Source organism: Eulemur rufifrons, chromosome 3 (genome assembly GCF_041146395.1).
Source record: "Eulemur rufifrons isolate Redbay chromosome 3, OSU_ERuf_1, whole genome shotgun sequence".
Lineage (NCBI taxonomy): Eukaryota > Metazoa > Chordata > Mammalia > Primates > Lemuridae > Eulemur > Eulemur rufifrons.
This window is the reverse complement of record NC_090985.1, coordinates 56,179,233-56,323,411: the sequence shown is the minus strand read 5'-3', so window position 1 is coordinate 56,323,411 and position 144,179 is coordinate 56,179,233. Positions and strand designations below refer to the sequence as shown.

The 144,179-nt window shown below is 43.2% G+C and overlaps 3 protein-coding genes across 3 annotated transcripts; 2 read left to right on the top strand and 1 right to left on the bottom strand.

Annotated features, from left to right (window-relative positions):
• The first annotated feature begins 27,440 nt into the window (after positions 1-27,440).
• On the top strand, positions 27,441-34,594 carry DCSTAMP (dendrocyte expressed seven transmembrane protein). The gene is made up of 2 exons (XM_069466110.1): positions 27,441-28,267; positions 34,570-34,594. Exons 1-2 carry the CDS (start codon positions 27,441-27,443, stop codon positions 34,592-34,594), a joined length of 852 nt encoding a protein of 283 aa, XP_069322211.1.
• Positions 34,595-48,371: 13,777 nt separating this feature from the next.
• On the top strand, positions 48,372-49,717 carry LOC138381698 (calcium-regulated heat-stable protein 1). The gene has a single exon (XM_069466108.1). It carries the CDS (start codon positions 48,396-48,398, stop codon positions 48,837-48,839), a length of 444 nt encoding a protein of 147 aa, XP_069322209.1. The 5' UTR covers positions 48,372-48,395; the 3' UTR covers positions 48,840-49,717.
• Positions 49,718-62,389: 12,672 nt separating this feature from the next.
• On the bottom strand, positions 62,390-137,461 carry DPYS (dihydropyrimidinase). The gene is made up of 10 exons (XM_069465438.1): positions 137,086-137,461; positions 122,669-122,827; positions 119,921-120,100; positions 118,476-118,665; positions 106,378-106,534; positions 105,142-105,283; positions 102,553-102,695; positions 74,137-74,344; positions 64,121-64,239; positions 62,390-62,766 (listed from the first exon to the last, which is right to left on the bottom strand). Exons 1-9 carry the CDS (start codon positions 137,347-137,349, stop codon positions 64,135-64,137), a joined length of 1,548 nt encoding a protein of 515 aa, XP_069321539.1. The 5' UTR covers positions 137,350-137,461; the 3' UTR covers positions 62,390-62,766; positions 64,121-64,134.
• Between the last annotated feature and the right edge of the window lie 6,718 nt (positions 137,462-144,179).

The following is a 144,179-nucleotide window of genomic DNA, read 5'->3' as shown; positions in this document are numbered from 1 at the left end:
TTTACGGGATATTACCATTTTACGAATGAGGAACCTGAAGCTCAGAGAGGTTAAGTAACTCATCCAAGCTCGCACAGCCCTGAGTGGGCACCCAGGCATCAGAGTGCACGCCCCCGCCTTGCAGCCTCTGGGTGTCAGCCCTGAGCACTCACCACCACTACTGAACGGGGGGGGGGGGGGGGTGGGCACAGGATGGAGCTGGTGATTCTGGCTGAAGATGCTCCCACGGGGAGCGGGTGGTTTTGGTTCTGTGTGAGCACTGGAGAGAGAGTGACTCGTCAGAGGGTAGGAAGCATGGGTAGAATATAAAATGACTGATTCTGTCTAGAAAAAAGTTATTGCTCCAGCACCATGAGCAAGGTGCAGTGTTTTAAAAAGTTCCCTTTTGAGAAAATTGAAGTAGATCTTAGAAAAATGAATCTAATAGAAGAAAAAAAAGAAAGGCAAAGGGAGCCCAGTGGTTCAGCTGTGAATATTCAAGTTTAAAGATTCTTTTCCCCTTCAGATATCACCGTTTTCTTACCTTTGTGGGCAGACCCTGTAACTTTAGGCGAATCTCGGCTATTGCTCCGAAGGCTGGCTGGGATTGTCAGGAGGGAACATCTGTGCTGGGATGAGGTTTCTTCCAAAGACGTGAGTTTAACTCACTAGAAGCTGTACATGACATCACACGCTTTAAACAGGAACTTCTTCGCTTTTGCCTGTCTTTTCCCTTCCGGCCTAAGCAGGTGTTGCCTGCTATTCTACCAGCAGAACAGTGGCGAGGCCGGTTATTGGATAAGCTGTTTCATTTTCTTGGGATACAACAGGAGAACCCACATGCAGAGAATCAGCCAGACCTGTTTGCTGGCTCTGCCTGAGGACAACACATCCAGACCAGAGTGACATGTTTAGTCCAGGCCAGTGAGTCTTTCCAACCCATTCTTCATGCTCTCTACGCAAAAGTTGCTAGAATGAGTTCACCTGGCTTCTTGTGGGTTTTCTTGTGGGTATTTGTTTCTTCTTCTGACTGCACCAACACACATGTCTATCGACCCTTCTGTCACCTGGCTTAAGTCCAAATTGATAAACATGTGCAAAGCAGGTGTCCTGGAGGTGAGGGAAGAGGGAGGGGTTGAGCATCACAGAGAAGAATGAGAGTCCTGAACTCTGGAGGCTGCATTCAAATTAAGCTCCCGCCTAATGTTTAAATAGATACATTTAGAGAAATACATAAATAGTGTGCAAGAGGGTCATCCTGTTGTTGGTGCCACGCTATTAAATAAGACCCAGAGAATATTATTATTAATGTAACAGTACACAACACCCCTTATTGAGCACATCTCATGTGCCTGGCAATAGTATTGTAAGGTAGACATTATCCCCATTCTGATGACAGAACAAGGTCTATGCAGTGCCAAGGTCACAGAACTGGTAGTGGCAAAGACACAGGTCTAAGTTTAAATCCCATATTCCAAGCCAAGAGCCTGTGCCACCCCATGGTGAGGAAGCCAAGGCACAGATTGGCAATGTGACTTACCCATGCATGGACACAAAACTCGCTGGTGATATTGTTTAAGCCTTTCCTGCAATTCCTACTTATGACTTTAGGAAAATTGTATAATAATTCTTTGTACCCCAGTTTCCTCATTTCTCCAATTTTCATGCCACCAGCCCACTCTTATGCATGTTGGATGGGAAAATATATGTGGGTGGTCTTCATTAACTACTCCCAGTTTGTCTGAGTACCATGCAAACTGAGCAATGCCTGTTTTAACTACTGGTGAATTGAGAAATAATGCTTCTAGAAGGTGCCATAAAATAGCACCAGCCTGGACCTTCGTATCCTGCAAATAAAAGGTCTGTTCCATGGGCCGGTGGCTCCTTGGTCCTCGGATGCCCCATTCCGACAGGGTGCAGAGGGATCCTATAACTCCCAGAGGAAATGCCAGGAATGAAGCTGTCATTTCCAGGTACAGGGAGCAAAGCTTTGTCTTCCCCAATCCTTTTCTACCTTCAGTCACAGACCTGACCCCCGTAGAACCGAGGCAGTATGTGTGGAAACTGTCACACAGAAATTGTGAATCATCTCGCTTTCTTGCCTTCCTTCACCCACAAAGCCCCAGACCACTTCACGGAGAGTCATAACGTGAACTGCTGGCGCTTCAGAGTGGGTGTGGGCCCTGGTGACCCTGTCATCATCGTCAGCCTCGCTTCCTGTGCCATCCAGGGCCCTGAGGGCAGGCCTGGAGTGACTGCCTGTGTCCATCCCTCTTTGCTTAACTTGTCGATGGTGGCTGAACCCCAGGGGCCGTGGAGTTGTTGAGTTTCATAAAGCAGATGCCCTGCCAAAGAACTCCAGAGAAATCTCCAAGCTGTCTTTCAGAAGAGCTACTAAGCACCTCTTTGCCCCGAGCCATGCCTGGCACAGCCTGGCAGCCCTGATTCGAGTTCCAGAAGAACAGCTGCTATACGCTGAGTCCTTTCTCTGCGCCGGGCTGTGTGCTTGGTGCTTTTTCAGTGCTGTCTCCAGTCCTCCCGGGGAGCCAGAAGGGATGCTCTCCCTCGCTGTGCAGGGAAATGAATTCAGGGTCAAACTGGCAAAGGGCAGCCCAGCAGAACAGAGCTGGGATTCATACCCAGGCCAGCTCTTTCTGCGGAACTTCATTCCAGCTGTGCAAGAGTAAGACAGGGCTGATTAGTGCCAGCCCTGGACAGTTCATCTCTCTAACAGTAACACCTGCTCTTGTCAAACTCTCGAGAGATGTCAGACTGTGCTTTACAAGCAATATTGCACTGATTTTCATAACAACACAATGATATCCCCATTTTAGGGGCTGTGGGTTCTGGGAACTTAGGTAACTTAGCCATGGGCCACAGCTGTAAGGAGGTGAACCAGGATTCAAAGGCAGGCCCATCGGCCGTGGGGCCCTTGCCCCGATCCACTCTCATTAGTGGTTCTCTGACTTTCATCCTAGGAACTCGCCAAGCCTGGGCTGCCTCACATGGCCGGCAGGGGAGCTCTAAGACAGGCAGGAAAAGGGCAAAGAGTGTGGAGAAGGCCGGCTTGGTTCTGGGCTCTGCCAGCTGGTCCCTGTTAGTTTGATCGGGAACCATCTGTACATCACCTGCCAGGCACTGGGGTGGTGCTTTCACGGTAATCAGATTAATTCAGAACAACTGGTGAGTGGCAGTTCTGAGCTTCAAACCCAAGACAGTTAGCCTTGGCTCGGGAGAATATTTTAAAAGGCTAAACTGAGGCACCTCTTAAAGATACTTGTTGAATAACTGCTATTACTTCCGCTTTACAAACGAGGATACCGAGACGTCATAGATTAGGTGACTCTTGGGGTCACGTAGCCAGTGAGCAGTGGAGCATGGGTAGGAATCGTGGATCTAGACAGTGCTTGAGAAATGGTTCCTCTGGCAGATACCACCTGCTGATTGACTCAACACAGAGTCCCCCTCCCTTGTCTCCCTTATAAAGTGTCTGTTATAAAGGACAATGGGTCCCCTTCTCAGGTCCTGCTACCGTCACATGACACAGCTCCAGCTAATGGGATGTCAGCAGAAGTCCATTAAGAGCTTCTGGGAAGGTCAACGCAGACGATAGATGGATGCTGTCAACTCCACCTCTTCCCACCTTCGTCTTGCTTTAGTAGGGTCATGTGCCTTGAGCAGCATGAGCCATCTTGCACCTTGTACAAAAGGCCAAGAACAGCTGGCTCTGACATCACCAACCCACAGGACCATCAGCTGCCCAGATGAATAATTCTTGGTAGGGGCAACAAATACGCCACTTTCTGTTTAAACTCCTGAAAGTCTGGCTTTCTGTCACTTGCAGCCAAGTATCCCCTTGACTGATGCACATCCTAATAGGGTAGAAGGAAGCAGCAGAAAGCCTTGTGATGCTCTGGTCTTGTTGCAGCTGCTGATTAGTAAGCACCTGGATGGGAAGCCATTCATCCGCCAGCAGCGAAGCTCTCAGATGTAATGATAAAACTCTTGGAATGATGAGGCTTGTGTAAAATTGGTGTTTTTTATCTCCAAACTAAAATGTGTGAAGGGCAGATCAATGGTCAGGCATGGAGCATGAGCTAAAATTCACAGATTTCAGGAGCAAAGCTGTCAAGGGTGATGGTTTCTCTATGCAACTGCTCTGGAGCCCACCACGCCCTGGTGAAAATCTTCCTGAGAAGGGTGGAAAGGAGGGCAGTTGAGGAGGACCGAAGTGAAGGTTGGGGGCCCCAAGATATTTCCCAGGGAGTGCCAAGAAATGTGGGGATATTGACAACTCTCCCTGACACCTTCTGATATAGTTTGAGTATTTGTCTCCTCAAAATCTCATGCTGAAATTGGGTCCCCGGTGTTGGAGGTGGGGCCTGGTGGTAGGTGTTTGGGTCATGGGGGCCTATCCCTCATGAATGGCTTGGTGCTGTCTTTGTGGTAGTGAGTTAGTTCTTGCTCTACTCATTCCCATGAGAACCGATTGTTAAAAAGAGTCTGGTACCTTCCTCCCCACTCTCTCTTGCTTCCTTCCTCTCACCACATGATGCCTGCTCCCCTTCACCTCCCGCAGTGATTGGAAGAACCCTGCAGCCTCCACCAGAAGCAGAGGCTGTTGCCATGCCTCTTATACCACCTGTAGAACCCTGAGCCAAATCAACCTCTTTTCTTTAGAAATTACCCATCTTCAGGTACTCCTTTGTAGCAATGCAAACGGACTAGGACACCCTCCTTGCTCCTCCACTCTCTTGCTCCATCGCTGGAAGTCTAACTGACCATTTCATGCAGGGGCTAACAGTGTAGGCTTCATATTGTCTGGGTTCAAACCTCAGTTATGAGCACAATCCAGTTATGAAACTTACTATCCATATGGCACTGGACAAGTTACTTAAACTCTCTAAGCCTGTGTGTGCTTCTTCATCTATAAAGTGGGCCAATACTAATGCCTAATTCACAGGCTTGTCATAAGGCTTAAATTAGATCAGCCATGTCATACACCTATGTCAGTATCTGGCATATGGTGTATAATTGATAATGTTAGTCATTATTAGTATCTTTAGCCAGAGCAGGTGGCTACTTGTCCGTGGTGCCATTATCACACTGAGAAGGCCATCTTGCCTGCAACTCTCCTGCTGTCTGCTTGAACCCTGTGCTGGCCCCGACGCTCTTACACTGTGAACTCCCCTTGAGGTCAGGGAGGCTGGTGTTGGGATGGCAGACAGTCGGGACCTTGGCCAATATGCCAGCTGAAGGCTCCAGCCAATGGCTTTGACTTTCTCGGCACTAGCCTGTTTATACCCAGCAAGGCGAACTTCCACAGGACAGGTCAAGACGAGAGCAGAGGTGCAGGAGATAGCCGGCCCACGAGACAGGAACAGAGGTAGACCAGATACCCCCTGGGGCCTCATTCAGCCTTATGATTTGAGATTGGGATAAAATGGAAGGCAATAAATTTAACCCTAAGCGAGACAACATGGGATTTTTTTCTTTTTCCTCATTTAAGTCTGGGCAGTCTTCCTATTAGCCAAGAGAACAAGCCATAAATCTCCCCACAGCCACGAGCGCCGGGCACACAGTACACTGCACTGTCTCCTCTGTTTCCAGAAAGGAGTGATGGATCCTTCCTCTCACATTTATTTCAGCCATTAACGTGGCACAGTAGAATTTCAACAAGACAGAAATAGAAGACAGAAAGGTTGGTCCTGTCAAAAGCTCTTAATATAATTATGAGTCCAACCTCCGCATGTGTCCCCAACCCTAGGAATAATTAGGCTGCAAGACGCTGGGACCCAAACTGAGGTGGGGGAGGGAAGGGCCGGGCAGGCTGAGGACAGGCTGATTAGCGCAGAGGCTGCTGCTGCTCTGCAGGGGGAGGATGCTGAGAAGCCGCAGCCCTGCAGGCTCCCTGGGAATTCTGCAGGTTCGTAAAAGCCCTGGTTAGAGCCTGGATCATCCCAGGCAGCAATTAGTGGCCCTAATAGTTTCAGTTGATGCGTTATGGCTGCACCCGCCCCCTGCAGCACTTCTTGTGCACAGACCCTTTGTTGAGGGTTAGTTATGTTGAAATACGCCCTCATCACCCCCATGCCTACCCGCAGAAGGTGGCCGGGGACATCTAGGCCCAGGCACCAGGCTTCAGGCCTGATGGGGACCTCAGAGGCAGACCTAGCAGATTTCTTCTCCTCTTGAACATTTGCTTTATGTTTAGTACTTAATTTTCCCTTTCATCTACAGATGAAAAAATAAAAAGCAGTTCCCAAAGTCCATTCTGAGCTGTATCTTACCCAACTTCATTTCCATTCCAATGTTTATGTAACTCCCACCGTATATTTGGCATTTGTTATTCTAATTCTGCTGCTATTCCCCTGGGTTTGCTGTGTTGTCAGTGGCTTGCACTGCACCATTTCAGGGTTTGGAGCAGAATTACAGAGCTCGGGTGCTGCTGGAGGGGGCTCAGGAGAGGCCCAACGCCCTGGGAATGAGCTCCCTGTGGCTTCATTGCTCCAAGCCCCAAGGGTGGGCTGCCCTTTTGCTCTGCTGGCTGCCACCTGGACCCCAGAGCAACCATTGCCACACTGGTGGCCAAGTGACAGAGCTCTGTGCTCTGTATGCAGAACAGACTCGGGTCCCCAAAACCTGCCCCTCTATAATTCTGCACCCGGCCTCTGTGGACAATGGTGCTGATGAAACTGCTCTTTATAAAAGTAATAAAAAGCTGTAAGGTGGGAACAGTGGTAGGGACCTGAGCTCTGCAAAGGTATAGGCATAATTAAAATATATATACAATGAGCCACTGTTCCTTAGCTTGCTTTCCTATAATTGCTTACTACTCAGGAGTCACATAGCTGATGGCCATAAAGATTCTTAGCTTTCTTCATTGCTCCCATAGATAACATCACCCTTGTGAAACCTAAGGCTGGTCTTTGAGATAACTTCCAGGCCCTGCATTCTGGTGGACCATCTGACCCGCCAGACCAGTGGCCCAAGGAACCAACTCAACTGGTCTTGTGACCTGGGAACAGACTCAGCACAAGAAGACAATTCCTGCTTCCCTACCCTATGAGTTCATCCCCTGCCACCCAGCAGACCCGACTGTCTAGACCTTTGCCTACCAACCCATCTTTAAAAACCCTTTCTCCTTAATCCTCATGGAGACAGATTTGAGAAATTTCTCCCATCTCCTCGTGTGGCACCTGCGATGTTAAACTCATCTCCACTGAAACACCTGCTGTAACCCCTGCATCTCAGTGTTTTGGTTTCCTCTTGAGCAGCGGGCAATGAACTTGGTTGGGCTGTAACACCGATTGTATCTTTAAGAGGCATCTCAGTTTAACCTTTAAAATAATCTCTTGTGCCAAGCACAAGCCAGATTGCCTTCTGTTTGAATCTCAGAACTGTCACTTATCAGTTGTGTGACCTTGGACAAGTTCTTTAACTTCTCTGTGCCTCGGTTTCATCATCTTTAAAATCAGGCACCAACAGGACAAGGCCATTGTTAACATTAAACGAATTAATATACATAAACTACCTGGAAGAATGTCGGACACACAGTCAGCATCAATAGTTATTATTGTCACTATTAGAACTAGGCCCTCCCAGGCTTGCCTAGATGCAGAGGTTGGAGCTGCAGTCCCTGGCGTTCCCAGCAGGGTGCGCTATGCACTCCAGCGGCACAGCCTCACTGCTGGCTCCACTGGATGCCATAGGCCTGGTACCCACTTACTGGATCCCATTGGACTAATGGGGGCCTCCATCCCTTCACAGGCTCCATCTTCACCTTTCTAACCCACCTGGCCTGATGACTCCTGGAACGTGACTTGTTTGTGAGGAAGGCAAGAGGGCAGGAGGGTAGAGAGGAAATCACGGGGATTCGCTCGTCCTCAGAGCCAGGGCCACAGGACCAGCAAGTGGCATGACAGGCACTTACATCCATATTGACTTGACACTCAGGGCACTCTTGCCCAGCCTCCTAGGGGGGCCCTGGAGGTAGGGGTGGGGTGGGGCGGGGTGGGGGTCTTGCTCTTCAGCCAGGGGCTGCTCCGTGACACCCCAGGCTTTGGAGTGGTGGGTGGTGTGGATGATGCCACCAACAAATCTCTGAAAACAAAGTGAGGCTGTTTCATAATCTCTGAAGGTTGGAGACGTTCCAGGCAGTGGAGAGAGAAGCTGGCCTACTTTAAGAAGCTTCAGAGAAGGAAATGCCCAACACTTTCCAGACACGGGAGGAGCTGCCACCTTCAGGCCAAGCGTGGATGACAGGTCTCTTCCTAAAATGCTCAGCTGTCAGTTTGACCCTCACTTTCCAAATCTGTGCCCTGCTCTGTCCCCCTGCCTCTGGATCAAACCAGAGCCTGTGCCCTTCTGACTATCCAAGTGGGCTTGCTTCTGGGCACGTGTGGATAAGCCCTCTCTCTGCCCCCACCAAATTAGGTCTCCAGGTAGGAGGACATGCAGGTGTCTCTGGGAGCCACTGTCTGCGTTCACCTAACTTGCTTTGCGCCACGTGGCCCGCTGCCTAAGTTAGCGGCTGCTCCACAGTGGAGAAACGTGGATTGGAAGTCTGTGGGCTCTGGGGGGGTCCAAGCTGCACTTGACCTCCAGCAAGCTGAGTAGGGCATGGTGAACCCCTGGAGTGTGGGTTTCCTGAAGGCTGGGCTTGGGCCATGGGGATGAGCAGATCTCCAAGTCTGCAACCTGCTGCCCTACCCCTCATTGGGACTTCTGGGCTCTGGAGTCCCCCGTCAGAGACGCCAGGCCCTTTAATCGCCCGTGATTCTGTGGTTAGTCTCTGATTATATTACTTGGGAGCTGCTGTTTTAGGCTGAATTTCCCTGGATCAAGGGCACAACAGCGTTGTTGTTTCTGGTTAGGTAAGGCAGCCTGAGGTTGATTTAACAAGTTGCCAATCTTTGGTATCATTCATTTCCCAGCCACCATGTCCTCACATCCTGGTTTTACTGCAATCTCTGCCTGCCAATCTTAGGAAATGTCAAGAATGCAGCTGGACTGGGGTGAACTGGGGCCTGCCTCACTCCCCTGCCATTCCCCTGCTACTGCTCCTTAACTGCCCCTGTTAGAGATGCCCCTTCCTGAAGTTTCTACACAGCCCAGGCTTTGGGGCCAGATCTGAGCTCCAGAACACAGGTGATGTGTGGCCTTGTGCAAGGCATGTCTCTGCTCCTCAGGGTGCTCCTGCACGGTAGGGAGAGTGCCACCTCCTTCCACCGCAGTTGTGTGAATGAGTGATAACCTATGGAACCCTCTAGGAGAGGACATTCATTGCACACACGCAGTAGTCATTATCCACTTGCTAAATGATTACCATTAAGCCCATGACATCCAGGCTGCTTGGCGAGTATGGCCTCTGGCTGGGTGTGAGGCCTTGCTGGAAGGAGGCTGGGTTGGTTTGGTCTGGAAGAAAAGGAAGCAAAAAGCAACAAAATCCAGAAATCCCTGGAGCAGAAGAAAGAGGCATCAAAGGGCACTTAGGAAAGAAAGGAGAGAGGAGATGGCAAAGGAGCCATCTCACATTAAAAATGATTTTCTTTTGTTGCCATTTTGCCCAAAGATGGCGCATGCTCAGGCCAAGTTCAGATTCTGAGCTTTTCTGCCCACCCACCCTCCCCAGCCCTCGCCCCCACCTTGCAGCCCACTCATGTCACATTGCTGCGTAGCCTTGCTCTTTGCAGAGGCAGCTGATCCCCTGGAATGATCCCTGAGAATGCAAACGCAGGTCCTTGTACGTGTTGATGGAAAGGTTAGGCAGAGAGATGGCTGTGTCTCAGGCATTCAGGAGGATCTAAGAGTTGGGAATCCTGTGGAATAATGGGAAGAGGACAGGCAGAACTTTCAGCTAACAAGGCTCCTAGGGCTCCTTGGAATCCCACCACAGGCCTCTCTGCTGGCACTGCTGACAAGCAGAAGAAAGTGAGAAGAGGGACAGAGATGGGTGTGGATGAACAATCAGGCTGTTGGATGATGGTACCTCATTCTTGGATCCTGGAAGGTCTATGGCTGGAAGAGGGGTTGGTCCCCCAGCAGAACCTACTTCACGAGCTTTCCGCTGGCTGTGGGCACCCTGCTGTCTCCCTCAGGGCTGCCTACAGCAGGGAAAGGAAAGTCTCTGCGGACAGGATGCATGAGCTGGGCAGGCGTGCAAGGCAGCTGGGCACAGCTGCAGTGGAGGCTGAGCCAGGGCCATATCTGGTCTCCCTCCTGTCTTGAATTGGCCCCACAAGGAACCAGCACCTCCTACCCCAATCCTGCCCCATGAGAGCACCACACATAAAATTATAGAAGAGGCAAGTTGGTGCATCTTCAATGCTACAGACATAAATGAGGCAATTTACCTGATACCTGATCACCCTCACATGCCATCTGATTTAATTATTCATAACCACCATCAATAACTACTGATGGGCAAGGCAATGAATGAAGCTGCAAAAGTTTTTGCTGAAGGAGGTGAATGGGCACGTGCCACCCCAGCCAGAGACTGCTCTGAGCTGTCGGGCGCCGCTGTCCCCATTAGTACTCAAAGCACAAGGCCCTCCCATCAGTCATTTCTGGCCTTATCTTATCGATCCTTTTAATAGCAGGCAGTAACAATTTATTAGCAATTTTCCAGAGTCTCTGCCTCCTGGCTAGATGTTTTTCCATCTTGAGAGCTGGAGTAATGTTTCTTCTAAATCTGGCTCTCTTCAAGGTACTCAGGCAGGCCAGGCTGAGTGAGCTGTGATGCCTACAGAAAAGGAACAATTAAATTAGGACATAACTATTATTTCCATTTTTTCCACTAATCTTGCAGCTTCAAGTGAACAGCTGTGCCTTGGGGGAGGCGGAGGGAGGCCAAAGGGATCAGATGAAAAACAAGTTTTATTTCAATCTTATATTGTTGAAATCTTTATTTCAATTTTTTGGTTTCCCCTTACAGAATCTGATTTTTCAAAGCGAGGCCACAGGGAGGAGGTGGGAGGGCCGAGGTTTGCAGGTTGGGTGCTGGGCGGGGCGCTGGGGTCTGGGCACGGCCACCCCACCCTGCTCTGAGACCCTGCACAGGTGACTCAGCCTTTTCGGTGCCTCTGTTTTACCCACAAGAAAAACTAGTGGGAAAATAAGTCACTTCCCTATCTCAAGACCCGCCAGTTGATTCATGACCTCTTCCCATCCCTGAAAATGAAGAACTGCAAGAATGACGCAGACAGCCTGGCGGACCACGCTGTGGCCGGCCGCCACCGCGCCACCCCAGGCCACCTACCCACAAGGGAACGAGTGGGAGAAATTCGGCTTCTCCACTGCGGCCAGGGCAAGGAGCCATCAGGGACTACACCGGGCAGGCAAACTCCAACTGTTTTCCCTGTTGATGGCCTACAGGAACAGAGGCCAAGATGAGGCCAGGGACTAAGAAAGCTCCAGAAAAGGACGAATTCTTCAAGCTTTGGCTTAGAGTTACAAAATCGCCTCTGGCTTTGGAGCCAGAACAGCTGCTTCCCCAGGGAGAGACTCTCTGTCACCCGCCTTCCCTCCCCTCCCCTGCCCTTGTCCTGTACCTAATGTCCCTGTGGTCCTTGCGCCACCAGTCTCCCCCTCCATAGCTGGTCCCAGAGCTGACACCTACGCTGGCCACCAGCTCCCCTGCCTGCTGTCGCCCTCTCCTTGAAGTTGTGAAATAATAATGGATGTTATTTAGCTCAGAGTAAAACAGAGACTCAGGGAGAAGCGACTTGTCCAAGCCCACCCAGCTAGCAGCTGGCTTCAAGTGCAAGTCCATCTGCTTTATTATTCATTTCCCCAATATTCATATTATAGTAAGTTACTAATGTAGATAGTTATATAAATATATTAATATAATTAATGCATAATTATACTTTATTAACTTAATTATTTATTAACTTATAATTTATAATTATTTGTATTATCATTGTTGGCGGTTTTATGTTATTTATTTTTTGAATAGGCAATAGTTTGTGTAATTCAAAATTCAAAATATACCAAAAGGAATGCAATGAAAAGTCCCCCTCCTCAACCTTTGTCCTTTGGCCTCCCAGGTCCCTACTCAGAGGCAGCCACAGTTCATTGGTTTCTTGAGTATTCTTTCAGGGACAGCGACAGAGATAGATAAAAATAATATACCAATGGAGTCTCTTTTACCCTTTTTGTACAAACGATCTGTACAATACACATCATTCTGCTCCTCATTGTTTTTCCCACTTAGTATGTTTTCCCACACAGTATTTTTTGGAGATCATTCCACGTCAGTATCTAAAGAGCTGCCTTATTGCTATTTACGGCTGCACAGCATGAAGACATTATATTAAATTATGTTTTAATCTCAAGAGGTAAATACTTTCCCCCCTCCCTTGTCTTCTGCATTTGTTTCAAAAGTTCCATCTTCTGTCTAACTGAACTTTTCCATTTTGAACCCAGATCTTCGGGTTCTGGAGTGAACTTCCAGTGTGGGGAGCAAGTCATTGTGACCTATCGTTTGGCAGCATCTCTGCCCGGCCTCAGTCTAGACCCTTCTACAAACTGGAGTCCTAGCCTTCCGCAGCGACGGCTCCTCGGCGGTGTACCGTGGAACTGGCTCCATCACTGCACTCCAAGTGTGACTGGGAAGCATTTCTGCTATTATCCCACCATGTACACGGCCCATGTCTTCAGGAATCAAAGGAGGTTCAAGGTCAATATGTCTTAGGGAGACGATGTTGGGAGAGGCTGTAACTGTTGGCGTCACTCAGAGCTACACATCTGATAATTGTTCAGTGGTAGAGATAACGGAGTCATAGAATTTTAAAGCTAGAAATGACTCTAGAGATCACCCGGTTTTACTCTGCCACATTGAAATGGAAAAACAGAAACACAAGGCAGTTAAGTGACTTGCCTGAGAACACACCACTTTTGACAGTGAGGGAGATGTCTGTAATGACCAGAAAAGCAACTGCAGCATGTCCTGCCCTGGTGGCTGGATACCACACCACCGGGCAGCTGATGTGGCCCAGGGAGCAAATACCAGACATCCCCTCGATGTGAGCTCAGGACACTTACAGTGATGCACCAGGGACCTCTGTAAGATACGCCATTACAGACATTCGAATGCTGGTGGGGACACTACAATTTGAACACATTCTGCTATTTGATGAAATGAATAACACGGTGGTTCTTAATGAATGCTAACATATGGAAACCTCAAGATTGATGAACGAGTGTGCGACTCTGGTGGGTGAGCTAAAACGTGCCTCCATCATGACAGTTATGTACTAAAATTTGCATTTTACATATTTGAGTTCTTCCTCGGACTAGGAATGCCTCAGAGTCAGAGTTGGTGGCCTGTTCCTTCTACAGCCCTTGTGACTAGCTTGCCATGTGCAGGTCAGACAGGTCACCATCACTAACCTCTCCTGGCCCTGACTGGGGGGGCAGCAGGCCCTCCAGGCACGGTGGGCAGTGACGCTGAGAGGAGGGGCAGGAGAGGGCCGTGGAAGTACCAAGAGAGGTGGGAAGGAGCTTGAACTGTAAACTGTAGCAGGGAACACTGTGTGCATTTTAGAAAGTTTATTCTACCGATCAGAGGAATAGAATAGAAAGTTCTGAAATAAATATATATCCCATATGAATTTCTTATATAATGAAGCTGACATTTCAAATCAGTGGAGAAACCGTGGATTAATTATTTAATAGATAATATTGGGCCAACTGTTGAACCATTTGGATAAAAAGCAATATTAGATCCTATGATACATCCTAACCCCCAGAGCCTGTAAACATGACTTTACATGGCAAACAGACATGACTGAAGGATTTTGAGATTGGGAGGTCATCCTGGGTCAGGGTGCCAGGTGGGCCCAATACACTCACAAGGGTCCTTACAAGAGGAGGGCAGGAGGGTCTCTCAGAGAAGCGGAAGTGATGATGAAAGCAGAGGTGGCAGTGATGCCATCTCAGGCTTTGAAGATGGAAGGAGGACACCAGCCAAGGAATGAGGGTGGCCTCTAGAAGCTGAAAAAGGCTAGAGCATAGATTCTTCCCTAGAGCCTCCAGAAAGAAAAATAGCCCCTTGCACACCTTCATTTTGGCCCTGGAAGACCCATGTCAGACTTCTGACCCCTAGAATTGTAAAGTAATAAATTTGTGTTGTTTTAAGCCACTATTTGTGGCAATATGTTATAGTATTGATAGGAAATCAATGTATGTCCCAAAAGTCCCTCAACAGATTTATGAATAAACAAAGTAGTATATTTATACAATGAAATACCACTCAGCAATAAAAACAAATGAATGATTGATACATGCAACAACATGAATAAATCTCAAAATAATTACAGTGCATGAACAAAGCCAGAGCAAAAAGAGAAAAAAAGAAGACATACTATTTATAGTTTATAAGTTTATGTTTTTCCCTTGTTGAGAGTTATTCCTAGTCTATAAATTAAGTATTAGATTAAATATTTAAATGGGAAACCCCCAAATAAAACCAAAGCTAACAAACAAAACTTGTGGAGAGAGTAGAATTTTATAAGTATAGTTTCAAAGACAAAGAATGATAGTATTTAAAAAAAATTTTATATTAAGAAAATCTATAAATCAAATTAAAATGCAATTATAAATTGGAAAAATATTTGAAGTATATAAAATGGACAGAGAATTATCTTTTAATTGTAGAGTTAAAGGTGATTTTCTATAATAATTTACATTATTAGTATTACTTTTAGAGATAGGGTCTTGGTTCTGTCACCCAGGCTGGAGTGCAATGCCCTGATCATAAGTCACTGTAGCCTCAAACTCCTGGGCTCAAGTGATCCTCCCACCACAGCCTCCCAAGTAGCTGGGACTACAGCTCTTGGGGGGACTATAAATGGTACAAACACTTTAGAAAACTTTGGCCACTTTTTAAAACTTACACATACTCCTATCATATGATCTAGCCATTCCACTCCTAGATACTTCCTCAAAAGGAATGAAAGATTTGCCGATACAGACACTTAGATTCAAATGCTCACAGAAGTTTTAGTTTTAATAAGCCCAAAGTGCAAACAACTCAAATCTCCATCAACAGGTTTATAAATAAACAAATTGTAGTGTATTCATACAATGGAATACTACTCAGCAATAAAAAGAAATGAACTATTGATGTGTGTACCAACATGAACAAATCTCAAAATAATTCCAGTGTATGAAGAAAGACAAATCAAAATGAAAAGAAGAAGAAGACGATGACATACTGCATGGTTTTATTTATAAAATTCTGGAACATTCAAACTAATCAATAGTGACAGAAAGCAGATCAGGGTGAGCTGGGAGGGGGTGGAGTGGGGAGGGCAGGAGGAAGGGACCACAGGGGGCACCAGGGACTTCAGGGGTGATGGATGTGCTCATGGTCTGGACTGTGATGATGGCTTCATGGGTGTACACATATGTCAAAACGTATACACTTTAAACATGTGCAGTTTGTGGTATGTCAATTATGCCTTAATAAAATGGTATTTAAAAGTGGCTTGAGGATGAAAAGACATGGAGGAAATTTAAATGCGTATTTCTAAGAGAAAGAAGCCAATCTGAAAAGACTACATACTGTGTGGTTCCAACTATATGACATTCTGGAAAAGGCAAAACTATGGAGACAGTAAAAAGATCAGTAGTTGCCAGGGGTTAGTGGGGAGGAAGGCATGAATAGGTGGAGCACAGAGGCTTTGTAGGGCAGTGAAACTGCGCTGTGTGATACTATAATGGAGGGTACATGTCACTGTACATTTGTCCAAACGCACAGAATGTGCAACACCAAGAGTGAACCCTAATGTAAGCTGTGGACTTTGGGTGATTAGTGTCAATGTAGGTTCATCTACTGTAACACATGCCCCACTCTGCTGGGGGATGTTGAGAATGGGGGAGGCTGTGCGTGTGTGGGGACAGGGGTGATACGGGAACTCCCTGTACTTTCTGCCTAATTTCTCTGTGAACCTAAAACTGCTCTAAAAATAAAGTCAATTTTTTTTTTTTAAAGTGGCTTAAACAATTGGGGTATTTATTGTCTCTCATATCAGGCGTCTGGGGGCAAAGAGGATCAAGGGTTGGTTCAGTGGCTAAAGATGCCATCGAGGACCGACATGCTTCCCATCTTCCAGCTCTGTCCCCCTTATGTTACAAGAAGGGTTGCAGCTGTGCGGAAGTCACACACGCGGGCAGAGCACGTCTAGAACAGATGAGCATGTTCCTTGCTATGCATGTGTTTTTAAGAGAGAGGAAAACTCTCCCACAAGCTCCCCACAGACTTCCCGGGTCCCACTAGCCAGCGCTGAGTCTCAAGTCCGTGCTCTGACTGCAAGGAGGGTGTGGGCTGCCAGGTGAGCTCCCACTGAGGCCACACTGGTGTTCACCAGGCTCTGTGGCTGTGCTCGTGTCCCATCTCCAACCAGTGAACTGTCCTGGCCCTCTCATCTCTCTCAGGCTCTCCCTTACTGCACCCTCGGTCCCTGAGATGGCTCCTCAGACCTTTCTATGTAACTTCCTTGTCCCCCTGTCTGCACTGCCTTACGTGTGCACCTGTCTTAACAACCAGACGTGAGCTTCTGCAATCACACCTGTTTCATCAGGGGACACTGGAGACCATGCACAGGGCCTGGGGATGGCTATGCTTGAAAAATGGACTTGGGCAGGAGAAAAAGCGGATGGAGCTTCTCCCACCCCAGGGGGACAAAAACACCAAGGCGGGAAAGCAGCTTCAGTACAGAAGCGAGCGCAAAACCCTGGAAGGCTTCATCACTGAAACAGCAGAAATAGTCAGATCTGTCACCGTGAAGGAGAGAACTGATGATTGCAGAAAAACTCACCTGGGAATGTCGCTCTGAAACGAAAAGGAGAGAGCTTTATGGTAGAGATGGCACAACTGGACTCGCAGGACAGAATCTTCGCATTGTTCATTCAACGTACGATTCGTATGACCTCTAATAGGTTATTCAGGAAAGACTGTTGCAGTTTGTAAGGGATTAAAAACTATTAAATGGACAAAGTGACAACCTTTGTCTATGTCAGGTGCAGCCTCACAAAACACTCTCCCCTTCCCTGGGCTGGAAGAATCACGGGTCTGAAGTGAGCCTGGTATTGTCTGCACTTCTATGACATCAAATCTACAGTCACCTCTGCAGGACAGAGATTCCTTGATGGCCGGAGAAAGTGGAAGATGCTTCTAACCCGAGGGTCATACAGTAATTTCAGGGGTGACTACTTGCTGGCCACTGAGGCAGAGTCCCGGAGACGTCCTGCAGGTGCTCGCCCTGACATCATTGGCCGATGGCCACTAGGCCCTGGTGTTAAAGTCAGTATGGTTACTGCTCATCCCTCAGCCATGGCTGTTCTGGGGCTGTTTATCTGAGAAGTGCAGGTAGATACTGCCAAAGAGTCCAGCTCTCTAACTGCAGACTTTCAAAGTCATTAATGAACATCCGCGCTGATCAGTTACCATTCTCAGCTGCGCAGAGCCTGTCCATTCTCTCAGTTCACTAGGAGCACAGGAAGAAATCTTGCAGCACCAGCTGCATCTCATCTGCCTGCATCCCAGCCCCTCGACTTTGAGTTGCACCCACTTATGGGGGTCTCCAACATCTAACCCCAGTTGACTATCTTCTTGTCCTCCAAAGCTTGGGAATTGCTGGAGACTCTCAAAACCACGTCACTGGCTCCGCTTCTGGTCCCCAGGGACTGGGAGATCATCAGTTTCTTCTTCCCAGTGCTTTCTTCTAGCAGCTGCTCACAGACTTGCTCTCCACAAGCCAGCAGCCTCTGTTTCCTCTCCCCTTTCTCTGAGCAGGAGGCTCCATCTCCTCCTTCCCCAAGAGGGCTGAAGCTATGCTCAGATTTCCTCCCTTTCTCCTCCAAGAGCACCGACGTCTTCTCTCCTCCTGTCTCCATTCTCCTCAGTGAGCTGAGGTGCTAAGTTTTCCCAGGTCTTCCGTACACCAAGACCACTGCATCCCCACCACTGCCTCCTCCCTCTCCATTTCCACCCAGCACCACCACAGGGTAACTCACTGGCTGGCTCCGGCCCCTGCCCTCTACTGACATGGCTCTTCCAAAAGCACCGATGATCTTCTGATCACCAGAGTCTAGGGCTACTTCCTGGGCCACCTCCTTTATCCCCTCCTCAGGATCCTGCCTGCCTCGTCTTCTCTACTTCCTGACTCTTCTCTCTCTTGGGGCCACCAGTGCGGCTTCTGGACTCACAATCAGACACCCATGCTGCGTTTTAGTCCTCGTTCAAATGAGAACATCTCACTCCAACAGCCCTCTTCACCTTCCGGACTGAGTCAGCTCCTCACACGAAGGGCCCTCCAGAGTCCTGCAGTCTGTGGATCCAGCTGGAGCCCAAGGATCTATTCTGATCCTCCCCCCCTTTTTTTAAAAGATAAAAGCTCTTACAGAGGTATTATAGGTCTCAATCAAAAAGTAAAGAATCATTTTGTAGCAAGGTCTTGAGGCTTTCCTAATTCCCTGAAAACACACAAGCTGGTCCTTTTGACCTGGAAGCTGAACTTCTAAGACGAAAGCCCCTTGCAGGAAGGAGAGACCTGATGCCAATTACTGGACCTGTCTGGGGTCCTCCGTGCAGAGGTGGCTCTTTCATGCCATCGGCTTCTTCAAGTGTGGACGGGGGGTGGGGATGGCGAAGGCCTGTCATTTCCCCATCGCCGGGGTGGGAAAAGAGGGAGAGACCGTCCAGGCTTGCACAGCTCACTCCTGCATGTTCCATTATTTTCTAGAATTGATTCTAGAACATCTATTCTGAGGAAAATGCTAGAAATGAATATGCTCTTCCTTTGTATCAGTTTTACCCTTTGTCGATATTAAATGACTTAGTCACTTTGTACGGGAAACAAAGAGATTGATTCATGGCGATGTGACCCTCTTGTCACTTCTGGTTCCTTTTTTCCTGCTATATATCAAGACTCCCAGCCCTTGGGAAGTGCATTTCTGCACTCACAGAAGAACCTGAGAGAAACCTGTAAGTAAACTTTCAGAATAATCTTATTTCTAAAATTGCTTTAAAAAAATATATTAGTAAATTGGAATGAACAGTTGTGACGAGAGAATACCTTAAGGCCCCCTCTTCTACCCCCCACGGCCTACCTAGGTATAGAAATAGCAGAAGGGAAGTCTTTTGCTGCTGGTGTGGGAATATTTCCGTCTCAGGGCAGACTGCCGCGTGAGTACCGTCTCACTGGAGTCGCCGTGGAACCTCTCCATTCTCCTGCTTTTGAAGAATGAATCCCCTTAGCAAGTCTCCCGGTGGTGGCTGGCACGCACAACCACGGCCTGAATTGTTCTGTAAATGCTATTCTGTTCACCCAGTAGCTCTCATTAATCTTGCCTTTCTTGTGTGAAGGTTGCTTTCACAGGGAAGGCATCTGCTGGCTTTCCCAAGGCAAGAGCGATCAGAGCAAAGTTAGGAGGAATTCGCTCCGCTTCAGACGGAGGCCTCGGCTCCTGCTCGAGCTATTTTGGCAGCCTGAGAGAACAATATGTTCTCAACCAAATTATAAGTTTGCAAGAGCTTAAAAAAATGGAAGAAAGCAAAAATGAAAAGGAAAAGAAACCCTCCATTCTCCTTTTGTCGCACTCACAGGTGCGGGGCTTTGATGCTCTGTCTCGAAGCGAGCCTGGAATGCCAACGCCCGGGGCCAGCCCTGCCGCTCTCCGCAGCTCTCATGTCGGAGACTGTTGGGCTACTGGGGACCTTAGAACTCAGCTGGCCCAAGGGAGTGGCGGTCCTGGGAGGTGAAGTGGCCTATCCGAGGTCAGGCAGCCTGTCTCGGGGAGAGGCTGGAACACAGGCCTCCCCTCTCCCTGCCTGCTGTGGTTTTCCTGTTCTGTGCTGCCCTTTGTTCAGATTCCCTTTAATATGAGATTCACACAAGCCATGAAGACAGTGAGGGAGGCTGATGGGCTCAGACCAGTTCCCGCAGGGGCCTAGCCGAGCTGGTTGGAGGAGCACAGAAAGTAGAGCGACTGTCCGTTTGGGTTTACTTGTCCCCAGGGTGTCTGCAGACTGTATCTGAGCTTGTTGTGCATAGGCCATTGGCTTCTGCACAGGAGCAGGTCAGAATGAGCTGGTTTCGCTTAATGGAAATTGCAAGATGTCAGACAAGGCAAGGGCTCTGCAAGTGGGGACCAAGGGGAGCCCTGGGACAGCTCCCAAGGTCATCATCTCCAGGCCTTTCCCCCAAGGAAGGCCACATTTATTCCCCCTACACTTGCAGTAGCAGCCAGCCTGTGGGTTTCTGTTCGCCAGCTGTGGAGGCACATTGGTGATGTGCATCTTCAATATCCCCCAATCCTCCCAGGGTGGCCCATTCTGTTAGAGGCTCTCATTATTATTTCATGGCTCCATGTGCTGCGGCTGCTAACTGGACCTTGTATCTGAAGCGAGGATGAGTTCATCTGCATCTTGAGAGTTGTTCTGTGCTCAAACGACAGTGCTCAGGAAGGGTGGGCTCATTGACTCCTCAACAAGGTGAGCAAACAGGGGGTGAGCAAACAGGTGGTGACCCAACAGGGGTGAGGACCCAGAGCCCTGTGCCCTCCATGCCAGGGCTCTTGCTGCTGCCACTGACATTTAACTCCCCCCAGGGAAAACAACTGCGGTATACGCCCCTTGAAGCAGTGTTGCTAGCTAGCCTGTGCAGGTTGATGTAGAAGTCTGGCTGCTTCCGTTTCCCATGGCAACAGCTCAGCCCTTCATTAATAGCAGGTAAATGTGGGCTCAGGCTGATCTGCAGACAGCACGACTCTGCACGGCCCTGGGCTTGGACCGGGGCTGCTCATCACCGGCCCTGTTCTTTCCCTTGTTCCCTCCCGACCAGCCATACAAAAATTACTCTAACCTCGTGAAAGAGAGATGGGGCCCTTGGTGACACTCTGCTGTGGACACCAGCTGCAGCTTTCCCACCTGAGGGATGGTGCAAACTGCAGTTTAGGGATAAAAGCATGAAAGTGGTAATTACTCTTGGGATACTGCTGTTGGCGACAGTGAGAAGCCAGTTACTCTGTCCTGGCTGAGGAAACAAGGACGTTGAGTCAGGAATAAACATTACTGATAATGGGGGCAAAATAAAGAGAAATTACAGGTTAAAGGGATGAGGTAAGCTTTGAGAAGCTGCCAGAAAAAATGATGGAGAGACAGAGGAAGGGACTCAATCCAATTAGCACAAAAGAGGGGAATAAAATAAAGTTAGAGATCTTTGGGCAAAAATAAATATTCCCAAGGCAAAAACCTTCATGCGTGAGACTGGAAATTGGCTTACAGCATGATTTAAAAATGTCCCAAGGGATGAGAGAGGGGAAAGATAATTTAGGGGAGTGGCGAAGAGGGAGTCTGAGGTGAGGGGCTGAGCAGAGAGGAGGGAGGGCTATGTGAGCATCACCTGATGATCAAGGGTGGCAAAGGGACAAGCCGTGGCCAAAATCAGCTAGTCAAAGCATCTCAAAACAATTTGAGCCAACTGTTTTTTTTTTTTTAATCAGAAGATGTCATCCAAAGAAATACAGATTTCTGATTTGAATAAAAACCTAGAAAATCTGACAACTGGGTCTATAGAGAGCCTAAGTCTGCTGCATTGGGAGTTGCTGTCCCTGCAACTTACCGGGAGCGTGGGCTCTTCAGCCCCTGGAGCTCCACTGCCCATCCTCCCACACCCCACTCCCCCAAGGAGCAGCTGTTTCTCCTTATTTCCTTCACTCTTTCCGGTACTTGTCTGACCCCTGCAGGCATTTGAAATGCTGAGTGCTGCCTGCACCGCTCTGACATGCCAGCACAGAATGAGCCCTGACTCTGACCCCTGCTCAACAGAGAAGGTGGGACCAACGCTGAATGCACCTCTTGTCCCCGGACTCTGGGAGAGCCAAGACCTCAGACCAGTATGGGCCTGAGTCCAGGGTGCCCTAGTTTCAGGGATGAGCAAGGGTGAGTCTAATGCTGGCCATAGTGGTCTCTAAATAAAACATGGGTGTTCATGAGTGCCACGACACAGCTGCGTGAGCGTCTGGCTGTGAAAGGAGATCTACAGTCGGCTGGAGAAGGCTCAGTGAGGCTGTGCTGGCAGAGGAGTTGGGGACATAGGCTGTGGTTGACAATGCAGGAGAGCTCCTACTGGCATTGCTGAATCTGCATTTCAGGATGCACGCGTGATTGGGATCCTTGGAACACATTTCAACCAAACTTAGAAGCTACTCTTTGAAGATCATGTTAAAGAGGTGCCGAAGAGCTGCCCACCCTGACCCCACAGTATCACTTAAACATGGGTTAGAATCCTGGCTCTTCCACTTCTTACCTGTTTGACCTTGGGCAAGTTATTTAACCTCTCTGAGCCTTAGTTTCCTCATCTAAAAAGTTATAGGCACAAAAGTATGCGGTTGCCATAAAGATTAGAAATCATGTATGTCAGATGTTATAGCAGTGGCCAGGCACGTAGCAACAAGTTGACAGCTATCATCTATTATTAGTAGTATTTCAGTAAGTCTCAGACATCGGCACAAGCTGCAGTTTATTCACTAATTATGTATTTTGTGATGACTGAAGGCAAAATAGGTATTGTTATGGACTGAATGTATGTGTCCTCTGCCAGTTCATACATGGAAGCCCCAGCCTCCAATGTGGCTGCATTAGGAAATGAGGTCTCTAAGGAAGTAATTAAGGTTAAGCGAGGTCATGAGCCCATCTTTCCCAGAAGAGGAAAAGGTAAACGCCTCACCATTGCTGAAGAGAGAAAGAGCCTGGTGGTCAAACAGAGTGGTGGGTGAAATGGTCTTAGGTAACCTGTTGGAAGGGCCTTTGTACTTCAGGAACAGTAATACAGCATGGAAAGGAAAAAGAAAAAAAAAGGAGAGACACTAGAGAGCTCACCCTCCTTCTCTCCTCTTTCTGCCACATGAGGACACAGAAAGAAGGCGGCTGTCTGCAAGCCCGGAAGAGAGCCCTCACCAGAACTCAGCCCTGCCAGACCGTGAGCTGGGACTGCCAGCTCCAGAACTATGAGAAATACATTTCTGTTGCTTAAGCCACTCAGCCTGTGGTGTTCTGCTACAGCAGCACCAGCAGCCTACTACAAGTGTGTAGGAAATTTTAACTCCATGACCCAGGAATCATAGCAAGATTTTTAAAAAGGGCTCATGAAAGTCAGAGATGAGATGTGACGTGATGGGAAATGTGTCACTGAGTGGTAAAAACTGGGGTCTCACCCTTAGCTTTGCTGATGCCAGGATGGCTGTGATGAGTCCCTTAGCTTGTTTGGATTTTAATTTCCTCAACTGTGAAAATCAGCCAGTTAGGTGTCAATCAACCATCTGGAGCTGTGCTATCGCATACATAGACTCCAGTCATTTATTTAAATTTTATTTAATCATAATTTATATTTAAATTACTAAATATTTAATTTAAAATTAAATAAAATTTAAATTTTATTTAATTTAAAGTAATGAATTAAAATTATTAATTAAAATTAAATACAATTTAAAATTTAATTTGTCAGTGGCAGTAGCCCTATTTCGAGGGCTTGGTAGTCACAGTGGCTAGTGCCTTCCATGTTGGACACTGCAGATACAAAATGTGCCCATGATTACAGAAAGTTCTATCAGACAGTGCTGAATTCTGGAATTTGCCACCCAAAGTCTGATCCTCAGATGAGCAGCAGCACCTAGGAACTTGTTAGGAATGCAAAATCTAGAATGCCACCCTAGACCTTCTGAATCAAAGTCTACATTTTAATAAGATTCCCCAGTGATTCTGTACTCAAATATAAGATTCCTTCTTGCCCTAAAACGAAAATTTAAGAATCTGAGTATCTACTTGACAAAGTCTTTGAGAAAGAAACCAGCAAGCAGCTTGTCAAAATTCTGATTCACTGATTGGCCTAAAAGGAAAGAACTGGGAATGTCTGAAGAAAGATCAGCAGAATGGCCGCCCCTGCACGGGAGCAAGAAGAAGGAAATCAGCAGATGTCTGACGGGGGCGTGGACGGCATCCCAGTGCTGGGAGCGGCACTGTCCTGCTCCTGTCTCTAAGCTGCCCATCAACCTGCGCATTCAACCTCCACCTAATGAGCACAGGATGGAAGTTCTCCATTTTCTGTGGCAGCAAAGAAACAAGAAATGTACTGACTTTGCTGGGCACCTTATTTCAGGGAGTCTTAAGGTGCTTGTTAAGGTGCACATTAAACTTCACCAGGAAGGAGCAGGCGGGTCTTATATTCAATTAGGGAAAATGAGGAACACTTGACGGTGACTGAAGGGCAGACTGGAACACAAGCCTCCAGGATTGTGGTCCAAAACTCTGCTCTGTGGCTTCAGCTATAAAACAGGAGAGCATGTGTTCAGTCTTCTCACTGCAGAAAGTTTTGGTGTCTTGGTGACATGCTGTTTTCAGCACAAAAACAAGAAGGGTAATATTAGAGCTGTTGCTTGTTAAGAAAACATGTGCCCCTTACAGAACAAAATTGCAGCAGTATATCTTATTTAATTGATATTAGATTTTATTGCATAATGTTGAAATTTTAATGTGTCCATAAATCTCTTTCATTTCAGAGAAATGTCTGTTTTAAGAACACACTGTACACGGATGAAGGCAAGGGAAGGGAAAAATAGATCCAGAATATACATTATTAATTTTTTAGGAAGCAAGTGAAATGGTGCCTCATAAAGGAAATTAGAAAAAATTAAAACAGCTGGGATTTCTGATTTGCTTTAGAGAAGAATCTACTAATTTGAGACGTAGCCTTACAGAGACAACTATTTTGATGCAGGAAATAAAAAGAGTGAGCAGGTAGTGGAAACGGGTTTTCACTGGTAGAAAGTGTGATGTGTCCCCAGCAGGGACAAACATGACAAGCTGAGCGGCCTGTCGCGGAATTGGGCATGGTGCAGGGGACAGGGCCTGCCCAGGAGTCAGGGGAGCCAGGTGTGAGTCCGGCTGTGCCATCTACTCTGTGTGATCACTGACAAATTTCAGTAAGCACTCAGAGCCTCGGTTTCCCTGTGTAAAATGCCAAGAGCATCCACAGGCTTTGGGTGGGGGTGGGGGGCGGTGGCATGAAGAGATGCTTTATGAAAAATGCCTACAGCATAATAGGCAGTTAATACCTACCAGTGTACCAATTAATCAAATAATGGTTTGGGCTCAAATCCAAAGCGATGGCAAAGTGAGTGCACAGGGACACACCAGGGAGGAGAGGCAGCAGCTCCTGGCCCAAGCTGGCGCAGGCATCTTGCCCTCTGCCCACCTGCCTGCAGCGAAGCAGGCCTGACTTGGGTTGGCAATGCTGGGGCAGGTTCAGGAACACAGGGGCTCGTGGTCTCTGTCTTCCTGGGGGCTGTGCCTGTGAGCACTGCCAACCTTCAGTCCAAACTCTGATTCCAAAAGGAAGCAAGCTTGCAGGAAAAAAAGAACTACGGCCTTCTGCTGGTCCCCATTTCAATTACCATTCTGATTCCCTTTCCTCCTGATGGAGTAAGAACATCCTTGCAGGTGGGATCTGGAATCTCTGCTAAGGCCAGTCCCACATGGTAATGACCCTTCTTCAGCACTCAAGTTCTCCCCATATCTCTTTTCTGGTCTGAGCATTTCCATTCAGATTAAGTGGCAGGAACTGAAAGTCCTCTCTATTCTTGCTGGAGAAATTTACACACATTCATCCCTAACCTGCCTATTTCTCCATCTTATTTCTGCCCTTCATTAACTTCGTCCAGCCTGAACACAGAAACAGAATAATTTCCTCACCTCATGTTGCTCAGTTCGCACCCTGCAGCCAATGCCCAGATTCATCTCTCACATGACCTGTGTAATGCACTGGTTCTAACAGTATTAAGCTGCCCCATAAACCCAGCCCCATCCTATTTGATGAGAGCAAGGAATTTATTTCAGAGTATTTAAAAATTTATCAATATCATCATTAAAATTCCATACACATAATGCTCTTTAGATATTTTCATGTCAATCAAAAGAGAAGAATATCAGATTTATTTTATATTGTTGCACACAAACCTAAGTCTTTCTGAGTGCATCACAGACCTAAATCTGCATGGCTGATGGGGTGATAACAGCTTCAGAACGCCTTCATTTTAATTATTCCAGATCTGGGAATAAAGAAGAGATGATTAACTCAGTGACAAAAATATTCTTATTTTCCTTGTAAGATTCTTGGGAGGGAACAGTACTCAGAGGGTAGGTAGGGGTGGAGGAGGGAAGAAGCAATGGTTACAGAGCAGAGCAGACACAGTGGCCTCAGTTCAATGACACATTTAAGTTTGGATGCCCTTGGTAAGCTTTCTGGTCTGTAAAATAAGAGCACAAGAAAATAGATGATGTTTAAAGGATAGTCTTACATAATGCAGTTTATTGACGGATCAGCCTAGGGTTCAGCTATTAAGGCTTATAATATTGAATGGTTGCCTTTATCAATGAACAATTCCTACCTAACAGACCAGTACAGAATTTAGAGCTTAAACTAAATCAGCATATATTATACATGTGTCTGTGGTCATCTGGTGGGCTGGCTGGGGACTGGTTGGTCTAGGATGGCCTCTCTCACATGTCTGGCAGTTGGGTGGCCATTGGCTGAGTTGGTGGAATCAACTGGCCAGGTGCCTCTCACCATCCAGCCATCCAACCTGGTGTGACAAGCTGCTGATGGCCCCCCAAAGATGTTCATGTCCTAATGCCCAGAAGAGGGACTCTGCAGATATGATTAAGTTCAGGCTCTTGAGATGAGGAGATAATCATCCTAGATTATCTGGGTAAGCGCAATGTATTTACAAGGGTTCTGGTAAGAAGGAGGCAGGAATCAGAGTCAGAGAGAGAAGATGGAAGGATGGAAGCAGAGGTTAGAGAGGAGGGAAGATGCTGCATTGCTGGCTTCGTGATAGAAGAAGTGTCCACGAACCAGGAAAAGTAGGCAGCATATAGAAGCTGGAAAAGACAAGGAAACAATTTTCCCTTAGAGCCTCCAGAAGCATCACAGCACCGTGGACCTGTTTTAGATTTGACCTGCAGAATTGCAAGGGAATAAATATGTGTTTCTTTAAAACACTAAGTTTGCGGTAACTTGTTACAGCAGCAATAGGAGGCAATGAAGCTGGACTTGTTCACGTGGCAGTAGTAGGTTTCCAAGAGAGCATGCAGGAGTGAGTAACAGCTCAGAATTGTCACTGTCATTTCTGCCACATTCTATCCTGAGTCACAAGGCCAGTCCAGATGCAAGAGATGGTGAAATAGACCCCACCCCTTGATGGATTCTGGTTCTATCACCTCTGGGTGGGAGAAACTGCAAAGTCCTATTGTGAGGGGTGAACACAGACAGAGGTGAAGAACTGTGGCCATTTTTTGTGATCAGTCTCCCACTACGCCCTTTACAAATGTCAGAGGACATTGAAAAACACTTTCTGACCGTGGTTTCCTTTTCATTTTCAGGGACACAGGGGCCATGGGTGTCCGGACCTTAGGTGCTGCTGTCTTCCTGAGTCTTTGGGAGACTTATGTGTGTCCAAGAAGTCCTGGATGGATGGACTTTATCCAGCACTGGGGAGTTTGTTGTTGTGTTGCTTTCATTTCCTCGGGCCTCATCTCCGCGGCCTTCTGCTGGTTTCTGTCACCGGTCACAGCGCTCACCACCTCCTGGATTATCATGTGTGTCCTGCTGTGTTGCTCCAAGCATGCGAGATGTTTCATTCTACTCGTCTTTCTCTCTTGTGGCCTGCGTGAGGGCAGGAACGCTTTGATTACAGCTGGCACGGGGATAGTGATCTTTGGACATGTGGAAAATATTTTTCACAACTTCAAAGGTCTCCTAGACAGTATGACTTGCAATCTAAGGGCAAAGAGCTTTTCCATACATTTTCCACTTTTGAAAAAATATATTGAGGCAATTCAGTGGATTTATGGCCTTGCCACTCCACTAAATCTATTTGACGACCTTGTTTCTTGGAACCAGACCCTGGCAGTCTCTCTTTTCAGTCCAAGCCATGTCCTGGAGGCACAGCTAAATGACACCAAAGGGGAAGTCCTGCATATCTTGTACCAGATGACGACTGCCACAGAGGTGGTGTCCTCGCTGGGTCGGAAGCTACTTGGCCTCACAGGGCTTTTGCTGGTCCTACTTGGCACTGGCCTCTTCATGAAGCGATTTTTGGGCGCTGGTGGTTGGAAGTATGAAAACATTTACATCACCAGACAATTTGTTCAGTTTGACGAAAGGGAGAGGCATCAGCAGAGGCCCTGCGTCCTCCCGCTGAACAAGAAGGAAAGGAGGAAGTATGTTGTCATCCCGTCTTTCTGGCTGACTCCTAAAGAAAGGAAAAACCTGGCGTTGTTTTTCCTCCCCATCCTCACCCATCTCTGCATCTGGGTGCTGTTTGCAGCCGCAGATTATCTGCTGTATCGGCTCATTTTCTCAGTGAGCAAACAGTTCCACAGCTTGCCAGGGTTTGAGGTTCACTTGAAACTGCACGGAGAGGTAGGGGCTCACGGCACTTCTCACGGTGTATCGTGGCTGTTTGCAGGTCTGTCTTGCAAACGATCACGAACTTCCTGAGGCAGGGGAGGGTCTTCCTCACCTCTGCATTCCCAGTGCCCGGCACACTGCTTGTCACGTAGAAGGAGCCCAACAAATGCAGGTTCAATTGAAGTCCTTACGTTAGGATGTGATTCTGTATTTGTTTCCTGCAGCTACTGTAACAAGTAGCACAATGTGGGTGGCTTAAAACAGCAGACGTTTATTATCTTATGGCTCTGGGGGTGAGGAGTCCTAAATGAGTATCACTGGGCTAAAATCCAGGTGGTGTTGGCCGGGCCACGTTTTCTCCGGACTCCAGGGGAGAATCCACGCTTTGCCGCCCCCAGGTTTGTGGTGGCCGCTGACATTCCTTGGCCTGTGGCCGCACCACTCCCATTTCTGCTTCTGCCTTCGTGTTGCCTTATTCTGTGTATGGAAAACCTTTCTCTGCCTCCCTCTTAGAGAACACGTGTGGTTGCATTAGGGCTCCCCGGGATAACCAGGGTAATCTCTTCATCTCAAGATTTTTAACTTAATCACATTTGTAAAGATGCTTTTCCTGAATTAAGGAATATTTACAGGTTCCGGGGACTAGGCCCTTATATCTTTGGGGGGCCATTTTTAGCCTCCTACTGTCAACAGATGCTGACACATGGCAGCAGGTGTCTCCGATGTTCAACATGAGGTTGATTCTCAAACAGGAGTGTCTGGTATGAACCTAAGAGACCAGGACTTGGGGTCTGCCTTCCTCTCACCCTCAGACTTGTGCAAGCAGACTTTGAGCAACTTCTCTGAGTGAGAACTTCTTTTCTGTGCTATTGAGTCCTTATCAAATGTAGAAGGGCTCTCAATGCATCAGCGTATGCTTAAAGGATGATTGTTGGAAAAGGGCTCCTAAATAACCCAGTGATATGGCTGGCACTAGTAGCTGGCAGCAGTCACTTAAAAAAATGCTACCCAGCTATTCTTTTGTTTTTTGAGATAGTCATTAGATCAGTGGTTCTCAATCTTAAATGTGCATTAAGAATTTCCTGGAATCAGGTATAGTGGCTTGTGCCTATAAATCCCAGCACTTTGGGAGGCTGAAGTGGGATGATCCCTTGAGGCCAGACGTTCAAGACCAGCCTGGGCAACAGAGCAAGACCCTGTCTCTACAAAAAAAAAAAAAAAAGAAAATTAAATTAGCCAAGTGTGGTGGTGCCTCTGCAGTCCCAGCTAATCAGGAGGCTGAGGCAGGAGGATAATTTGAGCCCAGGAGTTTGAAGTTGCAGTGAGATATGATCATGCCACTGTACTAGCTTGGGTGACAGAGGGACACCCTATCACTTAAAAAAAAATTCCTGGGTTGGATACAGAGTATCAGGCATTTATAATTTACAGAGATTTTGTTTTAAATGGGTGAGCATTTTCAGTAAGCATGTGATTGCAAGAAAGATGATGCATAGACCCACACCTTGAGAAACTGGTTTGGGCGCCAGCAAGCAAGCACCTTCTAAACCACTGGTCCTCGACCTTGGCCACAGAGTTGCATCACTGCGGAGCTGAACAAACAAACGGACCCAATAATTCTCTCCAGAATCCCCAGGGATTTTGCTTTAATTAGACTGGGGTGAAAGATTTTGAAAACCTCCCCAAGTAATTCTAATGTGTAGCCAAAATTGAGAACCACTGTTCTAAGCCCATCCCCTAAGAACAAAGCCAGAAATTTAATCTCTAATCGCCACAGGATGGATCTGGGAAAAATGTTAATTGGCCAAGATAGTGCCTTTCTCTGAGCTGATGCCCCCTGTGTCTTGAGGAAGGGGCTTTCTTTCCTCTCCTTCTTGTCTTGTTGGCAGCTGGGTGCTAACAGAGGAGACAGTGGTATTTGTGTATCCCACTTTTATCTTTTCTCTTCCATCTTCCCTGTGGAAATTTGTGATTATGTTGACATTTCAGAGGAACTGGATATTGTCAGACACTTGTATTTTTTTTTTTAACCCAGAACTTGTGAAGCTGAACCAGGTGGGGCGTGTGTGTCCATGTGCGTGTGTGTGCGAGACGCTTGCTGGGTTAAGTTCCCCAGCTGGGGCTGGTGCTAACACCCCTCTTCATCGAGCTGTGATGGGTTGTGCCGCTGCTGGGGGAATCACAGAGGGGAAATGGTAGCAACGTTGCCTGTAAACCCTCCTTTGAAACCCCACTTTCCATTTCTCTCTGTGTCTCCCAGGGCCTCGGATCCTCCTGCTGCGTCCACACTTTCCCTCCACTTTCCTCTGCCTCAGCAGATACGTCCCTCAGCTCCTGCCCTCCTAGTCCAGCTGCTTCTCAGAGTTGATTACTCTGAGCTCTCTGCTCTCCCTGAAGAAATCAGTTCATTACAAGGCACCCTGTTGCTCTAGATATTTGGAGCAGGGTGGGTAATGGAAGTAGTGTTTCAAGTGAAAGCCGAACAAGAATTTCAGACCTGCTTGATCTTGGGAGACGGCCAGTGAAAGGGCCTCTCTCCTTCCCCCATTCTCCTCCTGTGTTCTCAACTCTCCCTCTCCCTCCTTGTTTTGCTTCTCTCTCATTTAGTTCTCTCTCAGCCCATACCCATGCCTGTCTTGTGTGTTCTCAACATTTTAGACAGATGGGGGAAAGCATCCAAAACAACCCAGAAGCTTTCCAATGACAATGTCCTGACCCCCTCATCTTTGGGCACTGCTGGGTAGTGGGGATGCGAAGATGTCTAGACTGCGTTGGCCTCCGTTGAGGGGCTCACATCCCGGGGGGAGGCCACCGCATACACACGTAACAACAGTAGAGTGGAGGGCATGGGACAGATGTGGGCACGGGACTGCCATGGGAGCTCCTCTCGAGCTGTCTCCTGCCGTGCCTGGGAGACGGTGCTGCCTGCCCCTATTCCAGGACACCCTTGGAGGCGCCTGGCCTTCTCCGTTGCTGCAGATTTGCAAAGAAGTCAAGTAGGAAGAGAAACATTGGCTCACAGCGTTGCCAATATTTCTCTCCCACTTTCACATGATTTTAAATAAATGTTTTAAATAAAGAAGATGGGAAATGACCCAAGTAGAGACAGCTGTATGGGTGGGCAGTATGAGTAAAAATAGCCATAGTTTCTAGTTACTGAGCACCTAGCATGCGCACGGCATTTGGCTGCATTAACTTTTCAGGACTGCCTGACACCAAAGCCTGCCTTCCATTCATTACTTACTGAAGAAACAGAAACATGTTTTAAAACGTCGGGGTACCATCTAGTATATTGCTTGGCAATTTGAAAGAGTTAATTTATGTTTCACATTACCCTCAACAACCCCATAGAAAAGTGTTGACTGAACCTTTATGCAGCCTGGACTCCCAACTGCAAAATCCCCAGTTAAATTCCTAGACTAAATAACTCCCTCCCAGACCGAACACCCACTGCTTTCTTATTGCAGGATTTCTCATCACTGACTCAATCGATGTGTTTGTTTCTTCAATAGCATTAAAGAGAGTACATGCCTTTGCTCGGGGGACTGAAATCTCTCTAGTTAATTGTAGGCGGACTGTCTTTTTAATAAGAGAAAAGGAGAGGCTGCGCAAATGTTTTTCATTGCTTAGGCACCGTGCTGGGGAAATTATAGATTTGCCTTGACATTTGTGTAGAGGTCCTGGGTTTGGGTTTCCAAATTCCGCACAGGCACTGGGATAGACCCAAGGTGCAGGGTGTCCTCTGGGTGTGGTTGGGTTCTTTTTGAGAAGCCATTTACCTTTTCCTGGTCTCTGGGCTCTCTGGCACTGGGGTGATAATAACTTACTAAGCACTCCAGTCTGTAAGGCTAATGCTCCATCTCCAAGGTGTTTAATTTACACTGGGAGTAGTTTTCATGGGCAAGATCTGGTCCATTAATTCCTGTTTTACCAAATTAGAAAACAAATCCACCAAGAGACTAATGACTTTCCCAGGCAAGGGGGGGTGGGGGGGTTGGGAGAGCTGAATCAGCACACGCTTCTCCTGCTGGTGGCTTGGCTGGGTGGCTCAATGTCGTCTGTTGCCCTCTATGTCGGTTTGCTGAGGGCAACTGGCTTGTTCTCTTGCCTTCAAAAAGAAAGGAATACACCCCTCATGAGATCCAAGAAGGATGAGAAAATTTCCAGTTTTTAAGACCTCCACAGATAAGATTTTAGAGTCTGCTTCAGTAAAATAGACTCGAGGGTCAACATATCCACCTGGAAGGGATATAGTACGCTCAGTAGGAATAACCCCCCAAGCTCCAGAAGGTTAGTTTGGAACGTAAGTTAGTGTTCAACATTCTTGTGACTTTGTGGTCTGCTGAAGGGTTCGTCCAGACTGGGGGATGTGACTGGGTCTTAAGGGGCTATGTTCCAGAATAATCTTCCCCAGAAGTTTAGCTGACTCCCCTTGCCTTTCAATAGCCCCATATGGCCCAAACTGTAAAAACACGTATTTCAGAACAATGAGTTGTATAGTGAAATTTATTAGGAAAACTGCTGGCTAAAGTTAGACAGATTTCTCTGCTTTCTTCTCAGAGCCTTCAACAGTCTGATTGGCATGTGACTTTCAAAAGAAGGGATAGAACAGACAAACTTATTTAATGCACTTCTCTCAAGGGAATCTATACTGTATTCCCACAAGCCCACTTTGGAAAACACTGTAATAGTTAGCAAATAAGACACATCCCTTCTCCTTTGCTCCAATCATGACACACAAAAGAATAGTTCCTTTAGTCAAAGCTCCCTGCATATTTGAAGATAAATGCTATGTATCACGCACTGGAAAATACGTTGAAAGACAGGAACTGGCGTATATTTTGATTATTTTATTCTTTCATTTTAGAAGCAAGGAACTCAAGACGTCATCCATGATTCTTCCTTTAATATATCTGTATTTGAACCCAACTGCATCCCGAAACCAAATCTCCTCTTGTCTAAGACCTGGGTTCCTCTCAGTATTATCCTTGTGATATTAGTGATGCTGGGACTGTTGTCTTCCATCCTGATGCAACTTAAAATCCTGGTGATAGCATCCTTCTACCCCAGCGTGGAGAGGGAGCGCGTCCAATACCTACATGCAAAGCTACTTAAGAAAAGATCAAAGCAGCCACTGGAAGAAGTCAAAAGCAAACTGAGTCTGTACCTCACAAAGGTAAGGCTAAGTTGTGCATATAACCTCTAAGTAAGAAAGTGTTGATTTGAGAGGCGAATGGAAAGGGCGCTTCAAAGCACTCTTCAACTTCACATCAGGTCTTCCAGCGGCAGATAGGACACTGGGGTAAAGTTAACAAAGGTACATGGCTGAGGCTCTTAGCTTTGTGATCTGAATGCTGGTCCAGAGGATTCTACAAGATATCCTTCAAAATATTGTTTAAAGTGTGTTCAGTCATATTGTAGAGAGGCTACTGAGAAGGTCCTCTGTGTTAGCTATTAAAGGACAAAGCCCAACAAAGTATACTTTCCCTGGTCAAGGGTAAGAACAGAAGAAAATATCTACCACAACTTTGTGAACTCCAAAGAATTTGCTTATTCTCCAGTGTGTGTGTGTGTGTGTGTGTGTGTATACACACACACTATATATACATATATATATACACACACACACACATACACGTAGTGACTCTCATACATGTATAAAATGGACACATATCAAATATTTTATTTAACTAACTTATTAATGAGGGAACAGTAAGAAATTATAACTAACTAAAAGAAAAATTCAAAGAACACATACATATATAGGCCATCAGGGATACCAAAATGAATTTGCTTAATAGATGTAAAACTGGCTTCTTCCACAATGGTGGGTGGGAGGGATCATGGTCCCCTTCACCCTGCAGTGAAGTTCATTTGCATGTCACGGACAAGAATCATTTCCATTGTTGCTATCAGCCATCTGCAATACAGAATTGGGAAATAGGTCAGAGATAGTGAAACACCAGGATAACCCATATGGATAAGCTTTTCTGTCCATTTCAAAGTCTATTGGCAATTTTTCCTGACACTTTTAACCGCACAATGAAAAGGTTATGTCAGAGGCATCTGAAATGACTCCAGTTCTCATTCATTCACTTTTTTGTCTCTTCAGATTCATTTCTGGCTTCCAGTCTTGAAACTGATCAGGAAGAAACAAGAGGACATTGCGAGCAAAGGCAATCCATGAGCGGTCCTGTGTAGCTTTTCAGCCACACTGCACAGAAAATCTCCTCGGGTTTCCTGATGGTGGCTACTCTTCATGCCCAGCAACAGAGAACTACATCCCATGGTCCTATCAGGAGTCTGCGTGTGCAGGGCCACCTTGCATCACCTGGTTATGCTCCTTTCATTGCAAAGCCAAAGGGCTGCCCCATGAATGGTTACATGGTCTGTCTTCCAAACAAAGCACATGGACTGGCCTGTGTCACTGTGTAAGAGGACGATAACTCAGCCCCTTGGTGGGTGATGAGTTTCAGCTTAGAGTAATATTCAAAGAGAAAAATAGAAAAAAAAATTAGAAAACAATTGAAATCTATACTATAATCTCCCAAGCAAATTCCAAGGAGAATATACATGGGAAAAGCCAGCAAACTATCTTTAAACTCTTCTGTCCTTCTTAATATCATTCATAGCTATTACCTACCCCACAATTGTCTCTCTTCCCCTGCCCCCTTATTCAAAAACTCTTTCTGAAACCCCTTTGCAGCAGTTCCTAATTTCTTACCACCACCTCCTCGACTACTGCCCATTTGCCTAGATTTATTTTGTTTTTTCCTCTTCTAGCAAATCTTCTAGGCTTCTATGTCCAGCAGGGTGGCCTAGGGACCATATGCATCACAGTCACATAAAATTCTTGTAAAAATGCACATCTTGGTCCCCTTTTCACCTTTATCTATACTCAGAATGACTTTTAACAAGTCACAGGACTTGCTGTCTTTGTCTGTTAGGCATGTTTGCCCTGAGTGTTGGAAGGACAGGCTAGAAGGGAGGTGCTGTCACAAAAGGCAATTTTGATTTTGAAAATAGGATTTAGACTTGCTCATTAGGGCCAATCAAACTTGAATAGAGGATGCTTATTTAATTACAGCTTATCCACTTTAGATTTAAATGAATGGTTAGTTAAATTTCTTGAGACATCTATTGAGAAATGTGCTCTGTTTAATCTTATAGAGGCAGAAAGATACTGCCCAAGGCAATTTCATGAAGCTTCCTTTTTTCACCTCTAATTTTAATGGCCTATAAAAGTATATTATAGTCTACATTATCATTTCTCATCTGAGAGATCCCAGTTTGGTGACCATATATTGTTAGGGTCTTTCAAGTGTCATTCTGATGTCCTCATTGGCTCCACATTTGCTGTCCACTGAGTTTCTCTTTGATAGTAAAATATAGTAATTCTAAACAACTTCATGGTAATAGATCTTTTTTATTGTTCTACCTGGAATGTTGCACGTTATCTTTCCTCTCTTAGATTCTACATCTGCAGCTTTCTCTGTTAGGACCTAATCAATCATAATTATAATATGAGATATAGTGAAGTCTTCACACATCATATATTTTTGTCTTAATTCACTTAAGAGAAAGAAATATACATATTTCATCCTAAGGGAGTAAGAATTACCTTTCTCACCTAAATCAGTAACAGTGATTCCCAACAAGTAACAAAGACTATTGAGGTCAATTTTTTTAATTATAGTATGGAAGAAAGAGGAACAGGCTGAAAAAAATGAGTGTGGGTTGAGTGTATTAATATCTATATTTAAAATCCTGTTATGTTAGGCTAATATAACCCCAGGAAAGATTTAAATTAATGAGTAGGTGGCTGAGGCTTTCCAGTTTTCAGGGTTCAGAGCCCCTTTTGGTTTCAATTCACACTGGTTGCAGTGACCTTTTTAAAAGTAAGAAAAAAGGGGGGAATGAATAACAAGGTACAGGGGACAATTTATCACATTTTGTCATCTAAATTCTGAGTCCCTATGAACCTTGTTTTTGTACTCAGGGGAGTAGAAGAAATCAGAGCAGAATTTGTCATTGGAGCAATTTGTGCAAACGCCAATGGAAAGCAAAAAAGGCAAGGACAGAAGTAAAAGCTTAACTAGCCACGGTAACTGCAATAAGGCAGAAGGTGTTTTGCACTATTTTCCTGGATGCTGAGGAAATACATAGCATGATGTGTGAAGTGTCCCTACCCTGCCCCCAGCCTCATCTGGCAAGGACAGGAGCAGTGTGCCCACTGACCACAGCATGGGGCCCAGGAGGTGCACAGGCTTACAGGACATAAAGGAGGACCCGGAAGGACTGAGACAAAGATGCAGATCTTGCCCGCCCACTCATTCTCTAGAGCAGTAGCTCCCAAAGCTGGGTGGTCATCAGAATGACATACAGAGGTTAAAAAATACAAAAGAATAAAATGCCAGATCTCAAACCTAAACTCAGATATACTGACTTAGATAGTGAGGGGAGGGTCTTGGGAACCTATATCCTCAGGGAAGTCATGGGTGATTCAGATGATTGGGCAACGTTGTTAACCATTACTTTAGAGAATTTTAGCAAGCCTTGGAGAGGAGGGGTTGTTGATTAAATAAAAATACATTTACACGGATCTATGTATTAATCATTAGTTGTGTGGACACACAAATAGGACTTCGATTCTACCTGTTGCTGGGCTATTTTCTCCAATAATGCAAAATGCTAATTGCTTGTCAAGAAATGTATTGTTCTCATCTTCTTTCTTTCTTTCTTTTTTTTTTTTTGAGACAGAGTCTCACTGTGTTTCCCGGGATATAGTGCCATGGCATCAGCCTAGCTCACAGCAACCTCAACCTCCTGGGCTCAAGCAATCCTACTGCCTCAGCCTCCCTAGTAGCTGGGACTACAGGCATGTGCCACCATGCCCAGCTAATTTTTTCTGTATATTTTTTAGTTGTCTAGCTAATTTCTTTCTATTTTTTTAGTGGACATGGGGTGGTCTTGCTCTTGCTCAGGCTCAAGAGCTGAGCTCTTGAATTCCTGAGCTCAAGCCATCAACCCACCTTGGCCTCCCAGAGTGCTAGGATTACAGGCGTGAGCCATCGCGCCCAACCCTGCTCTTATCTTCTGCAGTCCAACTCACCCACTTGTCTAAAACAAGCACTCAAACAAAAACAAACTCATGTTGACTCCATGAATTAGAAAGTTTTAACCTACGGTTAATTATTTATTGAATGTGATTTGGTACCAAATATTATTTTTTGGTGAAATGACTTCAATTTAGGGGATGGTATATCACATTTTTTTTATGGAAAGTAACCTTGAATATGATCATCACATACTATGGTAGAAAGAACAGAGATTTTTAGAATGTGGAAGGCTGGATTCAAATCTTCATTCTGCTAATTATTAGTGGTATAAACTTAGGCAACTTATTTTTCCATTCTTGGGATACTTCACTTAATAGAATGGGTTCCAACTCTCTCCAGGAGAACCAAAGAGATGCCATATCACCGTTATTTCTTATAGCTGAGTAATACTCCATGGTATACATATGCCACATTTTACTAATCCATTCATGAATTGATGGGCATTTGGGTTGTTTCCACATCTTTGCAATTGTGAATTGTGCTGCTATAAACATTTGGGTGCAGGTGTCTTTTTTATAGAATGACTTTTGTTCTTTTGGGTAGATGCCCAATAATGGGATTGCTGGATCGAATGGTAGGTCTACTTGAATCTGTTTAAGGTATCTCCATATTGCTTTCCACAGGGGCTGTACTAGTTTACAGTCCCACCAGCAGTGTATGAGTGTTTCTGTCTCTCCGCAACCATGCCAACATGTGTTGTTTTGGGACTTCTTGATAAAGGCCATTCTCACTGGGGTTAAGTGACACATGTACTCACCAGCAAATTGGTTTCCCTGATCATCACCTAAGTGCACATTTGGGAATAACACCAATTGGGTATCGGACAGAGGTGGGGGCTTGGAGGAGGGGATGGGTCTATACCTACTTGATGAGTGCGATGCCCACTGTCTGGGGAATGGACACACTTGAAGTTCTGACTCGGGGGGATGGGGGTTGGGGGGTGGAGATGGGTGTATATCTACATGATGAGTGCGATGTGCACTGTCTAGGGAATGGACACGCTTGAAGCTCAGACTCGGGGGGATGAGGGGGCATGGGCAATATATATAACCTGAACTTTTGTACCCCCAAAATAAGCTGAAATTAAAAAAATAAATAAATAAACTTAGGCAACTTAACTCATCTCTCTGAGCCTTAGTTTTCTTACATACAAAAGGGGGCTGAAAATATCAGTCTCACAGCATCTTTTTGAGAATAAAATTAGATGACATATATGAAACCTCTAAAATGCTTCTTACCCCAAATTAGATGAATAAATATTAGCTCTTTCCTTTCTCTTTCTTCTTTCCCATGGTTTCTTGCCCAACTCCACTGTATTCAAATTTTGACAATAGGGTCTGATTAAAAAAAAATAAATAGAAAAAAGAGAATTTCAACCAAGCTTCATATACAACAGGGATTGCAAACATTTTCTCTGAAGGGCCAGATAGTAAATATTTTAGGCTTTAAGTCATGTGGTCTCTGTTGCAACTATTAAACTCTGCCACTGTAGTGAGTAGGCAACCATAGACAATAAGACAACGAACATGGCCGTATTCCAATAAAACTTTATTTGCAAAAACAAGCTGCAAGCCAGACTTGGCCCACAGGCCATAGTTTGCCAACATCTGATTATACAGAAAGACTTTTAGTAATACATGAGTTGATGTAGGACATAATGCAATGGGTACTCTTAAAGTCAGAAAAAAAAAATAGGTTCAAAATCCCTCTTTACCACCAATTAGCTGGATGACTTTGCAAGTCATTTCACATCTCTGAGCTCAATTTTCTCATCTATAAAGATGAAGGAGATTAGCTAAAAAATCTCTGAAAAAACTGCTATCTCTTCAAGTCTACAATTCTTTGGGAGACAGCAGTCTCCCGGAGAGAATTACCAATGGACTGGAACCCAAATTTCAGCACTTGGTTTGTTTGTTCTTTCATGGTTGATCAATGAATCATAAAGAACAACAGAAGCTCTTGGGTCATATGTATGATTCATTTGATGAAAAGGGAAAAGATAACATTTAGTCAAAATAAATGTTATTTTCTCCATAGACACAAAGAAGCCATCAGAATAGTTATTCAATTCTAAATGTCATATGCAATTTCATGTGGTTTTAAAGTCAGATTGCGATGTCAGTGGCTGAAGACCTGAAAATTGAAAGTCTCGCTTTTTCAAAGCAGGCAGTGCCCTCACTCTAAATGTGATATATTAATTAGGGAATGAAAGAAATCAATCAAAATTGTTTTTCAGAAGGAAACGATTGTGGAAGGATGTTTGTACTAAAACAGTAAGAGTGCTGTGTCTTGCAAGAGGAAATGCTAACACATACTAGAAAATAAACAGCACATTGTTTTCATAACACTGGATGTGATGAACCAAAGGGTGCCGAACTGAAAACTGGAAGAACTGGCACTGCTGCTACCAAGTAGCTTCGCCAAGGCACTTCTCGCTCTCTACTCAATTCAGTTCTTCACAGAAAACATCATAATAGCTATTATTTAGTAAGCCCTTACTAGGTACCAGACACTGTTTTTAGTGAATTATTTCATTTAATCCTCACCAAAACCCAGTGAGAGAAGATCTGGTACTCTTGCTGACTTAAAGATGAGCAAACTGAGGCACAGAGATGCTGAGTCCCCAGTGTGTTCTGGAAGCAGATTTGAACACAGTTACTCTCTACTTTGCGGCCCCTAAAGCATGGCTTTCATGTGTCCTTTCCCAGCTCTGAGGTCTGGACCAAAGTGAGCTGACATTTTCCCTGCCAGGCATTCAAGTTCCCCTCCAATCTGATCCTAGCCTATTTCTCTGCATCATTCGTCACTCTCCCAGTGCCTGAACCCTTCCTGTAGTCAAAAACCTCTTCCCAGCGGGCCCCCAAGAGTCACCAGCATTCCCCTTCACACCTTTGCCCCAGATTTCCTCATTTGCAAAACACTCCCTGATCTTTCCCCATTCATTTCCTCTGTCCTTCAAGGCCCTACTCAAGTCCTGCCTCCTCAGGACACAGGAGCAGTGGGAAGAGCACAGGGCTTGCCAGTGGGGTCTTCCTCTGGCTCTGTCACAGACTCTGCACGGAAACTGGGAAATGTCATTTAACCTCTTTGGGCCTCAGTTGTTTGATCTGAAAATCAGGGATGTTAGACTCAATTGTTAACTATTATTTCTTTAAGCAGTAGATCCGTTTCTCTAATCAACTCTTTGGAATATCAATTCCCAGCCAAGCAAAGACAGAGTCGCCCTTGCTTGCAATGGAGGTGAGTGGCCTAAAACCATCCTTCTCTCCACCCGACCTTGGCAATTCCTGAGGCACCTGAGGGATCTGAAAAACAAAGCAGGAAGACACCGAATTAGAACATCTCGAGGGTTTTTTCCATCTCCAAAAGCAAACGAGTTAAAACTTCTCAGTTCCCTCTAATTTATGACAACAGCTCACCCCTCTGAACTCATAGCTCTTCATGTCATGTGGTCCTTATAACATATTGCATATGAATAGCTAATTTGTCTTGGCTTCTCAACTAGATTCTACATTTCTTATGAACAAGGATTGTATATTTTACTTCTTTTGTATCTCCCACAGCAATCAATACAGTCACAGCCCCTCGATAAATACACAGTACAGCATCTTCTATAAGTACACATCACAAAACCCATAATAAATACATATTGACTGAATAAATGAATGACCCAGACCAGGACATATTTCTAAGGCCAGCCCATGCAGAGCAGGAAGAGAATAAGGCCATGAAATGGCTTATTTGGTAACGTAATTTAACTTCTCTTTGAAGTAAACCCAAGGTACTCACTGTTATTTCTGGGCCTGGGGCTGCCCAGAAATAAGTCCTCCTATAATGTCAGAGTTTCCCAAACTTCAGTTATTCACGTACAAATGCCACAATTTTTTTTTTTTATCATATTGGCGTAGGCCTTGCTCTATCATTTACTTCAATGTTCTTTAAATCAATTCAGCATTTTTACTTAAATAGGTTCATTCTAAAAGGAAACTTTATATAACACCACTGTAAATGGAAAAGTAGCATCATCTTCCATAAATAGAAAGTATTATAAATAATTCACATATACCATGTACACATTTTTATTTATATACATATATTATACAGTCACACATTACATAGTATATATTAATACATTTCATATATACATATATAAACTATATAGACTACACATGCATGCACATACACCCACACTGAAAACGAAACATTATGACATTATTGACTTCTAACTAGATACTCGCCCGCTAGAGCCTGCAGCCTACTCTCTCTCTCTCTCTGCGTTAAACAGTCCCTGAGGTGGGAGTCGCTGGGTGTTGACATAGCAATTGTGGGCAGCTGCTGCTTCTGGTCAGTGTCCATTCCCTGACACTTCTGAACTGCCACAAAGACAGAGTAGCTTTCCTCGGTTATGAAAAAGGCCCCCAAAGAGATACGAATACTGGCAGTTGGAAGTCAGCTGGAGTGTACAGAAGTTGGGAGGCCTGTGAGGTTGGAGCAGGGTCCTGGCAGCATGTTCGAAGCCTCCACTTCACCATCAGTCAAATGGGAAGGGTCTGTATTCCCTGACTGCCCAGGTCTCAGCTGACACTAACGTCCTGCCAGTGTTGTGCTGTGGGTCTTGCCTATAAAGCATTGAGAACCCTTTGCCCTCATTCCTGATTCCTTTTCTCCAATAAAATGCCTGTTCCTGGTGCAGGGATATCTATATAGCTAGAAAATTGTTTTGCTAAAAAATCAGCATAATTCTCCATGTTATCTACCCCCCAAAAACGGTTCTCACTGTACTTTACAGTGGAAAAAATCAATGGATCATTAATTCAGCTTAAACAAATGAATAATTTCTCTTTGAATGTCTGCATCCTTCAACCATGAAATCCTAGACAACTTCCAGAAAGCTGTGGCCCAGAACACCCTGATCCAACTCGGAACACTATTTATAAGAATGCCCTGTATGCAGTAGTCTTTATGGGGTTTTTTCTCAAACGTTTTTTAGCCTGTGTAGATGACATTTATGCAATTCAGAGAAAGACGCCTCAACAGAATTAGTCAGCAGCAAAGTCCTCTGACGCAGCTTCTGTGATCTAGTTAAAAATAGGAAAGAGGATGTTTTGCATAAGTCATCACCATTGTGCGGTATTGGAGAATTGACCACTTTTTTTTGGTTCCCACATCCTGTTACTTTATCTAAAAATAGATGAAAACTCTGTCCCTGAATTCTTGGATAAGACCTTTTGCTTCTGCGACCTTGGCACTGCGGTCCTTCTTGTTCCGTGTCCCTTGGTCACTTCCCTTCACCCCTTGCCATTTATGATCCCAACTGTTGGCCTCGGGCTCAGGATCTCTGCTTTTCTTCCCCCTCCCAGGGGCTGCAAATGCCAGGGCCAAAAGGGGCCAGGTATACTGAAGGTGGACTGGGGCCAACTACCCTGTGCCTGCCTCATCTGAAAGGAGGGCAGCTCTTACCACGTTTCTGACAGATCAACTGACTTTTTCCAGAGCAGCCAGAAATCTAGATTGTTATGGGAACTTGCCTAATCTTTAAATGTTAGAAATAAATTCAAATATTAATTTTTTAAAAATAGAGTAGAGCTCAAACCATGAATTTTTGGTTTGTGGCCTCTGCCCCATACCCTTTCCTTTGGGGAACCTGTTTGTTATCAGCTATAAAATGGGATTCTACAACATCTAGATCTTAGGGTCTAAACTCTCCCACTTTTTCCATTTCTTGATTTCTGCTTTGGAAAAGAGTATGGGATTATGATAGAGGTCTTGGATTCTGGGTCTGCCTTTTGCTAGCTATGGAACTTTGGATGAGTTAGCTTCACCTTTCTGGGCCTCAGTTTCCTCATCTGTAAAATGGGCAGTTAGAAACAATGACCTTGAGAGCTCTGTTAGCCAGTAACTCCAATCATCCTCATCCCCACCCTTGCCCCTCCTGATCTCAAAGATCAATTCCCCACCACAGTTAGTGGCCCAAATATTTTCCTGATTTTCTCAGCTTAGGAGTCAGCTTTATTTGTAGCTCTCCTTCCATCTGACACCCAATCAGTTCTATTGCTGCAGCATCCCTTAAATCTCCTTCCCTCTCCCCGCTGTTGACTGCCACCATCTCCTTAACAAACTATTACATTTGCTTCCATCCCTACGCTAGCTTCTCCATCAGCCCTCAGCTTTGGAACCTTTTCTCCAAAAACAAAACAAAAACCAATTTCAAAGAACTTTTTTTCAGAGTTTTCCATGAAAGAATTTACAAGTGAAAATTGACAACCTTCATTCCTTATCACAGCCAACCCCCAAATGGCCTGCTGCTCTTGCAGGGTAACCAGTCAACCTGGACAGTCATGTTTAAGTCACTAGCTGGGCTTGGAGGGAGGGTCTGAAGGTTTTCAGCATGGTCAGGGATGGCTCTCAAATATCCCTCACTAGGACATCAGGCATTCACACCCCCGGAGGAGCTGTAAATATTTAGGCAATATTTCATATACAAAAGTCTCATGCATTATGGACAATAATGTTACAGAATGCCAGGAGAGGAAGAAATCTCTAATATATTTTTTCTCCAAAGGTACAGAAAGTGTTATCACCCAAGAAATAAACCTGGAGACTTGAAACTTGAAAGTGGGAGATTCCAGAGAATCCAAATCTCTCACATTTATATAGTTTTCTAGTTGGTGAATGCATTTACTTCCTAGGTTTGCTGTAAGAAATTACTGCAAGCTGGGTGGTTTAAAACAACAGAAATTTACGCTGTCAAATTTTGAAGGCTAGAAGCCAAATTCAAGGTGTCAGCAGTGCCATCCTCCCTCCACATCTCCAGGGAAGTGTGGGGGACACAATTCAACCCAGTACAGTGAACAACCAGCAACGACTTTCCCCACAAGAATCATCCCATGTGCATTATGCAGAATAAATTCTTTAGAAAATAACTTTCGCAAGTCACTTTTACATAGCACAGCTGCAGTTAGAATTAAATTTCTATATCTTCTGATGGACTTTAGCTCTAAATGCAGACATGAAAATGGCAGGAGAAATCAACACTGGATTTTTGATACACCGTCAGAGGAAAGTTGTTCTAAGGAAATTGGAATTATCCCTTAGCCACAATAAATAGTCTGCTACTTAGAGGCTCACTGAGCACCGAGGAAAGGACTAGACGGAAGACCTAGCAATACACTGAACTGAGCCAACAGAGGCTTTATAAGTGAGAGACACCAAGTGTGGAATCAATATGGTGCTTTATGGAAAGACAAGGAGTGGTGGTTCAGGACCTCAAGTGGGGGACAGGGCCAGCTGCTGCACCGAGGACAGGCCTAGCCACACTGGCTGTGAGTGGTAAATAGGTGGCAGACAGCTCAGCTAGACGATGTGAACATTCAGCTTGAAAAGACAAGATGAGGTGATCCTCAGCTGACATTAGTGGGCCCCATCTGAGTGTTTCTTAAAAGTCTTACAAATCTGCAGCTGAAAAAGAGACTATGGAAGATCAAGATGGCCGACTAGACACAGGAGGTGTGTGCCTTCTCCACAGAGAAGAACCAGAATAGTGAGCAGATTCTCACATTTTGAACAGATCACCTAGGAGAGAATGCTAGGGTTCACCAGGGAAGTAACAGGAAGCACCAAAAGTGGATAAGTGTCAGGTTTCAGTCTGAAATGTTGGTTCTTGGCACTCTCATGGTTGACGAATGGCCAGATGCACCAAAATAAGGCAAGCACAAAAATGAGGTTTATTGAGGAGAGAAAGATAGGATTATAGAGAAAGAGCAAGATATAGGTTTACAGAGTGTGATACATATGCCACAGACGACTGGACCCACTGTCGCAGCAAAGCGAGAGCAAAAGGAAGGGAGCAAAGAGGGCCTGGTTATGGTCTGCGTCTTGTTCTATGGTGCTGGGATTGGGACCTCCCTCGTGGTTCAGAGGTCACCATGGAACTACTTTGATTGGACAGTTGGGAGTTCCATGACCTGGGTCTTACTGTACATGTGGGCTGTTCTAGGTTACTTTCCGGACTCTATGGTACCTATGCTGCTTGGCCCATGGGCTAGAGAGTCCTTTGCATCCTTTTGTAGCTGGTATGCTAAGTTATGATTGGCAGATTCATAGGGTATTCCCTCCTCCCCGAGGTGTGGCAGTCCCTCGGGAGAGGAATAGGGTTGGGCAGGACCAAGATGCAAATAAAACAAAATAAATAAATAAAATACCTGGGAATGTAAACAAGGAGATGAAAGATCTCTACAAGGAGAACTATAAAACACTGATGAAAGAAATCACAGCTGAAACAAATGGAAAAAAATTCCATGCTCATGGATTAGAAGAATCAATATTGTTATTAACAAAATGTCCACTCTGCCCAAAGTGATTTACAGATTGAATACAAATCCCATCAAAATACCAATATCATTTTTCACAGAATTAGAAAAACAAAACCCTAAATTTCATATGGAATCTAAAAAAAGCCTGAATAGACAAAACAAACCTAAGCAAAAAACAAAACAAACAAACAAACAAACAAACAAAAAAAACAAGTGAATACAACCATATATATATGACATGAAATACTACTCAGTCATAAAAAAGAATGAAATAATGTCTTTTGGAGCAACTTTGATGGACCTGAAAGCCATTATCCTAGGTGAAGTATCTCAGAAATGGAAAAACAAATACTGCATGTAATCACTTATAAGTGGAAACTAAGGGATGGATATACATGGTCATACAGAGAGGTAAAATGGACTTTGGAGACTCCATAGTGGGGAAGGGTGGAAGAGGGATGAGGCACCAAAAATTACCTATCAGGTACAATGTATACTATTTGTGTGATGGATACACTAAAAGCCCCGAGTTTACCACAATACAATTCATCCATGTATCAAAAAACCACTTGTAACTCCTAAATCTTTTGAAATAATAATAAAAAAGAGAGACTACAGTCAAATACACTCAATGAATAGAGCAAGATGAAGTCTAAAAATGGCTCAACAAGATCCATCCTCATTAATGTGATAAAATCCCATTGGGAGCCTTATAAAACACAAATGGACCAGAAATAAAAGTGATGCAGTAAATAAGATTGAACATCCACTGTGACTCTTGTTCCTATATTTGCTTAAAGTGGCGTTCAGGTCTTTTTCAGTCCAGACAGTGGGACTACCAGCAGTCTGATCATGACGGGACCAGGAGGGGATAGAGTCCATAGGTGCAGATGAAAATCTGAGAGCCCACCAGTATTTCTGGAGCCAAATGCTTCTCCTAGAGACTCTTTTCTGGACTGGCTTTCAATATGTGAAGAGAAAACAGTATTGAAAAGAGTCAATGAAAATGGCTGACAAGGAAAGTTGTTTCTTGGCAAGGAAGTTGTGTAAAAAATTTATATTTCTAGTTTTTAAAAAAGGATCATGTCATAATGTGTTTAAATGCATTTTTAAAGTTAATTTCTGAGATGACAATGCTCCCTTAATTTAAGACATTCTGTGTCAGGACAGAATGCAAACATGGCTGGGAACTGCCGTGGTTAGAAATCTGAATAAGGTACAGCAATGCCTGGTAACCAGAGGCAGATTGAGAATGGCATAGTGTAGAAACAAGTTGCCATGGAAACAAGCCACTGAGTGAAGCATGACCATCCTGAGGGCATACACCATATGAAGAGAAGGGAGGGGGACATGGGATGTGCTAGATGGCCAGGAGTTCTCAGGCGGGACAATGAGCATGGTCTGCCCATTAGCTATCTGGCACTAGAAAGAAAGCCAATGGCTGTCAAAGCCACCACAAAGGCGAATAAAATTGAGAACTTGGGTATTTTGAATTTGATTGTATTCATTTGTCATTCATTTGTTGGTTCACTCCAACAGCCATTGACTGAGTGCCTTCTGTATGCTAGGCTTGGGCTAGGCTACAAGGAGGTGCCAGGAGCCCACTGTCCTGCTCTCTGAAGGAGCAAGACCTAGACAGAGTTGGTGTATCACTCCTGGGAATCAAGCCTCCCTCTGCCCTGAGGCTCTGGTCCTGTTCCAGGCTGCCTGCCAGGTCTCTTTGCCTGCTGGGGGCACCCATGCCACCCTGCCCAGGATTCCAGCTCCTTCAGAACTGTCCCCATGGCAGGCCCCTAGCCCTGCAGTTAGCCTCCTTTGTGCTCAGCTGGCCGCCGCCTTCCACATCTCCTGCTGGGCTTTCTCAGAACTTGCCCAGACTGTCCACTTCATGTCACCATCCTGGTCCTCCCAGCCTAGTGTGTCTTCTCCATAAGTCCTGGTGCCCAGTCCCAGCCTTGGCTCTAGCACACTTGCTCCTGGCTCTGGCTTTGGCATGTGATCCTCAATATGGAACATATAGTGACACGGAAAACACTCACATCAGAAGTTGTTACCCCAACCCCCTTCCTTTGCACACCAGTGAGCAAAACCTCCAGCTTCCTCCAGTGGAACCCGGTAACACCTCCTCCTTCTCTGTTGCCGCTGCTAAACTTCCTGTTCAGGTCCCTGTTATGTTCTCCATTCCTTGGCACCCTCCTCTTAAAAGTGCCCTTCTGTTATTACTGTGATCTCTATTTTTAAACCTCGCATTGGCTTTACAATCTCTTTCATTCCACATCTTCTTTCATTATAAACCAACATTCCAGAGCAGCCGACTTTGACCGTGACATTCATACTGTAATCGCATTATCCTCATTACACTCATGTTGCCTTATTGTTCACAGACTTCATCTCTTTTGGTCCTTTGAACAATGTGGTAAAGCAAGCAGGGCAGGTATTATCACCTCCAGTTCATGGATCAAGAAATTGAGGTTCAGGGCGGAGCAGAAGCGGTCCACAGGTCAGCCATGTCATCTGAGCCTCCCCCACCGCTGCAGCCCCCCACCCAGGAGGCTTCGGTTGGGCTGCTGGACACCCCCCAGACCCACGAGCGCTCTCCGTCCCCTCTGCGGGGCAACGTGGTCCCGAGCCCACTGCCCACTCGCCGGACAAGGACCTTCTCAGCGACGGTGCGGGCTTCACAGGGCCCCGTCTACAAAGGAGTCTGCAAATGCTTCTGCCGATCCAAGGGCCATGGCTTCATCACCCCAGCTGATGGCGGCCCCGACATCTTCCTGCACATCTCCGACGTGGAAGGGGAGTATGTCCCGGTGGAAGGCGACGAGGTCACCTTTAAGATGTGTTCCATCCCGCCCAAGAACGAGAAGCTGCAGGCTGTGGAGGTGGTCATCACCCACCTGGCGCCGGGCACGAAGCATGAGACCTGGTCCGGACACGTCATCAGCTCCTAGGGGACGCTGGAAGCACCCCTTCTCCTGGGCTTGTGGGAGACTTTGGGGGGAGGAGGCGGCAGGACCACACTGGAGATGACATTCTAGCACACGAGATGGGGCTTCAAGGGGGGGCACAGTCCTTTTCAAGCACCTCCTGGAGAAAGGGGGGGCAGGCACGGGGGTGCTCTCGGCCACCAGCACAGCCTCTGACCATTGCAACAACCTCTCGCCATCTGAAAAGCATTAAAAGCATTTTGAAAGGAGAGGCGCCGGCCAGTGGCTGAGTGGAGGGGCCCGGCCCAGCCCAGGGCGTGGGTGGGAGGTGGTGTGTCCCCAGCCGCCCAGAGAAGCGGGCACAGACCGCAGAGTCCCTCTTCCCGCTGGAGTTGGAGATTCCAACTCCCCAGATCCGGCCCCCTGGGGATGACATGGCCCCTGTGTGACCTCCCCAGGGTGGATTTCCACCTGAGTGCCCCTCTTGTGTGTCTCCTGCACCCTGGCCCGAGCAGTCTTCTCATTCTTCATTAGTTCTAGGGGAGCTGGCTTTAGGGGAGAGGGGGTGGGGTCTTTGGATTGGAAGGATTTTCTTGTTTGGTGCCTTTGCCTGTCTGGGAAAGACACGTTGTCCGGCAGCCCTGACCCCTGGGCGTTGTGGTCTGGGGTGCTGGGAGGCTGCACCCCAGCTCCTTACAGCCCGATCTGACCCTCTGTCTGCTGGTGGAGTGACCACCCGGTACCCATTTCACAGCCTCTGTCATGAAGGTGGGGGTTGGGGGATGATGGGTGTTGCTAGCAGAAGGGCTCGTGCAGAAGGGAGGGTCTTTGTTCAAAACAAACTTCTCTGGCTCCATCCCGGAAGAGAGTAGGTAGCGGGCTTCCCGACAGCCTTTGCTAAAGTCAAACGCTGAAGGAGAAATACACCCTTGGTGAGGGGGTTTTCTTTAATACTGCTCTTAAGAAATGCTTAGGGATTTTTCCCCCTCCTGCCTCAGTTTTGATAACTTAAAGCTGTCACCCAGAACCAGCTCTGTGTGCACTTTGCTGCTGACATTGCAAACTTTGTAGGTGTTGCCAGTCAACAAATCCTTAGGATTTTATTTGCTGTGGGTTTTGGTTTGGCTTGAGTTGTGATTTAAAAGTAGAAATAGCTGGGTAATGTGTGTTGAAATATATGGCCCCCATGTAGTCAAGAATCCTCTCCTCAATGCAGGCGGCAAAGCTTTTGAAACGGTGGCTTTTGGGCAGAGAACAGCGGGCTCTGGCGGCTTCGTCAGCGCTCTTAACCCCGTGGACGTGCTCCTCCTCCTGCCTAGGAGCTGCTTCCTCTGGGAGCGGGTGGAAGGGAGTTGTTTTAAAACAGGCAAGTAAGTGAGTTGGTTGCGTGTGTGCACCGAAACGCACGAGCCACGCACAAGCTGTTGCCTGTGCACTTGAGTAGCGCGATCGCTTTTCCTGGCCTGTAGTGCGCCTGGGAGTCCTCTCCACCTCCCGACTCCACCGTGGCTGGGTCAAAGGTGGCCTTTTTCCCTCCAGCCTTGGCTTGTTCCCCAGATGGCTCCCCGGGGGCCTCTCTGTTGGGTACAGACCACACTTCCAAAGCCACTTCTGCCAAGAGTTCTCCTGGGGCTGAGAACCTTGTCTCGCTCCCCCAGTCTCTGCGGCTGTGTCCGGGTCTTGGTGCTGTCACAGCTCGCCGTGACCCCACGTGCTGGTGCCCCGGCAGGCTCTGGCCGGTGAGCTTGGGAGTTGCATTCTGCGGTTCAGAGGTGACCTTTGGATTCTCTCGCTGGGGAGAACCCTTTGTGAACGGCTCTTGCTCTGTCCTCTCTGTGTGGCCACATCTTTTCCAATCGATGAGTATTCTAGAACTGCAGGCTGTTAGAGCCGGAAGGGACACGGACTCTCCACTGACAGATGGGGAAGCTCCTGGAGGCTCTGGGAGGGACATGGGGTGTTGGTGACCAAGCTGGAAGTAGAATCCAGCATTCCCAAATCCGGGTCTTTCCTCCCGCCAGCCACGTTTCTCTCAATAAAGTTTGGTTTTGTGCAAAAAAAAAAAAAAAAAAAAGAAATTGAGGTTCAGAGAGGTTAAAAAGTGACCTTCCCCAGACCACACACTGAGAAGCAATGAAACCCAAGTCTTCTCACTCTCAGTGAGGGGTCCCGTGCGTGCATGTCATGTGACATTTGGTGCATGAGGCACCGTTTTTTTGTGGCTCTGAGTTCTTGCCCACACTGCCCCTACTTTTATTCTAAGACTTCTTCCTTCTTGGGGTTAAGCCAGCATCCTCCAAAGAATTTCAATAAACAGAAACACCAACTCATACCATCATCTTCCCACTTCCCGTTAGATCCAGTGACACAGTTGCATTAGATTCTAAGATCTTGCAGCTAAGGTTCAGGATGCTCCATTTTTCCTTTTTTGCCTACAAACCAAATAACAAGAAAATCCTCACAGGCTTCCCTCCTCCCAGGAACGCCCCTGAAACCCCTGCACAGCATCCCAGCCCGCCCCGAGAAGCCTAGTCATTTTTAGACTCGTCTCCCTGTAACGTTTTTATTATAAGCTCCCTGAGGGCTGTGTCCACATCTTTCTTCTTAATGCGCTGCGAACCGCTCTCGCTCTCCGCAGGCCTGTGCAGAGCAGTAAATATTGATTGGCGCGGGCGTGTGTTCTTTTAGGAAGGAGAAAGCGAGCCCATCTTGTAACAAGAACTCCCAAGACAAAATAATTATTTACAGTAAGATTCGCCCAAAGTGTAAAGTGAATCAGAGTATTGTAAACCACTTAAGAAAGAAAACAGTACTTGTAAGGGGGCGGGGGGGGGGGGCAGAAGAAGAGTAAACAACTCCCAAGACGTCTGTCTGCAGCGCTGAGGAGTCTAGGAGCTGCAGGCGTGGGAGCAGAGGAGCCTCTGCAGCCCTGTGCGCCCCACGCTGCGCCTGGCAGCGCCCGGTGGCGGAGCCGCCCCCGCGAAGGATGAGTCCGGGACAGGCCCAGTGGGAACCTCGCTGAGTAATGAGCAGGGTTGGAACTCACACGGGATGTGGGGGAGGCTTGCGTCCCTGCAGTCTCTTTCCAGGGAAAGGGCGCAGCGGACAGGGACATTTGCAGTCACTGTCATTTACCAATTGCTCATTCCGTTCCAGTTCTGTGCTGGTTGCTTTGTGCGGGCAGTCTTATTTCTTCCACACACTTCTGATGACTGTACTATTGTTCCTACTCTCCGGTGGGGAACTTGGGGCTGCTCGGGTTGGGTCCCTTGGCCGTGGTCTCCCAGCTGGGGAACGCTGGTGGTTGGACTCCAAAGCCTGTGCTCTTAACCCCCGCCGTCCAAACGATGCTCTCCTTTACCTCTTTCTGCCATTTGACAGCGTGCACAGCGATTTCACAGACTTTATCTCATATGTGCTTCACAAGCTCATGAGGAAGACTCAGTGAATACGTACCACCTCCAGTTGAGGAAATGGAAGCTCAGAGAGGTGGAGCTGTTGGCCCAATGCCACACAGCTAGAAAGATGGCAGAGACGGGCACAGAGGACAGTCCCTTGGACACTGATCTCAGGAGCCCATTTATGGCAAATCTAACGCTGTGGTGTCTCCTGACCATAAGCAGTGTCATTTCTTGGAAGTCCCTTTCCACAGGGTTTGAGCCCAGAAAGTGGGCAGGGAATATAGGTGGAGCATGTGTGGTGCAACGCCCAGCACAGAGAGGTCCCAGAGGCTCTTGTTGAATTAATGAATGGACTTGATCTGGGAAATGCTCAGTTATAAGGCTTCAGTGTAACAAGGCTGTTTCCATGACCAGTTCTGGTTCTAGTAGTGTTTTCCCAGTAACTACTGCTGAGCCCTAACCTCAGATCATGTCACTGTTTCTCCCTGATCATCTGGAAGGACTTGGCATTTTTAACTCTGGGAAGAGGATTGAGAGGCATCGCACTGGGCTCCTTCAGCCTTTTACTCTCATTGGGAGACATTTACTTTTCAACTCCCTTCTCTACAACTTTTCTTCAAGCTTTCCAACCATCTAAACTGCCAAATCCCTCACTTATACTAATCAATTTATTTAAAAATTATGTGGGCCTATTCCTTTTTTCTAGTTTTTTTTTTTAAATTGGGGTAAAATATATATAAAATTTACTATTATAACCATGGTACAGTTTTAAAGTGTGCAACTCAGTGGCTTTAGTACATTTACAGTGTTGTAAAAACCATCACTACCCTCTAATTTCAGAACGTTCATGTCACCCCCAAAAGAAATTCCATACCATTAAACAGTCGCTCCCCATCCCTCCCTTGCCCCAGCCCCTAGCAACCACTAATCTGCTTTCTCTCTTTATGGATTTGTCTATTCTGGATATTTCATATAAATGGACTCATACAATATGCAACCTTTTGTGTCTGACCACTTTTACTTAGCATAATGGTTTCAAGGTTGATCCATGCTGTAGCATGCCTCAGTACTTCATCCTTTAATAGCTGAGTAAATATTCCATTGTATGGATACACCACATTTTGTTTATCCATTCAACAGCTGATGGACATTAAGTTTCTTTCTACCTTTTGGTTTTTATAAATAATCAGCTACAAACATTTGTGTATAATTTTTGTTTGAATGCCTGTTTTCAATTCTTTTGGGTATGTATGAAGCAGCAGAATTGCTGGATCATATAGTTGAACGTATTAAGGAACCACCTAACTGTCTTCCACAGCTGTGCCTGTTCTTTGCCTGGCATCATGCTAGGCACTGGAGACACAGGGATGAATAAGACAGCGTCTCTGCCTGAGGGAATTCATAGCCCAGCTGGGGACAATGGCACATGATAGGGACAATAACAGGAGTGTGTGATTTTGTTTGCTCAAACACAACCCTTTAGGAGGCTCTGTCAAGGCAAGGACTCTGATGGGAACAGTGCTAAACAGGGCAAATCTAAAGGGAACAGTGTGAACTCTTCCAGAATATTCATGGCTGATGGTTGTTATAATATGTACCACGTACCATAGAAGCTGAGAAAAGACTGTGAAAGTCAAAAATTGCTTTGGGGCTTGTAATAGAGATACAAACGGGGAGAAAAAGTAACACTATTGATTTGTTGCAAAGCATCCCTGTAGGCAAAAGAGAGGAAGGCACTAGTAATTAGTAATTGCTATTAATAACAAGTCCTCAGTGCTAATCCGGTGCCAGACACCATTTAAAAGACTTTCAATGGACAAAACATTATCGGCATGTTAGAGATGATGACATGGAGGCACAGGAGGTCAGTCCCCTGCCCTAGGATATACAGGTGGGGCTGTGTGGGTGATCAGAGGCTCAGCAACCATGCCGGGTGAGTGAGAGGGTGGGTGGAGTCCGGAGAAGCAAATAGACATAGTTGTTGAGAAGATTCAGCAGATTCATCAGCAGTTTCATTGGGTACACACAGGTTCAAGACTTTCAATTATTATCCTAGACTGGACTACAGTTTTATGATTGTTTCACCAGAATTGATTTTTTTAATGCCAGAACAAGGCTCCTATTCTCTTGCTATCTAAGCATGATCATCAAAGCTATGGGATCTGGCCAAGATTTAACTGAAGAGAGAGAGAGGAGAGAATGAATCCGGAGAGTGGGTTTGAATGGATCCTGGAAGAAAGAATTAAGTGACTTTATGGCTGCACCCCATCAAGCCCTGCTCGTTCATAAAGGGGTGATTCCCATTCTGGGAGCCTAGCACACTACCTGGGGGAAAGTAAGAGTCACTTGCTGAGGACTCGAATGACTGATGTGCCGCGGGTGCAAGCACAGCTCAGGGAAGAGCCGCCACGCCAGAACGTCACACCTACTGTTTCGCATTTTAAAATGTCTTTAGTTATTTATACCCACCTCCCTTCAGAAAAGATTTGAAGAAATGCTATCTCACGTGATTCTCACATCATTGCTTGGTTGCTGGTATTATCATTATTTGTACTTCCAGATCCCAAAACTGAGGCACATTTAGTGGCAAAGTTCATGGGATTCTACTGAGGACCTGGTGAAATGGGGCCTTTTACACTAGTCACTTCTGCAGAACCAGATGCTACTGCTCAGAAACTGGGGTCTCCAGTCCAGAAGAATTAGCGTTCATATCTCATGACTTCAGTAAGTTATGGGTTTGCCCCATGAGAGATCTTCAATGTCATGATTGTCTACAGGCCCACTGTTCTTGGGTGACTAACTAGCTGTGGACAAGTTCCCTGACAACAATGAGAGCTGACTTCTACTGAGCACCCACTGTGTGCTGCTGTTGTGCTGAGTGAATTCTTTACACCATCTCATTTAATCTTGGACACTATGACGGTTCCAGTTTACAGGTAAGGAAATGGAAGCTTATTCCCTCTATTGGAAAGGACTCACAAATTTAGTCTTGGAACCGACTTTCTTCTCTATGTGTTAGGCATTCTTTTTGATCTCTCAACTTGGATTTCTCACAAGCATCTCAAATACAACGTGTCCAAAACCCAGCCTCTGATCTGTCTCCCAAATCTGTTCTTCTTTTCTTTTTCTCAGAATGGCAGTAACATTCATCCAGTTTCAGAAACCAGAAAAAGAGGACTCATCCTTGATCCCTTCTTCTCTCTGACCCAATCCTTCACTTCCTTTTGTCAATTTAACCCACAAAATGTTCCTTAAATGTCCCACTTTTCACCTCCACCATCACCACCACCACCACCCTTGTGCAAATTATCATCATTTCTGGCTTAGACACCTGCAACAGCCTCCTTTCTGGTCTGCAGGTTTCCACTCTGGTCCTCTCGTATCCAGCCTTTGTACTGTAGCTCCAGTGATCCTTATTACAAAGTGCGGTTCAGATCAGATCATACCTCTGTTTCAGGCCCTTCAAAGGCTTCTCATTGCTCTTAGGATGAAGAAAAACTGTCCTGGCTCCTGCCTATTCCTTTAGCCCCATTTCTCTCTCTCTCTTCCCCTCAGTCCCCCACCCCCCTTCATCTGCCTCTCTCATCATTCTTCCCCCGCCACCCCAGCCCCTTACTTCAGCCTTCATCCCCTCACTCACACTTCCAGGCACCGTGCTCCCCAGCCCCAGCCCCAGCTACACTTGCTGCTCCCTGCACGGAGACTTTTCCTCCCTCCTTTGCCTGGTCGTCTCCTACTCACTCTCCAGGTCTCAGCTCTTACATCACTTTCTCAGGGAAGCCCTCCCTGATCACTCCCCAAATCACCAAATCTTAGGTTCTCGTTTCACCATACAAGACTTCTTTTGTGGCACTACAGTTATAAACTTAGACTGGTTTGTGATTATTTGATCAATGTCTGTTTTCCCCAGGAGGGCATGGACAGAGTCTACTTTTTCACAATTTTATCTCAGGTACTGATACCTGGAGCATGATATACACTCAGTAAATACTAGCTGCCTAAGCTCATGAGCTAGCAGTGAACAGCGGGGAGGAGAGTGGGACTCAGGGCCGTATAAACTCTGGGCCTCGACTTCCTCCTCTCTATTACGTGGGGCCAAAAGGCCTTTCTAGCCCCAAATCTCTGTCATGCTCTGATTTCTAGTCTGAATGAAGTTTAAGTCTGTTCCATGTTTGAATATAATGAAGACTTCATCTAGCAAATAATTCTCTCTCTCTCTCCTATTCTAACACAAGTTTTGAGGAATAAACTCTCTTAGTTTAATTTTGGTTTTTATAAAAACAAAATTCCAAATCATTTATGCCTTTGGAAGAATTTGTGGCAGAAATGTTTTAATTCTGATTATTATTGAAATCTCATTCACCAATAATTGTCTCAAATAATATATTTTATAAAATTGAAATACATTTAGTTGACTCATGAGACAATTTGGAAAGAAAAGAGCAAGGTGTATTTCTCAAATGATTTTATAAATTACTGGGGCAGTGAATTATGCTTCTGTGCACCCTCAGTGGTTAAGATATGAAATCACTCTTTAAATCAGGGACCCCACAAAAGTAAAGAGGAAGATAATAGTCAATCACTAGGGAACCTCCTTGGCAGAAGGGTTTGTTTTGTCTTTCGGTTTTAGTTTTATAGCTGTACTATTGAGCAACAGTGACCATCAACTATGACTCTGAGGACACTGAAAATTTCTAAGATGACATTTAAGGGTTTTATTCCACTTCAACATAGAACAATAAAGCAGTCAAGTTCCAAGAAATAATAGTAGCCATCATTGATTGAGGGCTCGCTTCGTGCTCAGTGCAGTAGCTGCTTATGCCTTATCCCATTAAATTCTCCTTCAAACCATAGGGGTTCTATTCTTCCCCATTTTACAGATGAGACATGTGAGGCTGGGAGAGTCTAAGTAATTTGCCTGAGTTACACAGGTGGTAAGTGACAGAGAGAAGTTTTGAACCCAGTCAATGTGATTCCACATTCTATGCTCTTGTGCACTTCCCTGCATGGCCAGCTGCATCTCCTCCTACGGAAGCTTAGAGCAGAGCTATGACTTGCATGAGTCACACAAGCAAATGGTGCAGAGCAGGAAGTAACACTGGGTTATGGGTCGAGCCCCCTCTGCATCATGGGAGGTGACCCCTGGCAAGAGGGGCTGATGGGCATGAGAGAGCCCAGAAATGGCCATGCCCGGCTGATTCTGCTTCAAGTTCAGTTCCCTGATGGCTGATGGGGCAGGCCTGGCTGGGCTCCCACTGGTCCATGACACTTGTTCACCAGCGGAGTGACCCCGACCTGGAGAAGCAGCCCACTCGGTGGCCGTTGAACCATGACTCCTTCCCCTCCCCCACCTGCCAGCCTCCATGTCCCACCTGTCCTCTTGACTTTAGGTTCAAGAGGGAGAAACACCAAATATGCATTCAATGTTCTTAAGTAAAATGCATGAATGAAAGAAAGAAAACCCAACCTTCAGTTTGTTCAAAGAGAATTGTCCTTACCTGAATACTACATTTCTTATAAGGAATCAAGTCTAATTCCATGATATAACTGCCATTAATTTCAGAGAGTCATCTCTCGTGCTCCTATTTATGTATTACTGATTGGAGAAAGTGCCCAGCAAGACTGTAGAGATGAGATGATACACCCTCACCAGTGTTGTCCTGGGTAGTTTGGAGCCTGTCCCTACTGAAAAGGCTTCATACACCTTGGAAACACATTTCCAGGTCATCGAGTGACAACATCTGAGGTCTGAGAAGTTACAGTTAATGGTCTCCTCTATGCCTCAGTTTCCCCCTGTATATAGTGAGGATAATCACAATCTCCCCCTTATGGAGTTTTTGGAAGGATCACATGAACTAATATTTATAAAGTAGTTGGGGCCTTATATGGTAAGCTCTTAATGACTGTCAGCTACTGTTGTTTTCTTCTGAGTGCTAAGAATGTTCAGGCACCTGTACCTCATTCAGGAATGGGTTCTTCCCGAAGTCTTGCCTAGGAGACACATTAGAGGGGTCACGTGGAGTCAAATGGACCAGGATTCACATCCTGGGTCACCCACTGACCAGAAGTCACATAACCTCTCTCAGCCTTTGCTTTCTCACCTGTTATATAATAATAATAAGAGATCTCTCTCATAAGGCTGCAGAGAGAATTAAATGATAGTGTCTATACAGACCTTAGCGCAGGTCTGAGCACTTAATAAGGGCCTAATAAATGTTATTATTAAGACTCTATTGAGCACATTTATAGTTTTTATTAAAGAAAAAGCCAAAGATCCTGTGTTCTTTGCCTTATAGGACTATATCCTATCATAAGGCAAAAAAGCGCTGCTTGAGAAAGCCCTGTGGCTGCGTCCTTCCTCTCACAGCTGGTTCTGCAAGCTCTCCGCGGCCCACAGAGATTCAAGGCCACTCCGCAGTGCCTTTATACTTTTACAAATGCCATTGACACTATGGATAGTTCTTAAGACACATGCAGTCCTGACCCCTGAACACAAAGAATGATTTGTTATAGTGTTACTTTTCATTCACGAATTACTTCTCTTCTCCTCCTCCTCCATCATCTTCTTCTCTTCCCAAGATTAATTCATTCCATCAACAAGGATTCCCTGAGCACTGCTCTGTGTCATTCCTTGCATCTGAGGGGCAGTGGCAGCCAAACTAAGGAGTTTGCTTCCGTGTTTTATAAACAGTAGGTGTTTAATAAATGATGGACTCAATGTTCTTTTTTTTTTTTTTTTTTTAACTTGTCCACACTTACTCTCAAAAAAGAAATAAAGGGAGAGAGTGGGTTTGACGAAAATAAATCTAGTTAATGTATTTGTGTCTTCAGGGGCCTCGATATTGGGTAGATGGGAAAGACGACAGCGAGAGCAGTCGTGGGGGCGGGGCAGGAAGGGGAGTCTGATGGACAGCCGGCCGTACCTGTTTCATCTCGGTTAATCCCTCTCACTGTCCTGTGCAAAGGAGGTATTATGAATTATTCCCACTTTACCAATAGAAAAAGTGAGGCTCAGGAAGCTAGTGTATCTCGCTCAACTGGTTCAAATCAGCTTTTGTGACTTTAAAGCCTGTGACAAGCTCTCCATCATTGTGTCCTACGCAAAGAGAAAATGGAAGATGTCCCTGTTGCAGCTGACCTCCACGCTGACATTGGGACCTGCTGCTCCTGCAGGTGTCACGTGCGAGCCAGGCTCCCTCCATCCCCCATAGTATTCAGTATGTGCCCACCACTACGGCCACGATGCCCCCTGACCCCTTCCAGGCCCACTCTCTGCGGCTCTCACCCTGTGCCTGAGCTCACTCCACCTCCCATTCTTGGCTGCCATGCTTCTGTGGCTGCCAGAGGAGCTGGCATTTGCAAGCATGGTGAACTTCTCCACAGAAAGAGAGGAACAGTCAGGACGTTGGCAGTCTCTGGGTAGCACATCATTTATTAACTAATCCTGCCACCATTAACACAGCGATCACAGCCAGCATTTGCTGCCCGTACAGTCCGGGCTGTGTAACCCTCACGGCATCTTTGTGTATTGGGTGGCTACTATTATCATTCTCCTCTTGTAAATACCAAAATGGAGGCTCAGTCAGATCAATTAAACTGCACAATGAAAAAGAGCTTAGTCTCATTGACAGGAAAATGCAAATTAAAACTCCAATAAGATATCTTTTACATGGATCAAACTGGCAAAATTAATACCTTGGACATTGTCTAGTATTGATGAGAATGTGGAGCAACAGAAATCCATACACTCTGTTATTGAGGGCACAACTTACCACTTTGGCTAAAAATTTGCAAACATCTAAGTAAGGGGAGAATGCTCCCACCTTAGGGCCCAGCAGTGCCGCTGCTCTCTACTGAAGGCATGTGTCCTGGAGAGCCTCTCACATGTCTACGCAAGGAAACCTGCACAAGGGACACCCGTGGCAGTGCTGTTTGTGACAGCAGGATAATGGAAACAGCCTAAATGTCTATCAAACAAGAGAATGGATAATCAGATTGTGGTATGGTTATACAATGGAATACTACATAAAATTAACAACTAGAGCTAGATCTATAAAAACAAATAACTTCCCAACACATAGACTATAAAAAAGCAGGAATTAATGCTTTTATAAGATTTATATTTATGTATAAATCTACATACTTATATAGATTTATATTTATAAGATTTAACCTCATACAAAATGATACTTAGAAATATCTACCTATATAGCAAAGGTATAAAAGATGTACCTGGGAATAAAACACCATCAGGACACTGGTTACCTTGGGGAAGGGGAGGGAGAGGAACACAAGGGACTTCACCTGTGTTGGTGAAGTTTTATTTCTTACTCTGGGTGGTAGGTTCATAGGTGTGATTATGTTAATTTTTATGCTTTTTGTGTGCTTTGATAATCTCATCGCATATTTTAATTTTAAAAATTGCTCAAGGCCTCATAGCTAGTAAATAGGGGAGCCAAGTTTAAAGCCTACACTTTATTCCCTCCCAAAACATCAAGCTAGCCATGGGGGGAAGTAGGCAATGGAAGGTGAGTATGGAGAAAGAATTTGACTCATTCCATCCCTTCTTTGTGCAGACCTTGAAGTGCAATTGTTCAGTGACAATGAGAACTTTCTTTGTATACCAGAGACAATCTTGAAAAATATGGTATTAAATATTAACAGCTTGAATCATGTTTTCCCATTGCCTTATATTATTATTTAGAACGATGTTTCTACAAAAATATTGGTGACAAAGCCTAATAAAAGCAACAAAGGGATTCCCACATTCATTTCAAATGACTTTGTTGGTACAGAATCCTATAGCTGTGTCATTCTCCCCAAAAGATCTATCAAATAGACAATAAACCTGTACTCTCCATTTAAAGCAGTCTTACGCTAAGATACTCCACAAAGTTTATCCCTATTTTGTTGAGAGTTCTAACTTCAGTTTTATCAATTTAAGAACTTATCAGGAATGTCTTCACTTCCTCCTTATTATTTATTTATATTTATTTATAATTTAATATAAATTATAATAATAATAATTTATTTCTTTATTTATTTTAGAGGCTTGTTGCCCAGGCTGGTCTTGAAGTCCTGGGCTCAAGTGATCATCCCACCTCAGCCTCCCAAGTAGCTGAGATTACAGTCTCCTCCTTTATTTAAAAATGAATAAATATCTATTGAATGCCCATGGATTGCCAGGCACTCTGCCAGATGCCAGAGAAATAATAGTGAACCGGACAGGCCCTGCCCTGAATGAGCTTTCAGTGTCCTGGAGGAGACAGACAAGCAAAACAGGTAATTATAAGGCAGTGAGGTAAGGTACAGTGATGGGGTGTGTGCTAGGCCTCCCAGGGAGGAACATGTAAGAGTGACCCAAGCTTGTCACATTGGATCTGGGAGAGCTTCTGAGTTGGCATGACATCTCAGCTGAATATTAAAGGATGAGTGGGAATTGTTTTCTAAGTAACAAAGCAATGTCAGTATTTCTTCTGAGAGTATTCAGTAGTCCTATTGTGAAGCTTCCATTGTCAACCAAAGCGGAGGAGAAAAGTAACAAAATATTTTAAGGTATCTCTTCATCTGGGAAAAAAGAGCTGTAGTCTGATTGAACTAGAAGGTTCTTCAGGTGCAGCTCACCATGCTTTCTTCAGTGTGCTCTAAACAAATGACAATTGGGTGAACCGGATTTCTGTAACCTTTATGAAATGTGCAAATACACCCCTGACCTAAGTGAGCGTGTCGGGGGCAGATGCACCTGCGATGAGAGCACAATTGCTCTGATTTCACTCCATGTTTTAAAAATCCCTCTCTACCTAGTTACCCAGGAAGAAACCTAAGCGCAGCTTCTCTGCACACACAGAAGGATTGGAGCACAGACCAGTAAGCGCGGGGGGAGGAAGGTACTAACGCAACATCTTCCAGCCATGCCGGTTCCATTTAATTCCCTCAAACTCTGCATTCATCAGTGTGATTGGATAATTTGCCTTGGATTTATTCTAAGCTTGAGCATCCAATTTGATTAGGTGGTATTTGCTGAAGGACCTGATTTCTAAGAGTTGCTGAAGCAGAGGTTGCCCAGGAAATCATGTTTTCGAATCAAAACCAACATCCCAGACTCCCAATCCCACTAGTTAGAAAGAGACACAAATAATCATATATATCCTGCTATATAAAATGAAGATCTCAATGTTTATTAATTACAATAAAAAGCAAAGTCACAGAACTATTTTAAACAAATGTAGCCATTTAAAAAAACTTTAAACAAGAAAGTGATTTTTTAAAATTCAAAGTAAGAAATCTAGTACAAGCAAAAAAAATGATGTTTTAAGGTGTCATCAATGAATGTTCACGCAGAACTTCCATCCCAATAATATAAATTTATATCTTCAATCTTACACAGCAACAAAGGCACAGTGAGAAAGACAGCAATTGCTTCTGAAAGAAAATCAAAGAGGCCTACGGTGATGATTTTTTTCTAAAGGATCTTGGGGAGTTGAAATAAGGCCTGGTTCTCCACGGGTTGACTGTGAAGGGAACAGCAGCGTCCTTTCCTCTGATTCAACCTTTGAAGAGAATGAAAGGAACTCATTGTAACATTCTCTCTCCCAAAGAGATGCAGAATTTAAGCCTAACCCCCAAGGAAATGCTGTAATCAAAGTAAATATTAATCCTGCTCTTACATTAGTAAGTGTCGTTAATATCATGTTATAGCATTCAATAGCAGTTCTTGCTAATCTTCCTCTGAATTTTTAACAAAATCTTCCTGGATTAGAAGAATAATTCCAGTAGTCTGGAAATGACAAAAAGGCTGCAACTTTGGGCTGGATAACATTGTTAAAGACCGACAACATTCAATAATGAGAGGACAGCACATAGTACGGAGGCTTTGTCACTCAGGTACTCATTCTCCAAACCCCTGCAGTCACAGGACTTTTTTGTAGGGAAGCAGAGGTTGTCGAAATGTAGAAATTCGCAATGCCTGAGCATGTATAAAACCAGTCCTTTGTCAAACAGTGACCTTAATTAACACAAACTTCCTGGTCCATCAGGTCAACCTCTGCTGTAAGTCTTATGCAGATTGTTACATGTTTAAAAGTCTGAAAACATATCACAAATTAACAAATAAAATTAGAATCTAATGAAATTGCAAAATTGGCAAAACATGTAGATTTCATGAAGTCAGTGGAAGTGATGTTAGAGAGATGCTGACGTCACGGTAAAGCCACCATCAAATACAGATCTGGCAGAGCAGGACCGGAAAACAATTGAAGAGAAGAAAATGGACAAGGATGATGATAATAGGTTCTTCAACAAAGAAAGTTCTGTGTGTTGAAAGATTGAGAGGAAACTGTTGAAGTGCTCAGATATTTTTCCAAAAATGACCATATCTATAATATCATTCCACATATTAAATATATCAAACACTAACAAATAATTTTCCTGAAATATTATACCCCCAAAGCAACATTTGATTCATTTTTCATTCATCCTGTATTCTAGAACATAGTCGCATTTACTATAAGAAGATTCATTTTTCCAGATAAAGTCCTAATCAATTTAGAAATTTTGACCATGAAGTTGTACTCCCTGTCTTAAGTAGTACAATGACAGTTCCCACTGTATGTTCCCAGCCTACTGCATCTTGCTCATAATTGATTCTCCAGGACTCTGAGGAATGTTTCCTAACATCCCAAAGAATGAACCTCTAGTTAGTCCAAGGCCTCTTTCAATGTGAAAGGCTCATCTAAATGTTCTGCGTCAACCACTCTTTTATCAGTCTTCCTGTGGCTCATCTGGCCTCGAGTCTTACATCACTTTGAAGCCTTTCACCTTGGTCTTTTCCACACTTTTGAAGCGAGAGATGCTAATTTCATATGCTGTCATGCAGGAATACTCTCTCTGCCCGCCGACCCTTACCGACATCACCCAGCTCAGGGGTGGGCCTGCTTCGGAGTCCCAGCTGTGCAGTCTTGTCTCATCACTGTGACGACTTCTCCCTTGTAGGGTGTGCGCTCCACCGGGGTGGGTGTACAGGTCTGAAACAGAACATTTCATTTCTCTCTTGTGGTTTATTATTGACTTCTTGAATTCAAAGCTAAGTGCAGCTCCCTTTATGACTTGTGAGAGCAAAAAAAGAATCTTGTGAATTTATCATGTGCTTCCCATCCCCTTGCCTTTTCACAGAAATTCCTGGCAACCTTGGGGATCTGGGTTGTCCCACCCTTAGCCGGTGTCAATTTGCATCACATAGAGGGCCAGGGAACCCACACAGGGGCCTCTGCCACCTCCTCACACCCTCTGAGTCTGGTAACTGAGTGTGGCAGTCCTTCCCAACATCCTTCCTTTCCTTCTAGTTTCAATCCTACTTATCTGTGTTCCCAGAATGCTTTGTTGTAAGACTTTCAGAGCAGTGGATCCAGATTATAGCAATTTGTGTGTGTGTGTTTCATTGTCCTGACTGCCTTTGTGAATAACAGATGTTCTGTAGAATCTCACCTCTTTGGTGATCAGCTACCCAGCAGAACCTTCTGATGGATTCAGCTAGAGTTAATTCAGTGCATGAGCAAAGTTTTGAAATTTGGACACACACACACACACACACACACACACACGGACGCACGGACAGATAACAACTTATTGCGGGTCTCATTTTGACCACCCAAACTAATATACTGTAGTGATCAACCATGCGGCCTTTGGAGAAAGATGGATCTAAGTTTGACTTCTCCCTTTGCCATTTACCAATCGTAGGAAGCTGACAAGTTAATTAATGCCTCTGAGCCTACTTCCTCACCCATGAAATGGAGGGAATAGAACCCATCCAGAGACAAAGAATTTCTTTCCTTCATTCAACAGATATTTACTGAGCTCACATGGCCCCAGATATTTTGCCAAGCACAGAGGATACAGCGAAGACCGGGGCCAACAGCCCCTACAGCCGCGGACCATGCAGCATAGCGTCTGGCACACTCTGAGCACCCAGCAACTGGAGGGGACCCCAGCCCTCCCCTGTCCACTTTGTGTCTGCGTCTGTGCTTTGCTGGGCCTCCATTTGGGCTCATCGTCTACTCAGTCCTTTTCTTCACCTTGTGTCCTGTTATCATTCTGAGGAAGACAGACACCAGGAAATGAAATGCCAGCCTCCCATTTCTGCCACCAGCTCCTGGACATTGTGGTCACCTGAATGACCACGTCTGAAGCCTTGAATTCCCCTGACACCCCACTCTCAGACCACGTCCTCCCATTCAGGTCTTTGTTCCTTGTCCCCTTTCCTCTCCTGGCTTTACTTTCTAAGCCAGACTGCATCATACAGCATTTAAACCTTGGGTGACCATATCATGTATCATCCAAACTAGGACACTTCTGAGAGTGAAAAGGGTACAAACATAATTAACAAGCATAATCCAGGACTATCTGAGCAAACTAAGATTTATTTCCACCTTCCTTCAACTCCTCCTTGCCTGTCATCTAGAGGGTCTTGCCTTTCTCTCAGCGCTCCTGGCAACTGCACTCAGCAAAGCCCGGGGTGTATCTCGGTTTCACCATCAGCCTTGTCTGCAGCTGGGCACCCCTGAAGAAAGGGACATAGGTGGGCAGACACTGGTGCCACCTACCTGTGTGCTGTGTGACCCTCATCAGCTCCCACTCTGTCTCCCTCTTCCTACAACAGTTCCTTTGAGCCTTGTCTACTTGTGCTTTTCAGCTGTTGTTTTTTTTGTCTGTTCTGGACTCCTTCTTGGGAACTGACTGCCAACACCAACAGTTCAGGCGGGCCCATCCTCCTCAGCCGGGGGAGGGCTTGCTCTACAAGCTGCTCAGCCCCTCAGGGGATCCCTCCCCTGGAACTCTGTTGCAGGCCTAGGGACCATGCCTGACCCAATCAGGCAAATCAGACCCCTCCCCAGCATCCTTCTGTCAGGGCCACGCCTTCACACATGCTCGGATGCTCCACTCCCTTTTGCCTAAGTAGCTCTGACTTTTCTAACTCAGCCCAGGTACTCATCAGTCTAGGGAGCACTAGGGCCCCTGCACCATCCCTATCTTGCTCACCTAAATTTTCTGGAATCATCTGTTTACTTGTCTGTCTCCCCCAGCAGACTGAGGGCCCATGTACCGCTCTATGTCTCCATAGCAAGTGCTCAATGAAGACAGGTGGAAGGTGTTTTTGGGAGAGGAGGGAAGTGAAGGGGGCTTTCCCATCTTTCTTTCTTCTTTTTGTGAGTCATCCTGGCCTGAGCTGATTCAATTTCCCTTATACTCTTTTGCTGTGTTTCATCATTTATCTGTTCTCCAGATAAATCTCTCTCTTTGGCCGGTTGCCTTCCGTGGGCAGGTCTCAGGCCACCTGTTTGTCTAAAAACCGCATTCTGGCTCTTCACTGACTGCACCAGCAATGCCACTGAGCAGCATGTAGCCCGGCTGGTCACCCCGGTCAAGCTGACCATCACCTGTCTCCGACATGACTGGCCAGGTCTAATCTGCACACAGTCTCACTCTGTATCTGCCTCTGAGGCTCCAGGTGGGCGAGGTCTGGTTTCCTTCCAGAACGGCCCACGGATGTGAGCCCTGCCTGCCTATCTGCCACCTCAGAAACAAGCCAGCCTTCCTCCAGGAGTCTTTCACTGTCTCACGCACCACAGCCTCTCCCTGAAATAGATAAGCTGACAGGAATCAAAGACAACTTACGTTGCAGTCTCTAGCCTCTCAGCACTTTTAACCTTCTAATATTTTCTCATTCTTAGAGTGGGTTGCATAAGCTCTGTAATGGCCAGACTCGCATCTTATTCATCTTTGTGCTGCCTATTGCCCCTGGCGTTGTACTCTTTGTGTGTTTTACGACGTTGATAGATGTTCACTGTGACAAAATGAAAAAGTGATGGCACTCACTCTGCAGAATCTTGAACCCTCACTGCTGTTACTCAGAAATTCAGTTGCACATTTGTTTTCTAAGTGGATGTAACCTACAACTCTTAGAAATCCTAGTCTGTTCCTCCTCTCTTGTGACAATGGCAAAGCTCTATCTGAAGTGCACAGTGCCCAGCCTGGCATGGACCCAGCATATGGGCTTCTTTCTCTGTCATCCCAGATGAGTATGGTGATAATACAGATTCCATCCCAGTTCTCCTGGTTACAAGCATACCCAGTTCTTAGAGGACATCTACAGAGCATGAATCACACAGAAAGACCAGGCTGGAGATCAGAGTGTTCCAGGCTGAGCAACGTGAGCAGGTTATGGCCTGAATGTTCTCCTGACTGACTTCCTGCCTCCCTGGTTGGCTTCCTCAGGCTGCCTTGCTGGTTCCCCCTCTCCTCAACCCCTGAAGGTTGGCAGTCCCAGAGCTCTATCTTCAGCCCCATTTCTTCTCTGTCTAACACAGTCTCCTGAGTGGCCTCGGAACCATGGTCTTAAATCTATCTGCTATGATTCCCAAATTTTATCTCCAGCCTTGATCTCTCTGAATTCCTGTCTCCAGATTGCTTTGTCCAAGCAGCTAATTGACCACAGCCCTGAGAGGTGTAAGAGTATCTCAAAAAGAACTAGGACTTAAGCACCATGAACCATAGTTGAAACAAGTAAAATGTAAGCTCTTTGAGATCAGGCACTGCTGTCTTATTAATGCCTATATCCTCAACACCTAGAATAGCACCTGGTGTTCAACAAACATTTGTTAAATGAAGGGAGATTTCTTGACTATAGGACTTCTTGAAGCTTTTTATATCATATTGGGCAACTGTATCACCTGAGGGTGCTGTTATTTGACAGTTTCCTCAAGGAGCACCTGCTGTGTCCTGAGGACACACCTTTGGAAGGCCGATCTGGGTCGCAGCATCTTTTTTCCCCCAGTGCATGCTGGTCAAGATTAGATAATCGCACCTCAACAGCAATTCTTTCCATCTTGATGGTATCACAATAAAATAAAATGGCTTGAGGGTAAAACCATGTGAGAAGCTATTGCTATAGTTTGAATGTTTGCCCCCAAACTCATGTTGACATTTAATTACCAATGTAACAATATTAAGAGATGGGACCTTTAAGAGGTGCTTAGGCCATGGGGGCTCTGCCCTCATGAATGGATTAATGCTGTTATTTTGAGAGCGGGTTCCTTATAAAAGGACGAGTTCAATCCCTTTTGCCTCTCTCTCTTGCCCTCTTTTTGCCCTTCCACTATGTGATGCCATCCACCATGGGAAGACACGGCAAGAAGACCCTTGCCAGACGCCAGCCCCTCGATCTCGGACCTCCCAACTTCAGAAATGTGAGCCAATAAATTTCTGTTCATTCTAAATTACCCAGTGTCAAGTATTCTGTTACAGCAGCAGAAAACAGAAACAGCTGTCCTAAATAATACGGTAAACATACATACGCTAGTGGTCTACCTTGGTAGAGGAGAGTTGAATTTAAGTTTTCAGTATTTAATGATAATTGTCATTGTGATGAGTTAATAGAAAGGCAGAAATGAGAGTTATATGCATTACTATAAATAAACACTAATTGCAATCAAAATTACACACACCTTCGTAATTGCAGAAATGCTTTTTGGTTAGCTGATTAGGGAAAGAGGAAGACGTGAATTGATAGCAAATGTAATCATATTGTCTGCAGAGGATGGAGTGCTGGCAAGATTTTCTGAGTAAAACCAGTGGCGAAGAATCCCAAAAGATTTATTGAAACAGTGCGGCGTCCACTGTTTCAGTAACAGGCTAAGGTACTAAGATGTTAATAAAGACAAAAGAACTTCCAAATACCAACTAGCAGATGCTGGCCTGACACCGAACAGTTCAAATGAATAGTGACTCCCCGAGAATGAAATCCATGCCCGGCTTGGTGAATTTAGAACTATCCAGGGCTCTGTGAATCAGTAGTACACGAGCAATCGTTAGGTTCAATAGAAATGATCTATAACAATGAAAATCTGCATTTTGATAATGTTTTACAATCCACTGACTGTCTCCATTTAATCCTCAAAATATCACCTGAGCTATTTCTCAAGGACAATGTAATAACACTGGACTCTCCTATTTCAGGGCTGGCTCCTTTGGTAAATTTGCCAGCCTGAGAGTACATGAGCTCCATATGCAGAGCGGAGGCTGGAGGAGTGGTACCCTGAGGATGGGCGACAGGTGGCTCCGTGTTTGAGCAGGAACTAAACTTTATAATCAGTATGCTGCAGTGGTAGAGGTTAAAGGGATCTGCTCTGAGGTAGACAAACCTGGGTCTGAGTTCCAACACTGCCACTTAGTAACTGTGTGACCTCCCTGAGCCTCAATTTCATAATCTATGAAACAGCAATACCAGTACTTACCTTCAAAAGTTGTTGTAAGAATCAAAGTATGCTTGGCACATAACTGGTGATGAATAAATATTTTCTGGATGAATGTTGAATGATTAGATAAAGCATGGAAAGAGTATTTAGAGGTGCCCTGTATACAGTGATGTGTAAACATCAACAGCTGTCTCTACTGTCCCTTTTTCTCACCACCCTTAAAGCCCTAACTTACAGCACTTGTCTTTTTCTGTAGTGTAAATACTGCCACCCTTGCTGATTTCAAGCTACCAAAGTGACATCACTGATTGAAGAGCTGGGAAAAGATGCGCACAAGTGTCTCTCGTGAGTCAAATGAGCCAGCTGCAGCCTATGTATTACCTTTTATTGGTAGTAGTAATCAGTGTGAGGAAATTAGCATGATAGGGCAGGTGACAATGTCTTAAATTATTTTCTCTGAGCTACTACCTTGAGAAAGACATTGACAAATGGCTATTTCAGAAATGGAGAATACCCACCTCAAGGACCAGATCAGCCATCCACTCAATTTTATCTTATCTACAAGGCAAATTATGCTTATCATTGCAAAGATACAACCCACTTTAAAAGCTTTGGCAGCAGTATTATGAAACCATACATTACTCCATGAGGCTACTCCTGTTTCTATATAAAATGCAATGTGACCCTTATTTTCCAGAAAAGGTTGGAGTTGCTTATTACTGGAAAGAAAAGAAAAAAGAAAAAGAGATGACCTAAAGAATGTCCATCCTTTCAAATTTTGGTGGAAATTACAACGCTCTAAACACACAAAGATTCCAGATATGTAATCCATTTGAATTTAAAGAGCTATATATTTTTTGGTAAAGATTTAACAGTATGTAATTTTATTCTTTCAGAATTCTCTTAAACATCCAAGTTGCTGTTACTTTTTTTTCTTCCCCTTTTATGTCTCTTTTATTTCCCCTAGCACTCTTCCTAAGTGACTTTTATATAAAATTGAAATATATTTTATTATGTTATATTTATCAAAGAAAGTTTGATGTCTCATCTTCTGATTTAAAGTTTTTCCCTTAAGGATCGGCTGTTTAAATTTTAAAATAAGTAAACTAACAATTCCCCAAAGCTGTCAACTTGGATAAAAATGTCTTTTCTTTCCTTTGAAATTCCCCAGAACATCCAATAAGAGTAATAGCTGCATGATGTGATGCCAATAAATTTTAGTAAGTAATAAATTCATGGACAAGAATCAAGCTCACAGATAACCTCACCATTTGGGTTGAGGCGGAGCGGGGGGCAGGAGGATCTTCTGGGAAAATTTATTTAAATTTCTTTCTATGCACCTGGAAACCACAGCCTTGGATCCTTTTGTTTACAGCTTATTCATTTATCAAATGCCTACTGTGTACCAGGTACTGGCATAAAAAGAATAAGATGCTGTCCTGAAGGAATTCACACCCTAGCCAGGAGACCAGCCAAGTTCTGGAGTTGGTAAACACTGATGTAACTCTATAATCTGTGCTTTGAAAGTCCAGAATGGAAAGCAATTAACTTTCCTGGGGAGGATAACAGGTGAGCAGGAGAAAGAGTATGGGCCATTCCTGCTTACCTTCAACCTCTTCTCCCCACTCACAAGAAAACATGAGTCTTTTAAATAAAAACCAAGCAATAGCTTTGATAATCTCATGTGAATTTAAAATCTAGAGTTCCTTACAGTTCTTTTTCTTAGCCTTAGTGTGATATTTTTATGCTATAATTGTCTTTGCCTAATGGGGTGGGAGTGGGGGGTTGAAACATCTCTAGACAGTTTCCAAGGCTCATTTCATTTTACTCATTTTATTTGATATTTTTTTTCCATATCAACATTTTTCTAATAATGCTTTTTTCCATGATTTGGGTTTCATGGCTATATTCTTCTCTTTTCTTGTCTTTATAGAGGTCTCATGGTACAGAGGGAATCAGAAAGAACTTATCACAAATCCTGGCTCTTATGGTTACTTATTGCTTAGCCCAGGAAAATTTACTTAATCTTTCTGAGACTCCACTTTCTGTTCTGTAAAATGGGCATGATAATATCTACCACATGGCTCATTGAGTGGATTAAGTAAAATAATGGATGTAAACCACTTAGTACGACACCTGTCAGATAGTAAGTGCTCAGAACAGCACACAATAATAATGATAACTATTACTTATTGTTATTTTAAAAACAAGAATGCAGTAGAATGCCTAAAAAGTTGCTATCAGAAGAAAATGCTAAGAATCTAAAATAATTCACAAAATTGATAGTCAACTCATAAAAATCGAAGTTGACATTAATTCTGCCAATAAAACAGAAAACAATTTGAAAAGAAGAACTGACGAAACCAGTCATTTGGTGATCTCTGCTGCCCAAAACATTTTCCCTGTGAGAGGAAGACTAAGGCAAAGTTAGTCATTTCAATAGTCTATCATGGTTCCCTTTTAGTCTAGCGCCCCTGCTGGCAAGCACCCGGCACTGACTGCCACGAGTGGCCCTGCCTTGGATCCACTTCAAGTGCCTCCTTATCTATTACCCAGTTCTATTGATTCTACCTCTTTCTGATTTCCTAAACCCACCCTTTCTGTTCATCCCCTGGGTTACTGCACTGCTGCAGCCTCACAAATGAGCAGCTGCCGTCAATGCCTCCAACTCAGATTAATTTTTTCTTGAGAGACTCTTTTCCAAGCCTAATGCTTAGTAATTTATCTCTCATTATTTCATTTAACTCAATCTTTCTAACTTACGATATAGTTTATTGCTGCTTAAGTATACTGTTTTCGGAATCAGATAACCAGAGTTTATGTTTTGGCCCTGACGTACACTTGCTGTGTGACTTGGACAAGTTTCCTAATTTCCTGAAGCTCCAGTTCCCTAATTTGTAAAATGAGGAAATAATACCGCCCTCCCTCACAGAGTTGTTGCAGTGACAGCCCGTGGCAGTGTGACTTGCATTCAGTAAGCACTCACTAAATGTTAGTACTGCTGTTATTTACCACATAAATGTGCAGAAACACCTAGGATTCTTACAGTCACCACCTACTTGTCACTTGTCAGTGTCAACATTTATCAATTAACCCTTCTACCCTGCAGAATGAACTGTTACCTCAGACATCATCTGTTTTGACCAAAATACAATATATAAAGAACTGTAGCATTTCTGAGAATTTAAGGCATGATAAAGCACTTGTTTACCTAATCAAAGCCTTAGGAAGTGTTAAAAAATGGATGAATCTTCTGTAATGGACCTTAATAAACCATGGGTAAAAAATTTTCACCAGACATTATAGGAGAAATCAAAGAGACTACAAGATCCAAAGGAAATGAATTGAAAAACATCCATAGAACTCTGAAGAAGGAGCCATATATTTGAAAAATGGCAAGAACAGAGAGAAGCCTTAAGACGAATCCAAGGACTGCAAACTCCAGCGTGGGCATGGCCAGGCAGGGAACAGTAAGGAGTGAAGCCGTAGGGTGAAAACCGGAAAGTGCACCCTCTCTGGAATAAGCCATCAGCTCCGGCTAGTCCTGGCCATGCGGGATTGAGGCCTTCCCCAACCCCAAATCCAGAAATCTAGATTTACTTTAACCTAAAATTTTCCAATATTCTAGTGTAATGTAATGAATTTTAAAAACGATTTAAAACTCCGTGTGAACAAACAAAACATGTGAAAGCCCAAGATATATTAAGGCCAAATATCTCTTTTATAATAACACAGAATTATTATAAAGACTTGGGGAGGTTTACTATAGATTCAGTCATCAGAAGGGAAAAGCAAAGAGACAGAATGAACATTTATTAACCTCCTACTATGTACCTTTCATTTTAAAATCTCATTTGAGTGTCACAATTTGTTAGGGAGGAAACGTTGTCATTTTCCAGAGGAGGCAACTGAGCACATCAATGATAGAGAGACTTGTTCCAGCCCACACAGCGATTCATATTTAGAGCTCCTGATTCCAAAACTCCACCATTGCTCTTGTGGTCATGAGAATGCACCTAACAGACCTTCACTTCAACGGAGGGCAGTTTTCCAAGGGGTTGGTTCTAAGTGCTGAACTGCATCACTGCTTCTGCTGTCAGTCAATGACTGGGCTCGGCCTGTGGCTGGGAGACCTGATCCCTGGCTCAAGGACTCCCAGAAGGCCTTGCTCAACCTTTCCTAGACTGCATGGTGGTCTACATATGCTTCTGCCCCATTTCTTTCCTCCACTGGGGTCAGATCTGAATTGCAGGCCGAGGGCTCTCCCAGCCTCTTCAAGCTCCCCTCCATGTTTTTCTCACAGGTGTTTCCCTTAAAAAATCCATGCACCTTTATCCATCTGGGTGTCTATTTCTTCGAGAACCTTAATTAACTAACGCAATTGCCAGAAAGCCCCCAAAGGCCTTGAACTTGACTGGGAAAACCTGACTTAGTCCATCAGGAAACTCTGAATAGACACATCAGTGTGCAAGGGCAAATGTTCCATCCAATAATAATTCTTTCTTTAAAAATTGGTATTGTAACATCTTATATCAATCCCGACATCCCAGAAATAGGGTAAGCTGAGTGTGATGTGACAACAATACCATCACCACCAACAATAACAACCAGCCAGACACCTAGGGTGACAGTGCAGCCTGTGGCAATAGCCCTGGGTGGCACACTCACCTGGTCTCGCTGCTTGATTCGTTTGTAAACATATTCAGCAAATGGTTTCCGAGGAATAAACCTTCCATCTCCTGCCTCGACACTGAAAACTCCAGCTTCATACACCACTTTGCCTCTTGAAATAGTCACAAGGGGCACCCCGTGGCAAACCATGCCCTCGAAGATGTTGAAGTTAACAGCCTGATGATGGGTTTTTGCCGAGATAGTCCTGTGTTTGTAAAAACAAACAAACAAAAAAAGCTCGACATCATCACCAGCTCATTTGATGAATATAAAATATTAAGAGAAGAATGACTTAGAAGAAAATTTAGCAACTCTATTAAGCCATAGATTTATCACTGTAACAAGTGACTTTAAGAATAGAACATAGCGTTAACATTTCATTACAAAGTAATTACATTTTCTGAGTGAAAAAACCAAGACATCACTCTTTGAGGTGATCAATGAGGATGGGGTGGGTGGAAGGCAGGCATTGTCTTTCATGTTTAGACTTTTAAATTATTTTTTATTTATGTGCTAAAGAACAATCCATTTTTTCATTTTTAAATTATAAAACATTTCAAACACAGGTGAGTCTGATAAACACACTGATCTGATATCCAGCTCTATGGGATTTTCACTTTTTGCAGATGCACTTGAGGCTTCCTCAATACCCCTTCCCAAATCCACTCCTGTCCCTGCCTTTCAGACGTAACCACTATCTAATTGTTATCAAATCAAATTTGGTAGTTATCAAGGAAAAATATATCTTCAATTTCCTTTCTTTGTCTATGGCAAACTGGAAATTTAAGGATAACAGAAATAACCAAATGTGTTAGAATGTAATCTCTTAACATCTTCTCTGCCATGCATTTGCATTTTCATCATCACTCTTGGTAGTTTATCAATACTTTTCAATCTCACACAATATGATTGATGATGATGACTTCCAGGCTGGGTATTTAGAAATGCTGGGTGACTCCTTTCCTTAAATCTCATTAAATGGAAAAGAAAAAACAAATCTGGCAGCAGGGAATGGTAAACACATAATCTGAATTCCGGTAGAAGTTGCTGCAGTCCCTCTCAGGAATGAAGGAAAGAGAAGTTCTCTGCTAAGATCCTCCAGGCTGAGTCTACGGCAGAGTAGACAAAAGCTCCCCCAGTCCTAATCTGGAAGGGCTGAGCTGGGAACCCCCAGCTGCTGGGTGCTGTGGTCCTAGACATGGACAAGATAATGCTGGCCAGGTCCTTGGTTCCGGATCCTACATCCCACTGCTTACTCGGTTGCCAATTCTAGCAGCCCAAACAGAATTCTTGATTCTCAGTGCCAATCACAACACACCCACTTGAGTTTGTTCCTCCCTTGAGTTCCTCATCTCAGTGAATGACACCACCATCTACCTTTCCTTGCCCCTCAAACCATCGTCAGGCTTGTTGGTTCTACCTCCCCATAAATCCCAAAGCTGCCCACTTCTTGCCCTTCCATTGCTCCCACCTGAGACTGCACTATCATCTCTCACCTGGTCGATCCCAGCACCTTTTACTGGCCTCTTTGCTTCAACTCTTACCCTCCTATACTCCTTACCACTCTCCACAAAGCTGCTCAAATGATCTTTTAAAAATGAAAATCAGATCATGTCACTCCAGTCTGTTCCCCGCAAGCCAAATAACTATAAAAAAGCACAGTGATAATAATAATAAAAAAGAAATTGCTCCCAGTGAGAAATATCCACCATGGAAAAGAAAAAGAGGAACATCCAGTATGTCAGGCAGAGAGTTTATAACATCTTATTTCATCTTTAGAACACCTCTTCAAAGTAGAGAGTATTTTCCACATTTCACAGAAAAATAAATTGAGATTTAGAAAGGTTAAGTAACATGTCAAAGGACATATCACTAGTTTGATGAAACTGGGATATTTTTATATTTTTAAAATTTACAGTAAAAATGACATTTTGGTGTACAGGTCTATGAATTTTGACACAGACATAGATTTGTGTTACTGTCACAACAACAGTTCCATCACTCCTCAAGACCCATACTATTCCTTTATACTCACACTCTCCCCCACCCCTAACTCCTGGCAACCATCATTCTGTTCTCCATAACTATAGTTTTCTCTTTTCATGAATGTCAAATAAATAAATGGAATGATAGAGTATGTCACCTTTTGAGGCTGACTTCTTTCATTCTACATAACGCCTTTGAGATTCATCCAAGTTATTTTGTGTATTATTAGTTTGCTCTTTTTGTTCCTGATCAGTATTCCACTGTATGTACGTACCACAGTGTGTTATCCATTCACCCAAAGAAGGACATTTGAGTTGCTTCCAGCTTTTGATGATTGGGCATAGAGCCATTATAAAATGCAGGTACATGTTTTGCATGAATACTTCCCTAACGTAAATACCCAGGAATGAAATTGCTAGGTCATATTTTAAGAGTATGCTGCAACAAAAAGATCTTTCAGTGACCTTAGGAACCAACTCACTGATATAAAGAACTGTTTAAAAGATCACTAAAGAGTAGGAGATAGGTACAAATACAACAACAATAATTTCAAACACTAAGAGGAGGGAAGGGTATTGATCAAATGATAAGTAATGTCACTAAAACAGGAAAATGAAGAAACTCTTTAAAGGGATACTAAGTATGGCATGAATTATGATGAATTATGAGTTGGTGATGAGATACAAACTCAAAGAAAATAAATCTAGGCAACAACACAGAGGGGCTTCAGACCTTCAGGTGAAAGTGACTTGTTATGGCCCTCATCTCTCTGCCAAATGTTTCCATGGCCTGGGCTGCTGCATTCCTACTCATCACAGTTATATTGATGGCAGGAACTCTTGAGCTTGCATTGCAGAATGCTACATAAAGTTGTTTGGACTGATGCATCAATAAGGCTGCTATATGAAGAAAGTAAAATGAATTAAAAATGTATGTGGAAATGGTTATTTGCAGTGCAAGAATGGGAGGGGAAAAAAGGGAAAATCCTAAATTAAGAGTTACTGAAGCTCTTAGGAAAATAATCTAACAGAAGAAATAAGCTCTATACACAAAGACTGTCGTTACAACATTGCCTAAACTATTACAAAACTGAAGCATGACAATTTTCCGATGACTACTCAATGAAATATTAGGCATTTATGAAAGATTAGAATTAAGAATACTCTGGAGAAGCAAAAAACCCCAATAATTATGCAATATTAAATGCAAAAAACAGGCTATGTATAGTATATACACTATGTCCACATGTAGAATACATTTGCATGTGGACAAACACAAAAGGAAATACACGAAGTAGCTTTCTTCGTGGGCTAGAAAAAATGAATATGGCAGATTCAGAATATCTTCAAAGGTCTCGTTATACTGTTTCTATGACTAAGCTGTGACCTTGACACAGCGAAACACCAAATCAGATTTCTCTGCCTCAGGCCAGATAGAAGTCATTACCTTGACTTTCTCAGCCTTGGGGTTAACAAGAGAAAGAGGACAATTAGACAACATCTAAGAGATTCTCTATAATAAGGCATTATGTAAATGAAGTCAAATTAAAACAAAATGTAAATTCAAGGCATTATCACCAGCAGCAAAGAGAATATGCTTCCACTTTCACGTTGGGAGGTGTCTGACAGGGTGTCATTCGTCACCCAACTTTTTCCTTCCAGCCAAAGCTGTAATTCTCCCATCTTAGGAGCTTTCACACTTCTGAATCTTTGCACATGAAGTTCTCTTTACCCTGAATGCCCTCCTCACTTCTGCCCCTCTCCCTTCCCTAAGACTCCGTTCCGCTCACCAATCCTGGTCCCTAGAAGCTGACCTTGGTGACACAGGGTGACGCTAAGCATTTTCCTTTGTGGTTTAGCATTATCTGAGTGTCTTGTAATGATCTCTTAACAAGGCTCTTTTCTTACTTGGTGCACGCTTTAAGACAGAGACTAGGCTTTTTATCCTTAGCGCATAGTAGGTATGTCATAAATATTTATGCAATGACCAGATAAAAGGATTGGGTGGTTTTCCTCCTGTTTAGTCAGGATGGTTTTATCTCCTGCCTCTATGTGCTCAGGGACATGACTGTGTTTTGGAAACAGAACATTGAATTAAATGAGAGGTAAACATCTAGTCCATAACTTCTGTTGGGTACCTAATATTTCTGGCATGCTGTAAAAGTTAGTTAGTAATAAATAAATAAGTAAAATTATTATAATTATCATGCTTGGTTGCATCTTATCAGCTTATATGAAACATTTGTTCATTGATATGTAGAAATACTTGGCAATGCCAATGTTATCAACCACAATAAGTACACAGCTAAGTATTATTACCCCATTTCCCAGATGGTAATGTTGAAATAGAGCTGTTTAAGAGCTTGCCCAAGATTCACATAGTTCAATATTGAATAAACTTCTGAGAGGTAGGCACCATTTTCACCTTTTGAGAATCCTGCTATATTGGTAACCCGGCCATAAGAAGGTTTAAAAAAATTGTGGTACATTTTTCAATATTTAATTAATAGTTTTAAACAAGAAAATACAATGCCAATTCATCATATGATTTATAAAATTAGTACAAAATTGTTTTCTAAAATGTACCCATTTGTAGTGCAATATGGGAGATTTGGTCCATTAATGGAGCAAATGCTAGTTCAAGGTCACGTGTCTCTGTAAGGACATCTGCCGTTCCTTTGAATACACTTCCTTTGGGGAATTCTCCCCAAGGCAGAAACCAGGACTGTCTCATCCCAGCCTCCATTGCAGTTGGGGCCCAGGCATGTGATCTGGGTTCCTCTGAAATGGTGGCCTAGAGTCAGGCTTTGCATGGCAAATTGGTGACACAGGAAGCCAGTGTCACAGGAATCCTTGCTCCTGAGGGTGGTGAGGGACAAATCCTGGGTTTAGGGCCAGCTGTGACAGAGGTTGCAGCAGTAGCGTCCAAGCCCTGCCGCAGTGAGCATCCATGGTATCTATACCCAGGAGCAGTATCAGGGCTCTCTGCTGTCCTGTGCTATGCCCAGGGCATTGGTCCTGGCTGTGTGACATCTCAGCTTAGTCCTCCAGCCCTCCTGGAGAGTCTGTGAGCCACCTGAGCATTAAGCACCATCTCTTTACATGTAGCACACAACAACAGATATGTCCTCAAAACACTTTAATTTGTAATAACGAAATATCCTCCAGTTTGTCACAAGTTGCCCAAAGTTGTCAGAGTTGCCCTCTGATGCAGCCCACGTCTAGGTGTGATGGCCAAAGTTGGACTTATAGAACCTCCCCTGCAGAGCTGGTGGGCTTCAGGTCATCTGGTGAGCGGGCAGTGCTTTGAAGGCTGGAAGACCATCTTAGAAGAAAGCAAGAACGCACATGCCCAGACTCTAACTAAAAGGGAGATCCAGCCAATCGAATAATACACTATCATCATAAAGTTCAGTGACACTGCGAAATATTTGGAGTGTCATGTATCTTTGTCACATACTTCAGCTCTTAAGTGGGCCACACGCATGATCCCATCCTGAGACATGCAGGGTAACAAGAACTGTAGTTTTTTCTCTTGGCATTTATTCTCCTATCTTCTGGTGCAAGCACCCCAATTTCTCTTTAAGAAACTTCCTTCCCCCCATTGGAGATAATCTGGCAAGTCTCTTGGGCATGGTGTCTACTTTTCCCTAACCAAGAGATGGCACTTGTGCTCTCTTTCCCAAGAATTAGACAAAAGAATTAAAAGGGATTGCGGGGTACATCCCTGAACACAGGCCAATTCCTGCTACGGGATGCCTGGGGCTGCCCTGGGCTTTGTCCCTCCAAACTTGGAGAGTGTCTATGTCTTCCCTCTGTGAGCTCCCCATGGCTTTTCCATAGAGTGTGTTTTTACTGAAGTCAGCACAGGTTGGTTACTGTGTTTTGCAGCCAAAGACCCTGACTAATAGAGACCTTGTCCTTTGGAGAACAATTCCTTTAATGAGGAGTCCATGGATGTCTCTGTGGCAGAGTTCAAAAGGTCTGTGACTCAAAAGGATTCAAGAAGATATTTTCAACCAAATCTCTCTGCAGAACGGATGCAAATCTGGGACGACGCTCTCACTCCATTTGTAGCAAAACCAAAGAGCTGCAAGATTCATTATCAAATACTTTTCAAATTTAACAGTATGTAAATCAGCTCAAGAGAGTAGCAATTATGAGAAATACCTTCTCTTTAATCACTGATTGGATAGCTAGGAAGTCAGCTTGCCCTGGTGGTGACAGGAAAGATATGAAATGATGAAATCCTGTCCATCCAGTGGGTGAGGCCGGGGTCCCAGGCCATTGACTGTTCATTAGCAGATTCACAGAAAGGGTGTTCTTGTGGTCACTCTGCCCCAGGGGAAAAGCTGCTTTTTGTCAAGCTCACTTTGAGCTTGTATCAGAAAGGCACGTCTTGCCGCAGAGGGGGTCAAGGTTGTCTTACTGAGTCCCAATTACACACATCTCCAAGGCTGGAGTCGACAGGGGAGCAGAAGCCCTGATGATAACACTAAGCTATTTTCCAGCTTAGTCAATAACTTTGATACCACTCACATCACAGCTGCAGAAAAACATTCTGTCCCTTTGCAAATAGCTTTCTATCAAAGAGCCGTGTGCTCTTATAGATGAGAAAATCACTGAAGCAAAGCCAGCGGGAGATGGCCACACTGCCCCTGTGCATTCAGAGAGAACATCGTGGTGAGGAAGAGAATTTGTTAGAGCGACCTGAGTCTTCCTGACCCCGGAGAAATGACTGGTTTAGATATTTTGGTGAATTTTCTCCTATTTAGTCACTTTGTCCATGGCACGGATTCTTACCAGGTTGCCATGAGAACGAAAAACATGTTAATAGAATCATGTCAGTTATTAGTGGCATCTTTAAAATATACTCCGTCTCTTTACCCTGTCTTATATGATGCTTTATATAGTCAACAAGAAACAACAATAGGTAATTATTAAATCTTCCCAACCATCCTATGAGGTGGGTATTATTTTTATTCCCATGGGATACATAAGGATTATGAAGAACAAAAAGATCAGTCACTCACCCTACATCACACAGGCAGGGAGTTCATGTAGCTGAGATAGGAATATGATGTCTGATGTGGACCTGGGCCTTCGACTTCAGAGGCTGCACCCTTAACTACCATTACAAACAATACTGGGCCTTGAAAGCTCTATGGGAAGCTACCTGGAAAACAGGCCATCAATGAAAACATTCTTAATCCACCAGAAAACCAGTGGGAAGCAGCTTGTTCCATGCTTCCTGATGCTTTTTGGTCTGTTTTCTGTCTAGCAGCAAGGGATTTAGGATGCTATTAAAAATCCTTAAGCCAAAATTGACCAGTCATTCTCAATGTAATCACATTGTGGAAGTTAATTTTTTTTTTGACATGTGTTCCAACTGTCTATTTCAAACTACCTCTTCTGTCAATTTCTTGGATGTGACAAGTTATATAAATGGGGAGCAAAGCAGCCACATCCCTGGAAATGCTAAATGATGCTACTTCAAGTACATTGTCATTATTAAGCAAAGTTGCTGCTCAGTGCACCCATCAATCTTCCACCCTCTATTCAGACTTCTACACCCGCCTCCTACAGAAGAGAAAATGGGAATTGCTTTAGCCATGTTATTAAACCTAAATTGGACAATAACTTGAAACTCTATTGGTGTTCAATGGATGACAAAACATTTAATGCAGGTTCATAAAAATGCTCCCCAAACATTGACTTAAAGGGATAAAGTTAACTCTGCTATTTTGCCCTTGGAGCTGTGTGATGTACGGATGGTGGCATAGATCACAGTTAGATAAATTAGATTTAGACGTGAAAGAGCCGACCTTGGATGTACCATGTCCTTCACCTCCCATGCCTCAGACAATACTTGGCAACTAGAAAGCATTTTATATACCTATTTGTTTATCAGAATATAAGTTATTAGCAAATTTTTGATTACTTAACATAAATATTGCATGTTCTGTACACTAGTTTTCAGAAAGTAGAGAACTAAAAATAATTTAGTGTCTTTAAGGCACAAGAACTGAATGTGAATTAGCCAAGCTAGCATGATACTAGGATGTATGTCTTATGAATATTAAACAGGTAAGTGCTTATAGGTGAGGTGTGATTATTAGCTTTTGGAAGGCTGGGCTATTGGCCTGACATATTGGCAAGAATTAGAAATAACTTTCTGGGGTGATGAGTGGATTTGGTCTTATAATTTTTATTGTCACCCTTCCTGAAAAGCTGCTTTGCCTTGGGCAAGATGACATTGTTTGACAGACTATCTATGGGCACAACTTGAGCAGGAAAAGATGTAGGTTTTCTATATAGGAATATACCAGGTAAAATCCACACAATATTATTCCTGATAATACAGAATAGGCCAGGTACTTATTATGTTCAGTTCTAGCTCCATATTTTAGGAAGAGAAAGGAATGGCTGGGATGTGAAGGGAAGACAGGAGGGCTCTTAACCAAAAGAATGAAAAAGAGAAGTTGAATAACAGAAGTGTCTGGGAACTTCTAAACTTCACTCTTTTCTTGAAAGGAAGAAGATGACCTATTTTCTGTCCATCCTACTGAGGGAAATAAAAAGAGTTAGTAAGCATAAATGCTGGCAGATGAAATGCAGTTTGACACTGGAGAATAACTTCTTGACAACCAGGGAGTGAGGTATGCTAGTAAAAGAGAGAAGAAAAGGCTATGGCCAGGACAGACAACCATGAAAGCCAGAATGCTAAAAAATTGTGTGAAACCCACCAAGTTTGGCTGACGTAGCCCTTTGAAAGTTAGAAAGAACTTCGAGCTCTGCAATATTAAGAATCAAGACCTGGCCTCCAACATTTCTGAGCCAGTGACAAGGCAAACATAATGCCACACGATTCTATTCCCAAGTCACAACTGAAAGAGGACTCAGAAACTCCAACACCATCAGAACTATTTTCTTCTAATAGCTGTAACAAATGTTTGTGGACTCTTTGCTCTGAGCTAGGCATTAAAAGCATTATCTTATTTAATCCTCACAGTATGCATATGATATCGATATTATTATTCTTATCCCTATTTTATGGATGAGAAAACTGAGGACAAGTGAGGTTAAATTGTCTAGGACGCAGCTAGCACATAGCAAAGTCGATCTTGAACCCCGGTCTATGAAGGTCTCCCCTTAATAATGAAAAAAAAGCAACTCATTTTTAACCTCAGCACATGGTCTGCAAGCTCTTTTGGAAGTGGCCCAAAACAATGAGTCAATAACTATGCAGTGTTCATGGTACCAGCACTATGTGTGTCTATTTCTGCCACCGCTAGGAAGCTTTACCTAATGCTGACTGCTCAACAACAAACTTATGATTTAAGTGTCTAAATGGAATTTGTTTAGAACCTTCTAAACTTGAATGAGCAAACAAAGTAATAGTTGTGAATAACAAAGTCACCTTTGCCATTCACTTCTCGATTCACTGTCTGAAGACTGTGCTATGGAACAAATACGGCAGAGAGCCATCAACAAGGTGCCAACGGCCTCCTCAGCGTCTTGCTGTGAGCTGGAGATCAGAATGCCCATGAGAAGAGCTGACCTTGGAAGTTCAATGAGAGGAGTCTGCAATCTCCAAATCTCTAAACCAGGGCTTGGCCAACTGTTCTGGATCACAGGCTAAAGCCAGTCCACAGCTTGCATTGTGAATAAAGTTTTATTGACACACAGTCACACTCATTCCTTTACGTATTGTCTGTGGCTGCTTTTGCGCTACGACAGCATAGCTGAGTAGTAGCAACAGTGTCCCTGTGGCCCACAAAACCTAAAAAATGTACTCTCTGGCCCTTTACAAACCAAGTTTGCTTTTCCCCTGCTCTAAATGTCTCCAGTGGCAAAAACAAACAAACAAACAAACGAATGAACAAAACAACAATAACAACACAAGGCTCTTGAGTATTTGGAAGACCTAAAACTTGGCATGTAAGAGCCACAAGAAAGAAAAAGTAGCCAGCTTTTTCTGGCTGAGAGAGAGGACAGAAAGGGAGGACAGAAAGGGAGGGAGAAAGGGGGGCAGGGTAAAGAAAAGGAAAGAAATAATAATTGGGAAAAAAAAAAGCACACAGGAAGGTGACCAAACAGTTGTGGGGGCAGAGGGACACCAATGGCTGTCCCAGCCAGTTTTAGACGTGGCCACTTATCTGTGAAACACCTGCTGTATTCCATGCACTTTCAGGTACACCGCCTCATTGAATCTCTCAACAGCCCATATTATTATTTTCATTTTGCAGATGTGGAAATGGAGACTCAGCTTGAGGAACTGGCCCTGAGTCAGGCCAAAGCTGATCCCACTCCGTTCTCCTGCCCCCACGCCCCCGCCAGCAGTGTCCATCCCCTGCTCAAAGGATGAAAGCACTACACTCTTCACTCGTTAAAAAGATTACCAGACACTTGGAATTTTAATAGGAATTACCTGCTTTCCACCTGGGTGAGAAGTGGGTGACAGCTAATCATCTCTCTCAGCTGTGGCACACTCTAGCGTTTCACCGACTTTCCTAAAATAGAGCATCTTAGAGGCTCTGTCAGAGCTAGAAGCACAGCTTCAGCGTCTCAGTTAGCAATTAAGTTGTGTGGTTCGAGGTTGACTCAACCCTAAAGGCGCCTGCTTCTAGGAAGCATGATCAGCTGTCGGTCACAGAGGTGCTGGGGCTAATGTAGTCACTGTAATGTCACCTCTGTCTGCCTCAAGGAGGCACAAAGCTCAGAGTCCAAGGTGGTGGTGCTAAAAAGCTGCAGAAATGCAGCCCTCGAAACTGACTCAGCATCAGCACTGAGCCTAAGGGCAACACATCCATAAGGAAGTTGGGAAGGGAGTGACACCCTCTGTCACAGCCAGACACTCAGAGATCCGCTGACTTGTGCAGACCGGGGTCATAACCGCCAAGTTCATGGAGAGCTTAAAACACTGGCCACTGTTGCAAAGAAATCATGTGCATCAATTCCCTGACTTTATATAGCAGCCTTTGATAAGGGTATTATAATAATTTCCATTTGACAGATGAGGAAATTGAAGCAAACCAAGGTTAAAGAACTCACCCTAGGTTACACCGTCAGTAAGTGGAGAGCTGGATTACAAACCCAGGTGGTCAGGCTCAAGAGACCAAGTCGGAGCCCTGTGCCATAGGTGCCCCCTGCCTGGCCTGCCCTTTTGGGAGGCTGTGAGCTGTGCAATGGTTAAGACTTTAGATCCTGCAGTCCACCAAGCCTGCTCTGAATGCCAGCTCTGCCCTTTCTAGCTGTGTGAATTGGGGCAAGTGACTTAACCTCTCTGAACCTCAGTGTCTGCTTCCCTAAAATGAATACCCCCATTGATAATGGCTTCTATGCCTCAGAGTGTGGAGGGTGGAAGTGACTCAGCAGCCACGTACAGTGCACACATGGTATCTGCTGACTCATTGATGTAGTTAGGTCTGCAAATCTCCCCATTTCCCTGGATCCCCCTTCAGCTGTTCTGACTCCTGGGCCAGGTGTGTGTGTCTGGGCCCATGACCAAAGGCAGCCGTCCACACCAGACCACCAAGGGCAGAGGAACAAGAACCGGCACCTGTGTTAATCTTCTCACACTTGTGGTTCCACCCTGTCCTGGCTCTTCCATCTTCCCTTCCCGACGGCCTGCCCTCTGGACTCCAAGCTCCAGCATCAGACATGAGGACAGCAGCCTTGCAGAGAGTCCAGACCCCCACAAGTGTGGAAGGTAAAGTCACACACATGACTGTGTATGTGCATGTCTGTGTATATAAACACACGCATATGCATGTGTACACACACACACATTCAAGTGCTTCTACTGTTCTGATTGAACACTGGCTAATACTGCCCGGATGGGTTAATCCTGGGATAGTTTCTCACAGGGATCTCTCTTTCTCTGTCTTTTGCTGTCCAAAAGCATTCACCATTAACATTTTCACTTGCTTTTCTTACATTTACTGATAGCACCTCAGTGGCTGGAAGCCATGGCCAAAGTCATCTAGAACAAATATGATGCTGATAAATAAAAATAGTCAGTGGTAGCTTATAATTACTACATGTTGACATAGTAAATCTTATTCTAGAAGCTTTTCATACATTATTTCATTGAATCATTAAAACTCTATGGAAGCAAGGATTTTTTTTTAATTTTTTTTTATCTTATAAATGAAGAAATTGAGGCTCAGGGAAGCTGAGTAACTCACCTCAGATCATAAACTAGACTACGTGATGCAAATACTAAGTGCTTAACCTCTACACATTGCCTCTCATTATAAGTAATCCAGCCAGAGCACAAGTCTGGAGCTAAATGTACATTTATATAAAATTTTACCCCACCTTCTTTCAGAAATATTATTTTCAAAGGAAAACATAATGGAGGTAGGATAATTAGGGATAAAAACATAACAGAAAAACTTTAGAAAAGAAGATGATACCAAGCACCTGCAAGTAGCTGAATTTAGGTCTATACAGTAGACCTATACTCATCAGCATAAATTTCTATGCAAAACCTTTCCCCAAAAATAGGCAACCAAAGAATGAAGCCATTTTAAGGCATATTGTCATGTTTTCTTTTAGACCTTGCATACAATTTATTCTCATAGTACCAGAAAAGCAATAAATGAGGCATGAAAAGAGTAGTAGCTTTGCTGTATATTTCGGAATTAGAAATGCTGGTATATTAAAAACAAAACAACTGAGGTGTTTCATCATATTACTGAAAGCCATTCTTGGGTCATTAAACTCCTCTTGTCTCTGGTTTCTCAGTTAAATAAATATATGAAAGGGAATTATTAATTAGGCTTATAATATTGCCAAAAGGAAAATTAGGTTCTAAGAAATGGGTTTCCTATGTCCAAAATTTTAAGACCATTATTTGACAGCTGTGATCTAGCAACTATTTACAACCCTATCCACTTCTGGCTTAAGACAAACAAATAAATAAATAAATGTAATGAAATCATCTTGGTGGATGAATGTAGAAAATCCCTATCCATCCATAGGTTTATCATACACTCATTCATTTAACATGCATTTATTGATCACCTACTCCATGCCAGGCACTGTCCTAGGTGCTGGGGCTGCAGCAGTAAACAAACCAGATTAAAATAATCTATGCCTCCATGGAGCTCACACTCTACTTATGCTATTTCTGCATTTGCAAGGACCTCTTTTCTGTAAACATGATTCTAATGTGCCTTAATGAACAAAGTCAATGTTTCAATAATAGTAATGTGCATAGAGTGCTTTACAGTTTATGCAAACACTTTCATGTAACTATCGCTTTTATTTCTCAAAAGAACCTTAGGGAGTTTGAGAGAAATGTGACAGATCATTTAAATAAGGAACCAAATAATATTGTATTAGCAAAAGAAACATGAACAAAGGGCATGCATAGCTATTTCTTCATAAGGAAAGAAACTCAATGACTAATATACATGAAAAAGTGTTCAACTTCCTTAGTGCTCAAATATATACAATTTATAGCTGAAAGGTAACAATTTTTACCTGCAAAAGGAGTAAAAATAAAAGGAAAAAAGGATTATGCTGCATCAAAAGATTGTACACTTTGATACAATAATTCTGCTTTTAGTAATCCATCCAATGGAAATAATCAGAAATTTGGTTTTAAAATAGCAAAAAAAAATTTTAAAACTGTAAGTTATGCATTCCTATAAAACCTAGATAAAGGGCCTAACATAAATAAATTATATAGAGAGTCTTTGCTTGAGGCCACTGGTCATGCTGTCGGGAAGAGTGCCTTAGAATCAAAGGATTCTAACATATATACTTGGATCATCCAAAAATGTTTAATGTCCCTATGCACTGAATGTCTAAGGGGCATTCTACTACAATTGTGGTTATAATTGTGCCTCACCAACACACTAGTTACAAACTAAATGTACAGAAGAGGTTATGTATAAACAGGAGTGAAACTATGATTGACAAAATAAACTGGAATTTGGGACTATTATTGATTTTTCTAAGGTTTTTTTTCCATTATATTAATAGAATCCTACATTATAAAAGTCATTTACTTTGCTATCTCCCCACTAGTTTGTAAATCTCTAATGTTTTAGCACTTTATATATGATAACAATATGAATGTTTCTTAAAGTTTTACTATATGCCACACACCAAATTGAAGTTATTATCTCCTCCCAACACCCCCTAGCTCTTGGTATAATTATTTTCACATGTGCATTCTATTGAGGAGGAAACTGAGCCTTAGTGAGGGGAGAAACTTGCCCCTGGTCATGCAGCTAGTATCAGCACAGCTGGGATTTGAATGCACCTGCCTAGTTTGGCTCTAAATGCCGAGCTCCTTAACCACTGGGCCACATACCCTAATATTTTAACTTATAGTAATTTGAGCTATTTGGAGTATTTATCTGTCCAGTTAGATCCCAAGTTCCTTTGGGGTAAGAAATTCTTCACTCAGCTTTGAGTACACTGTTTTGTACCCAGCTGGCACTCAATAAATGCTCAGATCATAAATGAACAAAGCTGCAGTTGTTCTGAAGTCCCTTCTGACTCCTTTCCCTCACTCCCTTTCCAATCTTTCACCAAGTTGTTGGGGAAGATTTTTCCTCCTGGGAAAAATCTCTTAAATCAATTCCTTTTTTAAAAAATTTTTGTATTTTCCATGTCTTGTTTGAGTTCTTATTCTCTCAAGCCAGACTCTACCATTCTCCCTGACTCCCATTCATCCTACACACTCATCACCCTAAAATTCTATGTAATCACATTTCCCCAAAGGATGAACACAGACCCAAGGCTGAAACACTCAGGCACCTGGGTGACCCGGTGTGGGCAGAGCTCCTACCATCACCTTTGACCAAAAGCATCCTCCTAGAGTGACCGATAGTTACAGTTTACACTGAGGCGGAGGGAGTTTCCAAGGATGTGAGATTTTCAGCGCTGACACTGGGAAAGTCCTGGGCAAACCAGGCTGAGCTGGTTATGCTGCATCTTCCTCCCAGCCTCCGAGTCCTTTTCTCTGTACCTCCGTGCACTCTGCAAATAACGCCATTTTCTACTTGTGCCATGTAAGATTGGGAAGCATCAATTTACATAAACTCAAATCCTTACTCAAAGACATTCGATAGCTCACACCACCTCACAGAAGCTACTTAATCTAACAGTCAAAGCCCTTGGCAGCCTGGCCAGGTCTGATCTCTTCAGCTCCCTGTCATCCTGACCTCTCCAATCACTCTCTAGGCTCCTTATTGCCCTTGATTGTATCTTATCCATCTCCCTCATTTGCCCCCAACTTCTCCACCTGGATAGACTTATGGCCCCCATCTGCCTACCCAGAGCCACCTCCAAGAATTCCGTTAGCTCAAAGCCCTTTCCCAAGCCCAAGCCAGTCTTCTGTGATGTCTATACTGATGACCTCAACTCTGGACAACTATTTGGGTGCCTCATTTGTCAAAGAGGCAGGCACATGAGACCTTCCCCACCTCTTGTACTGATGTGTTGAGCCTGTTATTTTTCTTTTCCAAAAGTTATTTATCCTTTCCCATGTTTACATCTTGTCTGTCCTACCAAAATGCAGCCTCTTTGGTGACAGGTATTACCCCTTATATTTATGTCTCCCACAGTACTCAGCAATTTCTTATATGTGGTGAACACACAATGAATACATGTTTTCAGATAATTGGTTGATACCTTCTTTCCCCCCTACCATTGTAAGGAATTCAGCAAGACTTCCACACAGATAAATGCGCCTTTCTTTTCTTGTAGGTAAATGGCCTTCTTTTACCCTGCCTCCAGAATTTTAGCTTTCCTTAAACGCTTGGTAGGAGGATAGAGCAAAGTATGAACATTTCTCTCTCCTGGTGAGAAGAAAAGGGCAGAATCATGGCGCAGGATGGTGGTGTGGTGGAGGGCTGACAGGAAGAAAATATAGCAAAAATATAAAGAATTCACCTTTAAGAAAATTTGGAGATGCAGAGAGCATTGCAAGTATAGAAAAAAATATAGAAAAAAAGTAGAGAGAAATGGGCTTCACAGGAAAGGAAAAAATAAAGCAAAACTAGAAGATGGGCAGAGAAATGTGCAAAAAGCCCCAGCACGAATGAATGCCAAGTTCTGCCTCGAGAGGGGCAGCCCGTTTGACCCCCGCCAGAAGGCGCTGTCCGTGGGCTGTGGGCAGATGGCAGGCCTTGTGTGCATGTCCGGGGAGCCCTTCACTGCCAGGCAGCACGCAGCCCCAGTTACAGGCCTGCAGGCAGGCACGGCGAACCAATGGAAAATTTCCTTCAGGCAACATAATCTCAGCATAAAAAACAATATTGATCCGTTTGCCTGCCAGCCGAAGAGAAATCAAGTTAGACAAAAGAAATTAGGCAATAGGTTTAATGTGATGCCAGTTGCAGCTGCAAAACAAACCTAATGTACTCTGACTCTCCTTCCCAAGTGCTCTCTGGTTTGCACTAGCCACTCCTTGGGACACGAAATCTTTTAAACTAAAAAATCAACTGGGCTGGGCGTGGCGGCTCATGGCTATAATCCTAGCACTCTGGGAGGCTGAGGAGAGAGGATTGCTTGAACTTAGGAGTTCAAGACCAGCCTGAGCAAAAAACGAGACCCCGTCTCTACTAAAAATAGAAAAAATTAGCTGGGCGTGGTGGCGCATGCCTGTAGACTCAGCCACTCAGGAGGCTGAAGCAGGAAGATCGCTTGAGCCCAGGAATTTGAGGTTGCTGTGAGCTAGGCTAACGCCACGGCACTCGCCCAAGCAACAGAATGAGACCGTGTCTCAAAAAAAAAAAAAAAAAAAAAAAAAAATGTCTACTGCCCTCTGATGTCCAAAGAAGCCCTACTGCCAGCAGGACGTGCTCAGAACTGACGTCCAGGAGCACTGGCAAGGGATCCATGCCATGCACTGGCCAAGTGCACACTTGTAACCAAGGACAGAACATGCAATCTGTTGTTCTGGAACACAACGAGGAAGCGAGGAAGCACTGACCTTGGATTCCCAGATCTCAGCTTATATGTGATGAGAGTCAGGAAATCAAGAGCCAATGTGTATGGCTGTGCAAAACATGTACGGCTGTAATCAGAGGCCTGATGAATAGGAAACAGTTACATGTCTGTGTGCATGTGTCTTGGGTGGGTGCCAATACTCTGTAGTTCAAGGATTAAGTGTGCAGTTAGAACAGCAAAATAGGTACTGACTCAAGTCTAAAGGTGAATATCTCAGGGGAAAGTGTCCTGAGCCTGAGTTGTCTCTACTTCCCCCACCCACATCCCAGCTTTAGGCCCACACCTGCCAGGGTTGCTGGTCCTACAAACTTTGCCTTTGTGGCTCTGACACGGTGGATTTGGCCAGAAAAATCTGCTGGATGGTGGGCTTACTCTGGCAGTGAGAGCTAATTGCAATTCAGAACACAACGACTGGAGTAAAAAGCAAAAGCCCCCACCTCTCTGCTGGCCCTGCCCTGACCACCCTGGCAAAGAATGGGATTGCGCCTCACCCCCTGTCTCCAGCCGTCTGCGACGCTTCAGCACGTGGTGTCAGGGATGGCTTCTAATGACTGAATAAATGAATGTGGGACAAGATAAAAATATCATACATACAAGTGGAAATTTCTGCCTTTAGATACAAAAATCAAGCAATTTTATATGTTTCTGCTGGAGAACGTGTGACAGCATTTCCTGTAAAACAAACCAGGGGCCTCATGAATGCCCTAGAGAAACTCTTATACGTGGTACGAAGATACACAATGTCTGACATAGTGAAGAACTGGAAACAATTTAAATATCAGCCAGCAAAATAATATATCATCAATTATAGTATATTCATAAAATAGAATACCATACAGCAGTGAAACCTACACATTTCAACATGGATAACTCCAACAATCATAACATTGAAAAAGTTGTACAATGAAGATAGTGTAATACAAGTCATATGAAGCTAAAATATACAATATTATATGTATTGCATGTCATATTATATATTAATATATATGGATGCCTTGGAAATGCATCTATATATAGTACAAACAGAAAGAAATGCGTGGGAGTGATAAACACCAAATCTAGGATAGTTGGTGAGGGGAGGGAAGATTAATACACAGCATTAGCTGCATTAGTCTTTGTACCTTTTGTTTATAATAAATACTACATTTTAAAAAATTATGGACATTGTAAGTACTATCTGCTCAAGTAGACTTAACAGTGTGATGTAGAAAAGCAACCATTTACTGTAATCCTAGTCATCTTGACATAAATGTCAGAGAGTACCTGATATAAGTTTTTAAATTACTAACTAAATTAATGGGATAAGATATTAAAAGCTTATATAATTGCTCACATTTTACTGTTTTTGACCTACAAATACAGTGATTTGATAAGGTTCATCCTAGTAAAACGTAATAAGGGAAATGCAAACTTCTGCATTTAGTTATAAAAAGAATCAGCCTCACGTTTCTGCTCTGATAATAAGACAGGCAGAAACATGTCCAGTTCTGGGACTCACATGCTCGTAGGACATGGACAAGAATGTGTCAAGAGAAGAATGAGCAGGAGAGAGGTCGGGCCTTTGGGATTCTGCTAATCATGGACCTAAGGACACATCGAGGCATTTGGAAATGCTTCTCTGGTGATGGGAAGGCTTTCTGGGGCCAATAACTTCATTCAAATGCTTGAATGAATGAATAAATCGATGAATGAACCATCATATGAGAATGTAGATATATTTTGCGTAGTTCCAGAGGCCAAACACGTTAGGAGCTAGAAGGAGGTAATTTTTAATGCAAGCAAGGGAAGAATGCCCTAACGATTATAAGCCATCCCAGAAAGAACTGGACCATTTTGTTAGGTAGTTAAGTTCCCTAAAACGAGCAGTAATCAGGCAAGGGTATGGAGAATTCTGTTTGAGAGAGTTAACTGGACTTTATGAGTTTCAACTCTAGGACTCTAAACCAAAGTTTCTCAAACTTGAATGTGTACCAGAAGTCTCCTGGGGGGGTTGTTTAAACAGATTGCTGGGCCCCACCCCTAGAGTTTCTGAGGCCCAGGTCTGGGGTAGGGCCCGAGAATTTGCATTTCTAACAAATTCCCAGATGATGTGGATATTACTGGTCTAGGAACCACACTTGAAGACCCTCCATTTAAAAAAAAAAAAAAAAAGGTAAATAAGCTTTTAAGTTTTTTGGTGTTTTGGTCAGCCCACTGAAAAAGACTGCCCTCCCCTGCAGTACTCACTGTCTCCAAATATACTCCCATAGTGACCTTCTTCTAAAGGGAGGGGCGTATTTTAATACTGATTTCTCCAAAGGCCTTTGTAGGAAGCCATGGCTTTTTGCTGTACGCTAAGAGTGTAAGGACCCTGGGATTCTTTTCAGGTACTGATATTAAATTTCCTTTGAACCACTTTCACTCTGTGTTCTGTTTCCTCCACAACCGTGTACTTAAGAAAACTGGCTAGAATTAGTGATGAGTCCAAGACCGAAAAAACAGAGTTGTTTGACCCACAAAAGGATCAAACCTGGCTTAAGCCCCATTAATAAGCAGGTCTGCTGGTGCTAACTAGCCACCAACTCTGGACTGTATTTTTGTCAAGCTTTGGGAAAGAAGACAGAAGTGCTGAAAGTTCTTTTCTTTTTTTTCTTTTAACTCAAAGGGAAAAAAATGTAAAATGTGGATCTTGAACCAGTTTCAAGAGCAGATAGAGAAAGTTCACACAAAATTTAAATTCCACATTTGTTCATTGGCCCAAGACTACTAGTGTGTGGTTTATTCACTCCACAAATGATTACTGAGCTTCTGTATGTACCTGGAGCAGGTCTGCAATCTAGCTGTAAATAAGACAGGCAAATACCAAAGACAGAAACACATACATGTCGGGTAGGGAGAAAAATATAGCAGGTGCTTAGTTAGGAAAGCCTGTGCCTTTCACCCAACCTCCCTTGCTGCTTATTTTTTGCCCAGTCCTAATGCTGAAAATAAACTGTGCTTATTCTGGCAAAGGCAAGTGATCAATGATAGAATGAGTTACTGCAATTCATTTCTACACTCCTCTTCTTTTATAATTTGGAAAAAAATATAGCTATTAGTGGTAAAGTCCCTTGAAATCATTTCTAGTTCATTTGAAACGTTCAGTTGCATAAGAACATGTTTAAATAAACAACTTGGAATAAATCATGGTTAAAATTTTACTCATATGTAATCAACAAAGCTAGCTTTTTCATGCCTAATCCAAATTTTTTTTAAAAAAAGCAAATGTCTTCTGAAGGTCATAAAGGTAGTTAGGTGGTTTGTTTGAACAATTTCATTGCAAATAATTTTTCAAAGGTGTCAGCTCTTGGGGCATTTAAGAATTCTGATTTAATAAGGCTATCTTAGCCAAAGAATCCATCCCAGCTTCTCATTTTAGTCATTCTTAGTGAAAATTGGAGGTATGCAAGAAACATGGGAGATAGAGTTTTTATGAGAAATATAATTCTAGTATCTTTTGGTCTGGTCTGAATTAAGTCATTCTATAAGGACTTCTGAATCACAGCTATAGCTAATAATAGCTCCCACTCATTCCACACATTGACCACCTACTGTGACTAACAGACCACCTACTATATGCCAAGTCCTACTGAACACTAATTATGTCCCAAGCATCTTATGTACACTAGCATACACACTCACCACAATGCTGGGAAATGAATATTATCATTATGCCCATTTTACAAATAAAGAAATTGAAATTCAGAATTTTAAGTAGCATTTCCAAGGTCACATCCAGCTTGTAAGTGGCAGAGTAGGAATTTAACCCAAAACTCTTCCTCTTTACACTACGGCACTGCTCCTCCAAATAGCCCAGATGACAGGTTGGATTTTGTGGGTTAGCAAAAAGCACTTGTTTCTCAAGGAATTTTGATATCATATGCCAGAAAATTGGCATAATTACTATATGTGTGTGTTGGGGGGGAACAACTATGTGAAGGGTACCTCTGTAATGGCAAAAAGCACAACCTGGACCCCCCGAGCAGTGGCCCTGACACCATGTTGCCTTTGTGAACCTGTGCAAGACAACACAATGAAAAATCATGGCATAAATTGTCTTTATTTCCATACATGCACCTAGGACAAGGCCTACATCTCCTGCTCTCTCCTCCCACACAAAGTGCACTGGGATGGTTGTGGGTAAAGGGACCAGGGGAGGAGTTAGTGATAAACACTCATAGAAACAGGCATGAAAAGCAGTGTTCAGGCTGACCAACTCTTACGAGCAGGATCACCGGCTGCCATGTTGATGCGCCCGTGTGTGTGCATGTGTGTGGGTGTGTGCGTGCATGCTTATTTTAGGAGGAGGAGGATTATCAATTACCATGCACAATTAGATGATACACAATGTGCAACTTCAAGGGAAAATGCCTAGTAGCTTCTGTGAAACAGTCACTGATGATTTTAGTTACACAAATAAACCACAATCATCTCCCTTTGCCAAAGGGCACCTTACTCTTCCTTTCTTCTTTCTCCCCACACCCTACAGTCCCCACAACCCAAGGGTGACAGTCGTTCTTCCCCTGCTTTATTTCACACACAAGGCCCCTTCTAGAATCCAGAGGGACACATTCATAAGCTGCAAGTCATTATTCTTCACTGAATATAAAGTTAAATTCATTTATCTCTATCTTCGATGAGAAAGGGAAGGAAATTAAGCAGGAAAGATGGCACAATGCTTTCAAGAATGGTGTATTCAAGGTCAAAGCCTACTATAATTGAGTTAAAAAATAATAAACTAAAATAACTGTGAGCAAAATATGCCTGCTCTGCAGAAACAGGCCAGCCAGAAGTCTTCATTAAATGTTCCAGTGCACACAATGTGTTAGCTGTGTGTTTGTGTGCCTGAGATTCTGTGAGATATCCTGTAGCTCATAAATACTGAAAAGGGACAGTTACCATAGTAACTAAGTGCTATTTAATGAATACCAAAGAACTGAAGCTCGGAGGATAGTCTTAAATTGCAAGAACATGAGTTACTGCTGCTGCTACGGGCTTGCAAGTAACTTACATGCCATTCTCTCTAATAAGATTTTTAACAAGTTGACCAATTTGGCTGATCTGTGTCTTGATCACATGACACCACAAGATTCCGTCTCGACACCGCATGAAAAGCATGCTCCTGATTTCTTCCCCCGCCTCTAAGGATCAAGATATTCTACAGAAATGGGTCAAACATTTAGATAGGGAATATGTCCATAAATTTGAAGCTTTGACCCAAGTAGTGAAGTGTTAGGACACATACCTCTGTCACAAGCAATAGACACTGGGTCAGTGAGCCGTCAAGCTGAATACAGCAGGCTCTTTTATTTCCAAAAAAAGGTGAATGTTCTCTTTGCACTAAATGCAGTTTGTTTTTTATTGTGCAATGACACAGAAAAGCTATTGCAGTTGATTTTTGCAGGGACTTTTTACAGGCTAGTAATGTCTTAGGTAATCTTTCATCAGGATGTCCGTACCTCCCTGCAGACGCCCACTCCCCATCCATCAGCACATGTCCAATCCCTCAACCTGGAATCATCGGGCTTTTTGCAGGTTTAAAAGAACAAAAACAAGCATGGCTGCCCTGCTTTCCTTCCTACCAGTCTCCTTTGGTAACTTCAAAGCAGTCCATTTTTAAGGTTTACAGACGTGTGGCAAGCATACTTCTACATGCCATTAATAAGTAACAAGAATTTAAAAAAAATGAAAACATCTATGTACCATGAAGACAAAAATCATTAGCAAATGCTTCCATTCTCCAGAGGCTGGTTTGTTCTTGCATAACCAGCAGCTCGAAAGGCCTGATAGGAGCTGACTGAGCTCAGGGTGGGCCGTGGGCGCCCCCTTCAGCATCCGGGGTGCAATGCGTGTTGTTTGCATTCGAGATACTAACCAGTCAGTAGGACTATTGTTTTCGCTAAAAGCGGCTCAGGAAATTTCCTAGGAAAGCTCTGGCCAACATCTAATGGTGTGCCCGGACAGAAAGAAAGGCTGTACACCACCAGCCTGCAGCTGATATTAAAATAAGCTAAGTAAAATAAAAGAGAAGAATTTCTTGCAAGAAAAAAATCCTCCATAGAGATATCCATTTATTCATTTGATGAAGTAACACTTTTCCACAAGGTGAGCTCTATTTAGAATAGCCTCTGTCTGTCATAGACAAAATTAAAACTGGAGACATCCTGTGACCTCCTCACTTTCCCATTCCCTTCTGCAGCCTGAACCTGTTCTCTCTCTTACGCAATTCCAGGCCTTACCTGCCTCCTCCCAGATCCACCTATCAATGCCTCGGTTTATCTCGCTTCCATGTTTAGTCTTGACTTTTAGGGCCAGACACTTCCTTTACTCTCCTCTCACATGCAATTTTATCTGCTCTAACACAAGAATGATCTTTCTGCTTTGAAATTTTGTGGCAACTTGTTTCTGCCGCTGGTGTGATATTGTTAACACATCCCTTCTTAGACTGGGACTATTTGATTTGACATCTCCAGTCCTGTCCTGACTGTCCCAAGGGCAGGGCCTGGCTCCCACCCAAACGTGGCCCTCAGCGTCTGGCTCGCCCAGGTGCTTCTGTGCAGAGTGAGTTCATGGATGAAGGAGCAGTTCTTCCTCCTCTCCTTGGAAAATCCTTTCTACTTACATTCATCTTGATCTATTCATGCTTTCAAAAGTCATTTACTGGGGTGGGGGGGTGAGGGGTCATGGGCAATATACATAACCTAAACTTTTGTACCCCCATAATATGCTGAAATTAAAAAAAAGTCATTTACTGATCATGTGCAATAAGTAAAAAGCATAAAGTGGGGAAATTCTCCTACTTTTCCTCTCACCATAGCTGGTGTTAAATAGAATCCTTCTAATTTTCCTTTGTGCCATTTCTCAGTCACACCAGTCTTCCCCGCAGTGTGGAAGGCTGTATCCTTCTCAGTCCCCTGTTCAACATTTATTGTGCTTCTACTCTGTGCCGAACTGGGCCTGGGCTACGTCAGACAGAATCAACTAATACAAAAGACCAGAGCAAAACTCCCTACTCCCTAAGTATGGGCTGCACATAGTCACTTCCTTCCAAAAAGTACTAGATGGACAGTGGGGGAGAGACTGTATGGTGGAAAAAATCGGCAAAATGACCTCGGTCAGCTGACCGAGGCCGACATCAGTAATGGGAAGTCATATCTACAGCATAGACCTTTCAAGTGATATCACGAAAATGGTACTCTACTTCTGAGATCTTCCTCCCCAAAACACATAACCTGAGGCTACTAACAAGAAAAGCATCCCAAAAAAAATCACAGGAGAAGGACATTCTACAAAATGCTTGATCAGTAGTCCTCCAAAACTGTCAAGGTCATCAAAAACAAAGTCAGAGAAATTGTCAGAGATCAGAGGAGCCTAAGGAGACATGACAACAGACTGTAACGTGGGGTCCCAGACAGAATCCTGGGATGGAAAAAGAACATTAGGTAAAAACTAAGGAAATCTGATAAAGTATGGACTCTAGTAGTAATAACACATCAATACCGGCTCATTAATTGTGACAAATGTACCATACCAATGTAGGATGATAATAGTGGCAACTGACTGGAGGGAATACGAGAAGTCTCTGCACTATCTTTGCAACTTTTCTGCAAATCTAAAATACTCTAAGATAAAACATTTCTTTTAAAAAGAAACTAGTCCTCAAGCATATTAACGAGGGAGAAAGTAAATAAAGACTGTGGCACAGGACCGTAAGCAGGTGTGCTGCGCTCAGCAGGTGCAAGGTGGGAAGAGGTGGGCTGTGACAGTGATAGGGGTGGTGTCTGAGGACAGTGGAAAGCTACGGATGATGCACGGACGGTTAGAAAAGGCTAAAAATACTGTCATGCATCAGAAAGGTCCTCGCTGAGGTCATCGGCATAAATTTTGGTTGGGAACAGCCAGCCCAGATGAGCAACTTTCTCATAACAGCCAGGCCAGGAATAGAGAAAGCTGGTGCTGTGGTCGACCCAGATAAAGACTCGGCACACAGTTTCTGCAACCATCTCTCTCTTTCAGTGTGAAGCACCATAAACACGCTTTCTCTTTGTTCCTCTGTTCTTCCGGACTCATTGTTCTACGAAGCCTCCTCTTCAACAGCCCCATCTCCTTTTTCCCCCGTTCTGCAATCTTCACATTAAAAAAGATAAATAATGATGGTGCAAAATATTCTGATGGCAGCTTAGAGAAAAATTTTAAATTAACGGATTAGAGAAGCAAGATATAGAATAAGCCAAATACGTTAAAGAAATCCAAGGGAGGCTAGATCAATTCAATATATCCTGAAAATATTTCTCCATTTGTCAAAAGGCTGTAAAACAAGAAAAGAAAAACAAAAAGGTCTTCAATTTTTTAAAAGGAGCTGAGGGTCAGAGAAATAGAATCCTGTGGTTCATCCCTGGTCACCACAGGAGAAATAGCTGAAACATCTAAACATGATAATGTACTGCAAAGAATGATGCCAAACTACATAAATATAAAATAACCACAATAATACATATCTTGTCTTTGTGTAACACATTCTCAGTTTGCAAAGCATTTTCACATGTATTATCTCGTGTGACCCTAACAAAAACCTGGTGAGGTAGGCGTGACAGCTATTAATAATCTCATTTGACATATGAGAGAGTGGATTTTCAGAGACTTTAAATGCGCTTTGATGGCGCTGAGGTCAGAACCTGCACATGAGGCTCCGGGGTGTGTGCTGGTTTTGGCTGTGTTTGCTTAGCACCTACGTGTGCACAATGAGCAGACATAGATAAAGAAGACTTAATAGTAATAATTAAATGCTAAATCTGTATCTTTACTCTCGAAAGACATACTTATAAAAATGTAAATATTTAATTTCTATTATCATTATTGCATAAAGTGAAGGACAGATATTATATAAGAAATATTAAAGAACTGATGAGAGAGAGAAACTTAAAAGCAAAATATACAAGCTTTATAGTTTGACCTTAAGTTAGTTATTCTTAGGCTAGAAATGAGAGAAATTAAGCAGGTAATATATATAGATCTTAAAGAAAAAAACACATCTGGATCATTATGTGCTATTCTGAAACAACTGAATAGGAAAGGAAGGACAAAACGATGTTATAGAAATCAGTAGCTAAAACTTGTGAGAAAGTAGTCTAAATTTATATAGTCTAAAAACATGACTCAAGGAGACATAATCACAGCCTATAAATACCCTCCAAGCAGCCATATATGGTAAATAAAGTAAGTGAATTATTCACAACCTTAGGCTCAGGTCATTTCTCTTTGTCCGGTTGTCTAAGGGAGACAATGCTTTACACCTGAGCTGGTGTTGTTCTTAGAAATTCTGATGAGGTCTCTTGAGGCTGGGCCCTGCTGGAGCTACTCAGGTGCAGAGTTAGAAAGAAGAACCACAGGCAATGGCCTTTCAGGCTCTCTACATCATTAGTCACACCACTCAATAGAGTATTGTCATTTCCCCCCACCTTTGGTAAGGAGTAACAGAGAATGGAATCAAACTCAAAAAAGCTTCTAGTTACTGGACCACCTGATTGGAAGAAAAAAATGGAATATGAACAATTAAGTAGATTACAAAGTGCTCTGCTTTGATCTAAGGAGATAGCATGGTATTGGGTCTCACAAGTAACACCCAAGTTTATAAAGTCAAAGTCATTGGGTCAGGATTCTCATCAAATCTGTCACTTGCACTGTTGTGCAGCTATTATTTTCTCATTGCCATAAGGTGATCATATCTGTCTTACCTGGGAAATCACATTTTAGATACCAAAGCATTTTTATAACCTGCTGAGAGCTGTGCAAGTGCAAATTAGTACTAATTATTGACATTACTGTGACTCTCCCAGACGGTATACTTCAAAAACATCATTTTTCACAAATATTTCTTTCAAATGCTAGTTTTCTCCCTTTTGCAAATTTCGAGGTTTTCTGATTAAATCTTGTGATTTCCTTAAGCCATAATTATTTCAGAAGACTGAGCTGGTCCCAGCCCTGGGAGCAGCCTAAATTGTTTGAATTACAGCCAAGATGACCCTGGACAGGCTCCTGCTGGGTATACAACAGCCCTCAGTTGAGTGATATTTAAAATATCAGGAGTTCTCTAAACACAGCATGCTCGATTCAGCCACAGATCAATCCAAATCCAAGCAATTTTTTTTATTGCCTTCCAAGCACAATTTTTCTAGCTACTAGAGAGAAGCTGCCACATTTGGTTTTACTTGTCTTCATTTCTTATGCAGGGAGAAGGACCTAGATCATTTGACAATCAGATATTTAGTCCTTAAATGGGTGATAGTTCCTTGTTGACATAATGACAAAGACCTTAGTTGTGCCTAGTTGGCATCTTAGGACATTTGTGTATATCAGATGTTTATACCACCCTTCACTGCATCACATGGAACCAGCGATGAGGGGATACTCTGAAATGTGTCGCTAAAGGCTACTTGCCGTGACCACGGCTTGCCAACCATGTGAACCCATCCCTGGGTGGGGAAAATGACTGTCCAGAGAGTGTCAAGCACAAAAAACCAAGTGTTTTCTGAGGGAACATCTGGGGCTTGTTTCTAGGCTCACAGCGATGGTAACTTAGTGATTCAAATGGTCTTTTCCCCAAGGGTCGCCCAGGAGCTCTTCAATTGAAGCTGGGCCTTTGTGATAATATCACTCCTCCAACTATAGACTTTTGCTGACTACAATAGAAAACCTAATAGACTTTGAATAAATGCCTGTACAATAAAGGCAGCAGGGCCTATCGTAACCTTGTTTACACATGCACATACACACACGCACACAGAATGTTAAGATATGTAATGGGATTGTCTCCATTACAACTACAAAGATTATGAAAAGCACAAATCAGAATACAGGTGTCGTCTGTGCTAACATCCTGTAAGGAGAAATTAACAGAGCTTCAGCCCTTATTGAATGCTTTCCTGAGTTGGTGGAATTTGCCAGATCTGCAATATTAACATAGAATTATGGAAATTGGAAACAAAAAGCTAGAGTCTATTGGGAATGATAGGCTCGAGATGAACTCAACTGGAAAATTTGGCTAACTAAAAGTGACATCCTTTGTGCTGGAATTTTTCTCTCTGAAAGCTTCAAAAAGGCTGTAATTATTTCGAGTTTTCAATTCAACTCTTTTCAAACTAAGCCTTTTATTTTCTTCCTTGCTCTGTACCTTTCCTCCATGTGAACTTGGGCGTTTGCCAGGCACTGAAGTGGTAAATTCCTATTGGTTTTATATACATATCCATTTCCAGAGAATGCCAAGAAAAACAAAGGAATATTTGCACATCAAAACCTTTATCTTGTGTATAGGCTCAAAATACCTGAGCACAGCTAAATAAATCATCTAATAAGAAAAGGCTGATTATTGCCAAAGCATAATCACTTTGCAAGTTAGTGCTTTTTCTCCGTGGTGAAGGCAACGACTTAGACTTACCTTGTGGCTTTTGGGTCCCAAATAACAATGTCAGCATCTGATCCTACAGCTATTCTTCCTTTTCTTGGATAGAGATTAAAGATTTTGGCTGCATTTGTGCTGGTAACTGCCACAAATCGGTTTTCATCCATTTTACCACAATGCTATAAAACAATTCAAAGAAAAAAATGCATTTGTTTTAATTATCAAATACTAAAAATCTGCTATTGATAAATGTACAAGGCTTGCATCTCTTAAACCAAACAGAACTGCACCTAATTTCTTATATTGAGAGGCCAACATCTGAGGATGCTGATAAGTGTTAATCATGGCTGGGCATGGTGGCTCCCGCCTGAAATCCTAGCACTCTGGGAGCCGAGGTTGGAGGATTGCTTGAGGTCAGGAGTTCGAGACCAGCCTGAGCAAGAGTGAGACCCTGTGTCTACCAAAAATAGAAAAAATTAGCTGGACAACTAAAAATAGAAGAAATTAGCTGGTCATGGTGGCGCATGCCTGTAGTCCCAGCTACTCGGGAGGCTGAGGCAAGAGGATCACTGAAGCCCAGGAATTTTAGGTTGCTGTGAGCTAGGCTGACACCACAGCACTCTAGTGCAGGCAACACAGTGAGACTCTGTCTCCAAAAATAAAAAAAAAGTATTAAACAATCATAATGATAATGATGGAGATAATGAGGCTACATATGAAAGCCTGAAGACAACTTTTCAAAAACATATCAACTTAAACAACCCCATTAATTTTTCTCATTCTTCCTAGAATCACATGAGATTGCTACAGAAGATAGCTAAGTGTTAGCAATGGTATTTTTAATTTTCATTTAAAGTTTACCACCACTACTTTTGACATTTATGACCTGGCTTATTTATTGCAGACCAAAGATTTATGAGATAATTATGTAGACATTAGATAGAATATTAAAGTGTTAAAGTAAAATAGGTAACAATACTTTTAAATCAGGTGTCAATGCTTTTAGAAAGATAAAACTGTCAACAAAGGGGTTCAATTTTATGCAATTGAAATTTACATGAACCAACACTTATGGATAGCCTATTGTAAGAGATTTTAATATGGACAGAACTCGGAGGGATGTGGCCTCTCCAGAATTTTTTAAAAATGTTGAGTGTTGATGGTTTATCCTTATGTACAATAACATGGTAAGAAGATCCTTAAGGTTTATTTAATTATCAAAGGGTCCCTGCCTCAAAAATGATTAAGAATCATGTTCAGAAAGATATATTCCCATAAGTAAACTATCTTACTGTTTCAGAAAGTAACACAGTTTTTCTGTATGTTATAAAGAAATATTCAATCACTTTAAAGCCATTTATTTACCTGGGAACTATAACAGATTATGGAAATCTGCTGGAATGAAGATACTCATAGCATAAGTTCAAGAGGAAGGTTGGACTGTTACCAAGAAAAGCTAAGCAAAGAGAAAGAGAAGAGAAGTTATCTGGGATGGTTAGAGTTAGGGTGGAGGCAGAGGGGGTGAGGAAGATGATTAGCAGATGGGGCTTTAGAGATCTTTTGAAGACCCTTACATGTAAATTAATTGTTCAGCTATCAGCCAATAAGTAATGGAGAAAATTAAAGGGGTTTTGAGAGGAAAGTACTATGAACAGAACTTCATTTTTGAATGGTAACTCTGGTACTAGAGTATAGAATAGATCATAACAAATGAGACCTTGAGGGCAAGGACACCAACTGTGAGACTACTGCAAGGACCCAAACAAAATATGGGCCTCCAACTTAGAATGGGAGCCATGAAGATGGAAATAGGAGACATTTTGGAAATAAGATTGACAAGACTTGGTGAACAATTAATTGGGTTAGCAGTGGATGGTACGTGTAGGGGAAAAGAAATCAAAGAGGATTCTGAAGTGTGAGATATGATTAGGATGCCATCTGAGGGAGGGTTCCTAGGGGATGGCTGAGAAGTGCATGGCAGTGGGCCCTCAGGCCTAACCAGGCTGATATTTACAGCTACGCCTATCAACTGGCCGGACATAGACATTCAGTCATTTGATTCTTCTATATCCTCAAGGAGAAATATTTTAGTCATAGGAATTTTTTAAATCTTTTTTTCTAGACTTTGAATTATTATTTATGCGACTTCACACAGCAATCTTTAAAATATGATCTCCAAGGGTTCTTTAAAAAGAGACATCAACAAAGATTTCATGAAAAGGAGGTATGAACATAACAAACATCCTTCATGTATTTTCTATCATTTCAAGACTTTATACCAGTGACACATGAGGCAATAGAATTCAGAACTCGAGAAATCAGGCAGGAGGGGGATAACATTTCAGAGACTTCAAGAATAACCCTCTTTGTACCCAATCTAAATTCATCCCCTAATGTCTCTGCAAAGTGGGACAATGCATCCTCTAACCTAAACCATGCAGAGAAGAAAATTATATCCTGCAGGGTGGGATGGTGGTGGTGGTGACAGTGTTGCATTCCCAGGCTCCATCCTAGTCCAAACAATCAAAAAGCTTCTCTGTGAAGTTTGTGCCACTCTGGTCCCCAAACGGACAGGATCCTGGCTAAAGAAGTAGGCGAAACGAGGCTGGATCCTGTGACACCCACCACGCCTTTCTCCCAGATTACTGACATCCGGTCTTCAACACCATTCACCCCATTGGGAATCTTAGTAAAATCATCCTTCCCGAGAGCTTTCTGGCAGGTGTTGAAAGTGCAGTGGTCAGTCCCTGTTGTGGTTAGATCATCACTGTAAAAGAAAAAAAAAGCACAAGAGCGACAGGAGTGAGTAGACAGAATATGATAGGAGGAAACTACTATAACATTTCCTAATCTCCTAACCCCCTTCTCAACTGAAAGTCAGAAAAATACAATGGAGAAGGAGTAGCTTTTTCAAGCATGTATTCCATCCCTCTCCTGTCTTTATTTCAGGAAGCACTTTTAGAGATCATGCTTATAAGAAGCATGGTATAGGATCGTGGGTTAGAAAACCTGAGTTCCAGACTCAGCTCCATCACTTAGTGGCTCTGTGATTATGAGATTGTTTCTCATGACCAGTTTCTCATCTAGAAATTGACAGTTGCATGAACTTGATGATGATAACTTCAGGATCACTAGCAATAATGCAAGTGAAAACCCCTTGTGAGCAGAGCACTCCACAAAGATCCCACCATGGTGATCCCTGCGAATGGAGGGCAGGTCATTCTGTGATGCACAGAGAGTGAGACTGGCTGATGATCGATGCTGATGTCACCAGGGACAAGAATCCTGCTTTGACTTGTGAATAATCTTAGGGACGTAGAATCATAGAGAAGGAAGGAAGCTGAAAGGAAGAGGCAGATGAACTCCTGGACAGTCTTCTGTGCAAAACCATTAGCCTGAATCTGAGTATCTGTGAATGGGGAGTGTCTGGATGTCTACGAATGGTGGAATTCTCAAGAAAAATGATCATACCCTTCCAGAAAGTAATGGAATTACCTACACAACAACTTGGTTCCTGGATTATATAAACATAGAAAAAAAATTCAAGAATATTCTGATAAAAAATAAGGTATAATGAAGAGCCCTGTCTCTGGGCAACACGAGATGGAAAAAATCAGAAAAGAGTAAAATTTCAGCAAAAATGATCTGATTTCTCTGTGTCCAGGAGAGGCTTTCACAACATATGATAACATAATTAAGTCAATGTTTTTTGCTATCTAGATGAGGGACACCCAGGACCTCTCAGGTCAAGTAAAAGAGAATACTGGGTGGTCAATAGAAGGTCCAGATGGTAGGACAAACTCTCCTGCACCCAAACCTTCTTTTGGCAAAACCCTTCACCATCATCTGCAAAATGATTACTTAGCCAATAGATTCATGAGGAAGTCAGGTGTTGAAGGGTCCGGTCGCAGGGGTGGGCCCATGACGTAGTGGGCTGCATGGTGCCATTCTTTATTCCAGTAGTGAGTGCCATCTGTGCCAAGACCGGCCGCTATGGGTTCTCCGTAGACCACCTTCCCTGCAAAGTTCAAAGGAAGCATTCAGCACCTTAATTTACTCTTGAAAGGACCATCTGACAAATGCATAAATATTAGTATTCTCTGCCCTCGCTGAGGGTAATGTCTATAGTTTAGCGGAATCCCAAACTATAATTTATTTTTGTGGGCAGGATTTAAAAATCCACGATGAACATAAACATGAATGAGAAATAAATCTCTGTGGTTGTAAGCCATTCCTATTTTAGATGCACTGTTACTGCAGCATAACCTAGCAAAAGCGGGCTGATATGCGTGCCATTCTAATGGAAGCTTCTCCAACACCCTACCAGGTAAATGCTATTATTATCTCCATTAAAAGATGAGGATAGAGCTATGGATAATAACTTCTCTACAGTTACATTGTGTACACTCCACATGGAGGGGAGGGTGTAGGATTTGAACCTGGGCATTTTGACTCCAGTGGTCCTAACTTTTATGCTCTTCTATCCTGAAGACAGATAATCAATCTAGGTCATATGAATTCAACCACAGTACACTTCTGTCACAGTAGATTGATAATCTTTTCACACTCTTAAAAAAAAAAAACCTCCTCACAAAACTTATATTAAACAAAAGAACACTCAGATAATAAAATTATAGCCAGAAATGCATATTTTAAAAATCATGCAAATCAGGCCATCAAAAGCACACAATGTTAGAAAAGTTAATAGTGCACAGTGAATTTGAATTTAAAATCAGAAGCCTATCTCTGATTAACGTTTGTCAGAATAATAGATTCGCTGGCATCAACCTAATCATACCCAAGCCATCGTGAGGGAGAATGCACAGTAAAGAGAGGCTGGTATACCAAATTAGTTCACCGCGGTTAATCAGATGCCAAATTTTAATTAAAATCCTGACCTATAACTAAAATTAACTGATTTCCTCAGAGAGTACTGACAGTGGATGGCCACCAGCTGCCTGGGTCATATGAAATTGAAATGTAGTGCCCTATTATCTTACAGATCATTTCTCCCCCAAACTAGCTATCTTCCTCTACCTAGCATAGGCCTTTGGAAATCCTTGAAAACAAGGCTTATTGAACATCACTTCTTAAGTAACCATGTATCAAACCCTGGTCAATAAGAGTTATCCCCCAGAGATTTAGCCACTGCTAAGATCCTTCTCTTGCAAGATGCACACATACTAGGTGAATTCCATCTCCCTCCTGATTCCCTCCTGAGCCCTATTCCCAGGGAAGAGGAAACACCATTAGCATCCCTTTCTAAATACAGAATAAGCAGCGATCATTTTTAGTGACCTAAGAGGTAATGTACTATCTACTGGAGAGAAAGGAGGCACACACGGTATTTTGTTTGTAAGTCCGGAGAGACCTTCCTATTCCAAGAGAACTCCTTACAGACGCTTGGACAACGAAAACCCAGAGGCCTGATCTGCAATCACTTTACAAGTTGCCAACTCAGGATTTTCCGTGGTGCTTCATCATAGAGGAAAGATCCTTATCACATGTTCTATTCAATCACTTGGCCCATCAAGGTGATATGGGAATACGGTTCCAAAAGTTCTACAATTTTAATAGCTCTCAGGAAAAATTAAAAGTGTCAGCATCTACAGGGAGCCTGCCAGGACTGTTTTGAAACCAGATGACAGGCAATTTCCCCAGAAGGGCTTAGCTCCTTTAAGATGTGACAGGCCACTTTATTGGTATATACCACAAGCTCTTCTTCAATTGGGATATTTTCAACTTTCTCCCCATTAAGTGCTTGTAAATATATATTAAAAAATTCAAATAAAAATTCCTAACTGCATCTTCTCCCTATTTCACAATGATTTTAAGACATTTTTAAAGGAATAAAAAGCAAGCAAGAACTAAAAAGGGGAAGGGAGAATGGAGGGTCTGGATAATACATAAATTGGCTGATCAAACTAGATAATTCAGCATAATTGTGGGTTCTGTTAGATTTGGGCTAAAAATAAAGTAACAATAAAAATAGCTAACATACACATAACACTCCATAGTTTGCAAAGCTTTCACATACAATCTCATTTGATCTTTACGGCAACCCTCACACTGGTTTGACAGATGAAGAAACTGACACTCAGTGAGACCAGCTAATTTTACCAAGACATACTAGTTTTAATAGTAAGTGGTACAGCCAAAATTAGAATCCCAGTATTATAATATCATATCCTTTGCACTATGTTACTAGGAAAAGTGCCATTTTCCAATTCTTGGTAAAGAGCATGTATTTCTAAATGTTTAAGTCAACCACAAGCTATTTGTGGATGTAGTTGAGCAATTTTCCAATTTCACTTACTGGTTTCATTCACTACACTTAGCAGGTTGGCAATGAAAAGTGCTATGTCTGTCCTTAGTCTGATACTCTCCTGATTACATTCGAGCCCAGATGGTTTCAACAACTCTTGAGAGATAGATACATCTTTATCATGAATCTTCTCCCACTTTCTTAGCAAGTTTCACATTAGGTTGTACCTTGTCTACCCACAGATGTTCTCTCCATCCTTTGGCTCAAAACCAAAAAAGAAAAGACTCTGCCCTTATGATGCAATCTCCCACTTAAAGGAATGTTGCCCTCTGAGAGATTCGAAAGATTTTTAAATAATGCAGCACGTTAAACCAGTCCAAACTCCTCCATGACCAGAGAGCCCATTTATTAGATAAAAGTGATAGAGCTGATGTTAATACCTTGTCTGGATCTGCAAACAGCATTTTACTGAGTCATGAGGTCTGTTAGAGAAGGTTGAAAAAAGTGTAGAGAAGCTGCATAGGTGTCCAGGAGCAAAAGCACTGGCTACCGAATAGAAAAGCAAACCCATTTATAGAAATAGATTTTCCTCGCCAAAAGAACAGAGTGACAACTTTCCTGGACTCTATTTTGATTCACAGTATTATAGTTAAAAAAAGGAAGAAAGTAGGTGAGAAGGAAAATACCTAGAAGCCACATGGTAGAGTGGATCATACAGATTTAGGTTCAAATCCTGGTTTTGCTACTTTTTAGCTGGTCGCCTTGTGCAAGATGAGTCATTGCTCTTGGTCTCAGTTTTTGTCATCTGTGAAATGGGATCCCAATATCCCTCTAGTGTGGCAGTTTGGTGAGGGTCAAATAAATTAATATATATGAAAGTATCTAGCATCTTCCTGGGACCCTGGAGTCATTTCATGTTGTGGGCTGAATTGTGCGCCCTGTCAAAATTCACATGTTCAAGTTCTAACACCCAGAACCTCAAAATGTAACAGTATTTGGAAGGAAATAGGGTCTTTATAGAAGTAGTAAAGTTAAAGTGAGATCAGTAGGGTGGGTTTCATTTCAATAATAATGAGGTCCTTATAGGAAGAGGAAATTTGGGCACAGACATAGACAGAGGGAAGAAAACGTGAAAACACAGGAAGAAGACGCCATCTACAAGCTCAGGAGAGAGATCTGGAACACATCCTTTCTCCACAGCCCTCAGAAGGAACCAACCCTGTTGACATCTTCATTTTAGACTTCTAAACTCCAGAACGGCGAGAAAATAAGTTTCTGTTGTTTAAGCACCCAGTCTGTGGTACTCTGTTATAGCAGCCCTAGCAAACTAATACTCTCCGCAAATATTGGTTTCCTGATAGCCGCACAATTCTACTAAAAAAAATTTTAATGGCCAGTTTTCAATTGCTTTGCAATTAGATACAACATAACTCAGCTTGTTCTAAATTTAAAGGAAAATGGGGGTGTTCAGATGGTCACGTGCAAGAAAGGAAAAAGAAAGCCTGAGACTCAAACTGCCTTGACTCATCCTTCCCACAGCACTGGTTACTAAGCATCAGTCCACTGCACACAGATGGATGAGGTTTGTTTTTCCTCTTGTTCATCACTAACAAGCAATGCTCATCGTGACCACTTGGGGAGAGAGCGGCCACTGTGTGGACCTTTCTCCCTATCTTTTAAAACACAAGAGGAATATATGGAGGACAGAGTTTAAATAAAACGGAAAATAGTATACCCAAAACCTGTCTGTAAGAGAACTTTATATGTTACAATATGCTTAGAAAGTAAACTTTCTACTATAAGGGAAACCAAAATCAAATGAAACCAAACCAACAACAATCAAATAAACAAACAGAAAACCAACCACAATGTCACCCACTTCACTGTGGCTACTTGAGAACTAAAATTGTCTTAATCATCTTTGCAAATCCAATGCCTAGAGCACAGTAGCTAGCATGCCTTTGGTGTCTGATAACTTAGTTGTCTGTGAAAAGTTTAAAGGAAATACTTTATTAATAGGTTCAAATGAGAATCATAGTTTTACACTACAGACAGGAACATGGATATACAATAGAGTTAATTGTTATTAAGACAAGTTACAATAAGTTTAACTGGAAACTAAACAAAACCAAACAGTGCACTGAAAAATCTCAGTCATAAATGGGAAACAAATTATAATAGATATATATTAAGTAGAGCATCAAGTTGCTGTAAGAAATCACCACCATTCTAAACAAAGCACCAGAAAAGTAGTGAATCCATGAGCCTGCAAGTTCTATAGGAAAGTGTAGTGGTAAAGTGAACAATATATTTTCTGCTAATAAAAGACCATTAATAATTCCGTACACCAATACTGTGGGAGAAAAAGAACATGTATAACCAAAGCTGCTCAAGCCAAAATGAAAAGTGTCGCTAAAGCCAATGACACACATTGACACATTCACCCTTTGGACAAAGACTAGACCGTGGTGAGTGAAGGAGGCAGGGGCTGGGCAGACTGGAACATCTGCACGAGACATAATCAGAGCTGGTTTGTCCAACTTTACACTTGGGTTGTGGGGCAAAGGAAACAAATTCTGCCTCTGGAAGAAAAGGATAATGATTTAGGGACAAACTTCTGGTGCTCCTGCCTCATTTTTGCAAAAGTGGCCTCTCACAAGAAGGTGGGATGGAAACTAACTTATTTCTAGTTATTCAACTTGGATTAAGAAAGACTTGAGGGCCGGGCGCGGTGGCTCACGCCTGTAATCCTAGCACTCTGGGAGGCCGAGGCGGGTGGATCGCTCAAGGTCAGGAGTTCGAGACCAGCCTGAGCGAGACCCTGTCTCTACTAAAAATAGAAAGACATTATATGGACAACTAAAAATCTATATATAAAAAAAAAATTAGCCGGGCATAGTGGCGCATGCCTGTAGTCCCAGCTACTCGGGAGGCTGAGGCAGTAGGATCGCTTAAGCCGAGGAGTCTGAGGTTGCTGTGAGCTAAGCTGACGCCACGGCACTCACTCTAGCCTGGGCAACAAAGTGAGACTCTGTCTCAACAAAAAAAAAAAAAAAAAAGAAAGACTTGAGCATATGAAATGGACATTCCTTGCAAACCATCAAAGGCAACTTGGTTTTCAATGGCTGGGATTTGGAAGTTTTGTTCTTTTTCCTTTAACCTTTTCTTCATTTTTTATTGCAGGTGCTGAATGCTAGAAGAAAATATCAAGGTATAAGCAGAAGAAAACCTCAGGCTTTGGATTAAGGTAGATAAATGAACATATATTCCTCACCTCTTACTTCCCAGTTCACATCAGAATCCTGGTGAAGAGGTACACGGGGAAGAAATCCTGCACTGGGAATGAAAGAGGAATCGTGGCTGACCAGATGTTCTGATAGATTTTTTTAGGAAGATGGAAAGTAAATGGGATGGCAATAATTAGTAAAGGAGGCTGGACACAGTGGCTAGCACCTGTAATCCTTGCACTCTGGGAGGCCAAGGCAGGAGGATCACTTGACGCCAGGAGTTCAAAACCAGCCTGAGCAAGAGTGAGACCCCATCTCCACAAAAATTTAAAAAATTAGCCAGGTGTGGTGATGCACACTTGTGGTCCCAGCTACTTAGGAGGCTGAGGCAGGAGGATGGCTTGAGCACAGGAGTTTGAGGTTGCAGTGAGCTATTATGATGCCATTGAACTCTAGCCTGGGTGACAGAGTGAGACCCTGTCTCATAAATAAATAAACAGGAAGGCCATGGCCTGAACTCAAAGGAGTAGAGGCAGTCATGAAGAGGATTCCCTTGTGGGCATAAAGGGCAGTGGAAGTGCAGGGAGAGGATGACCTGGGCCAGTCAGCAACCACCCTCACCTCTGCGTGGGAAACAAGGCTTCTCGAGGTGGTGTTGGTGCTGCAGAGTGAAGCCCCCATGCCTTACACTGAAGCTCCCTGGGGGCCGTTTACATTCACACAGCTCATTCATCCGGACATAGACGTGCACAGCGGCAGAAGGCCAGCTCCCCACACTGACCAACTGAGCTGTCCAGTCACATCTATGGACAGCCAAGGATCACGAGACATTCGAAGGAAACACAAACAACACCCAAAGGAAGGGTGGGAGTGGGAAAGATTTTTCAAAACCAAAAAAATTGACTCAGAAAGAAACAGAGATAACCCAGGAAACAGAAGGTAATATTTTTTTTTTTTAAAAAAATCTTCGTTAGTATTCTTAGAGAGATTAAGAAGATAATGCAACCATTAAAAAGAATAAGCAACCACAGAAAAATGAGCATTCAGAGAACAAGAAAGTTTTCTTGGAAATAAAAATAGAATTACCAAGACAAAAGTTTATTAGAAGGCAAGAAAAAGTAAACAAAGACATTTCCTAAAAGATAGAGCAAAAATTCAAAGTATTTTTTTAAAAAGGTGAAAATGGTTAAAGGACATGGAGGATTATGATGGAGGAAAAGGAAACAGAAAACGAATAAGGAAGAAAAAATAGAAGAAAAATTTTCAGCAGCAAAGCTCAGTCCACAGATTGAAACAAGCCTCTGAACATGAAGGTGAAGTTTTAAAAGGTCTGCTGCTAAATATAGCCTTAATGGAACTTCTGGACCTCTAAAATGAAGAGAAAATATAAAAATCTTACAGATGCTCAAAGGTTTGTGACAAAAGGGCAAGAATTTTACTGGCATTTGCCTGTTTATCAGTAGCACTAGATGCCAGAAGAGAAGGCTAGTGTGCCTTCCTAATTCAGAAGAAAATAATTCTGAACCTAGAATTCCATGCTCATTCAAATCACCAAACAAGCCTGAGCACAAGGAATCAGAAATTTTACCTTTTACACACTTTTCCTTAAAAAGTTACTTGAGAATCTTCAAGGTAATTCAAGAAAAGGGGAGATATGGGAATCAAGAAACGGTATATCCAACTTAGGAAATCCCAGGATGACATCTCTGCAGCAGGCTTAGCAAGCAACTATCAAAGAAGAAACAGAAAGTCAGGAGATTCTCCAAAAAGAATCTCTGCAAGAAGAGCGGATTCTATTCAATAGAAAGTATGGTGAAGACGTCGGAAACTTGCCCTGACATGGTAAAGAAAGCATGTGTTTCTTGTCTCAACTATTTTAAAAAGAGCTAATTGGAAAAATTCCAGGGAAAACAAGAAACTTTACAAGACAGTAATGGTCTAAATACGTAGCAAACTAAAACAAGGCATGCTTCTGAGCCTTACTGGAGTGAAGACAAGGAAACACACTTGACCTTGACGCTTGAAAATGGTTTCTCTAAGAGTTAACTTGAATAACACTAACTTGCACTCTCAAGTTAGTGCTATAAATTTGTCGGAAGCTCTCTTCTCACTAATTGTTTCTACAGAGAGGAATATTTGTACAATTTTACACTGTAACAGTTCTAAATTTTAGGCTTAACCCACAGACAAAGAATGGAAGACCTGATTATAGTCCCAGAGCAAATGCCAGAGACCTGTCCTTGGGAAGACGAAAACGCAGCTGGGAGACCTGAGCAGGAGGCAGAGGGGGACTTAGGGCCTGTACGTCAACCTAGTAGAGAAGAGATGCCTTTAAAAGTAATAGTCAAGACATATAAAATTAAACATATCATTTGAAGTGAAGATTATTACTGACAAAATTCAGGAAGTGATAAGTTTACATGGGCTAAATTACTCATTATTCATTGTTGGGAGTCAAGGGATACTGTCAAAAATTATAACTCACTACTTAACTTACAATCTTATGGTTTAGAATTTTGGAGGTAACCACCCAAAACTAAAGATAGATATGGTAAAAAAAAAAAAAAAATTGCTGGCTCCAAAGAATGAGCTGAGGGAGATAGAAGATATTTACTTTCCACTTAACGTTTGCTTTATCATTTCTATTCCTGGCATGTGTTATTCTTTTTATAATGATTAAAGTAGCAAAATGATGATGATGTCTTAAAAAAATTTTAAAATGTAATGCCAAAAACCAATTGATTTTTTTAAAAAACCAAAGCCAATGATATATAAACTTAATATCCAGGTTTCCCCAACTTTAGATTAATTTCTCCTTTAATAGAGCAACAGAAAATCTTGGACTTTGGGATCAGATGGACTTGGACTTGAAGTCCAGGTTTAGCTCTTACTAATAAAGTAATCTTGGGCTTAATTTACCAATCTTTCCCAAGTCTCAATTTCATCAGTCACAAAGCAGTGAAAAAATTGAGTGGGAAGCATTAGTATGACAATTTTTAAAAAGACAATGTATATTAAAATACATCGATAAGATAATACATAGTAAAACCTGAAACAAGATAAAAGATACTAAATTACTACTATGTGCTGGGGACATAGTAAGCACTCAGCAAACAATGCTAGTCGTTATCATCACTATCCCTCTCTCCTGGGCATATAGCTGGCAATTGAACAATAAAATCAAGTTAATAGCATTGTATTTCTAGGCTACCACAATAGAAGCAATCAATAATTGGGTATCCTTTGTGCCTGCTGCAGCAGTGCTGCTTAGGCTGCCATATGCATCTGAATCACCTGGGGGTCTGGTTATAAGGGCACATGCTGATTCAGTGGATCTGGATGGGCTCCAAGGCTCTGCCTGTGTAACGAGCTCCCAGGCAAGGATGCTGCATTGTCGGGACCACACTGTGAGAGTCCAGGCCCTTGAAGATAGAACGGGCTGGCAACAGTATTTACAGATGAGAAACTTTCATACTGTAAGTTTGTAAAACTGAATTTTTGAAAATTTAAACAAGATAACGATGAATAGATCTATCTTGCTCTTTTGTGTTCAGAAATGATGTTAGATGATAAATGAGTGCAGACAGAGTAGATGAATCTTCCATAAAAGGTCACTGTGGTCCACCAGCCCTTGCCCCTCTTTACTCTCCAGGGATATGCCCTTGCATTTGCTCATGCAGTCACCATGAGAACAGCTGGGCACAGTTTATGTCCACCCCTCCCTTTGTTCTCTTCAGGCTCCTGCTTGATCCCACACCTCGGTCACATGCATGGGGTGGGAAATCTCTCGCAGTCACTCAATTATTCCGACCCTCTGCTGCCTCTTTGACAACTGCGCGTTAGGTTATTTTCACAAGTACTATTAATATTACAATAAATCTGACTCAACTAGAACAACTGGAGTAGTGACATTTCAAATATTCTATATTTATAATTACTTTGGAAAGGAATTTAGCAATAGCCAAAAAATTACATATGCATTTACCCTTTGAACCAGTAATCCCACTTCTAGGAACCTACCGTGAAGATGTCCCTTTTGTGGTAGATTCGACAACGGAGCCCAAAAGATGTCCCTGTCCTAATCTCCATAACCTGTAAATATATTATTGACATGCAAAAGGGAATCTATAGATGTGATTAAATTAAGGACTCTGAGATGGGGAGATTATCCTGGATTAATCAGGTGGACTCAATGTAACTGAAGGGTCCTTAAAGTGGAAGAGAAATGCAAAACAGGTCAAATAATGCCATGTGAGAAGGGCTCAGCCCACTGCTGCTGGCCTTGGAGACGGGGGAAGGGGCATGACCCAAGGGATGAGGGCAGCCTCTAGACTCTGGAGAACGCAAGGAAAGGGATTCCTCCCCAGGGTCTCCAGGAGGGAGCACACCCCTGCCGACACCTTGATTTTCACCCAGTGAGACCTATTTCAGACTTCCGACCTCCAGAACTGTAAGGTAATACATTTGTGTTGTTTTAAGCCACTAAGTTTGTGGTAATTTATAACAGCAGCAACAGAAAACTAATACACCTTCCACAGATTGATATGGCTTGTGCATAAGGCCATCACTGTGTTTTTTGTTTTTTTTTTTTTTTTTTTTTTTTAACAGCTAAAGATTAGAAAGGACTCAAATACCATCAATGGGGGACTAGTTGAGTAAATACAGTGGTGCATACTCTATACCTGTAAGAAAGCATAAGGAAATCTCTATACCTAATGCAGGCTGCGGACCTTTGGGGTATATTTTCAAGTGGCAAAAAAGCAAGGTGCAAAGTATATAGTGTGCTTTGTGTAGGAAAGAGGAGGAAATGAGAATATATACATATTCTTATTTGGTGAAGAGAAACATTATAAAAATAGGCCAGAAATAAATTAATAAAAATAATTACTTATACAGTGTGGGAAGAAGGAACTAGAGAAGGAAGTAAGACTTCACTGAATATTTTTTATATATAATTTTGACTCTTGGACCGTGCAAATCTTTTACATATTCAAGAAATAAAATTGAATTCTAAAATAATTTTAAATAACATTAAAATGTCCACATTAAATGTAATAGTTTTCTGCCTATGATCTGTATTCTAAAATCTTCCCTGGTTTTTCACTCTGCTCCTAATGGAATTTTATCCCAATACGAAATAAATATCCAAGATCAAGAAACTGTTTCCTGACAGAACTGTCAAAATTGCAGCTTCATGGTGGGTTGGGACTGGCCATTTCTGCTGATTTTACTGTTCCTTAAATCATATTCTCACATGGACCTGGAACATGATTTACAAAGCAAATAATTATAGAACCAATTCCATAGAGTTGGCAACAGCACCATCTGGTGGGTAAAACTTAGTACTATAAAATTGCAGTGCATATATTTTCTTTTTTAAGGGGTGATCTCTTTTATACTGAAATTCTATTATGTGGGAGAGGGGAGCAATCAGAAATAGTTGGTAGTGAGACCTGATTGAGAACTTATTACCTCCTATGTGAAATTAAGTTTACTCTTAACACAAGATACTGATGGATTGCATTTTAAAAGTGCACACACCTGCACAAAATCCTTACTGAAACTTCATGCATCAGGAAGCAATTTTGACAAAATTTATTTTAGTATCAATCATGGACATACCAAACCCATTTTTATAGTTTTTATGATGCATGTTATAAAATACAGCCAGTTTTAGTAAAAACCAAACCAAACCAAAACAAAAACAATAAGTACGATGAATGATAAGACTGTCTCTGATTATCTGGGTTCCTAATGATGAGATGATAGAATCCACTATGGGCCTAAAGTCATTGAACAAAATGCACTTTATTTGGTTTTCATCCCTTTTTTTTTTTTTTTTTTTTTTTACCAGTAGTGCCAACTGAATGAAGTTATTTCTCTGCCCAATTCTCATTAAAAATAGGTGATTTTTCTCTTTCTTTTAAGATGACTACACACTAGCTTGGACTAGAGAAGTGAGGCAATTAGGCAATTTGGGGTAAAAATAACTTTCACTTTAAAATCTTAAAAGAATCATCATAAAAATACTATTTGGATAATTGTTTCAATTGCTCCAAGGCCCAAGTGGCTGTCAGACAAATCAATTCAGTTCAAAAGAAACTTGCATTAACTGGAGAGCTTTGCATTTAGTCATCGGATTAAAAGCGGCTGCTACTGGCATTGAGGGTGGGGACATGTGGCTGAAGGAAACGGCTTGAGGTCCCAAGGATGGAGAAGAAATAACCAGAAGAAAGGGAAGAAGGCATGGCGATGAGCAAAAGGAGAGAGAGAGAAAAAAAAAGTAATAGACATGCATAAGGATAAAAAACAAAAACATAAAAAAAAAAAAAACAGGACGCTAACAAAAAGGGAGAAAGAAAGTTCTAGAAATTCACGTGTAATTTTCTCATAAGCAAAAGCAAAGATATTTTACCTCCCTCTTTAGCTAACACTGAGTTATAACTGAGGTTAGATGCAGGAATTACCGTCTCTCCGCGCGTCCCCAATCACCTTCGCTGCAGACTTGCTCATCACGTGCACGACGTAGAGAGGACAGTTCGCAGCAGTGGCTATGGTGATCGCTCTCAGCGTGGCCTCTGCCTCCACTGCTTCTGGGCGGCACAGCTCGTGGCCCTCAGGGCCTGTTATCCCCAGTGCCAACATCTTCTTTGCTCCCTAAAAAGACAGCAGGAACGTGTATATGCGCAAGGAAGGTTTACTAATGCCAAACACCATTATTTTATCGTAAATTAAATACTCTGCTAGGCTTTTAGATTTGTTAAGTATAGGTGTATGTGAATGCGTGTGTGTACAGTGTGTGTATTTGGTAAAAATCTTTTAATATTTTGATCATATACATTAATTTTCCATATGCATATTTCACCATCAAATTCTTTCAATTGAAAAGGTGAAAAAGATACGAGATTAGTTCTAATCACATTCTTTGAAAAGCAATGTCCATATTTAAGACTTAATATTGATTCAGACAGAATAAAATACTATAGATCCTTGTTGCAGTGACTCTTTTAATATACTAGATAATTAGTTCTACTGTGCTTTACTGAATCCATAGTATTCACTGGCGCCTCAGCCCAACCCACTAAACAGTATTGACCAGTAATTTTCTCCCTCCAAAATTTTATTTCTTCCTTTAAAAAAAGGCAGGCAGTCAGGACTCTGAGTGGTAAGATGACTTGCCAGGTGTCAAGCAGCTAGGAAGTGGAAGAGTCAATTTAAGCCCTGGCTTGTATGTCTGTTTTGTTTTGTTTTACAGCTCATGCTCTCTTCTCATTATCCCTCACTGCCTCCTGGCCACGGAGCCTCAGTCTCACTCACTTTAGTGGGAGCTGAGCCTAAGGAGAGAAAAAAGATCACCTAATATAAAGGGTAAGAGACAGCTCCTTAAACCATGCAGATGGTGTACCCTTCAGGCATTAATAATGGAACTAACATGAGAAATAAATATCATCTAGATTCTTCCAGAGCACATGTTAATATCCAGTTTCTGAAAAGAGCAGAGGTTTGAACAGCTACCTAATACACAGTGTAAGTCGTCGGATGACACCGATGCTGGCCACGCTTTGGCATTCTGAACTAGCAGCTACTAACCAACAAAACTGTGCTGGGAGACACAAAGAAAAGTATTTGTGGTTTTCTAATAGCGTGTGTTTGAGATCTAATAGCTGGTTTGAAAAGGGAAAATCCTCAGTCAAGTGCACATACCCCCTGAATAAAACTTGGAACAGAGACTCAAGCAAACTGAGTCAAGTGATTTTTTAAGCCACAGAAAATCTGTTTCTGGATTTCTGTCCTTTCAATGCTTTAAATGAGTTTACCTACATAGTAGGGTCAATCGTCTTACCTTAAGTCATGGCTGTGTTCTATAGAAACAGCTTCCTTTGTGTAGAGGGTCTGGCATGCAAATGCTTACCTCTGCAATTAAGTCTCCATTTTCCGCATGGACCTGAGCAAGTGCTCCAATTTCCTTGCACTGAGAGAAGGCTGCGTACAGCTCCGCATCTCTCACCATGTACACATCTTTATAGGCCATAAACATCTTGAAAGAGTTAACACCTTTATCTTGGGCAAGGATTTTCATTTCTTCTTTAACCTAAAAGGGCACGACAACAAGAAGTCACTCTAAGTTACACGATAATTTCAACATTTCCAAAATGTTGCATCAGAAGGGGACTAAGTAATGTAAGAACAACAGTTTAGTTACAGAAAAATGCAATTAAGTCCTTGATCTTTCTCTCATGTTATACACCATTTCATCTGATAAATTGCTGCTGCTATGATACTTTTTGAGACAGACTCTTGCTATGCTGCCCGGGCTGGTCTCAAAATTCCAGGCTCCAGTGATTCTCCTGCCTTGGCCTCCCAAGTAGCTGGGACTACAGGTGTGCGCCACTGTGCCTGGCTGCCATGATACTTTTAAGTCATGAAAAAGTTAATCGTATCCCCTGAAGTGCTTCATTTCTATACTTGGATATAAGATTCTCTACATCTACCTCCCAACTCGAGGAAATTATTCTAGAAAATGAGGACGAAGCCACGTGGCAGCAACAGAAGCAACCATGGATCTGGAAGGAAGCACAGTCACTGTGAGGCAAGATTTCAGGCTCAAATCTGAAAGCAGCAGGAAGAGTTCCTAGAGAGAGGAAGTACAATGTGTGAGTTGGCCCAGGCGTGCCTGAGGAAGTATTTATTATACAAGCTCAGCGTTTGGCTGTGGAGCCGTGGCAGGCACGTGCCCCTCTGGCAGCTCCCAAGAGGTGAGAGCTGGCTGCTCACACCACCCCAGACCAGTCAGAATTTTGGGGGGCCTTCGAGCTTCCCAAGGGTAAGGGGCAAGTCAAGGTCAAAGCCAACTTAGTAATTGTCCTTATAGGTCCAATTTAAGTCTCAATAAGGACTAAAAATTTCAAAGGAAAAATCAGTAGATTTGATCAAATAAAACTATTTGAACTTCTATATGTTAAAACATATACATGCACAAATAACAAAAAAGATAACAAGCATAGGATTATTGTTCTCATTAATAGTTGATAAAAGCTCTTTCAACTTGGTAAGAAAAGTCCTGACAGCCCAGGTGAAATTACCAGCGATTCATGGAGTAAATACAAATGACTAATAAACATATGCAAAAACATGTTAACCTTCCTACTAATTAAAAAGTGCGAAGGCTGGGAGCGGTGGCACACTCCTGTAATCCCAGCACTTTGGGAGGCCATGGCGGGAGAATCACTTAGGCTCAGGAGGTCAAAGTTTGAGGCTCTAGTGAGGTATGATCGTGCCACTGCACTCTAGCCTGGGCAACAGAGGGAGACCCTATCTCAAAAAAAAAAAAAAAGTGCAAAATAAAGCTATGTAATTTTTTCTATTGAATCAACAAAGTTTAAAAATGATAATATTAAATGTTACATTTGACATTACTCACTTCCATCACTATTTATTTCCTTACTAATTTTCCTGACTCTTCTTGATGGTGTTTTATCACCTGGCATGTTACGTATTCGTTGCTGATCCCCTGTCTCCTCCACGGGGAGTTCAGCCGCACGAGAGAGAGGGCTGTGTAAGGTTTGTCCAGTGTCATATCCCAGAACAGTGCCTGGTGCGTAGTGGCCACTCAATAACTATGTGTTGAATGGATGAATAAATTAATTACTAATTAATTAATTAATTAATATAGAAAAGGAATGGCAAAAGCTCCAAAATGCTTAGAGGGGACAAGTGATGAGATGAACTCCAAGATAAGTGACAATAGCAAGGAGCAGAACATGGTATAGTGCACCTCCTTTTTTTCCTCTAGTTTCAAATGCTCTACAATGAGTGTATTATTTTGATAGTCAGAAAAAATGCTTTAAATGTTGTTTGCATATATACATCATGGGCTTCCAAAGGAAATTATTAAATATGATCTGCATTGCTTACACGAAATACCATTTATTCCCTGAGTAGAAGAGCTTTTTCGGAAGGTGACCTCATTAATCATCCCCTTCATTTTTGGAGAAAAATTAACTTAAGCTGTGGACTATAAACCTTGCTATTACGTTTGCTGCACTATCTAGGAAAGCCTGATCACTTGTTTTATATTAACTCGGTGTGTAGAGCCCTGCAGTCATGTAGGAAGATCACCCTGTCAGGATACAGCTGGGAGAACACTCAGGAAAGAGCCCCGACCGACCCTTCCTCTCTCAAGAAGGGTCAGGAGTGAGAATGGAGGCATCTAGTTTCACAGAATTCTAAATTTAGAATTTCCTTGATTTTTCCCCAGAAATTAAATATTTCTAATTGAAGCTCTAATCTGTGGGAAAATACTGTTTAAAAGATTCTGAGGATGTTGAAGTCAAGAAAAAGAAAGATAAGTACTCTTAAAATTACATTTAAAGTATTTACAATTCATAGATTAGGTATCAGAAGCTGTTGTGAACAATCATAAAAGATTTATCCTGTTGTCTTCATGTGATTTAAAAAAATTTTAGTCTTAAACATTTTAGTTAATAATACTTCACAGGATTCAAAATTCAAAAGGTACCAAAGAACATGCGATGAAAAGTCTTCCCTTCAATTCTGTCCTCCCGTCCTCCAGGAAGCAACCAACATCACCAGTTTCTTGCTCTTGTACAGAGCCAAGACAAGGGGACAAAGGGAACAAATTGGAACCCAGGTGCGTTACCTGGTCACTCCACCAGGTCACTGCCACGTGAAGGCTGTAGTCGCAGCAGACTTGGGGATCCGCCCAGCCCCGCCAGGTCTCAAAGGCCTCCAGGAGGGATTGGCCTTTCTGAGGAATGGCGAAATCAAGGATCATGGTGGTGCCTCCTGCCAGAGCAGCCTGGAATCACAAGAGGGTTTCAACAAGTTAGTGTTCTAGTGGCGTCATTATCACTTTGAACAATGTGCATCTGCAAGCACTTGGGCAAACACGATGGGCCCAGGGAATTGCACAAAGATGCTGCCTGTTCAAATGACCCAGAGAAACATGAATAGGCTTTCTATAAATTAAAGTTTGGAATACTAAAACTGCAGTAATTGCGTCTGCAAAAAGGATGCTGTATCTGATAAGATGAAAATGGCTTTGACCCAAAGAAAACGGAATGAAGACTATAAAGAAAATCCAACATAGAAAAGTGAAAAAGATTCAAACATTTTTCTTCTCAAGAAATTATATTCATTATCATAAAATTCCGTTTTATTAGGGTCCATCCTAGTGAATTGTGCCTGCAACTGCCCTGTGATCCACGCAGAATCCTGGGAGACTTACGCAGTTCCTGCCCTGCCTTCATCCCCTGCGACCAACTGATGACTCCTTCATGCCTCTTTGAGTCACATCTGCCCTCTCCCTATTCCCCCTGCTGCGGCCATCTCTCACCTTGGCCATTGTAACAGCCTTGGCTGGTCTTCGTCTCCCACCCGCTCGAACACAAACCCCTCGTGGCAACGAGAGGGACATTACAAAGCAACTCTAAAGATGGAAGCTAATGCCTCTCACTGCCTCTGCAATAAAGTTTCATCTCCTTTACATGGTCTGTAAGTCCCTGCATTCTGCCTCAACGCTCAATATACTCCTTGGTGTACTATTATATATTATATTACATCATGAGTAATTTAAAGACTGTTACTAAATCAAATGCCTTTGACTAATTATTTAAATTGATTTCACTTGAATTAAAATCACCAGGTAGTTAATTTGCTCTTTTTTTGTTTTTGTTTATTTTTAGAAGAGACAGGGTCTCACTCTGTCACCCAGGCTGGAGTGCAGTGGCCTGAGCACAGCTCACCGTAACTTCAAACTCCTGGGCTCAAGCGATTCTCCCACTTTAGCCTCCCATGTAGCTGGTACTACTGGCATGCACCACTACAATTGTAGAGCTAGGGTCTTGCTGTGTTGCCAGGCTGAACTCCTGGCCTCAAGCGATCTTCCTGCCTTGGCTTTCCAAACTGCTGGAATTACAGGTGTGAGCCACCAAGCCCAGCCACTGATATGCTATTAATGATTATATTCGAACAATGTAGGTGAAAAAAAACAAACATAGACAAGGAGAGATGAAGCCCAGTGGTTTAGGGCAGTGATCCAGTAGGCTCACTGGTTCCCAGGCACAAAGCTCAGATTCAACACTTATCAATAAGCCGTGGTAATCTGAGTCATTTCTTAATCTCTGTGCAGCTTCTGATTCCTCACCTGCAAAGTGAGGACAATCATCGTACCTAAGCCACAGGCTTGTTAGGAGACACTAAACAGAGGTGATGTACAGTGTTCAACTTGAAAGTGCTTTATAAGCTTCAGCACCACTATTTTGGGATTTGGAATTTTTCTACCTTTCCTGCATTATCTCATCTCATCTCATCATCAGAAAGGTGGTTGTCACAACACAGCAGGGGGCAGGGCCACCAGCCTCTCTCCCAGGCCCCCAGTATCCTTCCCACACAGCCTCCAGATACACCGGGTGCTCCTACGTCCTTCCTGGCATACCAGCTCTATTCTACCTTCTTCTTCTGGCTTAATTCAATAGATTTTTGTGTTTCCTTAAGTCACTTGGCCTCACTCCAGATTGTTTTACTCTTGAAAATTTCACTTTTTGTACAGGATCCTGTACATTGTTTCCACCTTTAAATAGCACTGCTTTATCCAGGGCAAAATAATACATATTTGCCTTTCTTAAGACACCCCTACTGGTGAAATGACAGCACTAGAAAAATTCCTTGGGCTCTGTATTTTTATTTGAATACAGATTAATCTTCTTACCTTCTTTCTTCTTAAAGTGTCTTCCCAATATGACGCAGACATCCCTTGAGGATGAAGGGCATTTTTCTAACAGAATGTGCTGTTAATTAAAGGGTTAGAAGAAAGTACTTTTCTAGTGTCTACTGAACTAGAAAATCAAGCTTAAAGAACTATTCTCTCAGTTCTTTGCCCATTAAAAGTCTACCACATGCAGGATGTGGAGAAACTAGGTACACGGCTGGTAGGAATGTAAAATGGTGTAGCTACTTTGGAAAACAGTTTGAACTTCCTCTGAAAGTTAAACACAGAGTTACCATATGACCTGGCAATTCCATTCCTAGGAGTAATGAAAACATGTCCACACAAAAACTTGTACACAAATATTCAGAGCAGCATTATCTATAGTAGCCAAAAAGAAGAAACAACACAAATGTCCATCAACTGATGGATGGATAAACAAGGTGTGGTATATTCATACAATGGGATCATCATATATTGTATGATTCCATTTGTAGGAAATGTCCAGAGGAGGCAAATTCATAGAGACAGCAGCAGAGCAGTGGTTGCCTGGGGATGGAGGGGATGAGGAGGCTTGAGGGTGACAGTTAAAGGGTGCAGTGTTTCTTTTTGGGGTGAGAAAAATGTTCTGAAATTGATTGAGGTGTTGATTGCACAGCTCTGTGAATATACTAAAAACCATTGAATTATACACTTTAAATGGCTGAAGTGTATTGTATGTGAATTTTGTCTTAATATAATTGTAAGCAAAAAAGGTCTACCACGTGCAAGCCATTACATGGAGTCAAGGGGGGCAGGGAGATCACACAAATAATCAGACAAAGATTCTGCCCTTGGAGTGTTTATGGTCTAGAGAAAGAGTTAGAAATATGAATAAATAAATACAATAAAATTAGATAGTAATAACAGGTAGTAAGTCTACTTCTATAATAAACACTAGCATAGAAATTGCTAAAGGGAAGCTAAAAAATGCTAAGCTCCCTAGAAGAGATATAGAGAAAAAGTGACTGGGAATTCAGAGGAGGGAAAGATCAGCTCAGAGATCAGAGAAAACCTGGATTTAAACTAGTATTAGGACATACATATGGAAGTTGCCAATTAAGTATAATAATATCTAACTCAGGCTGGGTGTGGTGACTCATGCCTGTAATCCTAGCGCTTTGGGCGGCTGGGGCAGGACTATCACTTGAGGCCAGGAATTCAAGACCAGTCTGGGCAGGCAACATAGCCAGACCCTGTCCCTACAAAAAAAATTGAAAAATTAGCCAGCTGTGGTAGCTCCTGCCTGTAGTTCCAGCTACTCAGGAGGCTGAGGCAGGAGGATCACGTGAGCCCAGGAGTTTGAGGTTGCAAGGAGCTGTGATCGTGCCACTGCACTCCAGCCTGAGTGACAGGGCAAGACCCTGTCTCACAAGAAAATAAATAAATGAGAGTAATGATAATATCTAGCTCACAGGGAGTACTTAGCATGTGCCAGAAACTCCTCTGATGTTTGCATGTTTTAGTCATCGCAACAGCTCTGCAGTCAGTACTATTTTGACCCCATTTTAGAGTGGAGGAAACTGGGCACAGAACCATTCAATAACTTGGCCAAAGTCTCACAGCCAGCAAGGGACAATGGCAGGATTGGAACCAGAGTCATCGGGCTCCAGAGCCTGTGCCTGCAGGAAATGTGAACAGCACAGGGAAAGCTCTGAGGAAAGGAACTTAAGAGGAAGAGGCAGCAGCTCAGCAGAAAGTGTAAGGGGCAGAACTGAGGTGGCTGGGGACCATATGAAGTGGTGGTCCCCAGAGGAGGAAGACAGGGCAATGCTTGTTTCCAGGCAAAAGGCGTCAGGCAAGCCGATTTAACCGGGATGATAGAGAGGTGGCAGATGAGTAGACAGAGGAGGACCACCATCTGGCACTTAGAGGAGCCTGAGTCAAGAGGGGAATATCTTAGTGTGGGGTTCTCAGGCATGTGTCCTCTTGGTGGTATTTGCAGACAGGAAGAAATGCAGATCTGATGCCGAAGAGCATTCGAGGCTGGGAGAAACATGTGGGCGTGACCTGGTAAAGGATGCCAGAGGGGTCCTGAGGTTGGCTGAAGTGACCAGGGAGAGAGAAGCAAAACATGGTAACAGGAGGCACAATAACATGCTCCAGGACATCCCAACACTTAGCATGAAAACTAACCAGTGCTGAGCTCTGCAGAACATTTACAGTGGCCATTTCTGGGTGGTACAATTATAGGCCATTTTAATTTTCCTTTAGTTAAATTTATTTTCAATATTTGATAAATTTTCTATAAAAAGTAAGACTTTTGTAAGAAAAAATATTTTACCCATCTATGACACAAAGACATATATACATGTACAGTCATGTGCCACATAACAAAGGCACATGTCAACGATGGACTGTACATTTAATGGTGGTCCCGTAAGATTACAATACCATATTTTTACCGTACCTTTGTATGTTTAGATATGTTTAGATACACAAATTCTTACCACTGTTACAATTGCCTACAGTATTCAGTACAGTAACATGTTGAACAGGTGTGTAGCCTAGGAGCACTGGGCTATCCCAGATGGCCTGGGTGTGTAGTAGGCTGTGACAGCCAGGTGTATGTAAGTTCACTGTGATCTTCGCACAACGACAAAATCACCTAATGATGCATTTCTCAGAATTTGAAAGCTCTTGAGTAAGGACTGATCGCAAATGTTCCACCTGCCTAATTACAGTAACTAGGAGCAGGAGATGGACAGGAGAGGGGTAGCCACTTATCTTTTCTTTGTTTCTTGTCTGTTTCTTCTCCCTAGTATTTCTCCCTCTCTTCACCCCCAGCCTGTGAAGGAATTTCGAGACACTACAGTGAATGGGAGAGGACAGCCTGGGCTGAGTTTCCCTCATGTTACTATTAAATAAACGAAACCTAATTGCTTCCTTTGTTTCTACTTCTGATTGACTTGTCTCCACTTTTATTTGTCAGTTAGCCAAACAAAATGCATTTACCTTTTCTAATATGGACTCATAAATCAATTATTTTAGCTCCTAATTACTTTGGCTGTTCTCCCTTGAAAACCTTCCAATTTATCTAACACCCTCTTTTGGGGGACAGAGGAGTCCGCTGTCTCCAGCGCAATGCAATGGAGCATAGAGATAAACTCTAACCAACAGTCAGTTGGTCATAATGTTACATGACACCAGATTTTATTTAAGAATGTATTCTGCTGCAAAGCATTCTTGAAAGGACAGTGGTTCCCTCTTGTCCTCGGACATACATTCCAGGGCTCCCAGTGGACATCTAAAACCACAGATAGTACTGAATCCCTTTATATACATGCCTATGGTAAAGTTCAATTTATAAATTAGGCACAGTAAGAGATTAACAACAATAGCTAATAATAAAATACAACAAATATAACAATATGCCAGCATCACTATGCTTGCGCTTTGGGGCACTATGAAATAAAACAAAAACTACTTGAATACAAGTACTACAATAACTCGACAGTTGATTTGATAACCGAACCAGCTATTAAGTTACTAGTAGGCAGGGAGCGTCTACAGCATGGGTATACTGGACAAGAGGTGATTTACAGCCCAGGCTGGACGGGGCAAGGACATCGTGAGATTTTTATCACACTACTCAGAATGGCGCACAATTTAAAACTTATGAATTGTTTGTTTCTGGAATTTCCTATTTAATATTTTCAGACCACGGTAACCGAAGCTGTGGAAAGGGAAACCATGGATAAGGGGAGACTGCTGTATCCAAAAGTGTTTTCTTCCTTCTTATGGTGCCACCAACTTTTCATTTCTAAGCTGGAAGGAGTGAATTTGCTTCACCAACATCCATCACAGGACCTGCTCCATCCAGGGAAAACAAAAAGAAACCCAATAGTATGTTTGAGCCTTAGGGAGAAAAGCTCTTGGCTGAATTTCCAGCTCTCTCACAGTCATTAAGACCTATGAAAGCTAACTTCATGACCCTAGTTTATGTCTCAAATACAGAAGCACCTTCAGCTTTGTGCCTCCCCAAGTTTGAAATAGTAGTTGTATCATCATCCATCCTACTGTGCAAAACAGAGACTTAAGAGTCACCCTTGACACCTACCTCTCTTCTTCCCTGAACCCCCAAATCCAATTCGTCAACACCCTGCTGGAGGCTCCTCCTACCTGGTCCAGGAGTCTCTCTCCCTTCCTGCATCTTCACCTCCCCTGCCTGGTGCCACCTTCCTCCAAACGTCAGAAATGGGAAGGGAAGGGAAAGTAGAATAGAAGAGGGCCACAAAGAGGGAGTTAATGAGTAGGCTACCACTGTGCGCCGCTGGAGCCCATCCCCCAGGAACCCAAAGAGGGACACTGTAGACACAACGCCAAGGTGGGAGGTACACTTGTGTACACCTGCCCAGGCCACTTGCCACTTTCAATCTTTCATTGACTTCCCTTTGCTCTTAAGATGAAGAAAAGACAATTATTACGCAGCCCACAGGGCCCTGCATGCTCTGAACTTTAGCTTTCTCCCAGCGTTCTGTTGAGTCCCCCTCCCCGCTCACTCAGCCCCTCCAGTGGCACTGCCCCTTCCTGTCTTGGGAAACCTCTGTTGCTTCCCACCTCAGAGAGAGACAGCACTCATGTTCTTCCCTCCCCTAACCCCTTCTCTACCTTGTCCAACAAAGCTTAATTCTGGTGCATGCTACAACTGTCTAGAAAACTTTTACCCCATCCCCCAGGGATGCTGATTTAATTGATGTTGTTTCACTTCTGTGTGCCCTGTGGCCATGACAGTGCCTGGCGCATACACACACTCTCTAGATGTTTGAAGGAGAAAGGAAGAAAGGGGCCAGTGAATTTTCCCCTAAAGTAATGAGATGGAATAATTATGACGTTTCACTTTTCCAATAGCAAACTGGAAAGGCCGTGTAAGTTGCATGTTAGTGTGAAATGCCATTTCCCCAAAATATTGCTAGCCTTAGCAGCAGTATTTTCTGAAGGCTGAATACTCAGTTTTGTCCAAAGCCCAGTGTTAACTAGGACTTTTAACAAATAAAATTACAGTCTATTTCTGTACTACACCTCAAAGAATTTCTTGACTTTAAAAAAGGATTACATATTGTTTTACTTCATAGTACTTTTTAAGGTCTTTGCTCTTATGTGTGAACAATGGATCCTCAGGGCGCAGGAACTCATTCATGACAATCACTATAACATGCAATTTCCATGTTAGATGCAATGAAACATAACAGAAAAACTGAAGTGTCTTCCTCCACTTGTTGCTTCACATGTGAGAAGAGAGCACAAAGGTGTTCAGATGTAGATGCTGGGCAGTTGCCAAGGCTCACTTATCAGACTAGTAGCCTGCTCAGAAACAGCCTGGTGACGCAAGCCATTGCCACTAGCACCTTAGCAAGAGGCAAAATGCCAGATGTCACTGACCTCAAGTGTTCACTCAGAAATAGTTACGATCATCAAAGTGAAGTCTACAAGGCCAAAAGTCTGCTATATATTAATAAAATTTATTATTAAAGCTGACATAGCTCTAGGCTGTTTGCCATTGAGAATAAACACTGTGGTTTTTATCTCTATAACCCCTGCACAATGCCTGGAACTTAGTGGGTTTCTAAGAAATATTTGCTGACTAAATTGATGGAATCTAACAACCAAAGTAAAAAATCCTTAGTTCAATATTAGTCAATATTAGATGGCAGCTAATGGATCAGAAGATGCCATTGTAGCATAAACACTATTTTGAGCTGAGGACATTTGAGAAAAGGGTTCTTTCTTTCTCTTTCTCTCTTTCTCTCTCTCTCTCTTTCTTTTCTTTCTCTTTTTCTGAAATCCCAAATCTGCCATAAAGCACAACCTCCCCAAAGAGCTCAGCTGTGATAAATGCCCTCTCCAGGAATTTCACAATCAGGAAAGATTGACTCATCACCACAGACTAGAAGCCTGCCCCACACCTAAATCGACATTGTCACAAAAACCATCATATGTCCCATCTATTCTCCTAAGGGCCTGTTTATCTTTTCTAAAAGTCATTTGCTTTCCTGTGAGTGCACTTTCTCCCCCTAACCTTCTCCTGTTAAGTCATTTGTTTCTTGTAAGTGCCTGCTCCTCTCCCCTTCCCCCCAATTGGCTCGATATTACAAGACCAAGCAAGTTCTTCTTCCCAACTGGCAGTATGAATCATCCACAGCCTCTGCCCTGGTTGCATAATTTTGTCTACGAACTCAAGCAGTAAAATCATTTAACTAAAAAAAAAAAAAAAAAAAAAGATAATATATAAACCCCAAATTCTAACCCCCTCCTTGAATCACATTTTTCTGTGAATTCCCACATATATATGTGAACTTTAAAATCCTGTCTATTCTTTTGCGAATCTCTCTTTTGTCAGTTTAATCTGCAGGCCCCCAATCACAACCTAAAAGTTTAGAGGAAAAGATGTTCCTCCCTGACAGCTGCGTCATGGAAACCATGACTTCTAGACTACTGTCAAACATTGAAAACACTCAGGCCAGACAAATGAGGGAGAAAACAAGCTGTGGAAGTGAAAAGCATGGAGCACTTGAACATGCAAACTGAAAGAAGGCAAGTCCTAGAATCTATTAAGTTCAGTGAAAGGATTCCTAGCACACAACAATAGGGCCCTCAATAGGGCCAAAGCCTTAACATCAAATTAATTTTCAAGGTGTTTTTTTTTTCTTTCTCTGATTAGTCCAAAGATTAACAGTGCAATTATTAAGTAGCCATTCAAGGAAACCATAGAATTAGTGCTGGAACATGCAAACTACTAATACAACATGAACTTTCAACGTCCAGCCTCACCAGTTATTAAAGAAATGATCTTTTAGAAACATTAAGAAGTTCTATGTTGTTTTCTATTAAATTGACATTTTTTTTTAAGTCATTACCCACCATTGGCCAGGATGTAGTGAAATGGGAATTATAATGGGAGAGCATAAACTGAAGAGCCTTCTGAATGTACATAACTAGCTCCTCTAAGATGTTTCTAATACTCGTTGGCCCAGGCATTTCACCGTAAGGGATGATTTCTGGGGCAATCATCAAGAATATGAACAATGATTTACATACAAGGATGTCTGCAATAGCATTGCTATTTACTAGCAAAAAACTGAGAGCCACCAAAATGTCCATGACCTAAAAGATGAGAATGGAGCCATTCATAGTTTGGGAAACAGGAAGAAAAATGGGTCAGGCACTGTGGCGGGTGGGAGGGATACATTTGATTTGGACCATGCTGTTTGAGGTGCTTCTGGGGCATCCAGGTGATATCTGAAGACAGGCAGAAATGGAGGCTTGGTGCTTAACAGAGACAGAGGCTAGAGAGAAAGATCTGAGACTCAGCCTCCAAGACAATAATGGGGCCACAAAATCTCACTCTCCAATGATATTCAAGGGCCTGGGGAAATGGTTAATGAACAAGGCTGACTCCAAACAGTATGCCCAAGTTGGTAGAAGGAAAAAAATGTATATATGCCCCCTGCAAAAGAAAAATCTGAAAGGATAAGTAACCAAATGTTAAAATTATAGATGATTTCAATATTATTTTTCTTTATATTCATCTGTATTTTTCTTCTTAAAAAGCAGTTTATTGGTTTAATTAATGTACATTGAGCAACTATAATGCTTCAGCATTTTCTTAAGGGCTGGATGATAAGTACATATTTCTTTTATAAGTTTTAAAAATATTTTTTTAGTTGTTCAATCTAACCAATGCCTCATTTCAAAGATAAGAAAATGTTGACACTCCCGGCCGGGCATGGTGACTCATGCCTGTAATCCTAGCAATCTGGGAGGCCAAGGCGGGAGGATTGCTCGAGCTCAGGAGTTCGAGACCAGCCTGAGCAAGAGTGGGACCCCATCTCTACTAAAAAATTGAAAGAAATTTCTCCAGGCAACTAAAAATATAAAAAAAATTAGCCGGCTGTAGTGGCACATGCCTGTAGTCCCAGCTATTTGGGAGGCTGAGGCAGGAGGATCACTTGAGCCCAGGAGTTTGAGGTTGCTGGTAGCTAAGCTGACTCCACGGCACTCTACTGGGCAAGAGAGCAAAACTCTGTCTCAAAAAAATAAAAAAAAAAATGTTGACACTCCCCAGAGAGGAAGTGACTTGCCAGAAGAGGTCACGCAGTCAGCCACGCAGTCAGCCCACATAGGTCCACCCAGCCAGGCGCCCTGGCAAGCAACAGAAAAAGGGATTTGGTTTGCAGTCAAGGTTTCTGAAGCAGAGATCTTCCACAAGTTGAGGGAGCTCTATAAATACAACCATAAATGTGTGCTTAATCACGTCTTATACTGCCTTGTAAGTAACCGCCTTGATGGCATTTTACCAAAAAGTTTCAAAGCGAAGTATAATTTCCTTTCTCAATAATTTCAAGAACTTTTTGTCCTTTACAAAAAAGACAAAGAAAAGAAAAAAGAAAAGCATGTTGCATGGTTTCCCAATTTTTAAAAAGATGATTCTTCTGCCAGCTACTAACACTACCAGGTTCTTAAAGAGAGTCCACCCACTCCAACTTGCATACCTATCTGAATATAAACATATGTATTTGAAAACTTGCAGAACTCTCATAATTCACTCTCTTATCACAGCATGTAGTAAAAGCAAAGTCATAATTACTTTAAGTGTATTGAATTCACAATATCCATTGAATAAAAAGACCTCATTGTCCTTCCTCATGGATATTGAATTACTGGAAGGCCACTGTACATCTAGTATAGGCCAACAAAATGATATATGATTTCTTTAAAACAGAACATTATTTCCATTAGTTACATCAGAGAGCTTTTACCTGTAATTAAGAAAATCAATTGTAGGCTTATAACCAATCTCTGACATGAATTAGATTTACAAAATATATAACCTTTAGTTGACTTGTATTTCATTTGTTAAATTGGGTCCCCTCACAGTCTAGTGATCAATAAATAGAATACCACAAACAGTATCCCTTCTATTTGTCAGATATCATAAGTGGTCAGCCTGGTGGATACAGAAAGCAAACATCTGTCGTTCTAACCTTTCGAGTCCCATCTCCTGAAAGCATGATGTATCTTTTCTACTTTATGGCTTTCTATACTTAAGGTACCCATTTCTGTCCCCTTAGAGATGATGTGGCTATAAATACACATACAAATGCCTTACCAACCTAACACCTGCAATGTGTATTTATTTTGATAACTTTAACTGCCTCTAGCTTTCGGTAGGTGGAGAGCTACTGTATTTTCTAAAGATGATGTCTGTTCTATTTTTTAGGAAAGCCATTTCACATTAACGTGCAACTTATATGGCTTTCTCATCCAATCTTGTCACCCTCACAAATCTGAACATGAGATGTTTTTTCAAACGAATAGAGCCTGGTGGGTAAGAGCTTTAGTGAAGGGGTCAGGCAGTACTGACTTTGAAGAGCCACTCGGTCACTTACAGAACTAGGCATGTGACGTTAGGCAGGTAACTTAGGTTTCAATTTCTTCAGTTGTAAAAAGTAGATAATGGCACCTGGGATTGCTGAAAGATAATGTACAAGTTAGCAGTACCTAATATGTAGCAAATGTTTAATAAAATAAATGTTACTTAACAGTATTTTATTAATGTTTTTTAAGTTTAACATATACAACCAGCTTTTATAAAAGGCCTTGTCCCTGGCTCCCCAAAACAAAGACCCATAACGTTGCCTGGGAATTATTGTGAAGACTAGGAAAGAAGACAAAATAACTCAATAAGGCCCTTCTTCCTTAACTCAGGCCAATGTGTTAATGTTCATGTGTGCCTGTGTTTACCCACCTGGTTCCCTTTATGAAGCCTTATCTGTTTCTGAGGGTGGGAGCGGTTAGCTCCTGGGATCCAACCAACCAATTTTGAAGTAGACTGTTGCAATTCAGCCCCTGTGTGAGTACTGTTTAATATTCAACAGGAATTTGGTATTTTCTAATCCTTCAACCTTAATAGCTCTGACCATATCATTTTCTGCTTAAGATCCTAAGCTCCTGAAGAACATGTTTTTATTTAATGATTTGAAAACTTTTAGGTATAGAAATGCCTAGACAATAAGCTAGTGGATAAGTCCTTTCAGATGTTGACAATAATACGCTACAAGGACCTGCCTTCTCAGAAATTATAAATCTCTCTATGATAGAAAATCACATAATGGCCAAGGAACAGATAGAAGACTAGGAACCACCTCCCAGGACCTTGGGGCATGCACAGACACTCTTGAGAAAGGGAGGTAATGCCCCTCCCCACAGCATTCCAACACCCTCTTCTTTGCTGCTTTATGGGAATCCTCATGCGCGAGAGATCAGTGAAAGCTACTGCTAAGCTATGAGAATAAGAATGATGCCAGCGGGCTTGGCAAATTATGCTCGGAAACAGTAGCCTCCCACCTTGCAAATGGGGGTGTTCAATGGAATGCTTTGCCACCAGCAAAGCACTTTGTTCATGAGGAGTCTGTGACAACAAAGTGCTTGCACTATAACTGAAAACAGCAGGTTATAATTTTTTTTATTATTTTTTAATTTTTTTTTATTTTTGGGGGTCAATTACTTGGATACAAAATCTTATATACAGGTATGCACACACACACACATACACACATGCACAAGATGATCTCAATGATGTAAAATAAAGCAGATTAAAAAGCATAAAAACAATACACCAAAACACTGTCATTGAGAGGGAGAATATTGGTAATATTTTTCTTCTTTCTACTCTCCCATTATTTTTTCAATTTTCTATAATCATGTTTCGATAGCTAAAAAAATTATTTAAAATGTAAAAGTAAGTTCATTATAATTTAGCACATTTCACTTTTTTAGCAAAAGGGAAAAATGAATATTCAAAACAAAGTCTGCCAATTTTCAAAGCAGATAATGATCTGTCCCACAAAAGACTTTATTGACCCTATAATAAAGGTGGATAATTAGTAACCAGGAAGAAGCTTTCCACATGTTGATGTGAGCAGCCTGCCCCTCTCTTTCTCTCTGGGTCAGATCTGCCTGCCTGTCTTTTTCTGTTAAACGTTCTGGTCAATCAGAGAGGACTGGGGAACTTGGAGGGCGGGAGGTGTAAGGAGAGCAAAAGGGTTAGAAATCAGTTAAGTAAAGGAAGTGACCATGACCAAAACTGCTTTAGCTTTAGGCTACACACCTGGATTAAATGGTCTGCATTGTTTCACATAGCAAGGTGTGTTCCTCTGGGAAATCTCACACGTGTCCCTAAGTGAAGATTCTTGGCCTTAAGGGTATCAATACATCTTCACTTTGGAAGGAGCCATTTTTCTCAAGACAGCCGAAAGGCAAGACTCAAGGAGGATGTGGGTTTGGCTTTAGCTCAAGTGCTGAGAGCAGAATTTTAACTTTATGTTCCTCTAAAGCCGCCCTGTTATTCCCCTGGTCTTGTTTTCGGGAGCTTTAGGGAAATATTTAAAGTTCTTTTCACTGACTTGAACTTCTAGACCTTTGTATCTAGAGAAATCCAAGCCTACCTCACCTGGGGATGGGAGATCCCACTGTCATCCTGCAACATCAGTAAAGCTACAGGTACTCAAGCAGCAAGAATCAGGGTCATATTCGATGTCCCCAGGACAAGTGGGTCACAGCAGAGATGGGGCTGGGTTGCCCTGGTGTGAGTGTGAGTGCTCTGGAATATTTTCTCTGTGAAACCCTGGTCAGGGCTGTATTTTTTTTCGACTGGGGGTGGGGGGGGAGGCGTGTATGCAGTGGGCTTCCAGCCCACCCAGGCACGTTACCCACCGCACTGCTAACTTTGAGTCAAGCAGTAACTAACAGGTGAATGGATTTTTCATTTGGTTTTTGTTCTGGGAGGATGGAGAGAAATGGCTGGGAGTGTCACTTTTAAAACAAGATTCTATAGGCCAGTTGTGGTGGCTCACACCTCTAATCCCAGCACTTGGGAGGCCAAGGCAGGCGGGAAGATTGCTTGAGGCCAAGAGTTGGAGACTAGGCTGGGCAACATATGGAGACCTCATTTATAAAAAAAAAAAAAAAAATTTAATTAGTTGCGCGTGGCATTAAGTGCTTATAATCTTAGATTTTCAGGAGGCTGAGGTAGGAGGATCTCTTGATCTCCTGAGCCCAAAAGTTCGAGGCTAGGGTAAGTTTTGATCATACCACTGCACTCCAGCCTAGGCGACAGAGCGTGACTTTGTCAAAAAAAAAAAAAAAAATTCTATAGAAAATAGGAAAGATTCGTGGGGTTACACAGAACATCAGTGAAAATTGGGGGGCGGAGTTGGGGAGATAAGGGACATAGAGAAATGAGGGTAAGGGAATAAACTGCCCCCGGGGCGGCTGGAGAGGCAGCGCGGGCGGGGCGCGGCGGCGGGTACCTTGGTGCCCTGGTGGAAGTCGTCGACGGACCGCGAGCCCATGAAGGGGAACTGCATGTGCGTGTGCGTGTCGATGCCGCCGGGCAGGACCAGCTTGCCGGCGGCGTCCAGGACCCGCAGCCCGGCGGGCGCGTCCCCGGGCGGCAGCAGGTCGCGCCCCAGCGCCCGCACCACGCCGTCCTCCACCAGCACGTCGGCCACCTGCGAGAAGTCGTCGTTGACCACGCAACCCCCGCGGATCAGAAGCCGCGACGGCGCAGCCATGGCGAGGGCTCGCAGGGTGGCCCTCCTGCCAGGTCCCCAGCGCAGTCCCCCGGCTCCGGCTCTGGCTACCAACGACCGACCGGAAACCCGGAGCCGGCGGCCTGGCCGGGTCTCTGAGCCGCCGCGCTGCGGGCTCCTCCCCCGGGGAGGGCCGGGCCCAGCCCGGGCCGGGATCCGCAGAGGGCGGCGCGGTCCTTCCACACTCAGACCCCGAGAGTCCTGTCGCCCTGAGTCTAGGTGTCCACTCAGGGTTCTCAGCCACTGCAAGGGAAAGCTCTTGGAGTTTTTAATAGTGAGGGACATGTGTTTTGCTTCATAAGACGCTTTGGGGAAAGAAATTGACCTCATCTCTTCTCTTGCTGAGAGCGTTTGTACCAAAAGACGGACACAGACGGCGACAGGGAGAGGGAGAAACGCTGTCACCAGCAGCAGCAGCAGCAGCAGCAGCAGCAGCAGCAGCAGCAGCAGCAGCAGCAGCAAAAATGCCCAAACCCACCCAAGGCAGAACCGAGCCACTTGATCTGGATTTACTTTGAAATATTCTTTAACTGTATGAGGAGCAAAGTAGCACACAATCCCAGTAACTGGCAAACAGAGAGTGTGAAAGTTTAGAGTGAAATATGTAAGCTATTTGAAATGTTACCAACTGTTCTGCACGTTTTAATGATGTAACACATACCAGCAAGTTTTTCTTGGAAAACTACAGTCTTGTAACTCTAAAGATCTGGGTTCATACTCCCAGCTTTTCCACAAAACTAGCTTAGAGTCTCTGTCTTCAGTCAAATCTTTTATCCTCTTGGTTTCCTAGTGTTCTCATATACAAAACTGGGTAATAATTGCTCTTGTCTTCCGCTTTGAGAAGCAAATATGATGGATATGAATGCACCTTAATAACATGGGAAGTGTCATATGAATTTATTTAACAAATACTAGCTTTGTCAGGATTTGCGGATTGGAGAGAAGGCTAAGTGACGAAGATGTTAATAAATATTTCCATCCTCAAGGAACATGGAGCCAACGGTGACACATTTCAATATATAAAACAGAAAATTTTATCTTTGAGAGAGGATAAAGATAAGAATTTAGAGGAAAGGGGCGTTTATTTCTGGCTTGAAGAAAATTAGATATGGAAGATTCACAAAGGGTTATTTGAACCAGGATACAGAGGGTATGAATATGCAAAGGTGAGCGGTGGGAGGAGGAAATAGTGTTCCAGGTAAAGGGAACAGGGTAGGGGAAGGCACAGCAGAGGCGGTAGCAAGTTCAGGGGTCTGAACTCCATGAAGTTAAGCTAGGAGGGGTGACGGAACTGTGGATCACCCCTTTACTTACAGGGGAGGAGGAGAAAGTAGACAGAGGAAAGTCAGAGAGAAGACCCAGAGCTGTGTGTGACAGAAGGCAGGGATGCAGAATTTCAAGAAGGGCAATAGGATGGAATCCTGCAGAGGGTTGCAGGGTATGGTAGACATCGCTGAGCCAGTATACAGTCTCTTCCTTATTCTGGTAACACTTACTGGAGTTTCTCTGGTGGGAAATCCTCCACCTGCCTTCTCAGAACACTTGCCCTGAGTGGAACTGACGGGACTTCCAGCTCCGGGACTGAGGGCTCACCGAGCCTCTGCCCATCATAGCAGGGCGTCCTGAGGGCCACAGTGATGGGTTCAGGGACGGACATGTGCCCCAAGCAGAGAAATCACGCCCACTTAGAACAGATCTCAGGACTTTTCTTAGGTTGAGCACACGAGAGGCTTGCTGTTTCCCCCTGGACTTGAGTCCAGGGGTGTATAAACAACAGGCTTCTGGTCCTGGATCTGGTTTGGTGAAAAAAAATTAAAAGAAAAAGTAGAATAGTTTAAAAAAAAAAATGAAAACAAAAACCAAGAGGCTTCTGGGAGCCATCTAGACAACACAGAGAAATAGGCCTTCTGTGAACAGAGAATACAACACAGATAATAGCCCCTCTGCCAACACAGAGAACAGGAAGGAGCGATGGAGAGAGACTGAGTTCTCATGACATTGAACTCCTAAAGTCTCCTCTCCTAGACTTTCTATTTTCTGCTTAAGCTGATTTACTTTGGATTTTCTGTTACTTGCAACAGTCAACTGACAGACACTGGGAAGATAGTTTCTCTGGGTTTAGAGACTAGGTGGTCAGATGTGACCTCAGAGATGGCATTTTCAATAGTGGAATGCAAGGTAATATTATTGCCAAATTTCCTCAAGCTTTAGATTACGCAAACCTCAAAAGGCTTAAAAATTAAAAAGCATCAATAATTTAGAGTTCCACGGATTTGGCTGTCAAGCCAGGAACAAGAAACCCAAGAAGGTTATGCAATTATTGTCAAGGGACCTTTGTGTGAAGGTGAAAGGGGTAATTATAAACATAATGAAACTTCTACAAGCTGTACAAGTGAGCTTTCCACCCTAGGAAAATAAGATTGGGTGTCAGTGCAGTTGTGCTATCCTTTCTGAGACTGTCCAGATTAATGATTTCAGATGTTTCTTTATCTTAGACACTTTATATCACCAAATGCCCTGCAACACAACAAAAAACAAACTTCCCACATTTAATTAACTCGAACTTTTATCAGAGAAGGGGGCTTGTAGAACGTCACTGAAGGGGGAAGAAATGGTTCATTGAGATTCCCTGACAGCAACAGAAGAGAGGAGGGGAAGTTCAAGGGAAACATGCTGGCTGGCTGTTTCCTGTCATCATTCCTGTTGGTTCAGTTCACAGCTAGACCCTAAAGTATTGCCCCAGTTCTTGGGCTCCTGATTGCTGGACTCAGGTGATGAAGAAAGATGACAGATGCCCAGCCCGTATGCGTGAAGGATATATTATAAGTAAAGTTTAAGGGTGCACTCGTGTATTATCCTGGATAGAGCTGAAGCCCATTCTACCAAGTGAAGTATCTCAAGAATGGAAAAACAAGCACCACATGTACTCACCATCAAATTGGTATTAATTGAACACTTATGTGCACATATAGTAGTAACATTCATCAGGTGTTGGGCAGGTGGGAGGAGGGAAGAGGGGATGGGTATATTCACACCTAATGAGTGTGTTGTGCACCGTCTGGGGACATGCTTGAAGCTCTGACTCAGGTGGAGCAAAGGCAATATACGTAACCTAAACATTTGTAGCCCGGTAATATGCTGAAATAAAAAAAATTAAAAAAAAAGTTTAAGAGTGCAAAGCGAAAGTACATTTCCTAAGGGGATACAGGTCTGTCTCGTCAAGTAGAGAAGACCCTGTCTACTTCTATGTTTTACTTTTTATATGCTAGTAGTTTATGTTTAGGCAAAGGTTAGTTATAACAATTCTAATTATACGTCATAGCTTTGGGGACTGAATTCCTTTCTTTGACTTAAAGGTTATATTATATGTGCTGTGGGGAAAGTTCCATAACTGTTTATGGTATTTTTTCTATTCTCTGACTGGTGGTCAGTGTTCTGTGGTCTAATTACCCCATTCTTTAAGACTGAAATAACTGTTTCCCCCTTTTTTTCTGGAATCATTTCCTCCTTTTTGTTTTTCTATAACTGCTTCCTCCTTCTTGTTTTGCCCCCATCAATTCCCACCTCCAGCTTGCAGGGCGGGAGGCAGAGCCTGGATGGGCCCCTCGGCAGGGGACTCATCCCTCACTTTCATTTTCTTTGCCATACTCTGCCACCTCCTTTCCCGGACACTCTGGGCCCTCAGTAAACAAGTGTTACGGGGACATTGGCACTGGGAGGAAGGCAGCAAGCAGGACTCCTGCTGTTTCATATTCTTCTTGCTGGAGAAGGAATCAATTTGATTGACTAATGTATCAAGGTATGTCTGGGAACACTTACACCTCAGGGAGCTTTTAAGGGAACTTTTTAAAGGAGGGTGACAAGGATTATTGATGCTTAGCTCATAGAAACCCATGTGTGTGGAAGTGTCAGTGAGGGCAAAGTGGCAGGAAGAACTTCCCAGCCCTGTCTGATGGTCTGCAGGGACAGAAAGGCCCGGAGGAGCACGTGGGTGACCTCCTTCACTGAGCAGTTCAGATTTTCAGAAACAAGCCCACCAGGCACAGTCATATTTCAGTCCTCAGCTGTCCTGGAGGGGCCAAGTTTCCATTCTCCTGACCCTTCCCACTCCTCCGATAGGCCCCTGTGGGCCAGGAGAGGTTTTCAGGCCATCGTCCCCAGCCAGTGGAAGGGCTGTCAGCGGGCAGAGTGAAGGCGTGGTGAGGGTGAGTGAACACATCTGAGCACGAGAGTTGCACATCTCAAGACAGCACCCCTGAGCCCAGGTCTCTGGGAACTCCGGCTCCCTAGGGTAGAATTCCCTGATGCATTTACACCCAAATCAGCAATGAAGTAGGGGGTGGGAAAGGCAGGCAGCATAGAAGGGTTGGAAGAAAATTGAATAAGGAATTAGATTAGGATTCTAATCCTGGCTCCGATGCCACCTTCTTCAGTGAACTTGAGCAAATCACTTGCTTTCAGGGCCTTGGTCTCCTCAGCTGAAAGATGAGGGTGACAAGAACTTATAAGACCCGTACTTTGTACTTTCATAGTTTTGCAAACAGAGAGTGCCTGGTGTAGTCTAGAATTTAACTCTTCCCGGGTTCAAATGAGTGAACTGGAGACCAAGGGGGACTTGCCTTGTAGATTCGGCACTGTTTTGTTTGTGGTCCTTCCACAGGGGCCAAGGGGACTTGCTCAGAAAGGAGCTGCTTACAGAGTGCGAAACCTGCAGTCACCAGGGGACGATGCTTGCTGGGACTGGTTTTAAAGTCCTTGGGCTGATAAGCAGGGACAACATTTTGATCACTGCTCAGCAATAACATGCATGACAGGCAGGTCACCCCGCCTCTGTGGGGCCATCAAGAAAGCTGGCCTACTGCACAACTCCAGGGGTTGCTTGTCCCAGAAGCACCACTCCTGGGAAGAAAGAAAAGAGTTGCCCCAAGTAACAGTATCAGCGACAGTGGCTAAGATTTGTTGAGCACTCACATCAAGTTAGTACCAGGCCAATTTTTTACAAGCATTATTTTACTTAATCCTCACAACAACACTTTGAGCTAAGTTTTATTTTTCCCTTTAACAGATGAGCCTTTTGAGGTCGAATGATTTGCCCAAGTTCACGTGACAGTAAATGTTGGAGGCAAGGCTTTTGTTCGGGAGCCGTAATTTACCCATTATGTAACTCTACACTCCAAAGCCAAGTTCAAATACTGGCTGTCCTGGGCCTCAGGTTATATAAATGAATAAACGATGATCCAGGACTGAAACCTGACATCTCTGACACTAACTTCAGACCTCTATTACCTCTGACTGCTGCTTCAAAGTTGCTTCATATAGTCATTTAAATATTGTGGAGCCAGTCTTTGTTCTTGCTCAGGTGACTCATGCCATCAGTATTTTAAAAAACTATAGGCCGGGCGCGGTGGCTCACGCCTGTAATCCTAGCACTCTGGGAGACCGAGGTGGGTGGATTGCTCGAGGTCAGGAATTCGAGACCAGCCTGAGCAAGAGCGAGACCCCGTCTCTACTAAAAATAGAAAGAAATTATCTGGTCAACTAAAATATATATAGAAAAAAATTAGCCGCGCATGGTGGCGCATGCCTGTAGTCCCAGCTACTCGGGAGGCTGAGGCAGTAGGATCCCTTAAGTCCAGGAGTTTGAAGTTGCTGTGAGCTAGGCTGATGCCACGGCACTCACTCTAGCCCGGGCAACAAAGCAAGACTCTGTCTCAAAAAAGAAAAAAAGAACAACAACAACAAAAAACAAACTATAAAGCAGTCCTTCCTGTAATAAATGAACGCATTTGGTATGACCAGATCCAATATACCAACATTGACCTGCCTGGGAGAAAAACTTTCTTATTGTATAACTCTAAGAAACTCAAGGAAATACTTATTAAAAAGTTTGTGGTTTGTTTTTTGTTAAAGATACTCTGACGCTAAACTGACAGTTTCAAGCACATCCTAGAAAAGTTGACCCTAGCAGAAAACAGTAGTCCCTGCTTTTCCTTGAAGGATACTTTCTAAGACTCCCAGTGGATGCCTGAAACCGTGGATAGTATGAACCTGATTGCCATCAACTGGAGCACGTTTCTGTTCATGTCTTCCACCCACAAATTTAATGCCTTTTCCATCTTATCCAAGCACTCATCACACACTGTAGCCATAACTCTTGCAGTTTGAGTGAGGTGTGACAGCAAAACTAGCAAGAATTTCTTCTTCTTCCTCCAAAATTTCATGGATAGAATATTAGTTCTTACCATAGATCTCAGCAACATCACCATATGATTTTTTCTTATTTCCATATTGAGAACTTTCACCTTTTCATTTAAAGGAAGCAGAGGGAGGAGTCAACGTCCCAGGCAGGACAGAGTGAGATTTCATCATGCCACCCAGAATGTCTCACAATTGAAAACTCTTGAATTGTTTATTTCTGGAGTTTTCCATATTATATATTTAGAGCCAGGTTGACTGCAGGTAACTGCAACCTCAGAAAGCAAAACTGTGTGCGGTTAATGAGGGACTTCTGTATACTAGTTTCTGATGGCTGCTGTAAGAAATTCTGCAAACTTGGTGGCTTGAAAGAACACAAATTTATTCTCTTGCAGTTATGGAGGCCAGAAGTCCAAAGTCAGCTTCACTGGGCTAAAGTCAAGGTGTTGGCCTGGCTGATTCCCTCTAGAGGCTTGAATGGAAGAATGTTTCCTTGGCTCTTCCAGCTGTTGGTGGCTGCCATCACTCCCCTCATTGCCTCTGTAATCACATTGCCTTCTCCTCTTCTGTATCCAGTCTCCCTCAGTCGCCTTCTTATAAGGACACTTGTGATGACA

Bases quoted from the DNA above. Each gene is read 5' to 3' on its own strand.
- DPYS (XM_069465438.1), bottom strand. From the start codon at position 137,349: ATGGCTGCGCCGTCGCGGCTTCTGATCCGCGGGGGTTGCGTGGTCAAC. The intron at 122,828-137,085 runs GTACCCGCCGCC...TTGTGATTCCAG, and splicing joins ACTTCCACCAGGGCACCAAG to GCTGCTCTGGCAGGAGGCAC. The intron at 118,666-119,920 runs GTAAGCATTTGC...CTGTCTTTTTAG, and splicing joins ATGGAGACTTAATTGCAGAG to GGAGCAAAGAAGATGTTGGC.
- DCSTAMP (XM_069466110.1), top strand. From the start codon at position 27,441: ATGGGTGTCCGGACCTTAGGTGCTGCTGTCTTCCTGAGTCTTTGGGAG. The intron at 28,268-34,569 runs GTATGTTGTCAT...TTGTCTCTTCAG, and splicing joins AACAAGAAGGAAAGGAGGAA to ATTCATTTCTGGCTTCCAGT.
- LOC138381698 (XM_069466108.1), top strand. From the start codon at position 48,396: ATGTCATCTGAGCCTCCCCCACCGCTGCAGCCCCCCACCCAGGAGGCT.